Source organism: Loxodonta africana, chromosome 3 (genome assembly GCF_030014295.1).
Source record: "Loxodonta africana isolate mLoxAfr1 chromosome 3, mLoxAfr1.hap2, whole genome shotgun sequence".
Lineage (NCBI taxonomy): Eukaryota > Metazoa > Chordata > Mammalia > Proboscidea > Elephantidae > Loxodonta > Loxodonta africana.
The window spans coordinates 23,675,961-23,796,690 of record NC_087344.1 but is presented as its reverse complement, the minus strand read 5'-3'; the positions used below and the strand labels follow the sequence as shown (position 1 = coordinate 23,796,690).

The following is a 120,730-nucleotide window of genomic DNA, read 5'->3' as shown; positions in this document are numbered from 1 at the left end:
CCGCCAACCTAGAGCGCCGTGCGGATGCAGGGGCCATGGCAGCCCGGGCCAGCGCCTCCTGCAGGACCAAACCGAAGGCATCCACCATTAGCGCCCCGTGGCTCCCCCTGTTGGCGGGGCCTGGAACCCGCTACCGCCCTGGAGCTGATTGCCTCTCTCTGGGCGTGACGTCAGCATGCGGTTGACGCACTGCCTGGCGGTGACGTCCCCCGCCCGTTACCAGGGCTACGGCTGACGCACGGCTGGGCTCCGGACAGCGTCAATGCCCGGCTTCGCCGCTGGGGGGCCGGGAGCCTCCGAGCCCGGGTTGCCCCAGCCCCCACCCGTCTTCCCGCGGGGGTTTCCCCGGCTCGGGGATCCCGCAGAGAAGACCAGGAGCTCCCGGAGGCGGCCGCGTGTGGCGCATGGTCCGAGCTGGGGGCCGTAGGAAGCGTCTCCTCCGAGCTGTTGGGCTTTTATGCCTAAACCCGAAATAACTCCGATGTGCGGGGGCCGGGCGCAGAGAGACGGCGGCATGGGCACAGATGGGGGACGCGCAAGCAGAGGCGCGCGGAGACAGACAGGGACGCGTGGAAATAGAAACAGACAGACAGGGACACAGACGCAGCTCGAGATGATGGATGCGCGCTGCTGCAGCAGTTGCAAGTCTAAAAGCTTGGGGTAGGGGAGGCTGGCCCACTCACTTCTGCGCCCAGGCGCTGCAGATTATTGCTGTGTGGCAATGGGTCAGTGGCTTCAACTCTGTGAACCTGTTTCTCTTCTGTGAACTAAAATGATGATCTCTACGGGGTCCGTGTGAGAATGCAATGAGATCATATCTGAAATCTCACAGAATAGTGTCTAGCACTCAGTACCAGAAAAACCACGGCTGTGGAGATGATTCCGAGGCATAGAGAGACCCTATAGAACGGAGTAGAACTGCCCCATAGGGGTTCCAAAGCCGTAATCTTTGAATTATGGTGTTGGTGAAGAATATTGAATATGCCATGGACTGCCAAAAGAATGGACAAATCCGTCCTGGAAGAAGTACAGCCAGAATGCTCCTTAGAAGCAAGGATGGTGAGACTACCATGGGCTTAAACAAAAGGATTGTGAGGATGCCAGAGAAGTGGGCAGTGTTTAGTTCTGTTGTACACAGGGTTGCTATGAGTTGGAACCAGCTCGATGGCACCTAACAGCAACAATCATCACGAATGTAGACTGCCACATTTTTCTCCCTGGGAGTGGGTTCAAATCGCCAACCTTTCAGTTAGCAGACAAGTGCTCTAACCTTACCCTGTTCTATATTTCCACGGCACTTAACACCTCATAACGTGCTATGTAGTTTATTTATTGCATTTATTGCCTGCCTCTCCCCACACTGCAATATCAACAGCAGGAGGGTGGGGCAATTCTACTTTATTCATTACCGTATCCCCAGTGCCCAGAACAGTGCCTGGAACACAGTAGATGCTCAATAAGTATTTGTTCAATGTCTGGTTATTATTGTGAGGATTCAATAGCATGGTATCTATAAAGTTCCTAGCAGGCCTACCATGGACTAGGTGCTTTGCCCCCTACTTTTTTGTTTTTTCTTGCTCTATTGCACTGGTTAGCACTTCAGTTCAACATCAACTAGTAGAAGTGAATGTGTACATCATCTCCTGACTTAACGCTGTGCACTCAGTGGACCCTGGACAGCCACCTGTTGAACAAATGGATAAATATAAAAAGATAACTTAAAGGTCACCTCCAATTTCTTGCCCCCAAGTGAGCCAGTCCATGTTCTGGGCTCCCACTGCCACCTGTTCTGCCATTAAAGCACTTGTCACTCTGAGTTGTAATTGCCTGTGTTTCCCAGCAGACTGGGTACTCTCTGAGGTCAAGTCCCTCTCCACCCTGGTCAGGACCTAGCACACATAGTCTCAACAAATGCTGAATGAATAAATGAAGGAATGAATGAGGCAGACACAAAGAGGCACCGAGTGTCACCTTGGGCAAATCACCCAGCCTCTCTGGGCCTGTTTCCTCATCTGTAAAATAGGGATGATATTAGTATCTACCCAATGGGGCTGTTGTGACAATGAAGAAGCCATGCATGTAAAGTTCTGAGCACAGTGCCTGGCTCATAGTAGGTGCTCACAAAATGGTAACTACTATCCTAATAATAATTATTATTGTTTTTGATTCATGTGGAGCTATAGACAGACACAAGAGATAGCAACGTATTAACAGAAATCTTACTTCTTCCCACCCTCCGCCTCTCATTTTCCTCCAGCCCCACTAGCCTCCTAACAGTTAGTTCCTCAGACACTCTAAGCATATTCCCACCTCAGGGCCTTTGCCCTTGTTGTTCCCTTCAGATGGGAAACAAGCCTCAGAAATCCTGTGTTCTCCTACTCCTCTGGTCCCCTTCATACTGCATGTTTTGTTTTAGACGGATAACAGTCTAACAAGATATGCAACATATTATTGTTATTGTCTCTTCTTTGATTAGGACACAAAGCAGGGATGATGGTCTGTTTTGTTCCCTGATGGGTTCCAAGGCCTAGAACACTGCTGACATGCAATAGGTGGTACCCTCACCTCCTTCAGGTCTCTGTTCAAAGTCACTTCCTTCCAGAGGCCTTCTCTGAGGTAGACCCCTCCCACCCCTCAGCTCGATTTTTCTTCTCAGCTCTTGTTTCCATGATGTGCAACCTGTGCAGGCACCCAGGCCCCAGCCCCACATTTTCATCTTGCCCGGACCCTGCAAATTCTGTCGCCAGTTCTGGCTGTTTGCCCCAGTGCCTGGAACAGCACGTGGTAGACACTCAAGGATTTGTGGAATGAAGGAAGGCATGGAGGAGTGGATGTCCAGGGGAGGCTCACAGGCTGGAGACAGCAGCAGAGACGCACACCCCACCGCCACTGGACACATATGGACATCTGCAGACATCAGCTCAATATAAGCCCGTGAGTGGGAGGCAGGGTGAACTGGCCTGATGCCCCAGGCGGGGGGCGCCTCTAAGCCTGCCTCCCTCCCCGGGCAGCAGGCCAGCTGGGGCGGGGGTTCAGATGGCAGAGGAGACAGCGCTGGGCAGCTTGGGCCTGTCACCTGGCAGCCCCACAGCCCTCAGAAGGAGACAGGGATGGGTGGCCACACAAGAGAGAAAGTAGTGAGGATGAAGTCCCTAAGTATCCCCTGATCATTCAGGCCTGTAGAGGGACAGTAACTATCCAAGGTCCATGCCTGGAGCTGGAGCAGGGCTGGGAAGGACTATCAGGGGCCCCAGACACGTGTGCTCATGTGCGGCTTTGGACATGGCCACTTGTGTATACCCGGACAGACAGAACTTTCTAAGATTGCGTTGTGTAGCGTGCACACATGACAGGTTGACATCTGGGGGTGGCAGGGAAAGAAGCATGTGGACACAGCAGGAAGCAGCATTTCACAGGGGTCAGAAATGCAGGTTCTGGGCTCAAATCCCTGCTCAGGCCCTTACTTAGGCTGTTGGTTTGGACCTGTGTATGGTATTAGTGTCATTAGGTTTGTCTGGGTTTGAGTGCACAGGTTGCATGCGTGCATGAGGTTGTGTTTGAAGAGTAATTTAATCCCTCCAAGAGATCTTCCTGGATATCCCACTTGAAATGTCACAGGCCCCCTATTCCATCACGGTCCTAATAACAATTTGTTATGTATTTATTTGTTTATATTGTTTCTTTTCTGTTTCCTCTATTAAATGTCAGCTCCATGGGCAGGGAGTTTGGTTCCCCAGCACCTGGCATATAATGTTTTTGTTCTTAGGTGGTGTCAAGTCGGTCCCGACTCAGAGCGACCCTATAGGACAGAGTAGAACTCCCCCATATGGTTTTCAAGGAGTGGTTGGTGGATTTGAACTGCCCACCTTTTGGTTAGCAGCCGAGCTCTTACCCGCTACACTACCAGGGCTCCTGGCATATAATAGGTGCTCAATAAATACTTGTTGAATTAAAGAAGGCAGGGCTGTGTCTGTGTGGGTGTGGGGGGAGTGGTGGGCGCTGGCTGGGTATCACAGGAGCCAGGAGTGCCCTGTGCTCAATTCTGCTCTCTACCCCCTTTCTGTCCTAGCTGTTCACAACCATTCATTTATTGTTGCTAGCTGTCTTTGAGTCTGCCCTGACTCATTGGGACCCCATGCACAACAGGACAAAACACTGCCTGGTCCTGTGCCATCACCATGGTCACTTTCTGATTGGATCATTGTGATCCATAGGGTTTTCATTGGCTGATTTTCAGAAGTAGATTGCCTGGCCTTTCTTCCTAGTCCATCTTAGTCCGGAAGCACCTCCGCTGAAACCTGTTCAGCATCATAGCAACACACAAGCCTCCACTGACAGACGGGTGATGGCTGCACATGAGGTGCATTGGCTGGGAATCGAACCCGGTCTCTCACACGGAAGGTGAGAATTCTACCACTGAACCACCAATGCCCCATCTGCCCTGCTGTGTCACCTATGTCTTTCCCCTTCTCTGGGGCTCAGTGACTCAATCGTCTCATCTGTAAAATGGTGGCCGGGTGGAGGTTGGATTGTTTCATGATAAGCTCCCTTCCTGATCTAAAATGCTATGAACCTAATTTCCCCTTTAATTTGCTGAACATTTATTGAGCACCTACTGTGTGTCAGGCACTCTTCTGGCCCTGGCCCTACCCTCCTGTAGCTCAAAGAGAATGAGGAAGACATGAGCCAGAAATCTCATTTAATCTTGAGTGCGCCCTCCCCCAGTCCCTCTCCTCACCTGCTGGAATTCTAGTCTTCACAGTGTGGAATCACCTTGGGTATTTCTCTGTTTACACACTGATCTTGCTCCCTCATCAGCCTGGAAAGTCAGCAAAGCAGGGACCCCTAGGTGCTGTTTATTACTGCAGCCCCACGCCTTTGCCAAAGGGCCTGGCGTACAGTAGGCACTTGGGGGAATAGGTGTGGAATAGGCCAAGAAATAAATGATGGAGCAAAGGGAGGCTTGGCATGCATGACCTAATAACTTCCATGAGTCTGTCGTTACCACTTCGCAGATGAGGAAACTGAGGCTCAGGAAAGCAAAGCCACTTGCGCGGTTCCCGCCGCAGCTAAGTGGTGTGTGGCTGTTGGATGCAGCAGAGGAAGCAGGGGTAGCGGAGAGGAGTAGTCCCAGCCCCCACCCCACCCCGCAGAAACAAGAGACACAAGGGGGTGCACTGATGCGGCGGTAAGACCAAAAGACAGCGTAAAGCAATTCAAGGGTCTGTCTCTCTCAGCCCCCAAGGCTGGAAATGCTTTGCTGGAAGGAGACTACGAAATATTTGGCGCTGATGGGGAAGCTGCCTATTCCCTGTTGCCAGCTCTAGAGATCTGGGACGCCTGAGACTCTGTTTCTCGGCAGCTTCAGGTTCCAAAGCCGGGGAGGAACCCCCCGCCCCGTGCCTACCGGGGAATCCCCTGCATCCGGGGTCCTCCCCACACACCCGGAGCCGGGCGGCTGGGCCGAAACCCGCAGAGCGCAGACGCGGTGCCCGGGTTTTCAGAGAGGCTGGGGAAACACCCCCCCGTTCGGGCCCCCACCGTCCGCGGCACTGGGTCCCTTTCCCGCCGCAGTTCGCAGCACGAAGCTTACCTTGCAGGGGGGCTGGGGAGGGAATGTGTATGTGTGTGCGCGATTGTGAATCCCGCCGGTGTGTGGGTACGTGCGCGCGCGTCCCCGGGCGGTGACGGCCGCGGAGATGCTGGACTGCCAGGGCTGGAGGGGGAGGGGGGACTCCCCCGCCCCCGCCCGCCCACTCGCGGGCTTGAATGGACCGCTAGGAGGAAGGTCGGCAGCGGGAGGGCGCTTTTGTCTGTCTGTCTGGACCCTCCCTCTCCCCCGGACCGGGCACTCCCTGCCCCCCCAATCTGGAGACCTTTCCTCCGTTCTCTCCTGTCCCCCAATCACTGACTTCGAGGGAGTCTGGGAAGTGGTGCCCCTCGCTCGGGTGCCAGAGCTCCTCCCATCCGCTCCCAGCCGAGCGTCCTTTAATCTGATAATCCTGGCCCAGGGCTGTAACCAGGCCTTTTATCTTGGTATCAAAGCGTGGGTTGCGGCCGGGGTCCCCCAAGCTCAGAGTAATGGAGTCTTTGGAGCCTTGACGAGGAAGGGGCCCCCGACGAAAAGGAAGGAGCTAGGAGCGGCCCCAGACAGCGGCGCCCAGGAAAGCCCCCCATCCGCCTCTCCACGCTCCTCCGCCCGGCGCGGGGCCAGGAGCATTGGCCCCAGGCTAGACATTAGCGACACTCAGTGGCCGCGCGTGGAGACAGGCGCCAGGAAGGCGGGGGGGAGGGGAGGAGCCCGGGTGATTCCAGTGGGACGTGTGTCTGTGTTCGAGTCCCCGTTCAGGAGAGGCAGAAGACGGGGGCGGGAAAGAGACCTGGAAGGTGGAGGCCGATGTCTGAGCCGAGGAAATACTAGCCCCTACGTCGCCTTCAGATTGGAAAGGTCCCCTTAGATCACACACCCTTCCCAGCGCAGGGCTAAGTGTCCCCTCACAAGAGGCAGGGGGCGGGCCTTCTCGTCGAGGCCCCGCCCCCTGCAGTGGGCTCAGGTTGACGTCATGCGGCGTGGCCAAGGGGACAATCCCCGCCCTTACTCTTGCCAACTGCCCTTTGAGGCCGCTGCAAACGCTCACCGCGGGGCGGCGAAAAATGAAGGAGATCGTGGCTGGAGCGCCCTCCCGTGTGCCCTCAGGAGGTGCCCATTGGAGCCCCCGGGCCCGCTGAGGCGGGGTCTTAGTGGAGACTCCCCGCAGCCAGAACACGTGCGCAGTGCCCTTTAAGGCGTGCTCGGTCTCCAGTGGCGCCGCCGTGGTTACTAGGGATGTGACGTCACGAGTGGGGGCGGGCGTGTCCGGCGGAAGCGGAAGGGGCGGGGCCCCGCGGCCGTGTCTTCAGCACCGCTGCAGCCGCCACCGCCGCGGGAGCCGGAGCGGGCTGGGCCGCTGAGGCAAGATGGTGGACTACAGCGTGTGGGACCACATCGAAGTATCTGACGATGAAGACGAGACGCACCCCAACATCGACACAGCCAGCCTCTTCCGCTGGCGGCACCAGGTATAGTGCACGCGCCCGCCCGGTTCCCCGCTCGCCCGGACCCGGCTCCAGAATTCTGACCCCAAGTACGGGCCAGGGACCTCTCCTTTAACACCTGTGCTCCCACCTCACACTCCGGATTTTTATTATCTCCCGGGGTCCCTCGATTCAACTCCAGAACCCTGAGTACCGCCAGGACCCTGTCCGTCTTACTGCGATCCCGAGACCCCTTTGATGATCTGCGTGGGACTCCCTATTGACCCCTAGAACAATTTTCCCAGTCTAGGTTCCCAAGATAAGCGTTGGGTATATCCTCAGTCCTGTCCGCGATCTTCCATTTACACTCAGAACCCTGCCTCAGAGCCTGGATCCTCAATTCAGCTAGGTGATTTGTGGTCCTATTTGGATCCCCACTTCTGAGCTGGGATACTCCACTAGGCCCCCCAATCCTAGGGTCTGGAACCCCAATACTTTAATCCTGTCTGGAATCCACCTCCAGGGGTCTTGATGGGAATTCCTAGTCAGATTCCTGTTCCTAGGCTTGGGACCCCAACCTGCACCAGGGACCCCTTCCCTAGAGGTGAGATTTGCGATCCACCAGTGTCCTCATCTTGCCTGTTGTTGTTTCGAATTATGGCGACCCCATGCGTGCACAGTAGAACTGCTCGGTGGGGTTTTCAAGGCTGTAACCTTTCCGAAGCAGATGGCCAGGCCTTACTTCCAAGGCACCTCTGAGTGAGTTTGAACCGCCAACCTTTTGGTTACTAGGCCAGCACTTAACTTCTTGCACCACCCAGGGACTCCTCGGTTCAGCCTAGGACCAGGGTTTTGGAAACTCCAGACTCAGTCACCAGCTTCCATCCTGTGGAGTTTCCAGTTCTGACTGTCCTTCAGCCTCACATACTATAGATCTCATTTCCCATTACACTGGGAAACCTGTCTCCATGGCTTCCAGCCCAGCCAGAGCCCCTGCCTGTGTTTAATATTGCAGACCCCATTATCACCCACCTCCAAGACAGGCCTCCCGTGTGAACCTCTGCTAGCACTGGAAACCCACAGCTAAACCCAAACCCAGGACCCAACACCCACCCTGCCTTACCCTTGCCCGCAGCCTGGTCTGCCATTATCTGATGCCCAAATTGGTCCTGCACTCACCCAGGGACCCTACTGATTTGATTTCTAAATTCACTACCCCTTCTTTTATCTGTCTTCCCACAACACAAGTACCAGTTGCCATCGATCGAGTTGACTCCGACTCTTGGCAACCCCATGTGTGTCAGAGTAGAACTGTGCTCCACAGGGTTTTCAGTGGCTGATTTTTCAGAAGTAGATTGCCAGGCTTTTCTTCTGAGGTGCCGCTGGGTGGACTGGAACCTCCAACCTTTGGGTTAGCAGCCAAGCACGTTAACTGTTTGCACCACCCAGGGACTCCCACAAGAGAACTCCCAGATCCAGAGCTCAGAATCCCAAGTCTGTGTGACCTGTGACCTGCCACCCCGTCCTTGACTGGTAGTGCTCATGGGCCAATAGGATGACTCTCATAAAATCTAATGGTCTGATCCTCTGCTCCCCCAAATCAGAACTCCTGTACCCCCCACACCTATGCCCGTTATAGTCTCAAACTGAGGGCTTATGCTGGCTAGGAGTTCTCCACCTCCTCCTATATGGCACCTCCCAGTCATTTATCCAGAAAATCCTCAAAGGGCACTTCCCCATCCTTATGGGACCCTACACTGGCTCCTGTATCTGGTCCCCAGTTCAACTTTGAGCCTCCCATTCCTTAAAACAGCAGTCTCCTGGGTAATGTACCCGCTGGGCAAGCCACTCGTATATGGGAGGAAGGTTCTAGCACCTCTGTTTCTTGCTGTGTGTAACATTTTGTTATGAAATATTTAAGACCTTCACAAAGCTCTAAAGAATGTTCTTGGGAATACCTATTTCTGTCTATAAAGGAGTTAATCTTTACTACTGTGTAGAGGTGATTTGGTCCCCATCCCCATGCCCCGCTCCCCAGTGCCAAGTGCCAAGGGCAGGGTGTCTGGGCGATGCCCCCTTTCCTGCAGTGTCCTCTTCCAGCCACACCCTCCTCCCTGGCCCACAGCCTTTTCCTGTCTGGCCGCTGAGAGCCCCGCCCCTTTCCTTCTCTTAAAGGCCCTGTGGCTGTAGTGGAGGCGGTGGCCTGGGTGTTTGCAGCACCAGGTTCATGGACAGGCAAGCTTGGATTCTGATCCCAGCCCCACCGTTTCCCCCCTCTCTCCGTGTGAAGCGAGGTTCATAGGCCCCATCCATGAGTCCCTGTGAAATAGGGATAATATGGCCCTGTCTTTATGAAATTGTCGGAATGAAAGAGATTAGGTTTGAAAACAACCGGGCTCAGGGCCTGGGAGGCAGTGTTCCGGAAAAGGAGGTAGGCTTAGTTAAAAGGTAGCCTGGTGCCTTTTGACTAGCCCAGCTCCTTCTGCACCACTGACAAGCTGTCTCAGTTTCCCCAGCTGGGAATATTAATAATATCAATTTTGTAGTGTTGTGAGAAATATACTACTTAATGTCTGTAGTGTTTTGTGGATAGTATCTAGTACATAATCTTTCTATAAACGTTAGCTATTGTCATTGTTAATATTTAGGTAATTCATGATCGTGGTGAAAAATTCCAAAGCTTCTAGTAGGGATAAGAGGACAAATGAGTCTTGCTTCCTAGCCCAGCTCCCCAGTTCCCTTGCCCAGAGACAGCCACTGTTCCTGGTTTTTTGTGGCTCCATCTAGTAAGCTGTTCAGCAGTGAGGTTCGGTGGCCTAGATTTCCCCATCTGTAAGGCAAGAGGGCAGTGATTCCAGCTGCCGTGGCTCCTGGCCTGCCTAACCTGCTATGGGCCCTTCGTAACATGAGGTGTAAAGCTAGGGCCGGGCAGGCTGCCGGCCCCACAGCTCCAGGAGGCCTTTATTTAGCTTTCACGTCCCTGGTGGCCTCTCAGAGGATGCTGGGAAGAGCTTGGAGGCAGTCCAGCAGAGAAGACCAGGGTGGTCGGTTCCTGCCGAGGCCTGGGACCACCTGTAATGTCAGCTGCAGAGAGCCCCTTGCGGGTAGCAGGAAGGTTCCATGGTGACACAGGGCGTTGCGGAGTATGGGTGGTGGCAGAGGCCAGGGCTCCTGTCCATGAGGCCTGGGCCTTCACCCATTATCCATGCCGGAAAAGTAAGCCTTGGGGCTATCCCTGTTAGTTCAATTGGGCATTGGAGTAGGGCCCTGGTGTCACAGTTCTCACTCATCATTGGCCTGGCCCTGTGCTAGAAACCTGGGGATACAGCCTCATAGAAGGCACAGAAGTGAGTCAGCAGACTGTTCTGGTGGTGGTGACAATGACAGTGGTGATCTGTGGCTAACATCTACTGAATGCTTGCTGCGTTGGAAGCATTTTTTTTTTTTTTGACTCATTTAGTCCTCACATTTCGTCTCTCTGACTTTGGACACGTTATCGGGAGGGATCAGTCCCTGGAGAAGAACATCATGCTTGGTAAAGTAGAGGGTCAGCGAAAAAGAGGAAGACCCTCGATGAGATGGACTGACACAGCGGCTGCAACAGGGGACTCAAACATAGCAACAATTGTGAGGCTGGTGCAGGACTGGGCAGTGTTTCGTTCTGTTGTACATAGGGCCGCTATGAGTTGGAACCGACTCAGTGGCACCTAACAACAACTACAGCAGTCTTCACAGCAACCCTGTGAGGTCCCATTTCACAGAGAGAAAGACCAAGGCAGGGAGAGCTTTAAGCGACTTGGCCAAAGTCATGCTGCCAGTAAGTGGCGGTGCTGGGTGCAACAGCAGTGAAGTTGCAGCATCCACCCCAGTTCTTGAGCATTTGCTCTGGGCTGCAGGTTAAGCTGAGCACCTGAAGTACCTTTTCCTGTTTGAGCCCCAGAATAGTCCCCAGAGGGAGAGAGAGAGATTATCTCCTTGAATGGCTATTTCTGAGTGCCCAGCACGGCTCTGGGCTTTTTCATTCAATTGCCGCCTTTGTTTCTCCTACTACAACCCAGTGAAGTAGATGCTATTGTCTGCATTTGACAGGTGAGGAAACCAAGGTTCAGAGAGCGACACACTGCAGTACGTGGTGGTCATGGGATAGGACTCCAGGTCTGGGGCCCCAAGGCCATCCCCCAGCACAGGAGATAATCATCTAATGATGGTGGAGGGGCCTGGGGGTGCTCGAGGGCAGCTCTGTTGGAGCTGAGATGTGGGTGAACTAGAAGAGGGTTCCAGGTGGAACGAACATCGTGTGCAGAGGCCAAGAGGCCAGAGAACGCTGGTGCGTTTGGGGAACCCCAAGGACCAGCATCTGTCTGGGACCCGGCATTGGGAGTGGAGAGCAGGACGCAGCTCCCATGGTGCCTCAATGCCAGCCAGGAGCTTGGGGAGGGTCAGGAGTCTATCTGAACCCTAGCACATTAAGATGGGTACGGGAGAGAGCTGCAGTCAGGCGTACCTGTCTCAGACTGCTTTGGTGGCCTGTGAGCCTGGACTGAGGGACAACGATTGAAAGTGGTGGCACCTCTTGGGGTTCTGTCAGCAGCTCTGGATTGATCCGAAAGGAGCAGGATCTGGGAGCCAGGGGAGGTGGTGGTGGAGCTGAGCAGGAGTGGAGAGCAGAGAGTTTTGAGCAGCCTGATAGGGGCCAGGAGGGGTTGGAGCTAGAGAAGGAGTGAAGGTGGGGGCCAGGAGCCTGAGGAGACACAGCGCCATCATCATGAACAGGGTACAGAGGAGGGATGTGCCCTGACTCAGGTGCTCACAGGCACCTCAGAGTGACAGGCCACTGACTGTCCCGCCCACAGGCCCGGGTGGAGCGCATGGAGCAGTTCCAGAAGGAGAAGGAGGAGCTGGACAGGGGTTGCCGTGAGTGCAAGCGCAAGGTGGCCGAGTGCCAGCGGAAGCTGAAAGAGCTGGAGGTCGCTGAGGGCACAGGCAGCCAGGGAGAGCTGGAGCGGCTGCAGGCTGAGGCACGGCAGCTGCGCAAGGAGGAGAGGAGCTGGGAGCAGAAGCTGGAGGAGCTGCGCAAGAAGGAGAAGAGCATGCCCTGGAACGTGGACACACTCAGCAAGGACGGCTTCAGCAAGGTGGGCGGGCCCAGTACTGCGGGGTAGGGGGGCATGCCGCTGCCGTGGCGGGGGGAGGGGTTGGGGTGGGCGGGGGAAGCAGGTCTCGGGGGCAGAGGAGATAAAGCACCCCACCGGTACGGTACCCAGTCTGGTCTGCCTGAAGGCCCTAGTCCGAGGCCACACCTGCCATGCCCACACTCCCGCTTCCTTGACGCTCATGGCACCATCACCACCTCTGCTGCTGATGGGATGGGCGCTGCGGCCATGGCCCGCCTGGCCGCACTCAGGGTGCTCCACGGCGGCGATGCCCCAGCCCACTCCCCCTCTCGCCCTACCACAGAGCATGGTCAACATCAAGCCAGAGCAGGCAGAGGAGGACTCGGAGGAGGCAAGAGAGCAGAAACACAAAACCTTTGTAGAGAAGTATGAGAAACAGATCAAGCACTTTGGTGAGTTGGCCCAGGGGCCTCCTGTAGGGGGAAGGGAAAGGGGCTGACCCTTTGCCTCCAGGGCCCTTCCAGCACCTTGCTTAACACCTTCCTGCAGGCATGCTCCGCCGCTGGGACGACAGCCAGAAGTACCTGTCAGACAACGCCCACCTGGTGTGTGAAGAGACGGCCAACTACCTGGTCATCTGGTGCATTGACCTAGAGGTAGAAGAGGTGAGTGGAGCCTGCCCTGGGGCTGGGCTAAGGCTCTGCCCTGAGGCTGCCTCTTGGTGACACCAGCCTGTTCTCCCTTGGCAGAAATGTGCACTCATGGAGCAGGTGGCCCACCAGACCATCGTCATGCAGTTCATTCTGGAGCTGGCCAAGAGCCTGAAGGTGGATCCCCGTGCCTGCTTCCGGCAGTTCTTCACGAAGATTAAGGTAGGGACCCTGAGATGCCATTGGGTACTGGGTGTGGCCAGAGGCTCCCTCCTCAGGGAACCAGCCTGTACCCCATGGGGGAGGCAGACACATGTCCGTGGGACTCAGGCCCCTATGATCAGAGCCTCACACATCAGGAGAGAGTAGGGCTCTAGGGGGGCCAGAAGAGGTTCTGGATAGACTGAGGGCAGAACCAGTGGGCTCTGCTGAAGGTCCCAACGTGGGGGTGAAGGACAGAGTCAGGATGCCCCCAGGCCTTTACCTGAGTACCTGGAGAACAGCACTACCCTGACTGAGATGGCGGAGACTGAGCGCAGGTCAGATAAGGGGTAATCAGGAGCTCACATGTTGCTGTGTTGAGTTTGAGATGTCTAGGAGACCCCCAGGCGGGGATATGGAGGTGGGTGTGGGTCTGTGGCTTGGGGGGTACATCAGCAGACTCCCTGTATGGTGGTCAGGCTGAGAATAGATGGATAAAAGGAGCAGCCCAAGCCCCAGCGCTCCATCCTTTAGTTCAGGGTGACTCGGGGAGCCCCCGAGCGCCTCTGAGGAGCTGCCCCAAGAGGGTCAGCCTAGGCCCACTGACTGTTGCCCACCCCCCACAGACAGCCGACCGTCAGTACATGGAGGGCTTCAATGATGAGCTGGAGGCCTTCAAGGAGCGCGTGCGGGGCCGTGCCAAGCTGCGCATCGAGAAGGCCATGAAGGAGTACGAGGAGGAGGAGCGCAAGAAGAGGCTTGGCCCTGGCGGCCTGGACCCCGTCGAGGTCTACGAGTCCCTTCCTGAGGTGCGCTCCTCTGGCCCTAGGTGGGTGGTGGGCGGTCAGCAAGCGGGGCCCCAGGTAACTAGGATGCAGGCCCTAACCCCAGCCCCTCTGGGCCCCCAGGAGCTACAGAAATGCTTTGACGTGAAGGACGTGCAGATGCTACAAGATGCCATCAGCAAGATGGACCCCACCGTGAGTAACCATGCCGCCTGCCTTCCACCCCTCTCAAACAGGCTGGCAGAAGCACCCCTCCGGGCTTCTCAGAGTAAGGGGACTGGGTCACCACACTCACATTTATCTAGTGCCTACTGTGTGCCAGCTTTGCTCTTGGGGCCAGGTATGCCGAAGTGTGCAGCACATGTTCCCTGTAATTGTCCCTGCCGCCATGGGCCAATTACGAGCACAGCCTCAGGAGCCAGCACACTGGGGCTGAGCCCCCAGTGACTCAGGATGGCCTTGGGGGTGTTCTTCCCAGCCTCAGTTTCCTTAACCAAACCACAGTTACTCTCTTGAAATTAGCTCACGTAGTGTGTGGGGAGGGCTGAGCACACAGGAGGTGGTGGTAAACATCAGCTGTTTTGTGAGAATGTAGTAGATTTGGTGGAGTCCCTGGGTGATGCAAACGGTTAACGCGCTCAGCTGCCAACCAAAAGATTGGAAATTTGAGTCCACCCAGAGTCTCCTTAGAAGACCTGGCGATCTGTTTCTCCAAAGACTGCAGCCAAGAAAAGTCTGTGGAGTACTTCTACTCTGTCACATGGGGTTACTATGAGTCAGAGTCAACTTGATGACAACTGTTTTGTTTTTTTTTTTTAAGTAGAGCTAGTAAAACAAGGTTTTAGAGTCTTAATAGACCTTGGTTTGACTGCATTTTTGCTACTTGGTTTGTTGGGTAGCCACACCAGTTTCCTTATCTGTAAAATGGGTCTAGTTACAGGGTTCCTGGAAGCTTCCATGGGAATGACTATCTAGATCAGGGCTTGGCAAATTATGATTCACAGGCCTGCTGTCTCTTTCTTATAAATAAAGTTTTATTGGAACACAGTTCCACTTACTTGTTTCTGTACTGACTATGATTGTTTTTAGGAAACCCTGGTGGCATAGTGGTTAAGACCTGTGGTTGGTAACCAAAAGGTCGGCAGTTCGAGTCCACCAGGTGCTCCTTGGAAACTCTACGGGGTAGTTCTACTCTGTTATATAGGGTTGCTATGAGTCGGAACCGACTTGATGGCAATGGGTTTTTTTATGACTGTCTTTGCCCTTCTTGTTGTTAGGTGCTGTCGACTCAGTTCCGACTCACAGCGACCCTATGCACGACAGAACGAAACACTGCCTGGTCTTGAGCCATCCTTACAATCGTTGTTATGCTTGAGCTCATTGTTGCACCTACTGTCAGTCCACCTCGTTGAGGGTCTTCCTTTTTTCTGCTGACCCTGTACTCTGCCAAGCATGATGTCCTTCTCCAGGGATTGATATCTTCTGACAACCTGTCCAAAGTATGTAAGACACAGTCTCGCCATCCTTGCTTCTAAGGAGCATTCTGGTCGTACTTCTTCCAAGACAGATTTATTTGTTCTTCTGGCAGTCCATGGTATATTCAGTATTCTTCGCCAACACGACAATTGAAAGGCATCAATTCTCCTTTGGTCTTCCTTATTCATTGTCCAGCTTTCACATGCCTATGATGCGGTTGAAAATACCATGGCTTAGGTCAGGCACACGTTAGCCTTCAATGTGACATCGTTGCTTTTCAACACTTTAAAAAGGTCCTTTGCAGCAGATTTACCCAATGTAATGCGTCTTTTCATTTCTGGACTGCTGCTTCCGTGGCTGTTGATTGTGGATCCAAGTAAAATGAAATTCTTGACAACTTCAATCTTTTCTGCGTTTATCATAATGTTGCTCATTGGTCCAGTTGTGAGGATTTTTGTTTTCTTTATGTTGAGGTGCAATCCATACTGAAGGCTGTGATCTTTGGTTTTCATTAGTAAGTGCTTCACTTTCAGCAAGTCCTCTTCACTTTCAGCAAGCAAGGTTGTGTCGTCTGCGTAACGCAGGTTGGTAGTGAGTCTTCCTCCAATCCAGATGCCCCGTTCTTCTTCATATAGTCCAGCTTCTTGTATTATTTGCCCAGCATATAGACTGAATAGGTATGGTGAAAGAAAACAACCCTGACGCACACCTTTCCTGACTTTAAAGCAATCAGTATCCCCTTGTTCTGTCCGAACAACTGCCTCTTGATCTATGTAAAGGTTCCTCATGAGCACAGTTAAGTGTTCTGGAATTCCCATTTTTCCCAGTGTTATCCATAATTTGTTATGATCCACACAGTCTAATGCTTTCGCATAGTCAGTAAAACACAGGTAAACATCCTTCTGGTATTCTCTGCTGTCAGCCAGGATCCATCTGACATCAGCAATGGTATCCCCGGTTCCATGTCCTCTTCTGAAACTGGCCTGAATTTCTGGTACTTCCCTGTCGATATACAGCTGCAGCCGTTTTTGAATGATCTTCAGCAAAATTTTGCTTGTGTGTGATATTAATGATATCGTTCTATAATTTCCACATTCGGTTGAATCACCTTTCTTGGGGATAGGCATAAATATGGATCTCTTCCAGTCAGTTGGCCAGGAAGCTGTCTTCCATATTTCTTGGCATAGACGAGTGAGCACGTCCAGTGCTGCATCTGTTTATTAAAACATCTCAGTTGATATCCCATCAATTCCTGGAGGCTTGTTTTTCGCCAATGCCTTTAGACCAGCTTGAACTTCTTCCTTCAGTATCATTGGTTCTTGATCATATGCCACCTCTTGAAATGGTTGAACATCGACTAATTCTTTTTGGTTTAATGACTCTCTGTATTCCTTCCATCCCCCACATTGTCTGTCAGTTTGTCGTTCCGTGGGAGCTTGCATGTTGCTGTGATACTGGAAGCTATGCCACTGGTATTCAGGTACTAGCAGGGTCACCCATGGAGGACAGGTTTCAGCTGAGCCTCCAGACTAAGACAGACTAGGAAGAAGGACCCAGCAGTCTACTTCTGGAAAGTATTAGCCAGTGAAAACCTTATGAATAGCCCCAGACCATTGTTTGATACAGTGCTGGAAGATGACCCCCCAGGTTGGAAGGCACTCAAAAGATGACTGGGGAAGAGCTGCCTCCTCAAAGTAGAGTTGACCTTAATGACGTGGATGGAGTAAAGCTTTCGGGACCTTCATTTGCTGATGTGGCACGACTCAAAATGAGAAGAAATAGCTGCAACATCCATTAATAATCGGAACCTGGAATGTACGAAGTATGAATCTAGAAAAATTGGAAATCGTCAAAGATGAAATGGAATGCATAAACATCGATATCCTAGGCGTTAGTGAACTGAATTGGGCAATCATATAGTTTACTGTGCTGGGAATGACAACTCGAAGGGGGATGGTGTTGCATTCATCATCAAAAAGAACATTTCGAGGTCTATGCTGAAGTACAACGCTGTCAATGATAGGATAACATCCATACGCCTACAAGGAAAACCAGTTAATACAACTATTATTCAAATTTACGCACCAACCACTAGGGCCAAAGATGAAGAAATTGAAGATTTTTATCAGCTGCTGCAGTCTGAAATTGATTGAAATGCAATCAAGATGCATTGATAATTACTGGCGATTGGAATGTGAAAGTTGGAAACGAAGAAGGATCAGTAGTTGGAAAATACAGCCTTCGTAATAGAAACAATGCTGGAGATCGAAAGATAGAATTTTGCAAGACCAACAACTTCATTGCAAATACCTTTTTTCACCAACATAAGCAGCGACTATACACATGGACCTCACCAGATGGAACACACAGAAATCAAATTGCCTACATCTGTGGAAAGAGACAATGGAAAAGCTCAATATCATCAGTCAGAACAAGGCCAGAGGCTGACTGTGGAACAGACCATCAATTACTCATAATGCAAGTTCAAGCTGAAACTGAAGAAAATCAGAGCGAGTCCACGAGAGCCAAAATATGACCTTGAGTATATCCCACCTGAATTTAGAGACCATCTGAAGAATAAATTTAATGCATTGAACACTAGTGACCGAAGACCAGACGAGTTGTGGAACGACATGAAGGACACCATACATGAAAAAAGCGAGAGGTCATTGAAAAGACAGGAAAGAAAGAAAAGACCAAGATGGATGTCAGAGGAGACTCTGAAAGTTGCTCTCAAACGTCGAGAGGCTAAAGCAAAAGGAAGAATTGATGAAGTAAAAGAACTGAACGGAAGATTTCAAAGGGCGGCTCAAGAAGACAAAGTTAAGTATTGTAATGACGTGTACAAAGAGCTGGAAATAGAAAAGCAAAAGGGAAGAACAAGCTCGGTGTTTCTCAAGCTGAAAGAACTTAAGAAAAAATTCAAGTCTCAAGTTGCAGTAGTGAAGGATTCTTTGGGGAAAATATTAAATGATGCAGGAAGCATCAAAAGAAGGTGTAAGGAATACACAGAGTCATACCAAAAAGAATTAGTCAATGTTCAACCATTGCAAGAAGTAGCATATGATCAGGAACCGATGGTACTGAAGGAAGAAGTCCAAGCTGCTCTGAAGGCTCTGGCAAAAAACGAGGCTCCAGGAATTGATGGAATATCAGTCGAGATGTTTCAACAAACGGATGCGCAGCGCTGGAGGTGCTCACTCGTCTATGCCAAGAAATATGAAAGACAGCTTCCTGGCCAACTGACTGGAAGAAATCCATATTTATGCCTATTCCCAAGAAAGGTGATCCAACCGAATGTGGAAATTATAGAACGATATCATTAATATCACACACAAGCAAAATTTTGCTGAAGATCATTCAAAAATGGCCGCAGCAGTATATCAACAGAGAACTGCCAGAAATTCAGGCCAGTTTCAGAAGAGGACATGGAACCAGGGATACCATTGCTGATGTCAGATGGGTCCTGGCTGAAAGCAGAGAATACCAGAAGGATGTTTACCTGTGTTTTATTGACTATGCAAAGGCATTGGACTGTGTGGATCATAAATTATGGATAACATTGGGAAGAATGGGAATTCCAGAACACTTAACTGTGCTCATGAGGAACCTTTACATAGATCAAGAGCAGTTGTTTGGACAGAACAAGGGGATACTGATTGCTTTAAGGTCAGGAAAGGTGTGCAGCAGGGTTGTTTTCTTTCACCATATCTATTCAGTCTGTATACTGAGCAAATAATACGAGAAGCTGTACTGTGTGAATAAGAACGGGCCATCAGGATTGGAGGAAGACTCACTACCAACCTGCGTTATGCAGACGACACAACCTTAACAACCTTGCTTGCTAAAAGTGAAGAGGACTTGAAAGCACTTACTAATGAAGATCAAAGATCACAGCTTTCACTATGGATTGCACCTCAACATAAAGAAAACAAAAATCCTCACAACTGGACCAATGAGCAACATCAACTCTTCTTGGGTCTTCCTTATTCATTGTCCAGCTTTCACATGCCTGTGATGCGATTGAAAATACCATGGCTTGGGTCAGGCGCACCTTAGCCTTCAAGGTGACATCTTTGCTCTTCAACGCTTTAAAGAGGTCCTTTGCAGCAGATTTCCAAGTAAAATGAAATTCTTGACAACATCAGAAAAGAAGTTGTCAAGAATTTCATTTTACTTGGATCCACAATCAACAGCCATGGAAGCAGCAGTCAAGAAATCAAAAAATGTGTTGCATTGGGTAAATCTGCTGCAAAGGACCTCTTTAAAGCGTTGAAGAGCAAAGATGTCACCTTGAAGGCTAAGGTGCACCTGACCCAAGCCATGGTATTTTCAATCGCATCACAGGCATGTGAAAGCTGGACAATGAATAAGGAAGACCCAAGAAGAGTTGATGCCTTTGAATTGTGGTGTTGGCAAAGAATATTGAATATACCATGGACTGCCAGAAGAACAAATAAATGTCTTGGAAGTAATACAACCAGAATGCTTCTTAGAGGCAAGGATGGCGAGACTGCGTCTTACATACTTTGGACATGTTGTCAGGAGGGATCAGTCCCTGGAGAAGGACATCATGCTTGGCAAAGTACAGGGTCAGCAGAAAAGAGGAAGACCCTCAATGAGGTGGATTGACACAGTGACTTGAACAATGAGCTCAAGGATAACAACGATTGTAAGGATGGCTCAGGACCAGGCAATGTTTCGTTCTGTTGTGCATAGGGTTGCTATGAGTCGGAGCTGACTTCACGGCACCTAACAACAACAACATTCCTTCCATCTTCTTTTGATGCTTCCTGCGTCATTTAATATTTTCCCGATGGAATCCTTCAGTATTGCAACTCGAGGCTTGAATTTTTTCTTAAGTTCTTCCAGCTTGAGAAACACCAAGCGTGTTCTTTCCTTTTGGCTTTCCATCTCCACCTCTTTGCACATGTCATTGTAATATTTTGTCTTCTCAAGACACCCTTTGAAATCTTCTGTTCAGTTCTTTTACTTCTTCAATTCTTCCTTTTGCTTTAGTTTCTCGACATTCGAGAGCAACTTTCAGAGTCTCCTCTAACATCCATCTTGGTCTTTTCTTTCTTTCCTGTGTTTTCAATGACCTGTTGCATTCTTCATGTATGATGTCCTTGATGTCATTCCACAACTCGTCTGGTCTTCGGTGACTAGTGTTCAATGCGTGAAATCTATTCTTCAGGTGGTTTCTAAATTCAGATGGGATATACTCAAGGTCATATTTTGGCTCTCGTGGACTCGCTCTGATTTTCTTCAGTTTCAGCTTGAACTTACATATGAGCAATTGATGGTCTGTTCCACCGTCAGCCTCTGGCCTTGTTCTGACTGATGATACTGAGCTTTTCTGTCGTCTCTTTCCACAGATGTAGTCAATTTGATTTCTGTGCGTTCCATCTGGCGAGGTCAATGTGTATAGTCACCGTTTATGTTGGTGAAAGAAGGTATTTGCAATGAAGAAGTTGTTGGTCTTGCAAAACTCTATCATTCGATCTTTGGCATTTTTTCTATCACCAAGGCCATATCTTCCAACTACTGATCCTTCTTTGTTTCCAACTTTCGCATTCCAATCGCCAGTAATTATCAATGCATCTTGATCGCATTTCAATCAATTTCAGACTGCAGCAGCTGATAAAAATCTTCAATTTCTTCATCTTTGGCCCTAGTGGTTGGTGCATAAATTTGAATAATAGTCATATTAACTGGTTTTCCTTGTAGGCGTGTATATATTATCCTATCACTGACAACATTGTACTTCAGGATGGATCTTGAAACATTTTTTGACGATGAATGCAACAATATTCCTCTTTGAGTTGTCATTCCCAGCATAGTAGACTATATGATTGTCCAATTCAAAATGGCCAATACCGGTCGATTTCAGCTCACTAATGCCCAGGATATTGATGTTTATGTGTTCCATTTCATTTTTGACGATTTTCAATTTTCCTAGATTCATACTTCGTACATTCCAGGTTCCAATTATTAGTGGATGTTTGCAGCTGTTTCTTCTCATTTTGAGTCATGCCACATCAGCAAATGAAGGTCCCGCAAGCATTACTCCATCCATGTCATTAAGGTTGACGCTACTTTGAGGAGGCAGCTCTTCCCCAGTCATCCTTTGAGTGCCTTCCAACCTGGGGGGGCTCATCTTCCAGTACTATATCAGTGTTCCACTGCTATCTATGAGGTTTTCACTGGCTAATGCTTTTCAGAAGTAGACTGCCGGGTCCTTTTTCCTAGCCTGTCTTAGCCTGGAAGCTCAGCTGAAACCTGTCCCTCATGGGTGACCCTGCTGGTATCTGAATACTGGTGGCACAGCTTCCAGCATCGCAGCAACACACAAGCCCCCACGGCACGACAAACTGACAGACACATGGGGGTTTTTGGCCTGCTACGGTAGAATTGAGGAGTCCTGGGCTGAGCGGCTGTGATAGACACCCTACATGGCCTGCAAAGCCTAAAATATCTGACCTTTTACAGAAGAAGTTTACTGACCTCTGTTCTAGATGTACACAATTGAAATTTAGTGGAAGTTAAGTAAAATTTAAAATTGTGTTCCCCAGCCACATTAGCCACATTTCAAAGGCTCAGGTAGCCACTCGTGGCTCATGGCTACTGTGTTGGGCAGCGCAGATTATAGAAAATTTCCACCGTCACAGAAAGTTCTTTTGGACAGCCATGGTCTAGAAGGAGCAGTGAGCGAGCTTCAGGACGTGGTAGTGAGCTCACCGTTCCTCAGAGCACAGGGAGCCATGGGCCACCTAGGTGGCAGTACCCTGCCTCATCTGCCTACGCTTCTCTCCACAGGATGCGAAGTACCACATGCAGCGCTGCATCGACTCCGGCCTCTGGGTCCCCAACTCCAAGTCCAGCGAGGCCAAGGAGAGGGAGGAGGCGGGGCCTGGGGATCCCTTGCTGGAAGCCGCCCCGAAGTCAGGGGATGAGAAGGATGTCAGCGCGTGACCCGTGACCCACCCTGGCCGCCGCCCACCTGCCTGCAGGCCCCTGCATTCCCGTTTTCAGAAAACAAAAATAGACACCATCTCCCCAGCCCCTGGCTTTCTCCACTTTCGCTGCTCCCCGAGCCCTGGGGGGAGGAGGCTGTGCTCCCTCCCTCCCTCTCCACTGCCCCCAGCGCTCATCGAAGTCTCTGATTTGAGTCAAGGGGCTTCGCTGCCTGCAGCCCCCCATCAGCATTATGCCAAAGGCCCTGGGCGTCCAGGGAGGGGCAGAGGGCTCCAGGTCGCCCATAGGTGGAGGGGAGGGTCCCCAGCTGGGGGCCTCCTCCAGGCACCGTGGGCTGTGTTCACTGTTGGTCTGCTGTTGAGTCTTCTATTTGGTAAATAGCAATGATCGTCAAATAAAGAGTTTCGGATGCTGTTGCGGCTGTGGTGAGGGCTGTTGGTGCCGCTCTTCTTGTGGGGGTGGGCAGGAAACAGGACAGATGGCATGTGGAGGCTGGGCTGGTGACCCCCGGCTTTTGCCCTCCAGCCTCTGGTCAGGCAGAGTGAAGGATGCAGAGGCGCTCTCCTCTCTCCAGGCTTTTGCATGTCCTGTTCCTCTACCTGGAACATCCTTCCTCCTGATGCCTTCTCATCAGAGTCTTCCACCTTCAGTTCTCACCCACTCCTCCAGAAAGATTGCCCCCAGCCCATGCCTCGCTCCTCTCAGCCCTTTGCTTGTTCCCTCAAACCCACTTATTATGTATTAAATTGTGTCCCACCCAAAATGTGTATCAACTTGGCTAGGCTATGATTCCCAGTATTAGGTGGTGGTCCACCATTTTGTGATTTGATGTGCTTATCCTATATGGTATAAATCCTAATCTCTGTGGTGTTAATGGGAGCCCTGGTTGCACAGCGGTTAAGTGCGCGGCTGCTAACCAAAAGGTTGGCAGTTCTAATGTGCCAGCCGCTCCTTGGAAACCAAATGGGGCAATTCTACTCTGTCCTTGTAGGGTGGCTATGAGTCAGAATCGACTTGACAGCAATGAGTGCGATGTTAATGAGGCAGGACTCAATCTACAGGATTAGGTTGTATGTTGAGTCAATCTCTTGAAATGTAAAAGAGAAGTGAGCAGAGGAGTGGGACCTAGTACCACCAAGAAAGAAGCGCCGGGAGCAGACCATGTCCTTTGAACCTGGGGGGCCTGTGCTGAGAAGCACCTGGACCAGGGGAAGATTGATGGCAAGGACCTTCCCCCAGAGCCAACAGAGAGAAAGCCTCCCCCTGCAGCTGGCACCCTGAATTCAGACTAATAACCTCCTAGAGTGTGAGAGAACGAATTTCTGTTAAAGCCACGCAGTTGTACTTCTGTTATAGCAGCACTAGATAGTTAACTAGATAGCTTTCACCTCATCTGTGCCTTGGCAGTTGGCACCACCCCCTATTCAGGAGCAGTGTCCTTTACTGCAGCCCCACCAGGCAGCGGCCAGAGGGCACCTGGCATGATGGCAGGACCTGGCCATCCTCGTCCCAGGTCCGTCTCAGGGCTCTGCGTTCTGAGCAGAAGCCCAAGGCCTCCAAGCAGCTCACAAGACCCAGCACCATCTCCCCATCCCCTCCCCGGCCTCATCTCCTCCTTTACCCCTGTTGCTCACTCACTCCAGCCCCACGAGCCTCCTCACTGTTCCTTAAGCACTTGGAATTTTATCATTGTGACCCTCAGCCAGTTACTGCTCCTCAGTGTCATCTGTATACTGAGGGCAATGCCAGTGACTCCCTCCAAGGACTGCAGGGATGAGGACTAAGTGAGGTAATGCAGGCAAACCTGGTGCCCGGCCCTGCGATGCTCACAACGTGGGCCTTGGTGCTTGCCCGGCCTTCTGTCTGCAGCACCCTTCCTTGCAAGCCTTCAATGGGACTCCTTCTTAAGAACAAGTAATGAAGTATGTTAGCCACAGGAAAAGGCTGAAAGAATTAACACTCAGGTCGACATGGATCGATTGGAGCCCTTTCCCCACCCCTCCCGAGGGTGCCCACCCTCTGGTGGCTGCTTGTCACCTCAGAGCAGCTCTCGTGGCCCACCTCCTGAGTTGCCGTCATGCCCAGCCCCTCAGCCTATCTCACCAGAAGATGCTCCCAGATGCCCTGTTTGCTGAGCTGCTTATCGTCGCCCACCTTGTAGCTGAGCACCACCAGGGCACAAACCGAGTCTTTCCTATTCCTGCTATATCTGTAGCACCCGGAAGGGGTCCTGGCACACAGTATGCCCTCAGTAAATGTTTGCCAAAGGACTGAATAACCAAACCAATTGCTGCACAGTTGATTCAGACCCCATGTGTTAGAGTGGAACTGTGTTCCTCAGCGTTTTCAGTGGCTGATTTTTCAGGAGTAAATCACCAGCCCTTTCTTCTGAAGTGCCTCTGAGTGGGTTTGAACTGCCCGCCTTTTGGTTAGCAGGTGCCAGTGCTAACCGTTTGCGCCACCCAGGGACTCCAAAGGATTGATTGAATATGGCCCCCAGAATGCTTTTGTGCCCATGCCAATAACCACCAGGGGGCAGCAGTGAGCTGCAAAACCCAGTAGCTTCACCTAAAAAAACCAGTTGCCACGGAGCCAGTGCCAACTCATGGCAACCCCATGTGTTTCAGAGTATAACTGCTCCTATGGCTTTTTAAACTGGAGTGAGAATAGCAGGCTGGGGTTCTGGAGGGAGTGGGGGCATCCAGAAACCCTGGATAAACCTGACCTACCTTCCAGGATTGCCAACTTCTCCCTTCTTTATTGTGAAAACTTTCAAAGAATTGGTATGACGATATCTCCTTTTGCACCAAGCTCCGACGTAGCGCAGCGCTGTTACTGATCCTGCCTTCATTTACAATGGATTTTTTTTTTAATACTGCTTTATTTGTCTTGATTACTGAGTTTCTTGGCACCGTGTTTGCCTGACCTCATCCTAGCCTGGGAGAGGTTCAGGATTTAAGCACCAAAAGATACAAAAACGTGAGCAGTGAAACATCTACCTGCATCACTCCATTCCCTGTCCCAAACCACAGGAAACCTCTGTGAACAGCTTCTTGCCATTCTTCCCAGGTTTTTTTTTTTTTTTTGGTAAAAGCAAATATGTTCTTAGCTCTTACAGCCAAGCAAACACTATGGAACTAAGTTCTACTCTCTAACACATGGGGTCTCCACAGATGGCAAAGGGTTTGATTTTTGTTTCTTCCCCCGTTGTTTACACAGAACGTAGCTCACACTGCGCTTTGTAGTGCGTCTTGCTTTGTTCACTGAGCAGTAGGCTGAGCACAGCCTTCCTTATCAGCACATCGGCACTTCCGTTTCCTTCTATACTGCATAGTACCCCAGTGTGTTCAGGGACCCACGTTTATTTCAACCAGCCCCTTTTGATTGACATGCATTTTTCCCAATCTCTGCTTTGACAAACAATCCTGCAAGAGAACCTTGTACACCATTTCCCACGGGTACGGCAGCTTACTTGTAGGATAAATTCCCAGGAGTGGGATTGCTGGATTCTAGTGCTGGGTCTTAGTGGGAAATGGGGAAGGAGCCTGGGTGGCACAAACAGTCTGTGATCGGCTGTTAACCTAAAAGTTATCCCCAGTGGCTCCAGGGATAAAAAGGACTGGCAAACTGCATCCAGTGAAGGTTATAGCCAAGAAAACCCTATGAAGAGACCAAATGGTCAACAGTTACTCTAAAGCAGAGATGAAGCGGTAAGGCAAAAGGAAAACCAGGTTACTGGAAGGGAAACACCCAGAAGGAAATTATGGAGAATGCTGATACATTGTAAAAAAATGTAACCAATGCCTCTGAAGGATTTATGTAGTAATAGTTAAACAGAAACCTAATTTGCTGTGTAAACTTTCACAGAAAACACAATAAAATTTTATTTAAAAAGAAAGAAAACCCTGTGAAACAGTTCTACTCTGTAACACATGGGGTCGCCATGAGTCAGGGGCCAACTTGACAGCAACCAACAATAATAGTGGAAAACGGAATTCCACTTGAAGGGGTTTAACTGAACAAGCTGTAATGAATGAAGTTTTCAGTGGCATGAGCAGGATTAAATTATGTCGAGGATATTCACTCTTTGTGGCTGCGGTAACAAATTATCACAAATTTAGTAGCTTAAACAACACAGATTTATCATCTTACAGCTCTTGAGGTCAGAAGTCTGACACTGGTCTCAGCAGGCAAAAATCAGAACATCGACAGAGCTGCATTCCTTCTGAAGGCTCTGAGTAGGATCAGTTTCCTTGCCTTTTCCAGCTTCTAGAGACCGCCAGTGTTCCTTGGCTTGTGGTCCCCTTCCACCATCTTCAAAGCTAGCAAAGGCAAGTCAAATTCTTCTCATGTCAGTGTTTACTGCTTCTGTCCTACCTCCTGTTAATTTTGTAGTACCTGGAGTCTTCAAACGTGATATTCACATGGAGCAACAGAGGAAGGAAGAAAGTCAGGAATAAGAGGAAGAGATGGAATATGTGGCCAATTGCCTCCATGAACAACTGCCTCCTTTGCCATGAGACCAGAAGAACTGGATGGTGCCCAGCTACCGTTACTGAACATTTTGATCAAAGATTCTGTAGAAGAATCCTGATCAAAAACGGGGAAATATAGAACAGAATTTCAAATTCTCATGGAGTCCAGATCTTCTGGTACCATGGAGTTTAGACGAACCCCTGAAATTATTGCCCTGAAAAAATCTTTAAACCTTAAACCAAAAACCTGAATTTTTTTTTTAAACAAACAATAGTTGAGTTTAACTAGTAAAGAATGTCTGCCTTGAGCATTGTGCTTTTTTTAAAGATCTATCTACATGGGATCAAATTTACAACAGCAACACAAAAGATTAGAAAGAAAAATCAGGAGGGATTTAGTTTATGTAAATGGAGGAGGAACAAATCAGGAAAAGAGGGTGAGAACGGTTGCACAACTTGAAGAATGTAAGCAACGTCACTGAATTGTGGTGAAATGAGTTTCCGCAGTGCAGTGGGTCACTTTTATATGGCCTATCTGGCCATGGTCTTGTAACTCCCACCAAATGATTGGGTGGGACTATGCAAATAAGGTGCTTGTGGCACACCAAGGGAATTGAACAGTTTGCTAATAATGCAAATAAAATGTATTGTACCTTGTGGGGGGGGGGACCATGCAAATAAGGTATATGGAACCCTAACGAGGGGATTGGTCAGTTTTGCCATCCCAGGGCAGAAAGGAGGGACCTCTCTACCACCAAGAAAGAACAGCTGGGAGCAGAGCGTGTCCTCTGAACCAGGGTTCCTGTGCTGAGAACCTCCTAGACCCAGAGACAAAGAACTGTAACACTGGGGATGGTGTGAAATGGTGAGAAGTGGCAGCAAACACAACAGAGAACCGACAGCAGCAGAACCAGGAGACTGGCAGGAGACGGCATGGGGGGGCTCTCCGCCCACAGAGTGAGAAACCTGAGTGCCTTTGGGCAGAAGAATTGCTGATGCAGTGGGGTGCCTCTGAGCATTTGGCAGAGTTAAGCTGCTTGAGGACCCACAGGGCTCCAGAGCTGAGCACCCTTGGGAGTGGAGTGGTGTGCCTCTGGGCACTTATTGGTGGAGCTGAAGGACTTTGAAACACTTGCCTAAGCAGGAAAAAGGCTGAGCTGACCCAAGAGGCCTGAGGGGCCAAGTGGTCCAAGAGTCGAGAGGCTGAGGGCTAGGGAGAGTTCTGCCTTTGGATATGGCTGAGAAGCTGTCCTAAGTCGTTCCTGATCCTGAATTGTAACCTTTTTTTTTTTTTTTTTTTACTTCCCTAATAAACCCCATAACTGTGAGTATGGTCTGTGAGTTCTGTGTGGTCATTACAATGAATTATCAAACCTAGCAGGGAAGTAGAAAGTGCCATGGGAGGGACGGCTGGTATCAGAATTGGTAAAAAGGTTGGAGAGAGGAGGTATGTCTGACTTCCGCCTCACAGGAAACAGCCTTGGGCTGTTGACCTTGAGTTCCTTCCCCCTTGTGAAGTCAGATGCTCCCATCATATCATTTTTCAGTTCCTTTATCTGGCCTTTGGCCTTGGTTCTTTGGAAAAACAGCTTGAGAGATTTTCCCCCTAAGCCCTAAGGAGTTACTTTTGCCCTAAAATCGACTCCACAGCAACTGACTGGTGTTGAGATGTACCTCACATACCATACAATTCACCTGTTTGAAGTGTACAATTCAATGTTTTACGTATGTTCACAGGTATGTGCAACAATTACCACAGTTTTAGAACATTTTGATCACCTCAAGAAGAAACCCCATATCCTTTAGCTATCACTCCTCCTTTGCCCGGAAATCTCCCACCAGCACTAAACAGCCACTAATCACCTTTCCATCTCTATAGATTTCCCTGTTTCAAACATGGCATATAAATGAAATCATATAATACATGGTCTTGTGTGTCTAGCTTCTTTGACCTGGCATAATGTTTTCAAGGTTCAACCATGTTGTACTGTCTATCGGCACCTCCTTCCTTTTTATGGCTGAGTAATATTCCACTCTATGGATAGTGTACCACATTTTGCTTATCCATTCATCAGTGATGAATATTGGGGTTGTTTATGCCTTCTGGTTATTATGAATCATACTGTTATATTCCTAAACAGAGAAATATTAAAGTTTTCAAGGATTTCATTTTACTTGGATCTATAATAACACCCATGGAAGCAGCAGTCAAGGAATCAAAAAATATATTGCATTGGGCAAATCTGCTGCAAAAGATCTCTTTAAAGTGTTAAAAAGCAAAGATGTCACTTAGAGGACTAAGGTGCCCCTGACCCAAGCCATGGTATTTTCAATCGCATCATATGCATGTGAAAGCTGGACGATGAATGAGGAAGACCGAAGAATTGATGCCTTTGAATTGTGGTGTTGGTGAAGAATATTGAATATACCATGGACTGCCAGAAGAACGAACAAATCTGTCTCGGAAGAAGTTCACTCAGAATGTTCCTTACAAGCAAGGATGGCGAGACTTTGTCTCACATTCTTTGGACATGTTAACAGGAGGGACTAGTCCCTGGAAAAGGACATCGTGGTTGGTAAAGGAGAAGATCAGGGAAAAAGAGGAAGACCCTCAACGAGATGGATTGACGCAGTGGCTGCAACAATGGGCTCAAGCATAACGATGCTTGTGAAGATGGTACAGGACCAGGCAGTGTTTTGTTCTGCGGTACATAGGGTTGCTATGAGTCAGAACCGACTCGATGACACCCAACAAAAACATCAAGTTTTTGTTGTGGAAGTGTTTTCATTTCTTTTGGGTGGAATTCCTGGGTCAGATGATAACCCTAGGTTTAATTGTTTGAGGAACTGCCAGACTGTTTTCCAAAGTGGACACAGATTTGAGGAATGTTTTAGATGTATCTCTACACCTCTTTGGATGCCCAAAATATTTCATAATAAAACAGTTCAACAAAACAGATCTATGTGTAGGAGAAAGGAATAATTGCCAAGAGACACTGTGAATTGAAAGAGATGATAGCACTTACCCTGGGCCAGGCTCCTTACTAAGCTTTCTACGCATATTAATTAGCTCATTTAATGCTCCCAACACACCTCTCAGGTTGGGACTCAGACTAGCTCCATTTTGCAGAAGAGGAAACTGAGGCATAATGAGGTTAAAGAACTTCTCAGAACACACAGTGGCTGAGCGGGGATTTGAACCCAGGCCATCAGGTGTCAGCCTACTCCCCTCTGTTTGTTTTTTAGACCAGCACAGAGTGTCCCATCTGCAACTGTTCGTGTGAATTTTCTGGGTCATGACACGTGCCCAACAGGGATGTGGAACTTCCCTGGGAAAGTTGCTGGGGAACTAGCTTCAGGGCTGTTTTGGGGAGGGGACTGACTGTTCCTGAACTCACCCGTTCAAAAGAACACAAAAGGATTTTGTTTTTAATGTACCAACTGTTGGCTTTTTCACCAGCCCGGGGGGAGCTTAGGGGAGGCCCCCCCGCAGGCCGCCCTGAGTCAGGGGAATCCCCCAATTCAAGCTTCCTCCAGAAAACCCACAGGGGAAGAGTGGCGCCTGGTTTGCCCAGAACAGCCCGTTTTAGCACTGAAAGTCCCCTGTCCTGGGAAGTCCCTTAGCCCTGGGCAAACCAGGACAGCTGTTCACCCTTAGTTTGCACTGGAACCTCCCTGCAGCGCCTGGGTGGGTGATATAGGAGTTCAGGACGGAAGCCTTGGTGCTGAGGGCCGCACAGGAGCCTTCCCGTCAGCCTCCTTGGCTTCTGCTTCTTCAGCTGTCACGTGTGGGCGCAGGCCCACTTCAGAAGGATCTGGAAGGCCCTGAGAGTTCTTTGTACTCAACTCTTGGCCCAGCATTCAGGCTGGGAAAATGGGAGATATCGTTATAATTCATGATTATAATCGTAACTATTTTAAACATCATTGTTAATGTTAGTCACCTCATCTGAAACTTCCTGTGGGTCCCTCGAGTGGTGGACGCTAGGTCTCAGGGCCACCTAGCCTGTCTGGTTCAGCCTTTAGACTGGCTATTGAGGAATCTGGCACCTTCGGCTTCCTCTGCTGCTTTCCTGAGGCCAAGAGGAAGCTCAGGCCTGAAGGCCACGGCCAGCCCTTCTGAAGCAGGCGGGGTGGCAGCCTGGGTGCCTCAGCTCCTCACTGCCCTAGCCTGTTTGGCTCCCTGGGCCATTCATCCCACCAACACTGACTCATTGAACGCCTACTGGGTGCCAGGCACATTCTGGGTGCTTGTGACACAGCAGGGAACCAGACAGATAACATCTCCCCTCCCTCCTGGGCCTGACATTCTAGAACCGAAGTCAGGCATTAAGGTTGGTGCTCAAATAAACTTCAAGTGAAATGTCGGGTTGTGATAAGTGCTGTGAAGAAAAATGCAGTGGGGGTTGCTGACTCAGAATGGGGAGCTTCCGGAAAGTGGTGAAGTTGTATTTCTTGGCTTGGGTGGTTTGTTTGTTTTATTACTGTTGTTCTTTAAAACTACGGCCATAGGTTTTCACATGCAAGAATGTTCCTCATAGCAAAAAATGGAGGCCCCATAAAAGATCTTCAAGAGAAGAATGGACAATTATTCATGATCTATTGATTTGTACAGGGAAATACCATAAAACATACCCCAGATAAAAGGAATGTTCTAGACCTACTTGTGTCAACGTGGGTGAATTCAAGAATGTATCGTTGAGTAAACAGAGTCAAGTGGCAGAAGAAAATATTTTTATGAAGCCAAAAAGCACACAAAACAGCAATTTAGTATTTGAAAGTCTAAATAAAACGAGCGGAGGAGCCATACAGAAATCTGGTGATTTTATTCCAGGTAAGGGCAGTGGTGGTTCAGTGGCAGAATTCTCACCTTCCAGGCAGGAAACCTTGGTTCAATTTCTGGTTCATGTACTTCATATGCAGCCACCGCTCGCCTGTCAGTTGGGGCTTATGTGTGCTGTGATTATGAACAGGTTTCAGCAGAGTTTTCAGACTAAGACTAGGAAGAAAGGCCTGGTGATCTACTTTTGAGAATCAGCTAATGAAGAGTCTATGAATTACGACCATCAGAGCCCAGTTGTGCATGGGGAGTTGCACAACAATGGAGCTGGAGGCCGATTTCATGGCTCCTAACAACAGCAGCATATTTCAGGCAGAAGGAACAACCAGTATAACGGTCCTGAGGTAAGATGTGTTGGAGAAGCATTGAAAAGGTCAGTGTGGAAAGCAAGAGGGAGAGTGGGAAGAGGTGAGGGCAGGGGGCAATGGGGCAGATCATGTAGGGCTTGTGACAAGGATTTGGGCTTTTATTCCAAGTGAGGTGGGAGCCCTGGAGGGTTTGGAGCAGAGGGGGATGTAACCTGACTCAGGTGTTCACAGGCACCCTCTGGCTGATTCAAGGTGGATAGACCATGGGGGTCGAGGGCAGAGGCTGCTGCACTGGTCCTAGGGAGCAATGATGGGACTAGACCAGAAGAGGTGAGAAGCAGGCAGATTGCAAAGCCTGCAGAATTTACTGACGAACTGGAGGTGGGTATGAGAGAAAGAGGGGAGTCATGGAGGACCCTAAAATTTCCCTCCCTGAGATAATCAATATTTCCATTTTTCTCAATTTCTTCTAGAGATGGATTGAGCAAGCACAAGGAAACACATTCTTTCTACTCCTCTCCTTTATTATAAAACATATAGATGCCTTGGGGAGTTTTCCATATCAGCACAGACAGAGCCCTCATTTCATTCTCTTTTCCAACTGCATATTATTCCCTTTGCCCAGATGGATCACTCTCTGCTCATTCCCAGCCCCCAGATTCCCAGTTCTTACTACTGGCCAGGCGACAGATTAAGTCTCTATCACCTTCACAACGAAGTCGCCCTTCCAGGAAGGATCTGTCTTTCCCCAAATTATCACAGGGCTCAGAGAAGAGCAGCCTCCTGCCCTTGGCCACAGCAGTTATGGATCCAACTCCAGAAACAGATCTAGCTCTGTTCTTATGTGCTTGTGACCTGGGAAAGTTACTCAATCTCTCTGTGTGCCTCAGTTTCCTCCTCTGCAAAATGGGAATAATAACAGAAACAATGAGTGAAAACAGCGCAGTACGTAAAAAAAAAAAAAGTACGTAGCACTGAGTAAATCTCGCATCTGATGGGACAAGCTTGCTACTACCTTGATAGCAAGGGAGGGGCCACCGGTGATTAGGAAAGAAATGTGGGCATGTGGCCGAAACGGCGGGCGGTGGGGAGTCTCGGCCTACCAGGTGGTGTTGGCCAAGCTGAAATGAGGGTAGAGAGGCGGGATGGAGTGGGGAACCACATGGCAGGGAGTTGGAGGACTGAATGACGGCCGGCTACAGCCTTGAACGCCGAGGTGAGGACATGGGTTGTGTACCAGGGTGATGTCCGAACACGTGACTGAGGCCTGGAGCCCACATAGGCATTAAAAGAACCCGCCGCTCTGCACAGAGTATGCCCCCCGCCCAACTGCGCGGGCCGCCCCCTCCTGGTCTCCGCCCACCCCTGCTCCGTGAGACTGTGGGGCTTCCGGAAGCCGCCCCAACCAATCGCGGCTGAGTGACGAGTGAGGCCGGGGACCAGTGAGAGAGTCGCTCCTGCAGCATAGAGACCAATGGAGACACTCCAAAGGGCGTGTGCGTTTCAGGCGGCCAATGGGAGGCGGCATCTCGGAGGGGCCCGGGCGGTGGCAGCCGGCGGCGGCGCGGGGCGGGGACTGGGGTTCGAGCTGAAATACCCTGGGAAGGTGAGTTTGGAAGGGTCTTGGAAAGGGAGCGCCGGGAGGTCCTCAGGCGGGGCTACACGGGGCGGGAGGCCATGGGGACTGGCTGCGTTTGGCAGGCGGTGGATAGCGTGAGAGCACCCGATATCTCTGTCCGGTGTGGGGAGGTCGCAGTTCCCGCCTCCTGCCAGCCGGGTTTGGAGGCCCTGGCGTGGGGAGGGGGTCGGGACAGACCTCACCCCGACACCGTCTTCAGAGCTGGGTAAAGGTCCAATGGAGACGAGGAAGGATGGGACGCGGCACCCCAGAAGCCGCATCCCTAGGATCTCCTCTCAAACTTTAATAAAAAGTGCCTGGATATCAACAAAAACAAAACCCGTTGCCGTCGAGTCGTGAACATTTATTAAACGCGTACTGCATGCCAGGCCGTGTGCCAGGCACTGTACGTCTGCAAGTCATTGAAGCCTCCCAACAACTCTTTGGGGTAGAAGCTGTTACATCCCTATTTTCCAGATGGATAAACAGGCCCAGCCACGGGCAGATTCAGGAAAAGCTGATCTTTTGCTTTATTACTGCATTTTCATCTTCCCATTACTGTGTCTTAAATTAGTAACTTGGTGGAATTGCTGACAGCTCCCTCCCTGGCCATACTGGGAACCTCTCTGGAAAAGTCCCCGGGGCTGGGTTGGGGGGACTAAGCTGGATGCCACCCCTCCTCAGCTCCATGGAGTCAGGAGCAGCTGGGGTCACTCATGGAGGTAGATGTGGGAAGCAGGAACCTTGGCCTGAAGGAGAAAAGTGATCATGAGGATGAAATCAACCGTAGTGATTCTGTTCTTGTTTTTGTTACATTTGTCGTTTTTTCATGCATGTACCAAGGCCTGCACTGAACGAATAACATGCAGAATTGTGTTGAAATGTCACAACCACCGTTTGATGGCAACACTTTCAGCATCTCCATTTTCCCAATGGGGAAACTGAGGCCTAGAGTGACTAACTGATTTGCCTGAGTTGACACAGGGACCTCCAGGACTCGCCCCGGGTTTGTTGGACCACACCTGCTTGCTTGGTTACCTGGGGGAGGTGGGGCCAGAAGGGATTTTTATATTGGTGCAAATTGTCAAGAGGGGGGTGATTCTATGTTGTTAACATTCATGAGAGATCTAATAGGTAAGGATATATACCCTGACCCTTTTGAAAAGATATGGAAACCAAGGCTGGGGGAGGAAATAGGGTGCCTGAGGTGAGAATATGTACTCCAAGTCCTGGTGGTGCAGTGGTTAAGCACTCTGCTGTGCACTGAAAGGTCAGCAGTTTGAACCCACCAGCCACTCCGAGGGAAAAAGATGTGGCAGTCTGCTTCTGTCAAGATTATAGCCTTGGCAACCCTATGCCGCAATTCTACTCTGATTTACAGTGTCTTTATGAGTCAGAATCGACTCAGTAGCGTTGGGTAAGGTCATGGGAAGGGAGAACAGAATCTTCTCCTCAAGGCCTCAACCTGGACAGGTAGAGGTAGAAGACCGAGATGCTAAAGGGGACCCCCAGGCTGAAGCGTCGGTGTGGGGAGGGATTTGGGACAGACCTCACCCTGACCCCATCTTCAGAGCGAAGTCTGGGGGCTGACAGGCAGTTCTTCTCCAGCTGAGCCACTGTCCAGAGCATGCCACTGTGCCGGTGGGGAGCCACCGCCCGTGGCAGCAAGCCTGATGGGAACGGAGCTCAGCCTATGGTCAGCAGGGGAGTCCTGAGGGTACACCTGCACTGGGCTGGCCCCGGTGGTGGGGAGCCCTGGGTCACCTTCAGCGAAGCCTCACTGACAGCCGAGGAGGTCTGCATCTACATCGCACACAAAATCGGTGAGTCAGCAGCATGGTGGGGGAGGGGGCATTGACCCCACAGCAGGTGGGGCAGCAAGGCAACAGCTGGGCCTCATCCATACATTTGTCAGTCTTGCCATCAGTTCATTCAGCAAACATGGAGAGAACACCTATTGTATGCCCGTCCGAAATCCCTACTTTTGTAGAGCTGATTTTCTACTGGGGAAGGGAGTGAGAAACACTGTAAATTAGGCAACTGCAGGAGGCCAGAGGGCAATAAATACTATGGCCAAAACTCAGCAGCAGAGAGAGGTGGGGTCTGGGGGTAGTTGGGAAGGCCTCCCTCAGAAGGTGATATTTGGTATGTTGTTGAATTCTATTGGCTAGAATTTTGTTGAGGATTTTTGCATCTATGTTCATATATTGGTCTGTAATTTCCTTTGTTTGTGGTGTCTTTATGTGCTTTTAGTATCAGGGTTATGCTGGCTTCATAGAATGAGTTTGGGAGTATTCCATCCTTTTCTATGCCCCAAAATACCTTTAGTAGTAATGGTGTTAACTCTTCTCTGAAAGTTTGGTAAAAGTCTCCGGTGAAACTGTCAGGGCCAGGGCTCTTTTTTTGTTGGGAGTTTTTTAATTACCTTTTCAATTTCCTCTTTTGTTGTAGGTTTATTTAGTTCTACCTCTGTGTTGTTCAGGTAGGTAGTGTGTTTTCCAGAAATTTGTTCATTTCCTCTAGGTCTTCAAATTTGTTGGAGTACAATTTTTTACAGTATTCTGTTATGATTCTTTTAATTTCAGTTGGGTCTTTTGTGATATCACCCATCTCATTTCTTATCTGGGTCATTTGCTTCATCTCCTGTTTTTCTTTTGTCGGTTTGGCCAGTGGTTTATCGATTTTGTTGATCTTTTCAAAGAACCAGCTTTTGGTCTCATTAAGTCTTTCAATTGCTCTTCTATTCTCTATTTCATTTAATTTAGCTCTAATTTTTATTATTTCCTTTCTTCTGGTGCCTGAGAGCTTCTTTTGCTGTTCTCTTTCTATTTGTTCCAGTTAACCCATTATAGGGTTAATATTTTGATTTTGGCCAGAAGGTGATATTTGAACCAAAATTTAAGGAAGTGAGAGAGGGAGCTGTGGAAATATCTGGGGAAAGAGGGTGCCAGGCAGAGGGAACAGCCTGTGCCAAGGCCCTGAGGTAGACACCAGGATTAGTAAGGAGGCCACAGTGGCTGGAGTGGAGGAGCAAGGGGAGATGAGAGGAGGTGAGGACAGGGAGGGGAAGGGCAGGTTGTATAGGGCCTTGTGGGCCTCAGAGAGGACTTTGGGTTTCATTCTGAGTAAGATGGGAGCCGTGGAGGGCTGTGAGCAGAGGAGGGATGTGTCCTGGCTCAGGTGTGCACAGACTCCTATGCCTGCTGTGAGAACAGAGTGCTCACAGCAAGGCTAGGAGCCAAGGGACCAGGGCTGAGGCCACGTCCAGGTGGGAGATAGCAGGGGAGAGGTGAGCTGGGGCCAGTCTTACACTCCAGAGAGAGAAGTTTAGAGTTAATTTTTTATTTTATTTTATTTTTAAATGTTTTATTGTGTTCTACATAAAATAATACTCATGAAGAGTGTGCTTAGTTCAAGTAGACACACGAGACTAGATGGGCAGCTCCTGTCTGGAGGCAAGATGAGAAGGCAGAAAGGGATAGGAGCTGGCTGAATGGACACAGGAAATTCAGGGTGGAAAGGGGGAGTGTGCTGTCACCATATACGCATAGCAGCTAGGGTCAGATAACAATATGGGTATAAATTTTTGTGTGAGAAACTAACTTGAGCTGTAAACTTTAACCTAAAGCACAATAAAAAAAAAAATTAAAAAAATTTTAAAGTATTTTCTTGTGTTTTAGGTGAGCTCACAGAGCAAATTAGGTTCCTATTTAACAATTTTTTTTTTTTTTTTAAACAGCATACATTTATTATCTCACAGTTTTCATGGGTCAGGAGTCCATGCGTGACTTAGCTGGGTCCTCTGCTCAGGGTCTCACAGGCTGCAGTCAAAGTGTTGGCTGGGGCTGGGCTTTCTGCTGAGGCTTTGAGTCCTCTTCCAAACTCATGTGGTTGTTGGAAGAATTCACATCCTTGCAGCTGTAGAACTTGTGGCAGCTTGCTTCTTTAAGGCCAGCAGGGGAGATAGCCTTTGACTTCATCACCCTCTTTTTTTTTTTATTAACTTTTATTGCGCTTCAAGTGAACGTTTACAAATCAAGTCAAACTGTCACATATAAGTTTATATACACCTTACTCCGTACTCCCACTTGCTCTCTCCCCCAATGAGTCAGCCCTTCCAGTCTCTCCTTTCGTGACAATTTTGCCAGCTTCCAACTCTCTCTATCCTCCCATCCCCCCTCCAGACAGCAGATGCCAACACAGTCTCAAGTGTCCACCTGATACAAATAGCTCACTCTTGTATTTAACATTTTTATACAAATTGTTCCGTGACATTGGTTACACTTTTCACAATGCATCAGCTTTCTGATTATTTCCATTCTGTTTGTTCCGTTTTCCATTGATCTAGCTTCCCTTTCCCTCCTTCCCTTCTCGTCTTTGCTTTTGGGTAAATGTTGACCGTTTGGTCTCATCTAGTTGATTGTTTAAGGAGGCACATTCTTCACAGGTGATATTGTTTATTTTTTAAGGCAATCTCTCATTTGGCCGAAAGGTGGTCTCCAGGAGTAGCTTCAGTTCCAAGTTGAAAGGGTATCTTAGGGCGATAATCTCAGGGGTTCTTCTAGACTCTGTGGGTCCACTAAGTCTGGCCTCTTTTAGCAATTTGGATTTTCTTCTATGTTTTTCTCCCATTCTATCTGGAACCTTCTAGTTCTGGTCTCAGGCTAGAAGAGGCCGTGATTCATGTGGGTTATTAATCCTGTGGACTAGTTTCTTCTTTGAGTCTTTGATTTCCTTTATTCTCTTGCTCTAGATGAGTAGAGACTAATAGTTGAGGAGTTTAGAGTTTAAATGTTCTCCTGAGGGCCGTGGGGAACCAGCTGCGTGGAAGAGCTTAGAGAGCCTGCAGTAGATGTGCTCAGACGTACAACTTAATTACCAGAGGAGGGGAAGGTCTCTCGCAGGGGACTTTGCTTACATATCCTTCCTTCTGGAAAGCCTTCTCAGCTTACCTCCCCACAATGGCTGGCTCTTAAAAGACTTGACGGGTATGCCAGGTGTTATGATACATGCCAGACAGAGGTTCTGATGGGTACAAAGGGCCCAGAGGACATGTCCTGTTTGAGGAAGCAAAAGACCTTAGAGTGTTGATTTTGAGAGTTTGGAAGAGGAAGTAAGAACTGAAACCTTAGCATAACTGGGAGGGGCCAGATAATGATTACTGTCCGCTGAGGGGGTTGGGCTTTCTCAGGGTTCAGTGGGGAACAATGGAAAGTTTAAGGCCAAGAGTGAGATTGGCTCTTCAGGAAGTTCTGTCACAAGGGAGACATTCTCCTGCGGGGGGCCAGTACAGTTGAATGCCGCAACTTTGGAGAGCAGCTTGACATTATCTAATTGCATTGAAAGGATCCCTGATGGTGCAGTTGTTAAGCACCTGGCTGCTGACCAAAAGGTCAGTGGTTCGAACTCACCAGCCACTCCTCAGGAGAAAGATGCCGAAGTCTACTTCAGTAAAGATTACCACCTTGGAAACCCGATGGGGTAGTTCTATACTCTGTCCTGTAGGGTCACTGCGAGTCAGAATCAACTCCACAGCAATGAACTGGATTTTTTCAATTGAATTAAAATGTCCGTTCCTTGAGGCCAAGCAGTTCCACTCCTAGAAACACGCCGTAGAGACACACCACTCATGTGATCCAGGGGATGCATACAGGAATGTTTAGAGTTGCTGCATTTATCCCAGTACATCAGTGGGAAGATGCACATAAATTATAGTATGGTTCAAGACTGGAATACTATACAGCGAGGAAAAAGGAACAGGCCAAAGTTAGACATATCATGTATGAAGCTGTAAAACCTTTTATAGCATGAAAAAGAAAATTACAGAAGGAAACCTACCATATGGTACCACACATTTAAAGTTTATAACCCTCAAGACTAGATCTGTTGTCTCTTGTTAGTTGCCATCGGGTTGGTTCTGACTCATGGTGACCCCATGTACAACAGAACAAAGTGTTGCCCAGTCCCGTGCCATCTTTATAATCCTTGGTAAGCTCAAGTCCATTGTTGTGGCCATTGTGTATTTTGAGTGCCTTCCAGCCTAGGGGGCTTATCCACCAGCACTGTATCAGACAATATTCATTCGCTGATTTTCAGAAATAGATCTCCAGGCCTTTCTTCTTAGTCTGTCTTAGTTTGGAAACTCCACTGAAACCTGTCCAGCATGGTTGACCCTGCTGGTATCTGACATACCAGTGGCATTTATACTAGTGGCTTTCGGTATCGCAGAAACACACAAGCCACCACAGTTTGACAGACTGACTAGATTTGGAAGATATGAAAATGAGAAACACTAGCCCAGGCATGCAATTACCTCTTTGGGGGAGGAGGAAGGAGGAAAATGTAGGCAGGCACTTCAGTTGTATTTGCAAAGTTTTCTTTATCTGGTGACTGGTACACGGTGTTTATAAATGATTCTGAAGGGGCTATTTTAGGTAAATCTTTTAAATGACGTGTATCATAAAGAATGCAGCTTGGGTGGCTGGCGTGGAAATAATGGCAAGCCTGGAGGCTGGAAGATAAGTGAGGAGGCTGAACTGGGGCTGGGCTTTGGATTTAGGGAAGTGGATGGATCACAGAGAGTTGGAGGATGCAGAAAGAGCAGGACTTCATGACCGAGCTAATGTGGAGGGGCTAGGAGGAATTAAGGACAAGGATCAAGTTTCCGGCTTGAAGAATTGGGGAGAGGAGGGGCAGGTTTGGGGATTGCAGATGAGATCTGCTTGGAACAAGGTATGTCTAAGGGGCCTGTGATGTCCAAGGAGAGACAGCTGGGAAGTAGTTAGGTGTTTCTTCAGGGCTGGATGTCTGGGAGAGACCAGGCAAAGTGCCAGTGGTTTGTAGAGTTGTGTTAGCCTAGGGTAGGTTTTGCTGCAATAACAAGCAACACCTCCCCGCCCCAATCTTCCTGGCTTAAGATGGATTTACTGTCTTAGTTATGTAGTGCTGCTGTAATCAGAAATACCACAGGTAGGTGGTTTTAACAAACAGACATTTATTTTCTCACAGTTAATAGGCTAGAAGTCCGAATTCAGGGTGCCAGCTCAAGGGGAAGGCTCTCTCTCTGTCTCTGTCAGTTCTAAAGGAAGGTCCTTGTCTGTTTTGTACTTCTATTCTTCGATGATCTTCATGTGGCTTGGCATCTATTTTCACCAGTCACTGCTTGCTTAATCTGCTCTTTTATATCTGAAAAGAGATTGATTTAAGACATACCCTACACTAATACTTCCTCATCGACATAACAAAGAAAACCCATTCCCAAATGGGATTACAACTGGAGGTATAGGCGTTAGAATTTACAACACATATTTTTGGGGTACACAATTCAATCCATATCATTTACCTAATAAAATCTAATGTAGGACAGGTGGTTTACCTCTTGTAGCTTTGCCACCTGGCACAAGGGGCCTCCAACATTCCTGGGGCAGGGAAGATGGCAGGAGGGCTTATTGATCCACTGGAAATGTGCTCATCCTTTCTGCCCACATCCCATTGTCCTGAAACCAGTCCAATGGCTCCAACCTAGCTACAAGGGAGGCTGGGAAATGTCTTCCTGTGAGGCCACAGTATGGTCAACACACTGCCCTGTCTTCTGCCCCATGAGCAACGTAAACTGAATCTGTAGGCAGGGGAGGAGGTCCAGGTAGGGCATGTGAAGGGAGGCGGAGGGTCTGGGGGCTCGTGGGGCTGATGGCAGCAGGAGACTTGACTTGTAGCCTCATTTTTCCCCTGTCCCAGGCATCACTCCACTCTGCTTCAATCTGTTCGCCCTCTTTGATGCCCAGGGCCAAGTCTGGCTACCCCCAAACCACATCCTGGAGGTCCCCAGAGACTCCAGCCTGAATCTGCACTTCCGCATGAGGTAGGCAAAGAACCCTGGGGAGGCTTGTCCTCTTTTGTCCCTGTCGCTCCCCTTCCTTGAGCTGAGCTGAAGCTGTGCTGACCCCTGTTTCCATTGCCTGGGCAGTGGCTTTGGAAGCAGGGCAGTGAGATAGCACTCAGAGCCCCAGCCCTGCTCCTCCTTACCTACAGGTTTTATTTCCGGAACTGGCATGGCATGAACCCTCAGGAGCCAGCTGTGTACCGCTGTGGGCCCCCTGGGGCCGAGTCTTCCTCAGATCAAGCAGAGCATGGGCTGCAATTCTTAGATCCAGCCTCCTTTGAATATATCTTTGAGCAGGTGTGAGCAGGGCTGGGGGGCGGGACTATTTGGGGGGGCCTCATGAGCCATTGAGGAACCCCCACTTCACTCCCCAATTCAGTACTGACAGTAGATTTCAACTCATGCCATCCAGGAATCTTTGCCTATTCTGGGACTCTAAGAGTTGCATGGGAAAGAGTGCTGTGATTGATTAGTGATGTCTGCCATGGGCACAGGATTGGGCAGAGGACGTGTGCATGCTTTGTGTTTGCCCTTTCCACACAATCGTCCTTCCCCTCCCCAAGGTGTCCTGAAGGGGAGTGAACAGGACCTCATACCTCCCTTTCTGCTGATTCTCCCACCCCCAGGGCAAGCATGAGTTTGTCAATGACGTGGCCTCACTGTGGGAGCTGTCCAGCGAGGAGGAGATCCACCACTTTAAGAATGAGAGCCTGGGCATGGCTTTTCTGCACCTCTGCCACCTTGCTCTCCACCGCGGTGTCTCCCTGGAGGAGGTGGCTAAAAAGATCAGGTGTCTGGGAATGGGGCAAGGGCACCTCATGGAGGGTAAAAATATCCCAGACATCTGCGGGCAGGGGAGTCTTTGCATCCTGCGATGGCTTCATCCCACAAACATTTATTGAGTACCTGCTGTGTGCTGGCACAGGTTCTGGGTGTTGAGGACACAAGACTGAGCAAGTCAGACAAAAAGCCCTGCCCTCCTGGAACTTCCATTTCCTGGAAGAGACAGGCGAGAAAAGAATTAGAAAAGTCAGATGTACCGGGCTTCAGATGGTGAGAAATCCAAGGGGAGAAAGTTAAGCAGGAAGGAGGCGTGGGAGTGCTGGGGAGTGCAGGGGAGTCAGAGAAGTCTGCACTGAGAAGATGGCATTTGAGCAAAGATCTGACAGAAGTGAAAGAGGGTGTCTGGGTTGTATCTGGGGAAGAGCATGCTGTGCAGAGAGAGCAGCCAGTGCAAAGACCCTGAGGCTGGACCATGCCTGGCATGTTGGAGGAGTAGCGAGGAGGCCAGTGTGGCTGGAGCAGAGTGAGCTAGGGGAAGAGTGGAAGGAGGTACAGGCAGGGAGGTGGGGAATGGGCAGATCCTCAAAGCCCACTGGCTTTGAGAACTCATTAGAATTCAAGGGCAGGAAGGAGGCAGGAGTCAGGGAACTGCGAGCCAGTCACACCTCCAGTGACAGCCACTGTGTATCCCTGCATTGCAGTAAGGGCTGGGACAACCAGGGCACCCCTCCTGGAGGAGGCAGCACAGGAGCTGGGTCTTTAAGGACCTGCTTTCCAGTCCCTGTCGTGCTATCAAAAGGAGCCCTGGTGGTGCAGTAGTTAAGTGCTCGGCTGCTAACCAAGAGGTCGGTTGTTCAAACCCACCAGTTGCTCTGCGGAAGAGAGACGTGGCAGTCTGCCTCCATACAGATTACAGCCTTGGAAACCATATGGGGAAGTTCTACTCTGTCATACGGTGTCACTATGAGTTGGAATTGACTCGATGGCAAGGACAGGGTGTCTTTTATTGATAATCATATTGATGATAAAAACAATAGTGACTTCTCCCTTAATAATAATGCCTGACAATCAAAAAAACAGGCAGTTGCTGTCAAGTTGATTTTAACTCATGGTGACCTCATGTGTGTCAGAGTAGAATTTTGCTCCATAGGGCTTTTAATGGCTGACTTATTTATTTAAATTGGATTGTGCTTTAGGTGAAAGTTTATAGCACAAGTTAGTTTCTCACTCAAAAATTTATACGCAAATTATTTTGTGACATTGGTTGAAGTCCCCACATTGTGTCAGCACTCCCCCACTTTCCTTTTCTACCCCGGGTTCCTTGGGTCCATTCGTCCCATGTTCTTGTCCCCTCCTGCCTTCTTGTCTTTGCTTTTGGGCAGGTGTTGCCCATTTGATCTCATATACTTGATTGAATTGAGAAGCAGGTTCCTCACGTGTGTTATTGTTTGTGTCATAGGCCTGTGTAATCTTTGGCTGAAAGGTGGACTTTGGGAGCAGCTTCAGTTTTGAGACAGCTGGGTATCTGGGGGCCATAGTCTCAGGGGTTCCTCCAGTCTCTGTCAGACCAGTAAGTCTGGTCTTTTTTTGTGAATTTGAATTTTGTTCTACATTTTTACACCACTCTGTCCAGGACCCTTATTGTGATCCCTCAATGGCTGATTTTTTAGAAGCAGATCTCCAGGCCTTTCTTCTTAGGCACTTCCAGGTGGACTTGAACCACCAACCTTCCAGTTAGCAGCTGAGCGTGTTAACTTTTTGCACCACCCAGAGACTGATACTCACATACTTGATAAGTCTGATCCGTATCCTAAGCACTTTGCATAATTCATTTCATTCAGCAGCCCCAGTGGCAGGCACTATTTGATCCCCATTTTACAGATGAGGAAACAGAGCCCCTTAAAGCCAAGGAAGTTGCCCAAGAGCTGATTCCCTCCCAGCTGTCTGCTCCAGAAACCTGAGCCTGGGCCCCCCATCACCCCAGCCTCCCCGTGCTGGCCCCGCATCATCTTTTCTTTCCGCCTTCAAACACTGCGCCCATTTCTAGACTGAGGCTCAGAGAGGTTAAGCTGCTTGCCCCACATCCCCCAGCCAGGCCCCCAGCCCAGGCCCCTGACCAGCCCTTCCGCATTGTCCCCACAGCTTCAAAGACTGCATCCCACGTTCCTTCCGGAGCCAGATCCAGCAGCACAACGCGCTGACGCGACTGCGCCTGCGTAGCATCTTCCACAAGTTCCTGCGAGCCTTCCAGCCCAGCCATCTCTCCCAGCAGCTCGTCATGGTCAAGTACCTGGCCACGCTCGAGCGGCTGGCGCCCTGCTTTGCCACTGAGCACATACCGGTATGCCACCTGGAGCTGCCGGCCCAGGCTGAGGGGAAGCTGTGCTACATCCAGGACCACGGGCAGGCCACTCTGGACCCCGGAAAGGAGTCTGCCCTGGGACCCCCAACCCACGAGGTGCTGGTGACAGGCACCGGGGGCATTCAGTGGCGGCCGGTACAGGCAGAGGTGAGCAGGGCACTCATCCACTCTGGGGGTCCAGGTGGGTGGGTGGGGGTCTCCTGCCTTCCATGGCACACATGCGTATGTGTCTAAGTGTGCAAATGTGTTTGTGTAAAGTGTGGCTGTCTTCCCCACGTAGCTCCAGGAAACTGGTTTCTAGGGGTGTGTCTGCCTGTCCCCTGGTTTCTAGGGGTATGTCTGTCTGTCCCTTGGGGTCTGTTTCTTGGGGAATCACTGATTTCTGGGGTCTGTACCTCTGGAGAGTCCCTTTGTGGCTCTGGGGACCAGGCATCTGGGAGGGAGCTAGGATTCATCTCTCTGCTCTCCCTGAGGTTCTGGCTTCTCAAATGTATATCTTCTGGGGGTGGGTCCCCTGTCCTGCCTGTGCCATAGGGGCTGGGTCAGTAGGGCGATGCCTGAGGAGGTCCCCGGCCTTTGGCTCCCACCTGTCCTGTGGGGAACGTGCAGGGGAAGGAAGGCACAGCCTGCTCCTTCTATCGGCCCACATGCTGGGCTTCCAGGGCTCTGGTGGCAGCGGCAGTGGCAGCAGGAATCCTCAAGCCAACCTTTCTGGGAAGAAAGCCCAGGCTCAGGAGGTGGACCTCCAGCCAGCGAGCAGGCCAAAGGGGCTGCCCTGGGCCTCTTTCTGTGACTTCCAGGACATCAGCCACCTGGTAGTGAAGGAGCACCATGTCAGCGTCTACTGTCAGGACAACAAGTGCCTGGTAGGGCCCGGGGCTGGGGCCAGGCCGGGCCAGCTGGGGTCTGGGACACCCGCCTGATGTCCCCCTGCCTGCAGGAGCTGACTCTGCCCTCCCGGGCCACGGCCCTGTCCTTCGTGTCACTGGTGGATGGCTATTTCCGCCTGACGGTCGACTCAAGCCACTACCTGTGCCATGAGGTGGCTCCCCCACGGCTGGTGATGAGTATCCAGGATGGGATCCACGGACCTTTGCTGTGAGTGCCGGGCAGGTCAGGACAGGGCAGGTTGGACAGCGAACGAGACTGTGAGCTGTAGGGACTTGTGTGACTTGAATGTGGTATATGCATGCATGTGTGTGCATTACTTTTCACTGTATGTGTGCCTGCTTACATATCTCAGCTGTGTACATATGGGTCCACATGTTCACACCTGTGTGTGTCCCATCGTGTGAATGCTTGTGTGTATGCCTGTACGTGTGTGCATACATGTGCTTGAGTGTATGCATATGTTGTGTGCACATGTGCACATATGAGTGCATATTGCACGTGTGTGCATCTGTGTGTACACATGAGTATGTGTGTGCACGTGTGTGTGTGTGCTTGTATGTCTGTGCATGTGCACACAACAGGGGTATGGGCAGTTGAGCCATCATGAGTGTGTTTGGGACTGTCATTGTACGTACATGTCCGGATGTATAACAGCTGTTTTGTGTGCAGCTGAAACAGAAATCCCACAGGTGGGTGGCTTTAAGGAACAGAAAGTTATCCTCTCACTGCTCTGGAGGCTAAAAGTCCAAATCAGGGTGTCGGCCATGTCAATTCCTTCCTTGTTGGTAGCCTGTGGTCTTCCTTGGTTCTGTGGCTTGTAGGTGATCTTCATATGGTGTCTGTCTTCCCCTGTATGTGTGTTTGTGTCCCTTCTGCTCTTTTTATAACTGAGAAGTGATTACATTTAGGACCCACCCTACTGGGTATGATCAAATTAACGTACACAGAAATCCCTATTTCCAAACAGGATCAGAGTTATAGGTATAGCAGACAGGATTTCAGTACATTATTTGGAGAGGACACAATTTAATCCATAACACTGCTCTAGTGGCTGTAATTGACATCGTCATAGCATGTTTTTGTATGGGCCAGGGTGGGTGATTTTGGGAGGACTACGTGTAGAAGTGGAAACCCTGGTAGTGTAGTGGTTAAGTGCTACAGCTGCTAACCAAAAGGTCAGCCGTTCAAATCTACCAGGTGCTCCTTGGAAACTCTCTGGAGCAGTTCTACTCTGTCCTGTAGGGTCTCTGTGAGTTGGAATCGACTTGATGGCAGTGGGTTTGGTTTGGTTTTATGTGTAGGAGTAGCACAATTGCCAGTGGCCACTCAGATGTCTGTGTGGGTACTTAGGTCTGTGCTGGTTTGTCTCCTTTGACAATTTGTATGTTATCTCTGAGCAACTCTGACTCGTGTGACTGAGTGTTAAGTGCTTATGTGGTCGTCAGGTACGCGTGTGGCTGTCCTGCATGCCACTGGGTCAGGATTTGTAAAGATCAGCTTGTCTGGTGGTTGGCCCTGTGCTTAGGTGTCCCTTCTCCTAGCTAGGACACTGGGACCCTGCCCCTGGAGGTGTCTAAGGAGGTCTCGACCCTAGTCCTATACCAGGGGGCGAGCGAAATGCCATTTCACTTTGTAAGGCCTGTGGCTTTGTCTGTTGTCATGGCTGGGTGTGTGCTGCTGGTACAGGTGTCTGGGGCCACGTCACTGTGTGAGCTACTGCATGTATAGCTGTCTGGGCCCTTGTGGCTGTCTTAACCTTGTGCGTGCCTATTTGTGTGGTGATTGTCATCTGAGTCTGTGATGTCAGTGCCCCTGTGTGGCCATTCTACACTGTGTAAGCAGCTCTATCTGTGTGTCTTAGCTGTCTAGTGCTGTTATAACAGCAATACCACAAGTGGATGGCCTTAGCAAACAGAAATTTATTCTCTGACAGTCTGGGAGGCTCAAAGTCTGAATTTAGAGTGCCAACTCCAAGGGAAGGCATTTTCTTTATGTCACCTCTGGGGGAGGGTCTTCATCATCAGTTTTCCCCTGGACTAGGAGCTTCTCAGCGCAGGGACCTTTGGTCCAAAGGACACACTATTCTCCTGACTCTTGTTTCTTGGTGGTATGAGGTCCCCCTGTCTCTCTGCTTGCTTGTGTCTTTTATGTCTCACAAGAGATTGATTTAAAATACAGCCTAATCTTGTAGATTGAGTCCTGCCTCATTAACATAACTGCCACTAATTCCACCACATTAACATCATAGAACCATGATTTACAACACATAGGAAAATCACATCAGATGACAAATGGTGGACAGTCACACAATACTGGGAATCATGGCCTCGCCAAGCTGACACACATTTTGGGGGGGACACAATTCAATCTATAACACTGTGGTTGTTGTCCTTTGGATGTGTGACTGGCTACCGATTGTGTGTCATCCTGTGAGCGGCTGTGGCTGTGGCCATGTGTATACATCTGGCATCTGTGTCACTGAGTCTGATGGGTATTTTCCTGTCTTAGTGTGTCACTGTGTGAGCAGCTGTGTCTGACAGCTGTGATGATCGGGCATGTGCCTGTGTCTGTGTGAGGGACCATGTCTGTGACAATTGCTATGTTTGGATGTGTGTGTGTCCAGGGTCACTGTCACCATGTGAGCGGCTGTCTGACATTTGTCCCAGCTGGGTGTGTGCCCCTCTGTGTGTCCTTGTCGCCAGGTGTGGGTCTTGCAGTGGCCCTGGGGGCCTGATGGTGCCCCTTTGCCCACCCCTCAGGGATCCATTTGTGCTGGCCAAGCTCCAGCCCGAGGACGGTCACTACCTCATCCATTGGAGTAGCAGCCACCTCTACCGCCTTATCCTCACCGTGGCCCAGCGTGACCAGGTGGGCCTGGGCAGCCCCAGGTTGGGGCAGGTGCACTCACTGCCTGGATCCTTGCTCACCAAGACCCCTGTCACCCCCACTCCACTCCCAGGCACAAGGCTCACGGAGCTTGCGCTTACGGAAGTTCACCATCGAGCAGCAGGCTGGGACCTTTACACTGGAGGGCTGGGACCGGTCCTTTCCCAGTGTAGGGGCACTACGGGCCGCCCTGCAGGACTGCTCACTGCGTGTTGGGGATGACTGCTTCTCCCTGCGGCGCTGCTGCCTGCCACTGTCAAGAGGTGCCTGAGGGGGCCACAGGGTAGGGGTGGGATCTCCCACCGTGGGAGCCCCCAGTGACTCAGCCCTCACCCCCAGAGCTCTCCAACCTCATCATCATGCGGGGGCCTGCGGCCAGCACCAGGCCACTCAACCTCAGCCAGCTCAGCTTCCACCGGGTCTGCCGGGAGGAGATCACCCAGGTGTGTGCGTTGGGAGGGGGGGTGCACCTGTGCCTGGGAGCATGGGGTGCTGGCAGCTCAGCAGCTAGCTGTTGTCACGGTGACGTTTTCTGTGCTCCCCCAGCTGTCCCACTTGGGCCAGGGCACGAGGACCAATGTGTATGAGGGCCTCCTGCGTGTGAAGGGCAGGGACTCTGAGGAGGACAAGGAGGAAGGCGGGGACCCCCTCTCACCCAGTAGGGGCAGCGGGCAGGAGCTCCGAGTGGTGCTCAAGGTGCTGGACCCCAGTCACCATGACATCACCCTGGTGAGTAAGCGTGGCTGGGCCCTGGTGTCTGTGGAGTGGGGTCAGGGTTGGCGGCCACCTTACCTGTTCCGTCTCCACAGGCCTTCTACGAGATTGCCAGCCTCATGAGCCAGGTCTCCCACGTGCACCTGGCCTTTGTGCACGGCATCTGTGTACATGGTTCTGAGAGTGAGTGCCCCCTGCCCCTGCTTATAGGCCAGCTCCCACTTATACCCAGTCCCTGGCCTGTCCCCCGACCCCTAATGGCACCCTGACCCCTTACCACCCCAACCTTCAACCTGCACCCCCTCCCCTGGCTATACCTGAACCCTCGACCTGTACCCCTTCCCCTGGCTACACCCCAGCCCTCCACCTGCACCTTCCCCTGGCTACACCCCAACCCTCCACCTGTACCCCCTCCCCTGGCTACACCCCAACCCTCCACCTGTACCCCCTCCCCTGGCTACACCCCAACCCTCCACCTGCACCCTCTCCCGTAGCTATACCTGAACCCTTGACTTGCACCCCTTACCCTGGCTACACCCCAACCCTCAACTTGCGTCCCTTCCCCTGGCTACACTTGAACTCCCAAATTAGACCCCAGCTCCTGACTACACCTTGACCTTTGCCAGCACCCCAGGCCTCACTGTACCCTGACCCTACACCCTGGTTACACCATGAGTGCTAACTCCATTTCAGTCTCCATCTACCACCCAAAACCCTCTACAACCCAGCCCCTATCTTTCCTCTGACTTCATTAGCACTGACTCTGTGTGACCCAGCCCTGGTGTGCACCCTGATCCCCTAGACCTCAGCCCTGCAATTCAACCCTGCTCAGAGCCCACTCTACCTCTACCCCTACTGCGTGTCCCTTAAAATCCCTGTACTATCCACTCCCAGCCCTGCCAGTATAACTTCATATGTTATCTCTCTCCTGCTTTCCAGTCCAACACCAGGCCTACCCCTGACCTCCACCCTCACCCTCCACCGACCTACACCCAACCCCGGTTCCCAGCCTATTACCACTAACACTCACCTCCTCCAGGCCCCAGCCCCACCCTTCCCTAAGTGCCATCACACCCCTCTGCTCCCTGCACCCACCTCAGCCCATGCTCCACCCTGCATTTCTCTGCTTCTCCAGAACCTCCTCAAACACACTCCCAAACCAGACCAAACCCCGCCTGACCTCTGCTCCAACACCCTTGGTCCCAGCCTACAGCCTCTCCTGCCTTGGAGGGCGGGTGCCAGGGGGTGGTCTGGGTCTTTGTAGACATCCTGGTGACGGAATATGTGGAGCATGGGCCCTTGGATGTGTGGCTGCGGCGGGAGAGAGGCCATGTGCCTGTGGCCTGGAAGGTGGCAGTGGCCCAGCAGCTGGCCAGCGCCCTCAGCTACCTGGTTTGTGGCCTGTGGGTAGGCCTGGGTTGATGGGGGAGGGCCAGGGCGGCTTTGGTGTTGGGGTGGGGAGGCCTGAGTCCACACGTAGACCCTGGGAGATCTTGGCCGTGGCCACGACCTCCCCAGCTCCCATTGCCTTCAGGAGAACACCTAGCTCCTCAGCCTGGCGTCCTGGGCCCTGTGGCACTTTCTCTTGCCATTCGTCCCCCACCCCTCCTGCTCAGTCACCCCCATTTTTGAGCTGCTACTCCTGCACTCAGTGTTTACTGAGCACCCCTGGGCCCTGGGGACACCACAGGCAGCAAAACCAAAATCTTTGACCTGCCAGTAGCCATTTTAGTTGGGGAAGGACCAACAAGAAGCAATAAGTATGTTACATGATATGTTAGAAAGTAGTAAGAATAATGCCAAAAAGGGAGGATAAGGAGTTGCTTCAGTTTAGGGAAAAGCTGAAGTTCGAAGCAGGCAGGGCAGGAAAGGCCTCCCCAGGGCCACCTGAAGGTGGTGAGGAAGGAGCCCTGAGGGCATCTGGGGGAAGCACTTCTGGCAGAGGGAACAGCCAGGGCCGTGGCCCTGGGGAAAGAGCTGCCTGGCATGGGGGTGAGAACAGCAGTGGGGTCCTCCAGCCTTTTGTACCCAGCCAAGAGCCCTGGCCACCAGCTCTGTAACCAGTGCTACTTAGCTGCAATGACAATGTACTGGTATTCTGATAATGACAGTGAATGTCTTTGCCATCCAGCTGTCCCATAGGGGCCGCATGGGGTGGGGACTGGGGGTGGGGTCTGCTGCCCTCCCTCTGTCCCAGTGACCCTGCCCCTCTCCTGCCCACCCAGGAGGACAAGAACCTGGCTCATGGCAATGTGTGTGGCAGGAACATTCTGTTGGCCCGGCCGGGCCTGGCAGAGGGCACCAGCCCTTTCATCAAGCTGAGTGACCCTGGCGTGGGCCTGGGCACCCTCTCCAGGGAGGGTGAGGACCTGGGTGGGCCAGGGTACAGGGGTGGGCCTCCCCTATGCTCCACACCCTCAGTGACCTCTGACCCTGACCCTCAGAGCGGGTGGAGCGGATCCCCTGGATGGCCCCTGAGTGCCTACCCGGTGGGGCCAACAGCCTGAGCACTGCGGCCGACAAGTGGGGCTTCGGTGCCACCCTCCTGGAGATCTGCTTTGACGGTGAGGCCCCCCTGCAGGGCCGCAGCCCTTCTGAGGTATGTCCAGGGGACCCCCAGCCTCCCTACAAAGAAGGCTGGGCACCTGTGAAGAGTGAGGACAGCTCTGGGCCTCAGGTAATGCTCTGTCTATTGGGGGTAACTGTCATCCCAACCACACACGGTGGTTGTGGGGCTTAGGAGCAGTGCCTGACGCCCAGAAAGGCAGTCAGGGACAGGCTGCAGGGCAGGAGTGAATGGGGCTGTGATGGGGAAGACACAGCTGTGGGGGGCGCCCAGAGGATGCCCCTGACCCAGCCTGAGAGTTCTAGCAAGGCTGCCAGAGAAGATGTCGTGGAAGTTCAGGATTGTCCTGTGAGTGGAGCAGGAGGGGCAGCCTAGGCAGAGGGCACAGCCTGTGCTGAGGCTCTGGGGCATCCAGGGAGCTGCAGTTTGCAGGGGCTTCCTGGGGGTAGAGGGATGAGGGGTCAGGAGCAGAGGTAGGGGGAAGCTGCAGCATGGCGGAGTCAGCTGGACTTGGGTTCAACTCCTAGCTCTGTGGGCATGGGCAAGTCCTCTCCTCATTGCCGAGCCTCAGTAGCCTCATCTGTAGAATGGGAATGACAAGGGCACAGACCTGGCCAGTCCAGCCTTGCTGCTTTGGGGTTGACTCTGCCCCATGGGGAAGGGGACCCAGTCCAGGGACAAGGCACTGACTCCTGAGGTTCCCTCCCCCACAGAAGGAGCGTTTCTACCAGAAGCAGCATCAGCTGCCTGAGCCTTCGTACCCAGAGCTAGCCACCCTCACCAGCCAGTGCCTGACCTACGAGCCAGCCCAGCGGCCGTCCTTCCGCATCATCCTGCGCGACCTCACTCGGCTGCAGCCCCACAGTGAGCGCCACCCCAGATCTAGGGCCCTGGGAGGAGGGCCCCTGGGGCTGGGATCCCTGCTGAGGCCCTGCAGTGAACCAAGGTGTCCCAGCTCAAGGGGTGTGCCCTGTGCTAGTTCACTCAAGGACCAGCAGCTGCTGCGAGCCCTCCTGAATGTTTTGCTTGGAGGGAGAGAGAGAATTTCTTCAGGGGAATTAGATCCTCCCAGTTTTTGTTCTTTTTTTGTCTTGATGAAAAGCTGGTGTCCTCACCAAATTTCAGAACATCCCAGGTGTCGGTTTTGATGCAGCCAACCCTGTGCATTTGGGATAGGAAATGGAATTTTACCAAACCCGTTGCAGTTGATTCAGACTCATAGCGACCCCAGAGGACAGAGTAGAACTACCCCATAGAGTTTCCAAGGAGGGCCTGGTGGGTTCCAACTGCTGACCTTTTGGTTAGCAGCTGTAGCACTTAACTAGTACGCCACCAGGGTTTCCTGGAATTTTCCTGCTGTTGCCAAAAAAAGGGTTTCCTTAGCTCTGGGATAGGATGCTGGGGGAACAGTTGCTCACTTCTTGTACCCCCCAAAAAGTGGGCCTGCCAGAAAAGGGCCAGGCTTGGCCTTGTCCTCTGCGGTTTTTTTTTCTAGATCTTGTTGACGTTTCTGCTGTGAGCCCGGACTTGCCAGCGTCAGACCCCACGGTTTTCCACAAGCGCTATTTGAAAAAGATCCGGGAGCTGGGCGAGGTGAGGGCCGGGCCTGCAAGCCGGGGGCGGGGCCTGAGCTGCCGGAAGTCCACCTGGTGGGGCAGGAGTTGGGGATTCCCTAAGGAAAGTCGTCCTGCCTTGGAGGAGGTTCTCGGCAGATGTGGGCGAGGCTTGATCTAGAAACTTCTCAGCTTCCAGGGAGGCCCAGGGGAATTGCAGGGAAGGTCTAGATCTCAAGAAACCCATCAACCGGAGTAGGTTGGACCTGTTGTTAGATGCTGTCGAGTGGATTCCGACCCAACTGCTCCATAGGGTTTCCTAGGCTGTAATCTTTACGGAGCAGATTGCCAGGGCTTTTTCCACGAGTGGCCGGTGGGTTTGAACTGCCTACCTCTCAGCAGCTGAGCACTTATAACCTTTGTGTCACCAGGGCTGTTTAGGTGTGACCTAGGGCTTTGCAAAACATACCTGCTGAGGGACGGGGTCTGGGAGGCAGGGGCGTAGCTTTTCTGGATGGGTCTGATCCTTCTGCATGCTCTGGCCAGGGTCACTTTGGCAAGGTCAGCTTGTACTGCTATGACCCGACTAACGATGGCACTGGTGAGATGGTAGCCGTAAAGTCCCTGAAGGCAGGCTGCGGCCCCCAGCTTCGTTCGGGCTGGAAGCGTGAGATCGACATTCTGCGCAGGCTCTATCACGAACACATCGTCAAGTACAAGGGTTGCTGCGAGGACCCAGGTGGGCGGACCGGCGGGCCGCCCTGGCCAATTGGAGCCTCCCAACTCTAGGCTGAGTCATGGTGGGCGGGGCGGGCTGCCTCCTTGCCACCTGGAGGGCCCTGGGCCTTTGTGGCTCTTCCTTGTATGTGGTCGCGGTCTGGAATGGGCAGAGGTCCGTCCCAGCTGTGGGCAGAGCCAGGTGTACACGCACTTGGCCTGTCCTCCCCACCTTGGGCAGTGCTTGCGAGCCCAGAGATGGCCGAGCACAGCTTGGGTGGGCGGGCTGGCCCCTCCTCTACTTGTCCCCACGGGTGCTCCTCTCCGTGGCAGGCGAGAAGTCGGTGCAGCTGGTCATGGAGTACGTCCCCCTGGGTAGCCTCCGAGACTACCTGCCCCGGCACAGTGTGGGGCTGGCCCAGCTACTGCTCTTCGCCCAGCAGATCTGTGAGGTAGGCCCGCCCCTCCCCTGCCCCGAAGTGGTCCCTTTCTGTTCACTCATCAGCCTTGTCTCTGCTCTTTCGGCTTGGGCTCTGTTTCTTGAGCTGATACCTCCAGGACCCCATCCATTCTTCCTTTCCCTTGGCCACTCTCCCAACACGCCTAGTCTTGCCAGGACTGGCCTCACCAATTTGGCCACGCCCAGCAGGCCTGGTCCCTCCCAATTCACCCATCCAGTCCCAGCATCCCCACCTCGCCCCCGCCCCAGCTTCCCTGCTCTGCCTCCTTTTGCTCCGCCCCACCTGCCATCCAGCCTGCTTTCTGGACTGAGACCTGCAGTCCTGCACACCTGAGCTGCCTGTCCTCCAGCCATCCTGGTGACCATCTTCAGTTCCCACTGATCTAACTCGCCCCGCCCCCAGGGCATGGCCTACCTGCACGCGCAGCACTACATCCACCGAGACTTGGCTGCCCGCAACGTGCTGCTGGACAACGACAGGCTGGTCAAGATCGGGGACTTCGGCCTGGCCAAGGCTGTGCCTGAAGGCCATGAGTACTACCGCGTGCGCGAGGACGGGGACAGCCCCGTGTTCTGGTGACCAGGCGGGGCGAGGCGGGGGTGCCAGGGTCCCCTGGAGCAGGCCGGGTGGAAAAGACAGATGTTGGCCCCCATGAAACTGCCCTTTAAGGGGCGGGGCCCCAGTAGGGGCCAGAGGAGCCCTTCAGTCTTAGATGAGGGCTGGAGCCTGCTCTGACCTCTCCACCTGCGTCGGCCCCCAAACCTGAGTGCCCATTCCCCCCAGGTATGCCCCGGAGTGCCTGAAGGAGTGTAAGTTCTACTATGCATCTGACGTCTGGTCCTTTGGGGTCACCCTGTATGAGTTGCTGACCCGCTGTGACTTCAGCCAGAGCCCCCCCTTGGTGAGAGCCAGGCCCTGACCCCGGAGTTGACCAGAGAAGTTAGGAAGGCATGCATTCGAATCTCAGTGCCTAACCCCCACCCTAGCAAGTGGTTATAACCTGACACGGGCTCCTGATCTGTAAAATGGGCCATTCATAGTGCAGAGAGCTTTGTGTGTCAGTGACAGAAACCCCACTCAAATGGACTTAGGCAAAACAGGAATGGCCGATTCTGCTACATATCTGCAAACTCCAGGGGTGGCTGGGGGCAGGCTTGATCTAGTTTCTCAGCTCTCATCAGGACTCGTTCTCTCTCTCTATTCTTCTGTTCTCTATGGGAGCACCCCTTTTGGCCAACTCTTCCTCTGTTGTGGCAAAGGTAGCCCCCATCTCTTCACCTGAGGGAACTAGGAGCCCTTCTATTTCCAGCAAAATTCTCAGGGCTCTCGCTGATTGGCCCAGCTTGGCTCATGTGTCTACCGCAGAGCCAATCAGTGTATAGCCATGGACCACAGTGACTGGCCAGGTCTGGGGGAAGGAGCCTGGGAATATGTTAAGTGTTTATCCCCAAGCAATTCAGGAAATCTTTATAGAAAAGAAGATTCTGGGCAAGTAAAAACAACATGCTATGAGGTTTAATAGTCACAGCAAACACTTCATTCAAACTTATGTTAGTTTACCTAACTTTCGCAATAAGCCCAGGCAGTGGAGGTTGTTACCGCCCCATTTTACAAATGAGAAAACTGAACCCCAGTGAGGTGAAACCCTATGTTTGAGGTCATGCAGCTGAGAAGCGGTAGAAGTGAGCCTAGAACCCATGCAGTCCAGCTCTAACATGTGAGCTCTTGACCATTAGGTTGCCCTGCCTCTTGAAAAGAGCACCACGTCTTGTGTCTTCCTTAGAAATTCATCGAGCTCCTAGGCCTCACCCAGGGACAGATGACGGTGCTGAGGCTCACTGAGTTGCTGGAACGAGGGGAGAGGCTGCCGCGCCCTGAGGCATGTCCCTGTGAGGTGAGACGTCCTCTCTTCCCCTTGTCTCCGTCTCTGCCAGTGGGTTGCAGAGAGAGCAAGGCCCAGCCCCAGTTTTTCCTTTCCCAGATCTATTACCTCATGAAGAACTGCTGGGAGGCAGAGGCCTCATTCCGCCCGACCTTCCAGAACCTCATCCCCATCCTTAAGACAGTCCATGAGAAATACCAAGGCCAGGCCCCCTCAGTGTTCAGTATGTGCTGAGGCATCCTGGCAGCTCTGTGTGGGAGGAGGTTGGGCCAGGCAGTACCCAAGATGGACCCCGGGGGGAGTCCTCCACACCCACTCCTGTGCCTTACTCCTTTCTGGAGACCCTGCCTTTGTGAACTAACTTGCCTTCTTTGGACGTGAGCCTGACTCAGGTCCCTGAGGGAGCTGGGAAGGGTGGGGCAGGGTGCTATTGAAGCCCTTGAATCTGATCCTCTTGCCTTCTCCCAGCCCTGCCCTTTGGACTCACTCCCCACTCTGGGCCAGTAATGAACTTCTCTTTCCTCTGCTGGAGGCTGTGGCCCTTGGGGACCTTGTTCAGCCAGGCAGGCCGACTGAGGTCTGGTCTCTTGGGGACTGCAGTTAGCATGAGACACTTGGCAGAGGAGGCTGAATTCATCTGTTTAACGTTTACTCACATTTGACTCACCAGCTAGCACCTGGACTGTTGCCTGGTACACAGAAGGCACTTAGTAACTACTAGTTGAGTGCAGAGTCTTTGGGGGTCCACATGCCCTGTAGATAAGACTGCCAGTTTCACCCCTTCCTCCCTGTGTGTCCTCAGGTGAGTGGCTTCCCTTTTCTTGGACCCCATTCTCACCTGTAAAATTGAGACTGTCCTGTTTGCTGCCTCATGGGACTAAGGAAAAGAGCTAATGAGGTTGCGTATGTAAAACGCTTAGCAGAGAGACTACCAAGAGGAAGTACTTAAACCTTCTGTATGATTGTCATTCTGGTGTTTGCCAAAGTGTTTGTAGGTAACAGGATGTTACTTGAGACAATGATATAGTCAGATTCGTTTGTGAAAGGCAGTCCAACAATTCTCTTTCCCACAGGATTTCTAAAGACCTTCGTGTTTTGAAACTCTGCTGTTGGGACATGCTGTTTTAACAGCAATCGCTTTTTATAACATTTTCCTAAATAAATTTTTCACTCTAATTAAAAGATTTTTTTTTGGAGACATTGGTAGTTCAGTGGTAGAATTCTCGCCTCCCATGAGGGAGGCCCAGGTTCAGTTCCTGGCCAGTACACCTCAAGCTCAGCAGCCAGCCACCCATCTGTCAGTGGAGGCTTGTGTATTGCTAAGATATGGAACAGGTTTCAGCGGAGCTTCCAGACTAAAATGGACTAGGAAGAAAGGCCTGGCCATCTACTTCTGAAAATCAGCCAATGAAAGCATTATGGATGACAATGGTTTGATCTACAAGCAATCATGGAGACGGTGCAGGACCAGGCAGTGTTTTGTCACCGGGAATCGGAGGCTGACTGATGGTAGCTAACACCACCAGGATTGACACGGTTCAAAATTCAAAAAGCACTTAAGAATGGGCAGTAAAATGGCTCCTTCCTCTGTCCATCTGCCATCTCTTTCTTATCCCCAGAAGCAACCAATGTGTTCAGGTTTCCTATGTTTGCTTCCAGAGATCTTTTATGCAGATACGAGGAACTCTGCATATATGTTATATGCTTTCCCATCTTTTGCAAAAATCGCATGCTCTACCATACAGAGCTTCTACTCTGTATCTTGCTTTTTTTGTTTGTTTTATATAATAGATCCTGGAGATAGTTCCATGTACCAAGGCATCCAGAAGGTCTTCATTCTGTTTTATGATGATTGTGTAGTAGGTCTCTGGGTGGTGCAGTTTGTGCTTGACTACTAAACTAAAGGTTGTCAGTTCAGATCCACCCAGTGGCACTGTGGAAGAAAGGCCTGGCAATCTGCTTCTATAAAGATTACAACCAAGAAGAACCTATGGAGCAGTTCTCTGTAACACATGAGTTGCCGTGAGTCAGAACTGACTTGATGGCAATGGCTTTGTTTTTTGTTTTTTTGTGGCCCATTGCTTAAGTGTTAACAACGTTTGTCCCCAACTGGTATTCTTGTAGGACCCCTAGTGGTGCGGTGGTTAAGAACTCAGCCGCTAACCAAAAGGTTGGCAGTTCGAATCCACCAGCCACTCCTTGGAAACCCTATGGGGCAGTTCTACTCTGTGCTTTAGGGTCGTTATGAGTCAGGATCGACTCGACAGCAACGGGTTTGGTTTTTTGGTTTTGGTGTTCTTGTAGTTCGATTCCAACCCTTCCCGTTCCTATAATGCTGCTGCAGTGAGTGACTGTCTCACCCACGTGCAAGGGGACCCTAGGATGTATATTCAGCCATGGAGTGGCAGGTTGCAGGGTCTGGGCCTGGTAATTTTGAAAGAGGCTGCCACTATGTTTGAATAGTTTATAGAACCGTTCTCTCCTCATTCTTTTTTCAAAATTATCTTGACTTAATCTTGCGTAGTTATCTTTGTTTTTTTTGAACATTTTCTTATGGACATTTTAAAGCATATTCAAAACTAGAGACATTAAGATAACCTGTACTTAGCTGTCACCCAGCTTCACCAGTTTCCAAAGCCCATGGCCAGTCTAGTTTCAGTGTTGCCGCTACCCCAGCCCCTGACACCGGATAATTTTGAAGCAAATCGCAGACATCGTTTCACCTGTAAAAACCTCAATATGTATCTCAAAAAGATAATGACTGAAACAACCACAGTATCATATCATTATCAACCTAAAATTAATAATTCCTCAGCATCATTGTATGGCCTCTTAGTATTTAAACTTCCCCAATTGTCTCTTAAATATTTGTTATTCATTTGTTTACGGTTTGTTCGAATAAGGATCCAAGGTCTACATGCTGCATCATTAAATTCCAGGTTCCTGTCCTCTTTTTTCCTCTCTGGCAACATATTTGAAGAAAAAACCAGGTTGTTTGTCCGGTAGACTGCTATCTTCGCGGTGGCTTATCGAGTTCCTCTGAGGTTCCTGTGAAGTCTTGGTCAGATTCAGTTTCACTTTTGTGGGGAGACCTCTCCGCAGGAGGCATTGTGCTTTCTCAGCAGGGGGCACAGGGCGTCCGGCTGACACTCCTTTTGTGACATGAACAGCCTCGGGGCTCTATGCCCTGATCCATCAGGATGCAATTTTTATTTTCCAAATGTTCAAACATACAGGAAAGTTGAAAGAATTGCACAGTGACCACCACTGGATTCCACAATTAATATGCTGTTAAATTTGCTGCTAACTGAAAAGTTGGAGGTTTGAGTCCAGCCAGAGGCACCTCAGAAGAAAGGCCTGGTGATCTACTTTCAAAAACTCAGACATTGAGAACCCTACCGAGCACAGTTCTACTCTGATACATGTGGGGTCACCAGGAGTCGGGGTTGACTTGACAGCAAGTGGTTAAATTTGCTTTAGCATACTGCATCTCTCCATCTCTCCATTCCTCCACCCCCCTCATGTTTTGAGTGCAAATCAAAATAGGTGGATGTAATTGTTTTTAATATGGCTTTTCCCGTGAAATATCCTGCTAGAGTTTCAACAGGATTGCAAGCCCTGATGTCTTTGCAGTTTTGAGCAGTATTTCCCCACCTGAAGGAGTCCTCAGAAATTCACAAGATGAGAGGTGTCACTGTCAGGACTTGTCTGCTTAATCTTCCAACTCCCTGTGCCTCCTCGGGCAAGTCACGCCACTTTTCTGAACTTGTTGCCTCAGCTGTAAAATGGAGAAAACCAGGGGCCTCGTGGGCTTAGGGCGAGGGTTAGATATATGCTGGGCAGTGTGCTGAGCTCTGTACATGTATTAAAGTGCTCAGTGATCACACCACTCCAGAAGGGAGCACTGTGATTGCCATGTTACCATTGAGGAGATGGCAAACACGGCTCAGGCTTGAGCCCAGTCAGCCCTGTGAGCCCCGTGAGGCGGTCCCACCCCCACTGCTGTGGACAACAGGGTGCAGTTGTGAGGCCACAGACTCTGCATTAGGTCCTTGTGTGCTGGTTCAGCTCACTGGCTGCTCCTGGCATCTCTAGAAGGTCGTTGTTTTTAGTTATCCTAGAGCTGGCTCCAACCCATGGTGACCCCATGTATAACAGAACGAAGTGTTGCCCAGACCTTCGTCATCTTTGCGGTCGGTGTGCTCAAATCCATTATTGTGGCCGCTGTGTATTTTAAGTGCCTTCCAATCTAGGGGCTCATCTTCCAGCGCTATGTCATACAATGTTCTGTTGCAATCTATAGGGTTTTCATTGGCTAATTTTCAGAAGTAGATTGCCAGGGCTTTTTTTCTAGTCTGTCTTAGGCTGAAATGCTCCACTGAAACCGGTCCACCATAGGTGACCCTGCTGGTACTTGAGATACTGGTGGTGTAGTTTCCAGCATCACAGCAACACACACAAGCCACTACAGTATGACAACCTGACTGACAGGTGGCAGTCTAGAAGGTGGGGGCTCTGGACATGCCCACTTCACAGATGAGGAAGTTCAGGGTGGGACAGTTCCAACACGGTGTGATACAATAGCAGATACTTCATATCTTTCCTGGGCTGGGGAGCACCCTCTCCTCCCACCCGTCTCAAGCTCAGACATTGGCCTTTCACGTTCTAGGGTCCTGTTTTCCCACCCAGGTGGGGCAGTCATCACTCATGTCTTCCAGAGACTTGGTGGCCACTGCCACCACACTTCTTCCTGGGCTCCCCGCTTCTCTCTTCACTCCCTCTTGGCCCAAGGGACCAAGCCCCTGGCAAGATCTACCCCCGACAGGGCAGGGTTGGGAGCAGGGAGGGCACAGACATCACCTGTCTCCTTTGCCAAGGGACATCTGTTCTTTGTGAATCACCTATTAGGGCAACATCCCGGAGTTCACAGAAGCCTGCGAGGGTCCCACAAAAGGATTTCAGGGGTCACAAGACCCCCAACCCATGTACCAAATTTCTGTGTGTGTTCATCCAACAAATATTCATTGAGAACCTACTGTGTGCCAGACACGGTTCTAGTCACTGGGGTACAGCAGTGAGCTAGGCAAAGATTTCCGCCCTTATATTCTAGGTGGGAGAGGCATTCAAGGGGCAGTAAGAAAAAAAAAAAAGGGGTTAGTAAATTATAAGTATGTTAGAAAGTGATGAAAGAAAAAACAGTAAATTATAAATATGTTAGAAGGTGATGATTTATGGGGACAAAAGGTAAAGCCTAAGGCTGAGTGACAGTTGTAAAATGGGTGACCAGGTGTGGTGAAACGAATTCCTGTATATGGCCTTTTACCTTGGTTCTTTGAAAAAACAGCTTGAGATTTTTTTCCCCGTAAGGCCTGAGGGGTTATCTTTGTCCTAGTTTTCTACCCCAGAGGGTTTGTTACTTTTGTCCAGGTTGATTGATATTTCCTGGGTAAATTGTGAATAACTTGATTTGATACTTTTGGTCTGGTCCTGGGCTGCAGCCTGCCCTGTGATTGGTATGCACCTTGCAGGGATTTGTTGATAGACTATGCAAATGAGAGGAGGTGTAGCCTACTATGCAAATGAAGTGTCTGAGGCCTACTGAGAGGGGATTGGTCAGCTTGTGCCCACCCCCATTGGGAGGGGCCATGCCTTGAAATTGACAAGCAGTTGTGTATATAAGCAGCCAGCACCACAGAGGTTTTTGAGATAGAAGCAGGAAGAAAAGCAGCAGAGAGAAGAGGCAAGGAACCTCCTAAAAGGGCTGTAACCCAGGTCAAGAGCCATAACATTAAAGACAGCAAGGGACCCAGTGGCAGGGCCAGTAGCGACAGGCCCAGCTTGGGCCCATGGCAGAGTGGGCAGTAATGGATGGCAAGGCCAAGAGGAGCCTGTCCTACCGAGAGGAGCTGAGAGAGCTGTCCTGCACTGAAGAAGGGGACTCTGCCTACATGCTTCCTGATCCTGAGTTGTAGTCTGTTACTTCCTGAATAGACCACTTAACTATGCTCTTTGAGTTCTGTGTGGCCACTGCAACAGATTATCAAGCCCAGAAGAGAAGTAGAGTGCTGTGGGAGGAGTGGTTGGTGTCAGAATCGGTAAAAAGGCTGGAGAGTGGAGGTATGTTTGGTCTCCAGCTCATAGTGATCAGCCTTGGGCTGATCTTGAATTGCATTGTCCTCCCTGAAGTTAGACAGGTTCTGATGCTGCTACTGATACTGCTACTAGTACTACTGCCCCCATTTTACACCTGGGAAGGCCTCACCTGAGTAGATGGAGGTGAGGGAGGAGCCATGTCCCCCCGTGTAAATATAGAGTGGTCCAGGCAGAAGGAACATCATGTGCGAAGGCCCGGAGAGGGGACTGTTCTGGGTGAGTGGTGTGGTCTTGAGGCACAGCAGAGAGGCCAGTGTGGCTGGAGCAGAAAGAGGAGAGGAAGCTGGGAGGAGCTAAGGGCAGAGGGGTCCGGAGCAGCTAGGCCCAGGCAAGGAGTCTGGAGGATGTGAAACAGAGGGAATGACGGGATTTGATTTGCCTTTTGAGTTGGTCTCTCAAGAACTGTGGCAAGCGGATCTTTGGGGGGACAGAGCAGCAGCAGAGAGACTTAGTTGGTGGGATCTCCAAGCAAGAAGGGGCGGGTGCTATGGCCTTAGGGATGGGGAAAATAGATGAATACCAGGCACGGCACTATCAAGGCCCTCAACAAGGTCTCTCTTATAGAACTGGGATAGAGGCACAGGAAGTGAGGAGGCTGGTGGAGAGCTGAGAGAGGCAGAGAAGGAGAGAGGGCAGGGCCGGGGGGAGGGGAGGGGAGGAGAAAGGGCAGAGCACTTTTCTTGGAGTGAAGAAACAAGCTGGAGGGGCAAAGGCAGGGTGCAGGACAGGGGTAAAAGCCAGTTACAAGTGGCATCTTCAAGACAGTGGCCCAGGACTCGTTCCTAAGACACCTGCCTTGGCACTGCCTGCAGGGAGTGGGAGATCCTCAAGATCTTCAAAGGTAAAGGACCTTCAGGGGCCATGGCCTTGCTCAGGGTCAGCACAGGGCCTGGCATCTAGTAAGCGCTCAATAAATGTGGGTTCTGTTCATTTTTATGGCATCTCTCATCCTAGGGGTTCCTCACTGTCACCCCCAAATTCTTTATTTGCCCCCCAGAATGTTAAAATCTCACACTAACTTCTTGAGGCTATGCTTAAAAGTCTCCCATTGTCACCCCCTTTGAAAGTTTGCCTTGAAATCCCACCTAGCGCCTCGAGGACAGTGCCCAGAGGGCCCCCCCCCCCATTAACTTCCCTTTCTAAGGACCAATCACCATCTCACCCAGTTCTGAAGGAAGGTGTCTCATCACCCCCGCCTCCCCGCAGGGTCCCTGTTGGTGAAAACAAAGGAAACCAGTTGTGTTAGCACTTCCTGTGGGTTCACCTGGGAGCCAGCAGTGCAGCTAAGGTCTGCCCTGTCAGAGACTTGCCAGTGCCCAGCGACCCCACCCCCACCCCCGGGCTTCTTGGGCCCCGCACCTGCCGAGGTAGCCCACTCTGGGGCCACAGAGAATCCCCCTGCCCCTCCCTGGGCCTGGCCACAGTGCAGCCCCTGGCTTCTGGCATCCTAACCGCCATTTCCGTTCCCTGGGTGACCTACCCACCCCCTGCACTGCTGGCACCTCATCAGGGCACCTTTTCCCCAAAGACTGACCACCATGGTGCCCTTGGCACCACTGCTCCAGGCCTGCCTGTCTCTGCTCATCCTCCTGCTGCTGGTCTGCTGCCTGCTGCCCCCAGGTGAGTGCCTAGGGTTGGGGGGACTAGTAGGTTGGGGGCGGGGAACGGAGAAAGCACAGCTGCCCACATGCTGCTGGTCTGGTTGCTGTGCGCCTTTCTGGGAACTCGAATCTGATCGGGGCTCCTCCATGTCCTCTGGAGAAAGTCGGGCTCCTTAACTGGGCTTCAGGGATCCCCACAGCCCGGTCCTCTTGTGTGACTTGTGCTACACACACACACTCTCCATGAGCCATCAGGACCCCCAGCCCTTTGCGTATGCTATTCCCTCTGCCAGGAACACTTTTCCCTTCTACATGGCTAACTCCTATCCACCTTTCAGAGCTGGCTGTAGGTGTCTGTTCCTCCAGGAAGCCTCCTGTAACCCACTCTCTCCTTTAGGCTGGATCAGGGCCTCCCTCGGAATTCTCCCCGTTTTTTTTTCTGGTCATCTGTCTTCCCCACCAGACTGCTTCCCCTCATATCCCAGCATGAAGAGGGGGCCTGCAGAGGGGTGGGTTGGGGGATACTGGAACAGCCACCTGAGCTTCCTCATGCCCCCGCAGGTGCCCAGGGGCAGGTGTCCCCCCTGCGGGTGGAGCCCCAGAACCCAGTGGTGCCCACTGGAGGGTCGCTCCTGGTGAACTGCAGTGCTGACTGCCCGGATCCTGAAAATATCATCCTGGAGACGGCCCTGTCCAAGCAGCCAGTGGGCAGTGGACTGAGCTGGTCAGCCTTCCAGCTCAGCAATGTGACTGGTGACAGCGACATTATCTGTGCTGGGTTCTGCAATGGCTCCCAGATTAGTGGCTCTACCAGCATCACCGTGTACCGTGAGTGGACGGGGCTGGCGACTGGCAGTGGGCAGCAGTTGGGGGCTGAGTTTGCAGGAATGGACCAGGGCTCTGACCCAGGGCTGGACCTGGACGTGTGTGTGTGTGTGTGTGTATGTGTGTGTGTGTGTGTGTGTGTGAGAAAAACAGAAAGACAAACACATACAGACATACATCTCAACCTTTTGCCAGGGGCCCAGTTGTGAAATCAATTTATTTGGGTCCCAACGAGCAATTTTTAAAACGTTATCTCATGTCTTTTATTTATTACTTTTATTCTGATGGTAGGTAAAAATTAATGTGGTTCAAAACCCAAGAAATATAAAAAGATGTAAAGTAAAAATTGTCATTTGCCTAGCACTCACTGCATATGGGCATTATCTTAAGGGCTTGACACCTATTTGTTCATTCAATCCTCACAAAAGCCCTGGGAGGTAGGTGCAGTGATAAGCCCCATTTCACAGACAGGGAAACTGAGGCTCAGTGGGGTGAAGTCACTTGCCAGTGGCAGTCCAGCATCCAAGTTTCTGCTCTTAACAGGTAGTCTTTCTTCCCAGAACTTCTATCCCTGTTACCAGTGTTTTAGACATCCTTTCAGAGTTTCTCTGCATTTTAAAAAATAGAACAGACTAGAAAATAACAGACGATGTCACACATAGTGACTACTATTTTGTGAAGGCTTTGTAAGTGAATGTAGTGTACCTGTCTGAGATTATGAATATGCCCGTGAGTTTGTGTGTGTGTGTGTGTCGGGATCTGTGTGGCAGTTTTTCATGTACTTACGTGTTTGTCCCTGAGCCTATGTATCTGTGTATGTCAGTATTCGTGCGTGTCCGTGTGAACGGACATATATATCTGTGTTAGTGTCTGTACGGGTGTCTGTGTCTCTGTGTTTGTGTGTGCCTACAGCTGTGTGTGCCTGTGTGTACGTGTCTATCTCTGCATGTGCTGTCTGTGAATATATATGTCTGCAGATCAGTATCTGTGTGTATGTGTCTCTGTTGTTGTTGCTGTCAGGTGCCCATGAGTCAGTGACTCTACATACAACAGAACGAAACACTTCCTGGTCTCGCGCCATCCTCAAAAGCATTGCTGTGTTTGAGTCCACTGTGACAGCCATCGAGTCAATCCATCTCCCTGAGGGTTTTCCTCTTTTTTGCTGACCCTCTACTTTACCAAGCATGATGTCCTTCTCCAGGGACAGGTCCCTCCTGATAACATGTCCAAAGTACATGAGATGAAGTCTCACCATCCTTCTTTCCAAGGAGCATTCTGGCTGTACTTCTTCCAAGACAAATTTGTTCTTCTGGCAGTCCATGGTATATTCAATATTCTTTGCCAACACCATAATTGAAAGGCAGCAATTCTTCTTCGGTCTTCTTTATTCATTGTGTAGCTTCCACATGCACATGAGGTGATTGAAAATACCACGGCTTGGGTCAGCTGCACCTTAGTCCTCATCTAAGGCTGGGTTCTCTAGAGACACAAAACCAGTGAAGTGTATAAATATATATAGAGAGAGAGATTTATATCAAGGAAGTGGCTTATGTCGTTGTAGAGACTGGAATGTCCCAAGTCTGTGGGTCAGGAGGCTTCTCCTGATTCACATAGCCGCAGTGCCTGGAGAACCCAAGATTGGTAGGTCAGAGAGCAGGGCTGTTGCTCACAGGCTGTGAAGACTGACGAATCCTGAGATCGGCAGGCAAGACCACAGGTAAGATGCTAGCTTAAGTCCCAAGGACCAGAGGCCAGACGAGCAGGAGCCACCTGCAGGAGCCAGCTGCAGGATCCAGAGAGAGTAAAAGCCCACCAGAATGTCCCTTGTCAGAACGTCCACTTATATTCGATGCAGGCCACACGCCCAAGGAAACTCCCTTTCAACTGACTGCTCACAGCAGATCCCATCATGGGGGTGATCACATTATATCAAATCTCAACATGGAAGTGATCACAACATCATACGACTGCCAAACCACTGAGAATCATGGCCCAGCCAAGTTGACACACAATCTTAACCATCACAGTCCTTAAAGTAACATCTTTGCTTTTTAACACTTTAAAGAGGTCTCTTGCAGCAGATATTTCCAATGAAATACGTCCTTTGATTTCTTGACTGCTGCTTCCATGGGCATTGATTGTGGATCCCAGTAAACTGATATCCTTGACAATACTTTATCAAGATGTTGCTTATTGGTCCAGTTGTAAAGATTTTTGTTTTATGTTGAGGTATAATCTATACTGAAGGCTGTAGACTTTGATCTTCATCAGTGTTTCAAATCCTCATTGTGTCCTGGAACAGAAGAGTCTGAAACTTGCTCTTGAACACAGAGTAGCTAAAGCTAATGGAAGAAATGAAGTAAAAGAGATGAACAGAAGATTTCAAAGGGTGGCTTGAAAAGACAAAGTATTATAATGACATGTGCAAAGACCCAGAGTTAGAAAACCAGAAGGGAACAACACTCTCAGCATTTCTCAAGCTGAAAGAATTGATGAAAAAATTCAAGCCTTGAGTAGCAGTATTGAAGGATTCTACAGAGAAAACATTGAATTGCACAGGAAGTATCAAAAGAAGATGGAAAGAATACACAGTCACTGTACCAAAATAAATTGGTTGATGTTCAACCATTTCAGGAGATAGCATATGATCAAATACCAGTAGTACAGGAGGAAGAAGTCCAAGCTGTACTGAGGGCACTGATGAAAAACAAGGATCCAGGAATTGACGGAATACCAATTGAGATGTTTCAACAAACAGATGCAGTACTGGATGTGCTCACTTGTCTATACCAAGAAATTTGAAAGGCAGCTACCTGGCCAACAGACTGGAAGAGATCTATATTTGTACCCATTCCAAAGAAAGGTAAGTCAATAGAATGCAGAAATTATCTAACAATATCATTAATATCACACCCAAGCAAAATTTTGCTGAAGATCATTCAAAGGCGGCTACAGCAGTACATCTACAGGGAACTGTCAGAAATTCAAGCCAGATTTAGAAGAGGACATGGAACGAGGGATATCATTGCTGATGTCAGATGAACCTTGGCTGAAAGCAGAGGATACCAGAAAGATGTTTTACCTATGCAAAGGCATTTGACTGTGTGGATCTTAACAAATTATGGATAATATTTTGAAGAATGGGAATTTCAAAACACTTAATTGTGCTCCAGAGGAACCTGTATATAGACCAAGAGGCAGTAGTTCGAACAGAACAAGGGGATGCTGCATGGTTTAATGTAGGGAAAGGTGTGTGTTGGGGTTGTATCTTTTCACCACACTTATTTAATCTTTATGCTGAGCAAATAATCCGAGAAGCTGGACCGTATGAAAAAGAACGTGGCATCAGGATTCGAGGAAGACTCATTAACAATCTGCAATAAGCAGATGACACAAGGGGCGGTGAGGAGCGGACGGGTCATTGGCAGGGCTAGGGAGAGGGGCAGTCATGAGCAGAGGGGACGAAAGTCCTGCCACCCTTTCCTGGGGCATTTTCATTGCCCCGCCTGGAATATCCTCTTGGGACATTCTGCGGCATGGGTCACCCCCCCACCCCCCAGTGACTCTGTATTCTTTCCATCTTCTTTTGATGCTTCCTGCGTAATTCAGTGTTTTCCCTGTAGAGGCCTTCAGTACTGCTACTCAAGGCTTGAATTTTTTCGTCAGTCCTTTCGGCTTGAGAAATGCTGAGAGTGTTGTTCCCGTTTGGTTTTCTAGCTCTGGGTCTTTGCACGTGTCATTTCAAGCCACGCTTTGAAATCTTCTGTTCATCTCTTTCACTTCATTTCTTCCATTAGCTTTAGCTACTCTATGTTCAAGAGCAAGTTTCAGAGTCTCCTCTGACATTCATTTTGGTCTTTTCTTTCTTTCCTGTCTTTTCATTGACCTTTTGCTTTCCTCATGTATGATGTCCTTGATATCATTCCACAACTCAACTGGTCTTCTGTCATTAATGTTCAATGCATCAAATCTCTTCTCGAGATGGTCTATAAATTCAGGTGGGGTATACTCAAGGTTGTATTTTGGCTCTCGTGAGCTTGTTTTAATGTTCTTCAGCTTCAACTCGAACTTGGATATGAGCAATTGATGGTCTGTTCTACAGTTGGCTCCTGGCCTTGTTCTGACTGATGATATAGTCAATTTGATTCCTGTGTATTCCATCTGGCAAGGTCCATGTATATAGTTGTAGTTTATGTTGTTGAAAAGAGAGAGGTATTTGCAATGAAGAAGTCATTGGTCTTGTACCATTCTATCATGTCTCTGTATGTGAATGTATGTGTATGTCCATGTCAGTATATCTGTGAATATGTCTGTGCCAGTATCTGTGTCTGTATACATGTTTTTGTACCTGTGGGGCTACTGTGTATATCTGTGTGTTTGTCTGTGTGTGTGTCCCTGTCTCTGTTCATGTGTGTGTCTGTGAAATTTGCCAGGATCATGACCTGGGAGTGGACCTGCCTGTGCATCTCTCTGCTGACACTCCCTGGGATACCTCTGTCCAGTGCTGAGCTGGAACAGTCTGTCCTGGCTCATGAGAGTCAATTGTGCTCATCCCTTCTCAACTCCGCATCAGTGTGGTAGCTTGTAATCAGCCATAGTGAGAGTATTTACACCACAGAAAATGGCAAATGCTGTAAGTCGGGGATTTCCTTCCCCCAACCCTGACAGCCCAATTACCAGCATTTCCCAGCAAACTAGAGTCCCTGGCCAGTGGTACCCAAGGTTAAGATCATACCTTCCTTGTTAAATATTCTAAAATTATAAATATTTAGATACTAAATATTTTTCCTATCAGCCCGTCCGTGGCCTCTGTGCTTGAGTTGTCAAGTGTGAAAGTGAGATGTTCCCCAAAGGAGGCCATGGCATTTGTCTGCCATGGGCATGCAGCTGCAGCTGGGAGGAAACTGGCCTGGGGACCCTTAAGACCCCCCAGACTGTGCCAGAACACCCTGAGGAGGCCACACGTAGCAGGTGAGGTGAGAGTTTTGGGTGCCCGGAACTGATTGGGGAGGGCTGGACCAAGTTCTTCGAGTGGCGACGGCAGGGTTCTAGGCCAGGATGGAGTCCCTGGACATGACAGCAACGAGGCCAGTGGACACCTGGGTCTAGAGTTTGGGAGACCTGGGCTAGCCTGGGCTCTGCCACTTCCTGGCTGTGTTCTTGGTAAATCACCTCACCTCTCCTGGCCATCCATAAAAGGAAAAAATAGAGCAAATTTCACTAAGCTGCTATGTCGATGAAAGCGGGCGACACCTGGAATGCCTAAGGAAATCTCTAAATAGAAACTTTCTATGATTACTATGAATATCTCAAGTGATGATAAATGTTAGTCCCCTTCCTTCATGACTTTTTGTTCTTAATGGTGAGATCCTTGGGAAATAAAAATCTGACTTTTATTTTAGGGCCTGGCAAGGTGTCTAACAACACAGGAAACAATAATGACACTAACGGCAATAGCAAACACACAGGTGCAGTTCTAAGCCCTCTACCTGGACTGATTCAAAGTTCACAGTTCTGTGCAGGGCCTCCCTCTGCCTCCCCCCACTCCTGGAATGGGGGCTACAGGGCCAGCTGACAAATGCCATCTCTACCCCCACAGGGCTACCGGAGCGCATGGAGCTGGCGCCCCTGCCCCCCTGGCAGCCAGTGGGCGAGAACTTCACTCTGCACTGCCAGGTATGGGGCGGAGCTCCCCGGGCCAACCTCTCCATGGTGCTGTTTCGCGGGCAGGAGGAACTGGGCAGGCAGCCCGCAGTGGGGGAGCCTGCTGAGGTCACGGCCACAATGCCTGCGCGCAGGGAGGACTACGGCGCCAACTTCTCATGCAGCACGCAACTGGACCTGCGGCCCCAGGGGCTGGGACTGTTCGAGAACAACTCGACCTCCAGGCAGCTCCGAACCTTTGGTGAGGCGTTGGGATGCCCATAGAGAGGGCGGGTTTAGAGGGGGAGAGGGGTTCCTGTTTGGGGTGCAGAACTCTGGGGGAGGTAGGACCTCTGCCTGCGGGGTACTGGATTGCAGAGGCTTCTGGGAAGAGCTTCCCCGTAGCCACTGGAGTAGGGTGTCCCGGGATAGGGTGCCCACGGCAGCAGGGTCTTTTGAGAAAGCTGTGATCTCCGGCCAAGGGGTGGGTGTGTCCTGGGACGGGGGTGACCCATGCCGCAGAGTGTCCCGAGAAGAGGATATTCCAGGCGAGGGAATGAAAATACCCCAGGAAAGGGCTGCAGGACGTCCATGCCCTTTGCTCACACTCGCCCCTCTCCCTAGCCCTGCCAATGACCCGTCCGTTTCTCACCGCTCCTCGTATCTTGGAGGTGGGTAAAGAGACCGCTGTGAACTGCTCCTTGGATGGAGTGTTCCCGGTCTGGGAGGCCCAGGTCCACATGACGCTGGGGGACCAGATGCTGAATTCCACGGTCGTAAGCCACGGGGACGCGCTCAGGGCTACAGCCATGGCCACAGCGCGCGAGGAGCAGAAGGGCGCCCAGATTGTCTGCAAGGTGACCCTGGCAGGAGAGAGCCGGGAGACCTGGAAGAATGTGACCATCTACAGTAAGAAGGGGCGGGGCGGAGCCAGAACGGCTCAACGGGTGGAGCAGAGGTGCCCAGCCTCTGGCCTCTGTAGCCCGATGGGCGTGGCAGAAAGAGAGCAAATAGGGACTAGCTAGTTGGGGAGACCGGGCCACAGGAGCCCAAATGGAAGGAGTTGCACGTGGGCGGGGCCTGAGTAACCCGAGAAATAGAGTTTGAGCGCCCTAAATTGGGCGGGGGCTCACAGGAGTGAGAAAGTGCGAAGAGGGCGGGGCCTGAGGAGCCAAAAGGCGGGGTCTGGACAACCTGAGAAGGAAGGGGCGGTGGGGGCGGGGCTGGCCGACGGGAGGGGCATGGCCAGAGGACTGCTGTACAATGCCCGCCCTTAGGCTTCGTGGAGCCCATTCTGAACTTGAGCGAGGCCAGCGCCTCTGAGGGTACCATGGTGACTGTGACTTGCATGGCTGGGACCCGAGTCCAAGTTATGCTGGGCGGGGCTCCGATCATGGCCCCGGGGCAGCCCGCCCAGCTCCAGCTAAACGCCACCGAGAGCGACAACGGGCGAACTTTCTCCTGCAATGCTACGCTGGAAGTGGACGGGAAAGTCCTGCACAAAAATAGGAGCGTCCAGCTAAATGTCCTGTGTGAGTTGGTCACCCTGACCTTTAATTCCCTGCTCCCCTGAACTGAAAAGACTTGACTCTCCCTTGCCCCGTTGTGCTCACGGTGTATTAGGTGTGTCTGATCACATGGCTGTCCCACAGACGGTCCCAAGATTGACCGGACCAAATGCCCCCAGCGCTTGATGTGGAAAGATAAAACTTACCAGGTCCTGCAGTGTCAGGCAAGGGGCAACCCGGATCCCATGCTGCAGTGTTTGCAGGAAGGCTCCCATATCAAGGTGCCCGTCGGGATCCCATTCTTCGTCAGGTTATACCATAATGGCACCTACCACTGTCAGGCCATCAGCCCGCGGGGCATAACCACCGTGGAGGTGGTGATGGAAGTTCAGGGTGAGCCGAGGCGGGGCTGTGGGTCTGGACGAGTAACTCCAGGACTGGCCAGGGCGCGTCTTCACTCCGCGCTTCTCTGCACAGATCGGAACGCCCGCTCCGTCACCATCGCCATGGTGGTGTTACTGGTCTTGAGCCTGGTGATTGTCACAGCAGCCTTACTGTACGTCTTCGGGGTGCAGAGGAGGAGAGGCAGCTACTGCGTGAAGCACGAGAGCACTTCGCTGCCTCTCACGTCTACACAGCCCGACGGGCTGCAGGGGGAGGAGCCGTCCTGAGCTGCGGGCCTCCGAGATGCCAGGCCAAAGACCACGTGGTTGCTGGCTGTATCCTAGTCCACCTCAATAAAGCCTTCAAGCTCCGGAGTCTGTGGCTTGATTCCACCGGCGCCCCGGAACTCTCCCAATGCACTGCGTGTTCTCTGAGCTGCATTGGGCGGTGGAAGGGGGCGGAGTCTATGGCGGCCAGATGGGGCTAAAAGTCAGAGAGGCGTGCTGGGCCTTAGCCAATGGGCTGAAGGAATAGGGAGGGAGGCGGGGCTCCTCCCAGCCAATCGACGGGTGCGCCCTCGTTGCCGCTCTATGCTGCTCCGCCCCGGCTCGCTGGTCCCAGAAGGCGCCGGGTTTCCCAAGATGGCGGCCGACGTGTCCGTTACTCACCGGCCCCCTCTGAGCCCAGAGGCTGAGGATGAGGCCGGCGATGCTTCGGAGCGCCGGTTTCCCGAGGAGGAGCTGCCGCCGCTAGATCCAGAGGAGATCCGGAAACGCCTGGAGCATACCGAGCGCCAGTTCCGTAACCGCCGCAAGATACTGATCCGGGGCCTCCCGGGGGACGTGACCAACCAGGTATGGGGGGGGCGCGGTGTGGGAGCGTGGCGGGAAATACCATCCTGCGCTTGCGCGGGGGGAACTGGGCGCCACCAACCTGACGTGCGTGGGGGGCGCCGGCCGGAGAGTCTAAGCGCGGTATCCAGGCAGGTTCGGGAGAGACCAAGTTCTGGATGTGGGGGGCGGCGATGGAGAAATAATCAGCATTGGGCTGAAGGAGGACGTTGCTAGGGGCGACCACAGGCTTGGGCGAGACCAAGTGACTGAATGGGGCGGGGAATGGAAGGGGGCGGGCTGCCTTGGCCGTGTTGGGGGTTCGTGAATGGGCAGCCTAGATTAGAACTTGTGGATATCGGGACGCCAGTTGCTACCTGTGCAGATTTTGCTTTGCCTCCCCCCGCCCCCCACTACCACGGGATGGCAGGGCCTCATCCCCAGAAGTTTCAGGTTTCCCTGGAGTATGCCCTTCCTATCACACACTGATGCAGTCCTCTCCGAGATAGATCCGGAAGTTCTATAAGTCCCTGGGAGCTCCCTTTCCACAAACCCTCAAGATTAATTTGGAAGAAGGGAGTTCCTGCCACCAATCCACAGACCGGCAGGACAGGGGGCCCTGTGTTCTGTGGCGCCCCCATTGGCTGATCCTCCAGCCAGGAGTCCCCTTTCTCTCGAGGCCTAGCTGGGGCAGGCCTTCCCGATGCTCTTTGGACTCAGAGAGATGGCATTCAGTTTGCCCTACCCTGGTGGAATGAGTACTTCCTGCTCCTGTGCACTCAGGCCCACCAGCACACCTGCCACTGGCCCTCCCCTGCCCACAGGTGGGCTTGTGGCTGGTGGGGCCCTTGGAGTGTTGAGAGGGGTGTGATTTGGGGACAAACCTGGGCAGGCGCTGCTAGGCTTGGTCTGGCTTGTTTTGAAGCCATTCCTTCACCCACTGCCCACTGTCTCTCAGCTGGGAATGCACTGTCTCTCCCACGGGTGCACAGTGTGTCTGGCACAAACAGGCCCCAGTGTTTCACCCCCGCAGCTGGCTTTTGAGATGGCCACCAGTGCCAGCAGAAGGCATGTGTAACTACAGGGTGTGGGCTTGTTAAGTACATGGGCTTCCTGGGTAGCCCTGGGTAGCATTCCTGTGGCTTCCCTGACCAACTGCATGACCTTCAGCAGTCCCTTCACCTCTCTGTGCCTGTTTCCTCATCTATAAAATGGGTTTGTTAATACCTAGCTTGTAGGGTTGTTGGAAAAAGTCAAGAACATCTTGCAAATCGAGGTCTAGATGGGTTAAATGACTTTCCTAAATGGGTTAAGTGACTTTCCTAAGAGCTGGAATTTGCACTGAGACCCACCTAACTCTCTGAGAGTGTGGTGGTGTCCCTAAAAGTCTGCAACCAGGCTCTGAGTCCCAGCTCTGTCATGTATCACTTAATGGCCTTGGCAAGTAGCAGCTCTGAGCCTCAGTTTGCTCGTTTGTGAAACGGAGAAGGTAACATAGGCATTCTATGTTAAGTGCTAGAATAGTTGTTGACACCAGTAAGCATTGAGTAAGTGGCACTGGATTGCTCCTCCCTTCATCCCCTTCTGACTCCCTGTCCTTTGGCTTTTGTCTCTGCAGGAAGTTCATGACCTGCTCAGCGACTATGAGCTCAAGTACTGTTTTGTGGACAAATACAAAGGGACAGGTTTGTGAAGCTGGGGGTTTGGTGAGGGTGATGCTGGGAGGGTCCTGGCCTAGCTTTTCCCCTCCTGAGTTCCAGGCCCAACATCACCCCTCAGGCCGGTGCAGCAGGTTGCCCCAATGTGTCCCTCACCCTAGGTGCCCATCTTAGAGCATCCTTGATGTTGCTGTTCCAGGTTGCTCGGCCAGATACCCAGGCACTGGGCCACCCGTCCCTGCGCCTCTCCCCCTAGTCACCCAAGCCTGTCTAGTTCTCTACAGAATAATCCGATGCCGTTCTACTCTCATGGCTTCCACCTGATCCCTGTCACCTCCATTTCTGCCTGGAGGGCAGCCTCCCTCTAGCCTCTCTGGCTCAGCCATTTCCTTCTGCTTCTCCTCCTTCAGTCAGCCAGCTCCAGTCTGACTGCAGATCTGATCCAACCTGATCCTAACCCTGAGTGTTCTTTTCTCCTGAAAATCTGTCTGAGGCTCTTCCTGTGAGGATATGTCCCAGCCTCACCAACTCTTCAGGGTGCCCGCAAGGTTCCAGATTGTTGCCTGTGCCACTGCTCTTAGCTGTCCCCTCTTCCATCCATGCCCCACCCAGGCAGGGTCAGGTGGCTCCCCCAGTGCCCTGGGTTCCCCCCTCACAGCAGTGACCTCCTGGGCTGTCATTGCAGGCTCACCTGCCTGCCTCCTGCACTGAGGGCCAACTCTGAAGATTGGGGGCCGGTCTCATGGGAGGCCCTCAGTGGAGACTTGCCTGCCCGCATGTGCTGGGAATTAGACCTCCCAGGGCCTTCATATTCCAACTGGTAACATGAGTTGAAAGGAGCAGAGGAGAGGTGCCCTGTTGAGACCTACCTGGCTGGGAGGCAGGCTAGGGTAGTGGTTGAAAGGTCTTGGGCTCTGGGCTACCACCAGTGACCACCCTGACAGGGAACACAACAGAGAGTCCCTGACAGAGCAGGAAAAAAGTTGGGTACAGAATTCAAATTCTAGTAAAAAGACCAGACCTAATAGTCTGACTGAGGCTGGAGGAACTCCAGAAGACATGGCCCCCAGACTCTATTAAGCCAGAGCTAAAACCATTCCCGAAGCCAACTCTTCAGACAAACGTTAGACTGGACTATAAGATATAAAATGATATTTGTGAAGAATGTGCTTCTTAACTTAAGTAGATACATGAGACTGAATGGGCAGCTCCTGTCCAAAGGTGAGATGAGAAAGCAGAAAGGGACAGGAGCTGGTTGATTGGACATGGGAAGTCTGGGGTGGAAAGGAGTGTGCTGTCACATTATAGGGAAAGCAGCTAGGATCACATAACAAGGTGTGTATAAATTTTTGTGTGAGAAACTAGCTGTAAACTTCTACCTAAAGCACAATTTAAGAAAAAAAAAGTCTTGGGCTTTGGAGGCAACCAGACCTGGGTTTGTGTTGTGGTCTATCCTTGTGCTATGACCATAGCCAAGTGATTTACCCTCTCTGAGCCTCAGTTTTCCCGCCAGCAAATTGGCCATGACCATAACGCCTACCTGCTTGGGTTAGTCATGAGGCTGAACACACGAAAAATCCTAAAAGGCTATGGGTGCCTGGCATGTAGTAGGAGCTTGGTAAACATTGAAGGGTCAGAAGTATTTGCTGAGCATCTATTACGTACGTGCCAGGCATCAGAGAGTCAGGGGTGAGTGACACTTTAGTTCATATAGATTTTCAACAAATAACTTACTGTGTGATGAGCACTGGGGACACAGCTGTGAACTATACAGAGACCGTCTGGTTGGGGAGGAGGATGGTATTCAAACACGGCCATAAAAGGAGGTGAGATGGTTATGGGGACGAAAAGCAGCATGGCACTGTGGGAGCCCAGAGCCAGGATCTGAAATAGTCAGGAGCAGTCAGGGTAAGCTCATGTCAGCAGTGATATCTGTGGTCAGTCCTGAAGGGTGGGTAGGGGTTACCTAGCTGAAGAGGTGGGGATCGGTGTTCCGCACTTAGGAAACAGCAGGCATAAAGGCCCAAGGTAGGAGTGTGCCTGGTGTGGTCCAGGCCCCTCAGTGGCCAGCGTAGCCGGAGCAGCATGATGGGAGCAACAGCGAGAGATGGGAAAGCAGGTCAAAGAGGCCGTGGGGCCAGGCCGTGCAGGGTCCACTGGACCCTGCCATCAGAAGCCACTGGATGGCGTGGCATGGTCTGTCATTTTGAAAAGCTCCCTGTGGCTGCTAGGTGGAAAGCGAACCAGAGTGGCGAGGGCAGCAAAGAGGCTGAGGCAGGCTCCCAGGAAGAGAGGCAGTGAGGGAGGAAGTGCGGAGCCAGGCTCTGGAGCCAGACTGCCTGGCTTGGAGTCCAGACTCCTCCCCTTGGGCAGGGGATGTGCTGCACTGTGCCAAATAGTGGTCGTGAGGAGTGACAGTAACAGGCCCAACCGTTGGCACTGTTCTCTGAATTCATGCAGCTCAGGAAGATGGGTGGTGCTATTGTTATTCCCAGTTGGCAGATGAGTAAACTGAAGCCCCAAAGCCACCCAGGGGCTGGGATTTAAACCCAGGTTCCACCAAGCACTTGCTTGCTTGATCACTACTCTGCATAGCGCGTAGTTACGCATTCCAGTTATACGTGGAGTGCTTGGGACAGAGCCTGGCACATAGTTGGTTTTGAGTTTGGGTAAGGGTGAGAGCAGGGAGTGAGGCCTCAAACCAGGAAGCACTGCTTCATCGCCTGTTGTATGAGTTGTTGGTGACTGTTCCGATTGGCTGTTGCTGCAGCCTGGTTGTTAGGGAGATGGGGCAGGAGATGGTTTAGAAGATGGGGGTGGGCCCTCAGAGTTCCTGCTGACCCTGAGCCTCCCTCTGCCGCAGCCTTTGTGACGCTGCTGAATGGTGAGCAGGCCGAGGCAGCCATCAGCTCCTTCCACCAGAGCCGCCTGCGAGAGCGGGAGCTGTCAGTACAGCTGCAGCCCACGGATGCACTGCTCTGCGTGGCCAACCTGCCCCCCAGCCTCACGCAGCAGCAGTTTGAAGAGCTGGTGCGGCCCTTCGGCAGCCTGGAGCGCTGCTTCCTGGTCTACAGTGAATGCACTGGCCACTCCAAGGGCTATGGCTTTGCCGAGTACATGAAGAAGGACTCGGCCGCCCGTGCCAAGTCAGACCTGCTGGGCAAGCCCCTGGGCCCGCGCACCCTCTATGTGCACTGGACAGATGCCGGACAGCTGACACCCGCCCTGCTCCACTCCCGCTGCCTCTGTGTCGACCACCTGCCACCTGGCTTCAGTGATGTGGATGCCCTGCGCAGGGCACTCTCGGTGGTCCACACACCCACCTTCTGCCAGGTGAGCCCCGTGCCCAGTGCAAGGGGTTATGGGAGGCAGTGCCAGGCCCAGAGCACCTGAAGGGCTATTGGGAGTCACTCACCTGCTCTGTCCTCCTAATGCCTTCGTCCGTAAAGCCAGGGTAATGGGACTTTGAAACAAGGTTCTGTTAGAGACTGCATAGTGTGGGTGAGCACCCAGGGGCGAGCCAGGTGGCCAGGATTCGAATCCTTACACCACCTCAGGCAACTCACTTAACCTCGCTGGCGTCAAGCTCCCCTGTAGAACTCAGGTGAGGTGGCTTTACAACCACCAGTTGTGAGTCTCGCTCAGTCATTCGCTCATGACCTCATCAGACACTTGTTGGCACCTCCTGGGCCCCAGCCCTGGGCCAGGCAGAGCTGAGGAGGCCACTTCTATTCCTTGAGGTTAGGAAGTCAGGCTTGGGAGTCAGACAGGCTGGCCTTGGCCAGATCCCAGCCTTGCTCCGTGACCCTGGGTAAGTCCCTCTGCCTTCTGAACCTTGGTCCCCCTTCTCTGTGTGCTCTTCTTCAGTACCCTTCTTCAACGCTCACGTACTGGGTTGGCTAAACAGTCCCTCATTTGTTCAAGTCACATTTGTCAGGCACTTCTGTGCAAATGGTTAACTGCTAACCGAAAGGTTGGCAATTCAAGTCCACCGAGAGGCACCTCAGAAGAAAGGCTTAGTGTATACTTCCGAAAAATCTGCCATTGAAAACCCTATGGAGCATAGTTCTACCCTGACACGTTGTCATGAGTCGGGGTGGACTTGAGTTGGAGTCAACTTGACAGCAATGGACTTTTTCTATGTGTGTGTGACAGGCAGTGCGGGGTGAAATTAGGCCTAGTCCCCAGCTGGTCTCACTCTCAGGTCCCCATGGCGGATGCTCCGCAGCCCTCACCGTGTGCCATATCACCTGGACTCATTTTTTCCATTTTATTGATTTTTGTGAACAGGCGATTCACTCACGTTTCCAAATTCAGCCGTCCAGAAGGGTCAGTGGTTTAGGCTCCCTCCCAGCCTCCAGCGCTTTCTTCAGCAGCCACCCCGCACACAGCATGTGTCTCCATTCAGAGATGCCATCACACCTTTCGGATGAATGGGTGGATATGTCCCTTTCCCCTTTTCTCAACCCAAATAGTGCTGTACCTGGTTTGGTTTGATCTTCTCCACTTGGTTTGTCTTGGGGATCTTTCCATGTTTGGACGTAAGCACTTCCTTGTTCTTTTCTGGCTGCGCAGTTTCCATCCTGTGGATTCTGTGCTAGGCCCTTACCAGTTACCAGTTGCCATCAAGTCAGTTCCAACTCATGGTGACCGTGTGTGTGTCAGAGCAGAGCTGTGCTCCAAAGGCTGATTTTTCAGAAGTAGGTTGCCAGGATTTTCTTACGAGGTGCCTCTGGATGAACCCATAATGCCAACCTTTTGGTTAGCATCAGAGTGCTTAACTGCATCACCCAGTGACTCCGCTAGGCCCCTACTGATAGACATTTGCGTTGGTCCCAAAGCATGTTGAAGCCATCTGTGTTCTCTCTCAGGACCCACAAGGGTATGTCTCAGAAGGATCTTGGGCCTGGCAGCAGCCTGGCCACATCTGGTCCCAGTTCCTTCTCTGGCCTGGGCAAAGGACTGTCCCTCTCTGACCTTCAGTCTCCTTGTCTGCAAAGTGGGGGTGCTGACAGTACCTCCTCTGCACTGTAGAGAAACGAGGCCAGCCGCGCCGCGCAGCCCCTCGGTGCCAGGCAGGGCCACGGCTGAGTGCCCTCACAGCATCCGCTTTCCTGGGCGAAGTCCTACCACAGTTCCAGCATCCAAGTGCCCTGAAACTCAGATCTGTTCCCTGAGTTTGGCAGGCACACTTGGTGGCAAAACCTGACCTGAACTGACGTGGGACTACGAATGGGCTTTGTCTTTGTGTCTTGCTGCAGAACTATCCGTGGGTTTGATTACAGCGAGCTGCCCTAGACCTTACTGAGGGATACCTACTATATAGCGTGTGTAGCATTCTAGCCTTCTACCTCCACAGACTCCTTAATCGCGGAAGACATCTGGCTCCAGGGTTCCGGCTCCAGGGCCGCAGGCCTGAAGTACAGCTGTGGAGGGTGGAGGGGCCTCCCTGACCTGGCCATGTGACCTTCCCCTCCCCTATCCAGTCTCACCCAGGCTGTGCCTTTTCCAGCCCCATGACAGTGTCCTAGCCTGAACTTCCTCTTCCTCGCCAGCCCCTCCTCTTCCCTGCTATGCCGTGTGAGGAAGTGGCCCTCCCCTGTGCCTTGGTGGCTCCAGAACCCTAATCACAGTCCCTCCGTGGCATTGGTGTGAGGCCAGAGGAGTTGACCAGTGTGAGGCAGGCCCCAGCTCTGCCCTCAGTAGCAGTGTGACCTTAGGCACGTGAGCCTCTCTGCCTCAGTTGCCTCCTCTGGAACATGGGCAGGAGGCAGGTGGCTGAGAAGAGATGAGCTAATGTGGGCATAGGGCTTGGTGGCGGTGCTGAGTCCCCTCTCTGGAGTTGCTGTCATGGGCAGGATCCATGTCCTGGCCACTGTTGTCACTTCACACGAGGCTGTCACTTGGTGGTTGCTGCCGTCACTGAGTGCTCACCTCTGCTTCCCCCCCCACCAGCTGGCATATGGCCAGGATGGGCAGCTGAAGGGCTTCGCTGTGCTGGAGTACGAGACGGCGGAGATGGCGGAGGAGGCACAGCAGCGGGCTGATGGGCTGGCCCTGGGGGGCAGCCATCTGCGTGTCTCCTTCTGTGCCCCTGGGCCCCCTGGCCGCAGCATGCTGGCTGCGCTTATTGCTGCCCAGGCCACGGTGAGTGTGGGGTGGGGAGGATGCCCAGGGGGTGGGCACTGGGGAGCGGTGGGCCAGGCCCTTCTCCCTCAAGAAATCAAGGTCCCCAGTGGACACCAGCTGGGCTCTGGGTGTGGGAGGGACCAGCAAGGCCCCAGCCTGGGCCAGGCTCTGAGCTGCCCCCTACCTTCCCTCAGGCCCTCAATCGGGGCAAGGGCCTCCTGCCTGAGCCCAACATCCTGCAGCTGCTCAACAACCTGGGGCCATCTGCTTCCCTCCAGCTGCTGCTGAACCCCCTGCTCCACAGCAATGCCGGGGGCAAGCAGGGTAAGGGGCCCCCAACTTTCCCGCTGAGCTCTGAGTGACAAGGGAGCAGGGACGGAGCGGGAGAGACACAGGAGAGTGCCAGTCACAGGGGGGTGGGGACCAGGTGCCTAAGGCCCTCTTCCAGGGAAGCAGAGTACCTGCAGCCAGGCTGAAGGGTAGAAAGTGGGGCTGCCCCACCCCGATGGAGTCTGCCCTTGCCAGGCCTTTCCCTCATGCTCCGCAGTTGTCCTTTCAGCTTCAGTTTCCTGTTCTGTCGACAGGCTCAGGCTATGTTTAATGGGGAGGGTCCTTGCCCATTCCGGGACCACTGCCCACTTCTCTGTGTCTCCCCCCAGGCCTCCTAGGTGCCCCCCCAGCTATGCCACTGCTGAACGGGCCAGCCTTGTCCACGGCGCTGCTGCAGCTGGCCCTGCAGTCCCAGGGTCAGAAGGTAATGCCCCAAGCCAGGCCGCCCGCTCACCTGCGCCACCTGGGCTCCTCCACCAGAGCCCGTCCCTGCTGCACACACCTGTAGCCCCTGACTTTGCTTATAAAACATCACCTGCAACTGGCAATGGCTCGTGTCGGTGGCCTGTTTGATGTCTGAGTGTATCCTTGGTACCCAGTACGGAACCTGGCCTATCACTGGTACACAGGACTCAGGAAGTGACTTCTAAGTCACTTCCATCCACATAAGCCCAGGACTCTCCCCTCTGCCCCTCATGGCAGGGGTTCCCTTTCCTACTCCCAAGAGGGCTCCTGGCTTTAATTGCCAGGGCAGGATCAGGGGACCTAGACATACCCTCTTACAACCAGAAACCAGGTATGGGGCTGAGAGATGCACTACCAGACATCAGTTTGTACCCACCACCTCTGTTCTCCGCATTTCTTGTGGAAGAACAGTCTTAGGAAGAAAGTCCAGACCCCACAGCAGAGTAGAGTAGCTTTTTGCTCCCACCCCAGGTTCTCAACACATACACACACACACACACACACTCATTCACTCACTCACTCACTCTGCTCTGCCTGGTTTGGTCCACTGGAGCAAAATCAGTGATGTGGGTGTGTCTGATTGTAACTGACAAGGGCATGAGGTTGTGTGTGAGGGCCCTTGTATGGCTAAGAGTGACTGTCACCATGTGTGTGTATGTCTGACAGTGGTAGACAGTGTGGGGTGACAGACCCTGACACACTGTGTTTTTGGTGCATGGCTCCTGTGTCTGTCCAGTACTTAGGACTCTCCAGTACCTAGGACAGGGTAACTGCATAGTAGGCCCTCAGCAGCCATTGTCTGAGTGGATGGGTGGTGAGTGGGTGGGGCCACTACCTGTCTGTCTGAGTGGCTGTGGACTGGAGGCTAGGCATATGCTGGGTGATTGGCACCCCTGTTCCCAGCTGACTGTGCTCTGTCCCTAGAAGCCTGGCATCCTGGGAGACTCTCCCCTGGGCCCCCTCCAGCCTGGAGCCCAGCCGGCCAACCCCCTTCTTGGGGAGCTGTCTGCAGGTAATGCAGACTCTACTGTCTCTCTGCTGGCACCACCCCACATCCCCTTCCCAAGCCCATTTCCTCACTGGGAGTGTCTGTTCCCAGCAGGGTGGCCTTGGGCAAGTGGCCTCACCTCTCCAGGTCTGTGTGTCTTCATCTGTCAGCTGGTGCTCAGTGTTCAGCCCCTTGTCCACTGGGCCCTGGTCCATGTGTGGAGGCTCCAGGGGGAGGGATCCTGCTCGGCCGGGCCCCTGACCCCTCCTTCTCTTTGTAGGGGGGGGCCTGCCCCCAGAGCTGCCACCTCGGCGAGGGAAGCCGCCACCCCTGCTGCCGCCACTGCTTGGCCCCTCTGGAAGTGACCGGGAGGCCATGGGCCTGGGCCCCTCAGCAGCCCAGCTCACTCCACCCCCTGCCCCCACGGGGCTCCGAGGCACTGGCCTTAGAGGCCTCCAGAAAGACAGTGGGCCTCTGCCAACGCCCCCTGGGGTAAGGCCCTGCCCTGTGCCCAGAGCCACATCCACCTCCCACCCTGCACAGTTCCCTCTGCCGGGGACCCTTGCAAATACCACCGTCCCGCCACAGGTCTCACTGCTAGGGGAGCCCCCTAAGGACTTCCGGATCCCCCTGAATCCCTACCTGAACCTACACAGCCTGCTCCCAGCCAGCAACCTGGCGGGTAAGGAGGCCCGGGGCTGGGGGGGCCCTGGGAGGAGCCGCCGCCCAGCTGAGGGCCCCCTGCCTGCCCCCCCAGCCCCTGGAGGCGGCAGTGGTGGAGGTGGCAGCAGCAGCAAAGCCTTCCAGCTCAAGTCTCGTCTGCTCAGCCCCCTCACCAGCACCCGCCTGCCACCTGAGCCAGGGTTGCCTGACAGCTACAGCTTTGACTACCCCTCGGTAAGTACCCAGCACCCTGTGGCCAGCTATCCATGAGGGGCCAGCTGGTGTGGCCTTTTGTCCCAAGAGCAATTCATCTTCCAAACTGATATTTCTCCCCTACTGAGTCAGCTGGGTCCCAGGCCAGAGGCCAGGGAGACAATGGGAACATGCTGGACACAGTCCCTGCCCTTAAATCTGTCTGTCCATGGACCACCCCAGGTCCTGTTTTCTGTCTGCCTATCTGTCCCTGCAGCTCAGCCCCTGCATCTGTCTGTCTCTCAAGAGGCCTTCCTTAGGCCGTGTCTCTTTCTCCCTAGAGGCAGGGCTCAGCGACCTCTCTGTCCATCTGTCCTCACTTTAGTTTCTGTCTCTGTCCCTGGTTCCAATCTCCTCCAGGTCAGAAGTTGCAAGCTGGCCATCCACAGGCCACCTGTGTTAGGTTTTTTTTTTTTTTTAAAAAGACCTGAAATAAATGCCAACATATAAAAATTGTGGATTTACACAACCCAGGTTCCCCGCTTGCCTTGCAAACCCCCCTACACCTGGCCCAGTGAGGGCTAAGCTTCTTCATGGTAGCCATCACTGGGCCCAGGTGCAGCACCCTCTTGGACAGGCACACACCCCATTTCATTCTGCCTGTGCTGCCCTCTCATGGCCCCTGCAGGCCGAGTTTGGCCCCATGTGCTAGCGTTTGCCTCAGCTGGGCCTCGAGAGGAGGGGGCGGACATGCCTGAGGGCAGCTGGGCCGTGGAGTTCAGCTGAGGCGGAGGTGGGTGCAGACTCCAAACCATCGTGCTTCTCCCACTTTCATTCAGGACATGGGACCTCGGCGGCTCTTTTCTCACCCACGAGAGCCCACCTTAGGGACCCATGGACCCAGCCGACTTAAGGTAAGGGCTGTTGTGGCCACTCCTCCTCTGGGTGTACTGGTTAGCTACTGCTGCAGAACAAACCAGCCCTCCGATAGTGACTTAAAACAGTGAACATTTTGTTAGTTCTCACCTTTCTGTGGGGGTGGCAAGTGGTTCTTTGGAGTCATCCGGCCACTCGACTGCGAATGATGATCCCCGATGGTCTCACCTGCATGGCCGGCGGTTGGCAGGCTGATGACAGGGGCCTTAGCTGGGATGGTGTATCTCTGCTCCACACAGAGCCTGTGCCCATTCATGTGCTGGTGGTCCCAGGGTTCCCCAAGGAGGAGGGGAGGCCTGGTCTGCAGGCTTTATTCAGGCCCCTGCTTGCAGCATCTTGCTGCTGTCCCCTTGGCCAAATCTAGTCACAATCATTTGGGGGATCCACACAAGGGTATAGACAGTAGGAGTCATGATTTCTTGGGGGCCAGTATTCCAATGGTCTGCCTCACTTAGCTCACCCCTTCTCTGCAGATGTCCCCCCCGCCCAGTGGCTTCGGCGACCGGAGTGGTGGGGGCCCCCTCTCTCACTTCTATTCTGGCTCGCCCACTTCCTACTTTGCCAGTGGCTTGCAAGCTGGCCTCAAGCAGAGCCACCTCAACAAGGTGAGGAGCTTCCCTGGCCAGGACATCCCCAGGGACAGCCAGAACGCAGAGCCCCTGCCTCCAGGGCTCTGGGAACTCTGAAGCCTAGGCCATGGCTCAGGTGAACCAAGATGTCCTTGTCTCAGTGCCTACATGTCAAGCACTACCCCTGCCCAGCCTGCTGGGCTTCCCATCACTTCCTCCCGCAACAGCCCAGTGTGTGGGTGGTATTAAACCCAGTTGACAGATGAGGAAACAGAGGCTCTGCTCCAGGTCTCCTGGCTACTAAGTAGCAGGGGGAAGGTGTGAACCTGAAACCCCTTGCCTCTGCCCTAGGGACTCCTTCCTCTGGGCTACAGGAACTGACTCTCCTCTCTTTCTCCATTTTTCCCAGGCAGTCGGCTCCTCTCCGCTGGGCTCCGGAGAAGGGCTTCTGGGCCTCAGCCCAGGGCCCAATGGCCACAGCCACCTGCTGAAGGTACGGGCAGGGGACAGGGACCTGCAGGGCTGGGGAGCCGTGGCCCCTGGATGGCCCCTGACTCACCACCCCCCACCTTCTGTCTCCAGACCCCACTGGGTGGCCAGAAACGAAGCTTTGCCCACCTGCTGCCCTCGCCTGAGCCCAGCCCGGAGGGCAGCTACGTGGGCCAGCACTCCCAGGGCCTTGGTGGCCACTACGCGGACTCCTACCTGAAGAGGAAGCGGATTTTCTAAGAGGCCAGCACCAGAGATGCTCAAGGGCCTGCACTGAGTCGCTTTTGGGCCTTCTGGTGTTTTTTTTTTTTTTTTTTGGTAATAGAAAAATCTTGGAAAGACTTTTCTGACCAACTAGCCGGAGCCCAGGGAGTGTGGGGGAGTCTGGGGGCCACTCTGCACCTTTGGCCTGCTCTGGGCGCCGAAACCCTGCAGCCTTACGAGAGAGGGCCCCAGCCTGCGCTCTCTCCCCTCTGCTGTCTCCTGCCCTCCACTGTGTCCACCTCTGGGAGTCCTCTCTTGCCTCGTTGCTCCTGTGTCTCGGCCTTTCGAGTGCCTTGGAGGTCTCCGTGACCTCCCGTGAAGATCAGAGACTGCCCCCCTTTTTTAACTTTGACAATTGACTTTTGTTTCCTTTTCTAATTTTTAACGTTTTTTAAAAACAATCCAGGAGAACCCCAGCTCTGATTCCTTCAAGGCTCAGCGTGTCTGTTCCTCTGGTCCACACCTTTTGGTTTGAACGGCCATTTTCGCTTTTCCCCGTGTCTGTTGCAGGCAAGGTCGTCTCCTGCCCCTGCCTGCCCACTCTGGCCTGTGCCCAGTCCTGGGTCCCCAACTCCCTGCCACAGTCCCCTCACCTTCAGATGCCTTAAAGCCAGGCCCCAGGCCCCAGCCAGCCAGAGCCTCTCAGACGCCAAGCTCTGGAGCTTGGCTCAGGACCAAACCGCTCTGGCCTGGGGATTGGGCCCCTTTGCCCAGGGTGCCTGCCCCTGGGACAGAAGGAAGTCAAAACCTTGGTCTTGGCACACCCACCCTCACCTTTGTGCCCAGGCCTACATGCAGAGCTGGGCTTTCTCTGCCAGCTGAAGCCAGTCCCCTGCTGTCTGTGAGTGTTGAGCATTGTATCCAGCCCAGTGAGCCTCTGCTGTCCACCCCCTTCTGAAGACAAACTCCACCTCTCCATTCCCAGGCCAGATCACCCGGAGCTGGCCTCCCTTTGGCCCAGTGCCCCACACCACCAACTCCATGTAGATACGCTTGCTCCTGCCCGTGAGCAGGACCTGTCTGCCAGAGGTGACCCTGGGCCCTGCTCCTGGCCAGCTGGGCCACCAGCTTCCTTCCCCAGACACCGGCCCATCTCCACTCCAGGGGGTGTCCTTTCCCCAGTCCCACACAAACCTTTGCTGAATTAAAGTTTGTAAGTAAATGGTTTTAAAGAAAGCAAGACTGGCTGGTTCTTGGGCAAATAATGGGCCAGGGTGGGAGGTCTGGGATGGCCCACAGGTCTCCGCAGGCCCGGGTTACCTGGCCCCCTCCCGACTTTCCCCGCGTCCTCCCATAGTCCCACCCCTGGTATCCTGCACAGAAGCGCTCTCGCGCACACTTCAAGGAAACAGACGGCGCTTATGCTCGGATCGTTACGGATCTATTGTGCGTACTTCCGCCGCGCGCATGCCTAGTCCTCGGGTCACGTGATGCCTGTTATGGCCGCCTCCGTGGCCCGGAGCGGTGTGAATGCCGGGGTCTTGCTGCGGGCGGTCAAGGGGGTCTGGTGGGGCAGACTCGGGGGCTGTTCGGGGGCAGGGGAGGCAGCGACGCCGGCGACAACTAGGGAATTCCGGGCGACAGGTACCCAGGGTGCGCCGGGTGGGCAGCGTTAACCCGTCGGCCGCCGGTAGAGTGCGGCGCAGCCGCTCACTGAACTGTTTTCCAGGCTCGCGCCCAGCGGGGGAGGAGGAAGCCTGCGACCCTGAGCGGCCCCGGGACGTGTGAGTGCGGGGCAAGCCCCCCAGTCCGCATCCCACGAGGTTTCTCAGTACCCCACCGTGTCTCACAGCCTCATCTGCGGAGTACTCCTTCGGCCCCGCCCTATTTGCTTGTCCATCAAACCCCAGCCCCGACTCCCTAACCCTAGATTCCACCGGATTCGGGGTCCCTGCCCCAGTTCGGCATCTGTACTCCCCATCTGTCCCCAGGGTGAACGTGGTGTTCGTAGACCGCTCAGGCCGAAGGATCCCAGTGAGCGGCAGAGTCGGGGACAATGTTCTTCACTTGGCCCAGCGCCACGGGGTGGACCTGGAAGGTGGGAGCTCCGCTTAGAGAATTGGGGTGGCCCTTATTCATTCATTTGAAAAACCGCAAATCAGACTATGTCTTTCCACTGCTTAACCTTCCAATGGCCTCCCACCAAACATGGACCAAAATCCAAACTCACCGTGGCCACAACCCCAACCCAGCTCCTAACCATCCTGCGCTCAGCGCTTGGTTATTGAGCATTTACTAGAGACTAAAACTCTGGCCCTTCCGGAGCTTGTGTTTTTTTATTCTTTCTTCTCTCTATTCTAGCCACACTGGCCTCCATGCTGTTCCTCAAACAGCCAAGCTCATTCCTGCCTCAGGGCTTTTGCACTTGCTGTTCCCTCTGCCTGAAGTGCTTTCTGGCCAGATGTGGCTCCTCTGCACCCTGCATGTCTCAGCGTAAATATCATCTTGATGTCCCGGTCCCCTTAGCGTAGTTAAAGTTCCCATGCCCCAGTCACTCTTACCAGTTTACGGCTGTTTCGCTTGCTTCTTTTTCACCCATCCCATGACAAGAAGCAGAAACCCCATTTGCCACTTATCTATTGTCTATCATGGTACCTGAACATAAAAAAAAAAAACAAACCTGTTGCAATCGAGTTGATTCCAACTCGTAGTGGCCCTATAGGATAGAATAGAACTGCCCCGTCAGGTTTCCAAGGCTATAATCTTTACGGAAACAGACTGTCACATCTTTATCTCTCAGAGCAACTGGTGGGCTTGAACCGCTAACCAAAAGGTTAGCAACCGAGCACTTTAACCACTGTTAAACCAATGGTTAAGCACTTGCCGGCTAACGGCAAGGTTGTCAGTTTGAACCTACCAGGGGTTCTTCAGGAGAAAGACATGGTGATCTCTGCCTGTTAAGAGTAACCAACCCAAAACCAAACCCAGTGCCGTCGAGTCGATTCCAACTCATAGGGACCCTATAGGACAGAGTAGAACTGCCCCATAGAGTTTCCAAGGAGCGCCTGGCAGATTCGAACTGCTGACCTTTTGGCTAGCAGCCGTAGCACTTAACCACTACACCACCAAGGTTTCCCTGTTAAGAGTACAGCCAAAAAAAAAAATCCTGTGAGGCAGTTCTACTCTATTACATGGGATCAGCATCCACTCCATGGCACCCAAATAGAATGTAACAGGTGTTAAATCAGTATTGGCTGAAAAAATAATAGACACTACTTTAAGCGTGTTAACACATACTGATTGAATCTTTATGACAACTCTAGGTAATAGGGAGACTGTTATCCCCATTTTATAGATTAGGAAACTGAGCCCCAGGTTATGTAGACTTGGTCCAAGGTCAAGTAAGTGGCAACATTAGATTCAGACCCATCCCATTTTCACGACTAATCTGTGCTACCCTTCTCTGAATTTTGAGCACCTACTGTTTGCCAGGCTCTGTGCTGGGGGCTGGGGAGACAGCAGTGTACAAGACAGATAAGACCCCTGTCATCTGTCACCAATTTCAACCTAATAGGGACCATAATCCAATAGTTCTACGAGTAAACATGATATCATGAGCAACTGGGAAGAGTAGTCTGAAGGAAGATGTGCAGGGGTTGTCCCGTAGTGGTGGGAGCCTCATTTAATCATTAGAGATGTTGAGGGCATGAATGGAGGGGGGCATCAGGGCAGGCCTACCTCGAGTTCTGTTGTGGAATCCAGCCAGCCCCTAGACCAGCTCCTTATCTCTGGGAAGTTAAGAGCCTTGGCTGGCAGTCCAGGACATAGGTTGGAAGACGAGTCTTAGAGGCAAATGCCTGTGTTCAGATTTTGCCTCTTACCAGCTGTGTGGCCCTCGGCAAGGTACTTAGCTTCTCTCGGCCTCTGTTTCCTCATTTATAAAATGGGATAATTCAGTTCCTATCCCACTGGGTTACTGGGAGGATTAAACAGGTGTCATGCACATGGTTAGCACCCAGTGAATAGCTGGGATTATTGTATAACTAGATCATTTTAATGTCCTGTGATGAGAATGCTATCAAGGTAGGAAATGGCCTCGGAAGAGATGCCCGGGTATTACTTGGAGTTTCAAGGCCCAGACATTTTGTGCCCAGGAGACCAGGAGGATGGGCAGATTAGACACAGGGCCCAGTGGTGGCATTTGAAGGCATACAGGGAGGTGCTCCTGGGTCTGGAGGCTGCCCTTCCAGCTCCACCCACATTGCAGGACATGTCTGAGAGGGAGGAGAAGAGGAGGGACAGTTTAGCATGCTATTGTTTGCTCGTGACAAATGGTGCTTGAGCATCTACGGCATGTGCCAGGCTCAGTGCTAGGTACAGAGAGGCTAGGGCAGGCCTGCGGGGAACAGGTAAACCCAGAGGTCCAGATGTGATCAATGCTATACAAAAATTAAAAAGGGGTAATAAGGGCAAGAGGGACAAGAATTGGGGGACAGTTGAGTCCCCAAAGATGAAGGATCCACTGTGGGAAGAGTGGCGAGAAAAGCATTCCAGGCCAAAGGAACAGTTAAGTGCAAGACCCTGAGGTGGGCCCAGCTTGGTGAGTGGGAGCTGCAGCAAGGAGGCCAGTGTGGCTGGAGTGGAGTGGAGTGAGCAAAGGTAGGGAGTTGGAGGCATGTGGATTTTATTTTGGGTGCGAAAGCCTTCTGGAGGGTTTTAAGCCTGGAGGGACATTATCCCCAAGCACAGTTTTTGATATTCAGAGGGTTGGGAGTGTGCCCAAGGGCAAGTAGTCATCAGCACAGCACAGTTTCACGAAAATGCAGGAAACTTTGGGTTCTGTAGATTTCAATCCTTAGTCCCTGACCCCTCCCCCACCGCTGAGTGAGCTGGTCCCTCCTTCAGGAGCAGCAGGGAGACCTCACAGGGACAGGGTTGCAGCAAGAATTCAAGGGCTGAACAGAACCTGCCTTCCAGCTACTCTGAGGTCAAGTCCACGCTCACTAATGGTTCCCTGTACCCAGCCAGGTCCTCGGCCTACTAGGAAGTCCTTGGGAAATGGGACGCCCCAGACACCCCTTTGTAAAAGGGAAGGGCTGGCTGAGTAAATGACGGCGTGGAGCGTGCACACAGTGGGTATGCAGGCCCGGGAGGGAGATGGGAGGCGCAGAAACACATGGCTTCTCCTTTCCACCCTCCCCGATGGCACCTGCCTGCAGTGGTGGCCCCTTGATAACGCCCCCTCCCTCACTACCCCCAGGGGCCTGTGAAGCATCCCTGGCGTGCTCCACCTGCCATGTGTATGTGAGCGAGGACCACCTGCATCTTCTGCCTCAACCTGATGAGAGGTGAGCCTCTGGATCCCGGCTGTGCAGAGGCCCGTCTGGGCAGCAGGGGCAGGACAGCCCCAGCTCTCCCCCACCCCACCTCCTCCCTGCCTGCCCTCCTCCCCAGCCGGGCAGAGCACCTGCAGCTCACACTGCCCTCACCACCCCAGGGAGGACGACATGCTGGACATGGCTCCCCTCCTCCAGGAGAACTCCCGACTGGGCTGCCAGATCCTGCTGACGCCCGAGCTAGAGGGGGCTGAATTCACCCTGCCCAAGATCACCAGGAACTTCTACGTGGACGGCCACGTCCCCAAGCCCCACTGACATGGGCGGCTGCACCATGCCGGACACCATGGCCCCAAGGCCAGGACTGAGGAAGAGCCCCGCTGCCAGCCCAGCCCAGCCCAGAGCAAGGACAGGCCGTGTGATGATGGAAGGACCGCGGAGCCCAAAGCCCCTGCTTAAGAGAGACCCAGGGCAGGCTCTGGTGGGGACAGGCTGCCTACTGAGGTGGCTTCCCCAAGACCTCAGAAAATGGGCTGTGGATGGGAGTGAAATCTAATTGGAGCCACAATAAAACTGTCTCACAGACTTCCAGCTTTTGAGTTTACTTGGGGGGCAGTCTTTGGATCAAGGACGGCGTCTTCCGTGGCCCCAACTCCCCCTCAAGCAGCGATGGGGGCAGCTGGTGAGTTAAGTCTGAGGCCTGGAGCTGAGTTCCTAGGGAGAGAGCCCCCCAGCGGGAAGGGCCCACGTGGGTCTGCGTGGGTAGGCCCCGCCCCCGCAGCCGCGGAAGGATTTGGAGGGGTCACCGAACGTGGCCGCAGGGGTGTGCAAGCGATCCAGGAAAGCCAGAAGGGGCACTAGCGTATGGCGGCCCCCGGGCGAGGGCTTGGAAGCTGGTGCTCAGCGCCCCCTACCAAAAGCGCCCCACCCTGCAGGCTCCATCCACCCAGGTGGGACTCATTGCACCTCCTGCTAGCAGAACCCCCACCCTGCAGTCCCGCCCCTCCCAGGTGGGGCTCATCGGATGGGCACAGCGGGGGCCGGGTGAGGCGAATATTAGGCACCGCAGGGCTGTGGCCGGGCGCCATGGAGGCCCAGCCATCCCCAGACTTCATGCTGCTGCAAGAGCTGCTGGCGCCACCCCGTCTGGAGCCGGAACTGCCCCCACCAGCCCTCTCCAAGCAGGAGCCAATGATCCCCGGATGCGGATGCAGGTGCGTGAGGAACGACCCCTTCCGCCAACCCCTCCGCTCCTTCAACTGGTCCAGTGGTCAAGACGTCCTGGGGTTACCGAGGGGTCATGATGTTAGTTACTGGGACTTACAAAGGGGTCACTTGGGGTCATCTTGGGGTCAGAGTCCATGCAAGCCTCCCGCCCCCTTCCCCCATGTCTCAGGCTCATACAGGCACCACCCAGGGGTCACCCAGAGGTTGCGGAGGGTAACCTAATAATAATGATAACAATAAAAATCATAACAATAGCACACTGTTCCTAGACCCAGCAGCCCGAGGCTTGGGTTTGAACCCTGACCCATCACCTAGCAGCTGTGGGCCTGCCTGGGCCTGCCTGGGCCTGGGTTTCCTCCTCTGTGAGATGGGGCTGGTCCTTGCCTTATTGAGTTGCTGTTTGGATTAAGTAATCCACGTGGAGGCTGAAAAGAGTGCCTGGCGCACAGTAGGCACACTGGGTTTGCGATTATCTTGCAGTTTTTAAACCTTCAAACGATCCGGTGCTAGGGTTCTGAGCCCCAGGCAGGATGTAAACCTGCCCGAGGGCACACAACTAGCAAGGGGCAGAGCACAGCTTGGAAGGGCTTGCAGGACCCCTGGGGCTCGCCCAGGGAACAGGGTGATCACGCTGCCCTTGTCCTCAGGTCCACCTTGCCTGTGCACCAGGCCTCGGTCGCTGCGCTGCGCTTCCTCCAGGCAGGAGGGGCCTTCTGGGAGCCAATGACTCTGGGGGTCCTGGCCAGGAACACCAAGAACATGCTGACCCCAATCAGCCCGCAGTGCCGCACCCTGGGGTCGCCCAGGACTTCCCCAGCCCCCTCGGCCCTGTCCCAGAGGAGGCCCAGGAAGCAGCCGAACCCCCTCCGGGGCACTGAGAAGGTGGATCCTGGGTTTGAGGGGGTGACCCTGAAGTTTCAGATAAAGCCGGATTCCAGCCTACAGATTATACACACCTACAGGTAGGGGTTGCCCCGGGCAAAGTTGCTCTTATACAGGTAGTAATAACATCAGTTGGGGGGTGGTGAGCAGAGGTGCAGGGGCAGGTGCTTCCAGTTATCCACCCAGGACTCCCACATGCCCCCTCATTATAGATAGGCAAGCTGAGGCCCAGAGAGAGGGCACCACTGCCAGCCTCACTGGGTACAACCTCAGGCTGGTGTTCAAGTGCCAGCCCCACTGGTTCCTGAGCCAGCCTCATCCCCTGTCAAGCCCTGTCTCCGCCTTATGAAACTGGTCCTGACCATACCCAGAGCTGCTGCTACTGTTATCGTTCCTGATGATGATAACGTCTGTTACCGTCGATTCAGTTCTGACTCACAGCAACCCTATAGAATAGAGTACAACCGCCCCATAGGATTTCCAGTCTTTATGGAAGCAGACTGCCACATCTTTGTCCCGTGGAGCAGCTGGTGGGTTCAAACTGCCAACCTTCTGGTTGGCAGCCAAGTGCTTAACCAGTGTACTACCAGGGCTCTTTGATAATGATAATAGCTACTGTTTACCAATAACAACAGCAGTAATAATAAGAGGTAACAGGTAGTATTTTACGTGAATGGACTTTTTGAAGCTTTTTGAAGTGCGTTTTGCAGATGAGGAAACTGAGGCACAGGGGGTTGCAATGACTTGTCCAGGGCACCACAGGGAGGACATGGGAGAATTAGAATTTGAACCTGGCAGGCTGGCCCAGGCTTGCTATCTCTTAAAATAATTATTATTATTATTTATTACAGGTCCCTGAATGGTACAGTTTGTGTTTGACTACTAATTGAAAGGTTAATGGTTTCAACCACTCAGGGGCACTGCAAAAGAAAGCCCTGGTGATCTGCTTCTGTAAAGATTACAGCCAAGAAAACCTGTGAAGTAGTTCTACTCTCTAACACATCGGGTCACCATGAGTCAGAATCGACTCAAGGACAGTAGGTTTGGACTTAATGAAAAGGCAAAGTACAGCCTTTCAGACATCAGATGCCTTTTCCAGGGCCGCTCAATACCTTGATTTAAAAAAAAAAAAAACAAAAACCGTTGTTGTCGAGTCTAATTCTAATTCATTAGCGACCCTGTAAGACAGAGTAGAACTGCCCCATAGGGTTTCCAAGGCTGTAATGTTTATGAAAGCAGACTGCTACATCTTTCTCCCACGGAGTGGCTGGTGGATTCAAACTGCTGACTGTTTGGTTAGCGGCCAAGCACTCAATCATTGCACCACCAGGGCTCCTTGATACCTTGATAGTAAATCTTTATTTTGGAGGGCTGTCCTGTGGCAGAGCAAAGAGCCCCCAATGCTGATGCCTTGTCTACCCCCAGCCTGGCCTGCAGCAGCCGTGCTCAGGGACTCCCTGCAGGCCCTGCCAGGGGCCCTGAGACCAACCGGGGAGGCAGCGAGGCTCTGGGTGAGTCCTGGGATCCTGAGAGCTATAAATATTTGGGGGACCAATTTCTTACCTTCCCTGTCTTTGCTCCATCTCTTGCTTCCCCATCCTGCTTCCCCATTTAGACCCATCCAGAAGGAGTCACAGCCCCCCCAGGCTGAGTCACCCCCACCCCCAGCTTCCTCCTCTGACGAGGCTTTGCCATCTGTCTCCCTGCTTGGCTTTTCCTCTGCTTTAGATCCAGCAACCCCCAACGCCAAGTAGGGCCTCCATAGAGACCCCCCAAGGCTGACTCACCCTACCCTGGCTTCTTGAATCCAAACTCTTGGCCTCTGACTCCCTCCCTTTGACCTCTGCCCATTCAGGGCCCCGGCGCTGTGCTTCCTGTAGGACCCAGAGGACCCCACTCTGGAGAGATGCTGAGGATGGGACACCGCTCTGCAATGCCTGTGGTATCAGGTCCTCAGAATGGAGGAGGGAGGTCCCCAGATCAGGCCATGCTTAGCCAGCATAGGGTAGTGGGAAGGAAAAACACCCACTTCTTGGGGAAAAGTGGCTTCCTATGGTGGTTTCTGGGCCCCGCTGCATCCTGAATGGTGGTTTCTTGTACCCCCCACCCAGGTACAAGAAATATGGCACCCGGTGCTCTATCTGCTGGCTGGTGCCCAGGAAAAGTGTCCAACCTAAGAGGCTATGTGGCAGATGCGGGGTGTCTCTGAGCTCCCAACAAAGTCCAACTCAGGAAGGGTAAGCCCTTCCTCACCCTGCCAAGGTGGTCCTGCCTCAGTTTCTCCAGGTGGAGAATAGGCAGAAGTTTTCCTGGGAGGGGCAGGGTAAGAGCCTGGGTCCTAAGGGCCATTTCTGGGAAGAGGGGGCATACTTCTGACAGGCCTCCTCTCTGTTCCCTCCCCCATCGGGGGGGATCCTAGGTGGAAGACTCTGGTCTCAGGCTCCAGAGCCCCTCAGGGAGAAGAAAGAGCTGGGGCTCCTGTCCTAGGGGGCCATGGGCTCCCTCCTCAGCCCCTGCTCCAATCATCCTGGGCTGTGCCCCCCGTCAGGAAATGCTCTCAGCAGCGATAATCATGTTAACAATAGTACCAATAAAGAGCTACTCAGAGAGAGAGAGCAGTTTGATTTGGGGACCCCACCTGTGCACCCCTTACCGTCCTCTCCTCCAGCCCAGAAATATGGCAGCAGGTGTTTTCTCATCGGGATTCTGAGGGGCACACACAGTCACACACAGACACAGTCATCCATACAGGCAAGATTCACCACAAAGTCCCTTACAGGGAAACAGCCACCAAACACAGAGACAGAGTAGACATGTAGAAAGTCAGACACACACAAGACAGACACACAACATGAGAGACACACACACAGGACAGACACGTGCACTGACAGACCCACGTGAGACAGACTTGTGAAACTGATACAAGGCAACGCGTACACATGAGATAGACACGTGCTGACAGACACACACATTGGCAGACATGGTGAATGAAACAGACACACCTATAGATGACAAACATGACACACAGATACACCAGCCAACCATTCCCCTGTCACCCCTCCCCCAACACACACACACACCCAGCAGACCTTCCTGGACAGACCACCTTTATACACACCATCCCCTGCCTCAAGCCAGGGTTTAGAGAGACTTGAAAGGGAGGTAGAAACATCCATGGATTCCTGACTCACTCAGCCCCTCCCATCCTTAGTCCTGAACACCTTCGCCGCAGATCTCCCCATAGCTACCACCTTCTCATCACTTGTGGGGGCTCAGCCCCACTGTCACCTCCTCAGAGAAGCCTCCCTTGATCACTCAGTCTATACCCCCCACTCTCATCTTGTTTCGGTCTCTATTTCAGCCCCTTTCTGGGCTCCCTCTTAGGGAATTGAAATCCTGGTAGGCTCTATATGGTCCAGGGTTATTTCATTCACATTCGTCTCCCCACTGGACCGTGACTTCCATGAGGTCAAAGGCCACCTTATCTTTGTCCTTGATCACCATGCTCATTGCCGCTGAGTCAGTTCCAACTCATAGCAACCCTATGGGACAGAACTGCCTCATAGGGTTTCCAAGGCTGTAATCTTCATGGAAGCAGACTACCACATCTTCCTCCCTCAGTGCAGCTGGTGGGTTTGAACTGCTGACCTTTTGGTTAGCAGCCAAGTGCTTAACCACTACATCACCAAGGCTCCTGTTTAACCATCATAGGCCTCCCCAGTGGCCAGCATGGCGAAGCCCTTCGGGAATATATGTTGAACACATGAAAGTCTCAGATGTGTGTCTGCTAAGTCTTGGCCGTTTAGATCCATTTATTCAACATTTAGGAGCCCTGGTGGCACAGTAGTTAAGTGCTCAGCTGTCCTGTGCCAGTAAGTTCAGATTTTATGTAGTAAACAATGGGACAGCATTTATCTGCCTAATGATTTATTAGGTACCTGCTGTGTACCCCAGGGACACTGGTAAATCCCGCAGACACCCTTGAGATCCTCATGGCCCAGTGTGGGAGGCTGAGGGACCAGAATGAGGGAGGGAGGTCTACAGGGTCTGTGGGTTCAAATCTAGCAGCAGCTCCATGGGAGAAAGAGGTGGCAGTATGCTTCCATAAAGATTTACAGACTTGAAAACCCTGTGGGCACTTCACCGAAGAAGACATTCAGGCGGCTAGCAAGCACATGAGGAAATGCTCACACTCATTAGCCGTAAGAGAGATGCAAATCAAAACTACCATGAGATACCATCTCACCCCTGACAATAACAGCACTAATAAAAAAAACCCAGAAAACAAGTGTTGGTGAGGTTGGAACTCTCATATGCTGCTGGTGGTAATGTAAAAATGTACAACTACTATGGAAAACGATATGGTGCTTCCTTAAAAAGCTAGAAATAGAAATAGCATATGATCCAACAATCCTAGTCATAGGTATAAACCCTAAAGAAATAAGAGCTGTGACATGAATAGACATATACACAACCATGTTCGTATCAAAAAGATAGAAACAAACTAAGAAAAAAATCATTGCCATGGAGTCAGTTCCAACTCATAGTGACCCCAAATGCCCATCAACAAACAGATGAATGGATAAACAAACTGGTACAGACACATGATGGAATACTACACAACAATAAAGAATAATGAATCCGTGAAACATCTCACAACATGGATGAATTTGGAGGACTTTATGCTGAGTGAAATAAGTCCATCACGAAAGGACAGATATTGTATGAGGCTACTATTAGAAAAAAACACGAAAAGGATTAAAACAAACCAACCCGTTGCTGTCGAGTTGATTCAGACTCCTAGCAACCCGATAGGACAGAGTAGAACTGCCCCACAGGGTTTCCAAGAAGCAGCTGGTGGATTTGAACTGCCAACCTTTTGGTTAGCAGCCAAGTTCTTAACTACTGTGTCACCAGGGCTCCAAGAAAAGGATTACACACAGAAAAAAAATTATCTGATGGTTACCAAGGGTGGGAGGAGGAGGGAGGGAAAATCACTAGCAAGATACAAGATGTGTGTTAATATTGGTGAAGGAAAAGGCAATACAAATATGGAGGAAGTCAGCACAACATGACCAAAGCAAAGGAAAACAGAGGAATGCAAGCATAAAGGGCAACTACAGTAATTACTATAACATAGATAATCTTGCAACAGTAGTATTAACAAACAATTTACAAGTGGATAAATAGGGATGCTAAAGAGAGGTGTTAAAGAGAGGTGTGGGAGGGCATAAGGGGGCACACCCACCTGCCGATACAGGTTTGTTGTGGATGTTTCTACCTACATAATTGTAGGTGCTGCATGTAGATTAATATAGTCAATAGAGCACACAACGGGCACAGTCATGAAAACCTCTTAGACATAACACTTCGCAGAATGAAGGTAAAGGACCGTAGACTTAGGGGACATTTATGTCAATTGGCACAACATAGTTCATAAAGACAGTGTTCTACATCCTACTTTGGTGCGTAGTGTCTGGGGTCTGCCATCTAAAATACATCTATTGGTCTCTTCCTGTCCAGAGCAAAGGAGAGTGAAGAAAACCAAAGACTCAAGGGGGTAATTAGTCCAAAGGACTGTGATTGGGATCACAGCAGATAGCCCTGGACAGAGCAGGAGAAAAATGTAGAAAAAAAATCAAATTCACCAAAAAGACCAGACTTACTGGTCTGATAAAGACTGGAGAAAAGCCTGAGACTTATGGCGCTAAGACGCCCTTCTGACCTGGAACTGAAGCCACTCCCAGAGACCACCTTTCAGTCAAACAATAGATAGGCCCATAAAATAAACAGCAACAGCAAGAGGAATGTATTCCTCAGAACAATCAATTATAGGAGATCAAAAGGACAACATTTGCCCAAAAGCAAAGATGAAAAGGCAGGAAGGGGTGTAGAAAATCAGAAGGAAAGGAAACGGGGAGCCCAGGGTGGAAATAGAATATGGATGCATTGTGGGGAATGCAACCGTGTCATGGAGCACCTTATGTACAAACTATCGAATGGGAAACTAACATGCTCTGTAAACTTTCATCTAAAACATGATTTAAAAAATGGTAAAAACAAAAACAACCCTATGGAGCAGTTCTACTCTGTCTTGTAGAGTCGCTGTGAGTCCGAATTGACTCAACGGCGACAGGCTTGGTTTTGGTTTTTTACTGTATGCCAGACCCCAGTGGAGACACTCAACCATGAATAGGACAAAGATTCCTACTCTAGTGGGGCTGACGCTCTAGACCAACAATAAAGAAATAGTCAGTTATATGCGTAGTGGAACTTCAAGTAATGATCCGTGTTACAGAGAAAAATAAGGTCTGTAAGGAGATAGAGAGTTGGCAGGGCTACCTCAGTCCTGGTGATCAGGGAAGGCCCTCTGAGGAGGTAACCTTTGTGTAAAGACCTGAAGGATAGCTATGGGACTGTCTGAGGTGAGAGCGGTCCTGGCAGAGGGGTCAGCAAGTGCAAAGGTCCTGAGGCAGGGCTTTGTGGGGTGCAAGGAACAGCGAGGAGGCCAAGGGGACTGGAGAAGCATTAAGGGGGAGAGGCAGAAAAGATGAAGCAGAGGCAGCAGGGGCTGCAGCACGCTGGGCCTCGTTGCCCTCTGCACCCAGCCCCAGCACTGTTCTCACCTTTGCTCAGTCAGTGTTCTAGTGGAGGAATGGGACCCGGAGCAGCCATGGTTTGGGAGCTGTCCAGGCTGGCTTCCTTCCCCAGAGCTCTGTGTTCCTGCTTTTGAGGGAGGAGGAGGTTGGGGGGGTTGGGGGAGGAAACCCAGCTGCGGTCTCCATAGGCTGTTGGGGGTGATGGAAATGGGAATATGTAGTGAGGAGTACAGCTAGTCCCCTATGTCTGTTCTGAACCAAGATGGGCCAAGTGAGAAGACAGGTTGGGGTAAACTGAGGCACAGTGGATAGACACAGGATGGAGGAGGCCTTGAGCGTGGGGCAGGGGTGCACTCTTAATAGAAGGGACATCGCAAGGTCTGACGCCCGTAGCTACAGCCACAGCCTTGTCCATCATGGCAAGACATCAGCCCCGCGCCCCCCCCAAAGGTAGCTCCAGCTCTGCCCATCCTGGCCTCAGCTCTGTCAGTAACCAGGCGTGGGGGAAGCCCCTCACCACCACCACCTAAGAGCTGGATCAGAAGGTCACTGCTGGGCGGAAGAGATAAGCAGCAGGGAGGGGAGGAAGGAGCGTGGTCTCCACCCCTGACCAAAGGTCTGTGAGAGCAGGAAATGGGCACAGAGAGGGCAAGCAGCAGGCTGTATGTCACACCAGGAAAGATAGCTTGGACTGTGCTTGGCACTTGTTATTAGGTGCCGTCAAGTTGATTCCAACTCATAGCAACCATATGTACAACAGAACAAAACACTGCCCGGTCCCACGCCATCCTCACAATCATTGCTATGTTTGAGCCCATTGTTGCAGCCACTGTGTCATTCCATCTCATTGAGGGTTTTCCTCTCTTTTGCTGACCCTCTACCTTACCAAGCATGATGTCCTTCTCCAGAGACTGATCTTTCCTCATAACAAGTCCATAGTATGTGAGAAGAAGCCTGGCCATCCTCGCTTCTAAGGAGCATTCTGGCTGTTCTTCTTCAAGACAGATTTGTTCCTTCTGCTGGCAGTCCGTGGTATATTCAGTATTCTTCTCCAACACCATAATTCAAATGCCTCAATTCTTCCGTCTGCGTTATTCATTGACCAGCTTTTGCATGCATATGAAGCGATTGAAAATACCATGGCCTGGCCCTTAGTCCAAACCAAAAACTGCCATTGAGTCGAGTCCAACTCATAGCAACGCTATAGGACAGAGTAGAACTGTCCCATAGTTTCCAAGGAGCACCTGGAGGATTCGAACTGCCGACCTTTTTTAGCAATGGTAGCACTTAACCACTACGCCACCAGGGTTTCCTGGCCCTTAATAAAATATAGGCCCTTAAAAAAAAAAAACAAAAAACGCAGGATCGGGATTTGAACCCCGGGTTTGTTCCCCATCGAAGACACAGAAGCAGAGATGGGAGTCCTTTATAAAAACTTTACTGGGAGGGGGTAGAAAATAGGGCTGTCGCCCCTGGAGTTGAATAAATAAATAAATAAATAAATAAATAAATAAATAAATAAATAAATAAATAAATAAATAGAACAATAAATAAGCCCCCGTGTACGTCTGGGGGCGTCCCCGGGCCCGCGGGGAGAAGGGCACGGGCTCATGCCGAAGTCAGCTGGATGGCGAAGACCTCGTCCCCCGCCGGCGTCTCGGTGGAGCCAGCAGCCTCCAGTCCATCTTCCGCGCTGGGGCCTCCCCCAGCGCCGCCGCCTGCGCCATTGAGGCACACGGCCTCCCCCGAGCTCTCCGCCTCCTGCACATTGTATTCACCCTTCTTGCAGGCTGTGGACTGCACGTAGAAAGCCAGGCCGGCCCCCGCAGCCAGCAGCGCTGCGCCCCCCGCCGCGCCACCCACGGCGACCCACATCCACGGACCTGCGGGGAGAGATTTAGTTGGAGCTCCCCATCCTCTGCCCTTGGTCCCTCTCCAACCCCCCTTCCACACAGTATACAATGGAGAGCGAAGTGGGTCAAGCCTCCCCCACTCAGAACCCACCCCACGCTAATAATTCCCTCCTGATCGCAGCCAAGCCCTGAAGGATCCGCTCCCCCTGTCTCCAACCTCCACCCCAGCCAGCCACCGACAACCCCACCTTCAGGGCGCCCCTAACTGCGACCCTGGTCCATTCTGGTCTCACCTGTGGGTACTGAAAAGAAGGCAGGGTCGGGTCAGGCGTCCCAAGCCCCAGGTCACGCCCCCCTGCAGATCCCTCGCTCCCCCCACCCCCAGCTGCCACTCACCGGCCACGCGCACCATGATGCGCCTCGTGTGGCGCCCGTGCGCATTGGTGGCTGCGCACTCGTACTCGCCGCCGTGGCTACCCATGGCGCCAGACACGCTCAGGGTGCTATTGTTGCTCGACAGGCCAATGTTGGGGGCCCCCGGGGGCGCGCGCCAGCTGATCTGAGCTGGGGGCCATGCCTCGGCGCGGCACGTCAGCGTGAAGTTCCCTCCAGGCCGCACGCCTCCCGGGGGCGAGGCTGCCAGCTCGGCCACCACCGGCCGGTCTGCAGGGAACCGGAGGCTCAGCGCCAACTCAGCCACTGACCAAGGGCCCTCGTTCCGCCCACCACTATCGGTGTGGGACCAGCCCCCTTCCGTGGGGGCGGGGTGAGGATCCTGCTTCGCACCAGAACCTCCTCCCCCCAATAAACTGTGTTCCGACTGTAGCCAGGACTAGAATCCTGCCGCCTTTCCACAGAATGGGAGATGGAGACCCGCACCAGTGTCCTTCTGGCCCAGGATTTAAGGGGACCAGATGTCTGTTCCCTAGAGGTTTTATTACCCAAGGTTTAGGTTGGGAATCCTTGTCCCCGAAAACGGGCCTGGGGGAGATGCCCCCTGCACTCCCTTGGGGTCCCCCAGCACTGCGAGCCACATTTCTAGGGTGCCTAGTCCCCCATCCACTGCTGCCCCTACTCACATTCCACGCCCACAGTGACGGTCCGGGCGTCCGTGCCGTGAGCGTTCGTGGCCACACAGCGATAGGTGCCCGCGTCGTTGCGGGATACGCGCTGCCGTTCAGGCCGGGGTGTGCCCTCCCGGTAGCAGCGCACGCTTGGGGAGGGACGACCCCCCGCAGCGCAGGTAAGCGCGGCCACCTCGGCCCCTTCTAGCCACGTCTGGTTACTGGGGCAGGTTGACTCATCCATCTGTGGCGGGGCTGCAAAGCAGCCATGAGGGCGGTTGGGGAGGAGTCCAGATCCGGGGGCACCCGCTACCCTCCGCCCGCCTGGGCCCCGCTCACACTCCGCGCTCACGGCGACCGTCTTGACCACCGAGCCGTGCGGGTTGGTGGCGTTGCAGACGTAGATGCCGGGTGCCAGGGCACTGGAGATGCTGGAGGCTCTGGGAGTAGGGGCTGGGGATGCCAGCGGCAGCAGCAGCCCTTCACTGGCGCCCCCGGAGCCGACGCACTGCAGACTTGGCTCTGGCTTCCCTTCGACCTCACAGGAAAACAGCCGCCCAGACCCTTCCACCCATGTCCAATTGCTGGGGCAGCTCAGCTCCTCAAAACTGGGGCCATCTAGGGGTCGGCCATGACACAGGAGCAGGAGGAAGTCAGGCCCGGGTTGTCCTGACAGACCCCATCTCACCCCCTGGTGCATCCACTCACATTCCACCGTGACAGCCACCGTTTTGGCTGCAGAGCCGCGTGCATTGGTGGCTTCACAGCGGTAGGTGCCCGCATGCTCCCGGGCCACGCGCAGCAGCCCCTCGACAACCCCATCCTCCTCAGGGCGCACACAGCTCACGGTGGGCGGGGGGACCCCGTGCGCCACACAGCTCAGCGAGGCCTCTGTTCCTTCCAGCCAGGTAATGCGTTCTGGGCAGCCCACGCTGTCCAGTGCCGGTGCGTCTAGGGGGGCGGGGACGTCGTTGTTGGATTTGGGGTTTTGGGGCTGGTATGATGTCCCTGGAAACCCTGGTGGCATAGTGGTTAAGAGCTATGGCTGCTAACTGAAAGGTCCGCAGTTCAAATCCACCAGGTGCTCCTTGGAAACTCTATGGGGGCAGTTCTACTCTGTTTTATAGGGTCGCTATGAGTCGGAATCCACTGGACGGCACTGGGTTTTTTGGTTTTTATGATGTCCCTAGACTCTTCTTCCCCACCCCATGGCTTCAGCAAAAGTCGGGGGCAGGCTGTGTCCTGCACAAGGACACAGAGCCAAGGGAGGCTGCACCAATCAAGCCATGGGTTCTGTCTCAGGGTTTCTGAACTTTGAGGACTGTGTTTCCCTAATTCCCACAAAGCACCTACAGGACCCATCTGGAGCCGTTGCTGTCTCAAGGGGTCCAAAGTTTCACCTAAAAGCCATGCCCAGACCCCTATGGACACACTTAGGCCCCCTCTGTCCTTCTCGAAGATCTTCCCTCAGCCACTTAAAAGTAGCCTTTCCCCTTTCCCCAAATCCTGCCCAAAGGCACATCTCAGACCCCTACAGACACGTCTCAGACCTCTATAGACATGTCTCAGACCTTGTTCCTACTTTTCCCTTGCAGAATGGCTACCCCGGCCCTGAGAACAAGACAGAGATGCACCCCACGCACCCCTACTCACACTCCACCATCAGTGTCACGTCCTTGACCGCCTCGCCCAGGACGTTGGCTGCCCTGCAGCGGTAGGTGCCGGCGAGTGCGCGAGTAACCGGACCCAGCAGGCCCAGTGCCAGCACGGCGCCACTGTCGGGTCGTGCGCAATGCACCGAAGGCGCTGGGTTTCCCCGGGCCTCGCAGCGCAGCGTCTGCTCCGGGCCCTCCGGCCACGTCCAGCTTCTGGGACAGCCCGAATCATCCAGCCGGGGGGCATCTGAGGGCAGAAGGGGATACAGAGCTAGATGTGGACCGTGAAGAAAGTCCCTGCCTCCACAGTACCGCCAGGGACCCGGGGGTGGGGGATGGCAAGGCGATAAAAGCCAGCTCACTCACATAGGACTCGTAGCTCGGCGCTCCGGTTCTTACTCAAGATCTCCCCGTTCACCTCAAGGGTGGCGTCGCAGAAGAAGTCGCGCCTGTCATCATTCTCGGTAGCGTTTAGCTGGAGCTGGGCGGGCTGCCCCGAACCCACGGCTTGAACTCCATCCAGTGAGACCAGGGCTCGGGCCCCAGCTGTGCAGGTAATCGTCACCGTCGTCCCCTCGGGTGCTATGGGCTCGCTTAGGGTTAGGAGGGGCTCGGGGAAGCCTAGGGACCGGGCATAGGCTGGAGTCCGCTAACCACGCCCCTCTGGCCGGTCAAAGCCCACCCCCTATCGCCAGAATTCCCCAAGCGCAGCAACCAAACCCCGCCTCTCGGGACGCTCAGCCTCTGCCTCCATCATGCCGCTCCTATTGGTGTTGAGCCAAATCCCTAGGGACCCCTGCCCGCTTGCGGCCCTTCACACTGGAGCGGTTCAGACCCCGCCTCTCCAGCTACTTGGTCTTGATCTGCTTATCTACCCTGCCCCTTCGGGAGCACTCGTGCAACACCTGCCCCGCTCTCAATGGAGGCCCCGCCCGCTATCCTTCCCGCCCCGCCTTCGGGTTCCTCTGGCCCCGCCCCTGAGCAAATGCCCCGCGCCTCCCCCTCTTACTATAGACGGTCACGTTCTCCCGGGTCTCGCGGCTCTCGCCACCCAGGGTCACGTTGCAGACCAGCTGCCCGATGCCCTCCTCCTCTGCGCGCGCTGTGGCTGTGGCAGTGGCTGTGAGCGCGTCCCCCTCACGCATGACTTTGGAATTCAGCCTCTGGTCTCCCAGCGCCAGGTAGATATGGGCCTCAGAGGCCGGGAACAGTCCTTCGAGGGCGCAGCTCACAGGCCTTTCCAAGCCCACCTCCAAGAGCCGGGGAGCAGCCAGGCGCGGGGAATCCGGAGACAGGGCTGGGGATCGAACAACAGATCTTCAGCTTTTCAAGTTTTGGGGACTCAATATGTGCTAAACGTGTGCATGCATTCTTATTTAATCCTCATAGTCATATGGGAAAGTACTAATATCATCCTAGAGGCAGAGAGACGCAAATAACTTTCAGCTGGCGAGCGTTGAAGTCAGGATTAGAATTCAGGTCTTTCTGCCTCTAAATTGCTTAAACACCAGGCCGACCCCACTTGGTCCCCTTCTCCTCCCCACACCCACTCACTGAAAGTCCGGAGCTGTCTGGGGGCCGAGCTATTTTCAAACAGTCCCAGCCCGTGGGGCCGCAGGTCCAGCTCCGCGCGGCATGAGAAATTGGCCTCATGGTCCTCCCGCCGCGCCAGTACCGTGGCGGTAAGCACCGCGCCCCGCGCTCGGGGTGGCTCCCCGACGAAGCTGCGCCGGATCAGCTCCTGCGCGCCCCGCAGCAGGGTCAGCGTGAGGCTCCCACGGGGCCCCGCGCCGGGAACCCTACAGCTCAGGGTGAAGTTCTCGCCCACGGGCTGCCAGGGGGGCAGTGGCATCAGCTCTACGCGATCCGGCCGTTCTGCAGGGGAACCGCGGCTCTTGGGTTCAGCGGCCCAAGACGTGGACCCGAGGGGAGCAGGGGCCAAGAGTGGAGGGCCTTGGGAACCAGAGGGTGGGGCCTGAAGGCGCAGACCCGGGGAGCCAGGAGGAGGAGTCTGGAAGGGAGGGAACATAGAGTACGAGCGTGGAGGTGGAGAACTCACGGAAGGTGCGGATGAGCCCACGCGCCTGCAGTGTGCGCCGCGCGCAGCGGAAGAAGCAGACAGGCTGTGTCTCTGGTTCGCGGATGTCCACTAGCTGCCGTGCCAGCCAGCGCAGACCCCTCTGGGTCCCGTTCCGGCGCAGCGAGGTCTCCAGGCCACCGCGCTCCGGCCGTGGGCAGTTGGTGCTGCAATTCAGCCACAGCGACCCCCCGCGCTCCACGAGCGCCACGCGGGGCTGCAGGTCCGCCCAGAAGGGCTCCTGCGCGACCGCTGCGCGAGGAAATGCGGGCTCAGCCTGGAGGAGCCCCCTTTCCGGAATCTGAGCGCCCCTAGCCAAGTCAGGGGTCCCAGGAGGACGCGCACAGGCCAAAGTCAGGACAGAGCCTAGGAGTCCCGGGTCCAGCCCAGACCTCAGATTTGGAGGAGCGCTCCAGGGTCTAAACCTTGAAGATGTCTTTGGGACATGACAGCGGAAAGCCCTGGTCTCCAAGGCGTAGATGTAGCGGTGGCAAGGGATGGCGGAAGGGGAAGAGGGTCTTTGCACACTGCAACGCTGGGAGGAAGGGACCGCAAATGGGGGAAGGGGAACAAACCAGTTCTCAGACTCCTGGCACATCGCGGGGAGAGGGGAGACTGAGGTTGGGGCGAGGGCAAAGGAGAATTGAGGCTAGGTTAAGGATAAGGGAGGCCCCCAAATCCTGATGAAGAACATGGAAAGAGGGCTCAGGGTTGGGCACGTGCAAAGGGCAGTGGGAACAGGCAAGGGACCCGGTTGCTAGGGCTCCGGGTGGCGCGAAGACAGCGCCTCTGAGTCACGGTAGTAGACTAGATCGGGTCTTCGAGGACTGCGAGTAGGGAAAATGACAGCCTGTGGACCTTGGTACCCAGCAGAGCCCGAGGTAGTACCCCGGAAAGGGACGAGAGAGACACGGGGCCTCCAGGGTGCGAGGTTGGGTGAGGAAGAGCATTCAGGATCTCGAGGGGGTAGGGTGGAGACCTGCGCACACGAAGAGTCAGGGAGCGGGGTCTCGGGTGTGTGCTGGGAGAAGGGATAGGGAGAAGACTTGGGGCAGGAGCGTGGGAGCGAGGTGCGGGGCGGAGCCGGGAGGGTCACGCGGCCGCTTCTCGGGTCTAGGAACTCCGCCCTCACTCTGCCTACCCTCGGCTGGGGCCGGCTCTTACCTGAGAGACCGAGGAGCCCCAGGCTCAGGGCAGCCCAGAGGCCGAGTAGCGCCCGGCGCAGCCCTGGCCAGGGCCCTGGCATCGCCGCCGCAGGGGAAACGCAGGAGGCGAGGGGAGCTCGAGCGACGAGCTGGGCTAGAAGACGGCGCGGCACGGCGGGTGGGGTGTGGGGGAGGCAGAGTTGCGCTCGGGGATTGGCTTAACGTTGGTAACTTGGTTTCCAAGGAGGGGGCGGCAGCAGAGCCGGCGGTGGGGGGGGGGGCGAGCGTGCGCCAGGCTCGAGGCCTTGGTGACGGCGAGCTGGCAGGAGCGAGGGACCCCCAGGGTCTACAGGGAGTCTGGCTAGAGCGCCTGGAGCTTTTCTGGGGGCGGCTGCGCGCTCCCGCGTTATCCCCAGTGGAGACTCGGAGGTCGGAGATGCTGAATTGCTTTTCTCCAAACCCCTATCCCACCCCTTGCAGGCTATGATAATAAGCTGGTCTCCGAGCCCCGCCCCCATATTTAGTTCCCTCCCACCAGCTCCCCTTAGGCGAATATTAATTTGGGTGCTATGGGAGGTTTCGGAGGCGCAGGATTGAGAGTGGAGAGGGCGTGGGGGTGCCCCCCTCACTGATCCTTCCCCTTTTGAGCCAGGGGGAGCTGAGAGTTACAGCCATGGCCTTTCATTCCCCTCACGCTCGCCCCGGCGCGCGACCGAGGGGGCGGGGACAAGAGTACCAGCGAGCCAGGGACACATGTGCACGCGCGCAGCTTTTGCGGGCATCTAAATCAGGGTCGGCTCTGCTCCGGGTCTGTATATACCCAGCGTGCAGCGGGCACGTGTCTACTCGGCGTGTGCGAGCTCTAGCCGCCGAGTAGCTCCCCTGAATCCTCCTGCGGCGCCGCGGGCGGGCCCTGAACCACGTGGGCTCTGCCAAGCACCTAGTGCGGCCCGGGTTCTGCGTCCACCCGAGCGCGAGAGACCAACTGTAACGCTTTTGACACCACATCCGGACTTCAACCTTTGACACCCGCCCCCACCATGCGCCCACGTAGCCACGTGACTACCAGGACATTGTGACAGGAGTCTGTAACACCCCATGTGGACCAGCTGATTACCCCTTCGTTTGTCGCCACATGGGTGCTTCTTCTGCGGATCCGTGTCTCTCAATATGTCCAGGTGACCCTGCCCACTTATTGCTCTCACCACCAGCACTAATCCTGAGCTATAGGGGCTGATTCTCGATCAACCTTCGTCCTCAAGGAAAGCCTAGGGTCTAAAGTGGAGGTGGGAGTGAGGAAGAAAACTTAATGCATCAAAGCTGCTGTGTGGCAGACATGAGAGACCATCAAGAAAAGCCATAACCATGAACCAGACCCTTCAGGGCCCTCCAGGGCCTGGGCTTTGCCCATCTGCACCGCACTGATAAAGCCCTCAGAAGGAGAGTGCTTTACTACACCGGATGGGAATGCAGAGGAATTGGGGCTTGGAGAACCCCAGGTAGGCCTGAGTGAGAAGACCTCAGGTGCCCTCAGGAAGACAAAGAAGTTGGAGACAGTGATTCCGACAGAGTCGGAAAAGGAGACCTCTTCCTCTGAGAGATGCACTAATGGGGAATGGTTAAGTCAGGTGGGGGGACAGAGCAGTTATTGATCTGGGTTGAACTGAGGAAGACTTTATTGAGCTGGGGAAACCCTCGTGGCACAGTGGTTAAGTGCTACGGCTGCTAACCAAAAGGTCAGCAGTTTGAATCTACCAGGTGCTCCTTAGAAACTCTGTGGGGCAGTTCTACTCTGCCCTGTAGGGTCGCTATGAGTTGGAATCGACTGGACAGCAGCGGGTTTGGTTTTTTTTTTTTTTATTGACCTGGGTAGGATTCCCCAAATTGCTTCTGTTGTTTTTTTTTTTTTTTTTTCCCTTCTGCAGGGGCGGACCACTCCCCCCTACTCCCCTACACCTGGGCCTGCATCTACAGGCACTTGCACAGGTAGGCGGCTCCCACAGCAAGAAGGATCACCACAAGTGCTGCAATGGAGGTGAAGGCCAAGGCTTTGGACTCAGTGCTCCAAGCTGAGGGCTGGAGGCAGGACTCGGTGCTCCAAGCTGAGGGCAGGAGGCAGGAATCAGGGAACCAGCACATGAAGGTACCGTGTAGAGCTCACCAGGAGCCGTGTGCCCTTTTCGGGTCCTTCCCCACCCTCTCTCCAAGTCCCCAAGATTAGAGGTGCCTCACCAAGGGCAGTTAACATCAAGGGCGCTGAGCTGCTGCGGACCACCATGCCGTTGAGATTGAAGCGCGCATGGCACGTCACAGGCTGCAAGAGGTCGCGGCCCTGGGAGGGTACCCTGTAGCTCAGCGTCACATTGGCCAGATTCACATTTGTGAAGCGCTTCAGGCTCTCGGAGTAGATGACTTGGCCACCACGCTGCAGGGTCACTACCAGGAAGCCCACGGGGAACACGTGCGTCACTTGGCAGCGCAGCATGTACTCATTGCCTACCAAGACTGGAGGCTCCAGGATCACGCTGTGTGGCCGCTCTAAAAGAAGAAGAGGCTGCTGAGCAAGGCCCATAGGCACCCCTATTCCCCCCCCTTCGCCTCCCACCCCTTAACCCACCCCAGTCTCAGCCCTTGACCCTCACTGTAGGTGGTGACTCTGGCCGTGGCCTGGAGCCGTTCCCCGGCGCAGGTGACCACGCAATGCACATCTGAGCTCCAGGCCCTCACATCCCGCAGCTGGTAGGACACCCAGCCCGGCCCCCTGAGGGTTTCTCGATGCTGCAGCTGGGTTCTAAGTGTGTAGCTCTCCGGCTGAGGGCAGCTGCTGGAGCAGTTGAGCAATACTGAGTTCCCGGGCGGCACAGCCACAAACTCTGGGCTTAAGCGTACCCAGAATGACACTGAGTTTCCTAAGGATGAGGGAGGGATGACCCTGGGGCCTTGCACCCACGCAGCCCGGCGCCCCCTCACGCTCCTGCCTCCTGAGTAGGCCCCTTCCAGCAAAAGCAACAGGGAAAGGAGGAGCAGAGACCCCATGGCAAAGAGCCCCAGCTGAGTGTTCCAGCGCCAGGAAGCCACAGCTGGCTCTGGAGATAAGGAGGTCGGCATTCCCCGCCTTCTCAGCCCCACCCCGAGGAACAGAGGCCCCCAGAGGGCCCAGGAATCCTACATCAGATATTCCCTTTCCTCAACTCGAGTGGGATTCCAGACCCCATTATAAACCAATTATCAACGCGCTTTTCTCGAGAGAAGTCTTTAGATTTCACTAGAGTCCGGAAAGGTCATAAAAAGCACCAGAATTGGATCAGAGCCCCAGGGTTGGGCCTTGAACCAACAGCCTGCTCTTGGGGGAGGAAGTGGGAGGACAGGGCTTTGGTTGAGCGGCTAGAAAGGGTTCCAGCTGGGCATGACACCTCCCCTGGACTCACACAAGGCATGGGCCGGATGAAAAAGCTTTATTAAAGGGTGAGGCTTCCAGAGCTGGGAGGGTGCCCTCTGAAACCCTGGTCTCCCTCCCCACTGCCTGCAGGGCCTGCAGGAATTTAGAGTTGTGAGTGTTCTGTTTTTGCAAGGTCCCACTGAGATGGAAGCAGATAGGACAGGGCAGGGGCATGCAGGGGCTGGGCATAGTTACACAGGACTCCATGGTTTAGCTGTCAAGGAGTGGCACCCATGTCTAGGCATGGCCACCAAATGTCATTGTGAGCACTGGCACAGAGGCGTTTGGGTGGGGAGGGGGCTAACAGAGGTCAGTGCTAGTGCTGGGGTGTAAGGGCTTAGTGGGTCATCCCTGGGCATGTCAGCATTGCAAGTCCATACAGTGCCTCTGTGCAAGATAGAAATGGCCACCCCTTCGGGGGGAAATCAGCCTGAACGATGGAGTGAGGGATTCCAGCCCCACTTGGTCTTCCTGCCAGGCACCCTCATGCAGTGCACAGCCAGGATAACGGTACCTGGCGGCTCTGTAGGAGGTTAGACTGAGAGTTCCCTGAGGGCAGGAACCTAAATTCACCTTGTTCACCATTCTTGCCCACGTAAAAGGCACTCAATAAATAGCTAGTAAATGAACAAATGAATAAATATGTCATTATCAAGAGTTGGGGACAGTCAGTGGACAGTAGTGCCAGAGCTGGCATCTCTTGGAGGAACGGTAGGGATTTGTGTTTCGATGCTGCGTGTGTCCTGTGGACAATGGGGCCTCAGCACACGCAGCGGGAGATGAGTTTCACTGTTTCCTGGCTGTGTGTCCCCGTAGGTATGTGTCTCCCAACACACCCCCTCCGGCCATGTCTGTAGTCATTCCCTGCAGTGCTTCCTCCTCTTGGTTCAGTTCTGTGGCTACAGATCAGGTGGGAGGCCTGGGGGTCCTCAGGGTGCAGGTACCATGACCCCAAGTACTGTGTATGCCAGCTGAGGCAATGCTCCTGTCCTCTGGCAGCTGGAGGAGGTGGGCGTAGCCCAGCGGTGTATATCCACCACGTTGTCCAATATGGAGGGCTGCCACCGTGTGGGAAAGCCAAGGAGGAGGCCAGTCCTGGATTGGGATCAGGGTGGTGTGTTCATCTTCAGGGAGGCCGCCTCCTGAGCCTTCTGTAACTTGTATTTCCTGATCTTCCGCTGGCGGTTATAGAGGTAGCCGGCTGTGCCTCCGATGCTTAGTTTGACCATGGCTGCCACCGTAATGATGACAGCCAAGTAGTTCTGGTGGTCTGTGGGGAGGACACAGGGGGCGGTGAGGGCTGAGCCAAGCCCCCTGCCCCCCCCATCCCACACACCTGCACACTCACAGAGCACGTTCACAACCACTTGGCGGGTGACCATGCCACGCTTGCTCACGGCCCGGCAGAAGTAGGTGCCTGCAAACTCCCGTTTGACAGGCCTCAGGTCCCCAATGGGCAGTGAGAACTCATCCCCTTTTCGGAGGCATTTCAGCTCGGGGGATGGGTTTCCCCAGGCCTGGCACTTCAGGGTCTCCTCAGAGCCTTCCTGCCATGTCCAGTTTCCTGGGCAGTCCTCCTCATTTAGTCGGGGGCCATCTGGAGAACCACAGCAAGATGAGGGCTGGGGGTCAGGGAGTAGGACACCACCCCGCCCCGACCCAGGCCTGGAGGGCTTAGGTAGGAATCTGAAAAGGGGGTGGGGGTGGGAGCAGGCCTTGGAGGGCAGGGGCTCATGAGGTCTTAGAGGCTGGGCTTCGAGGTCAGGGGTTGTTGTCTTACTCACACAGGACATTGACCTTCTGGGTCTGGTTCTTATACAGCACCTGCCCAGCTACCTCCAGGGCAGCAGAGCAGAAGAACTTGCGGCCGTTGTCCTCGGCGCTGGCATTAAAATCGAAATGGACCCTCGAGGCCAGGGGCGGGGTGGGGACTGGAGCTGGAACCCCGGTCAGTGTCACCTTGGCTGCAGCGTGAGCCTCACACACCACAGTCACCACTGTCCATTCCGAGACCTCCACTTCACTCAAGGTCAGTTTGGGTGCCGGGAAGCCTGGGGGTGGGGCATATGGTGAGCCCCTTCCCAGATACAGCTCCCCCCTTTGAAGCCCCCAGCCCACTGCTTCTTACTGTATATGGTCACTGTCTGTCTTGTCTCCAGGCTCGTCTGGTTCCCCAGGATTACCGCACACATCAGCTGTTGGGTGCCCTCCTCTGCTGAGTCTGCCGTGACCGTGGCTGTGGCCAAGAGTGCTCTGGCATTGGACTTGATCATGGGGCTCAGTCGCCGGTCCCCCAGTGCCATGTGGACCTGGGCCTCCCAGACCGGGAACACTTCATTCAAGGAGCAGTCCGTGGTGGACTCTTCACCCACCTCCAAGATATGAGGGGCCACGAGGAGCGGATGGGTCATTGGCAGGGCTAGGGACAGGGGCGAGCGTGAGCAGAGGGCATGGATGTCCTGCCCCCGTCCTGGGGGATTTTCATTCCCTGGCCTGAAATATCTTCTTCTCCGGATGCTCTGCGGCATGGGTCACCCCCGTCCCAGGACACACCCCTTGGCCGGATCACAGCTTTCTCAAAAGACCCTGCTGCCGTGGGCACCCTGTCCCAGGATACCCCAGCCCGGTGGCCACAGACATGCTCTTCCCAGAAGCCTCTGCAATCCAGCACCCCACAGCCAGAGGTTCTTCCTCCCCTGGAGTTTCGCACCACAAACAGGAACCCCTCTTCCCCCTTAAGCCTGCCCTCTCCATGGGCACCCCAACACCTCACCAAAGGTTCGGAGCTGCCTGGAGGTCGAGCTGTTCTTGAACAGTTCCAGCCCTCGGAGCTGCAGTTCTGCGCGGCACGAGAAGTTGGCGCCGTAGTCCTCCCTGCGTGCAGGCATCGTGGCCGTGACCTCAGCAGGCTCCCCAACTGCAAGCTGCCTGCTCAGTTCATCCTGCCCGCGGAGCAGCACCACGGAGAGGTTGGCCCGGGGAGCTCCGCCCCATACCTGGCAGCGCAGAGTGAAGTTCTCGCCCACAGGCTGCCAGGGGGGCAGGGGCGCCAGCTCCACGCGCTCTGGGAACGCTGTGGGGAGTGGGTGTGTCTGGTGAGCTGGACGGTGCTCTCAGCTGGCAGGAGAGGCTGGCGCGTGGGCCACATCTGCCCTGGCAGCCTCTCCACCCTCTACTCTCCCTCCTAAATGCACCCCACCACCTAAGCCAGACAGGAATGTGAGGAGCTTCAGGGAAACCAGTGAGAAGGCCCCAAGTGTCTGTGAAGGGGACAAAAGTCTTTATTCACTGCAGTATCTCAGAGTGAATAAGGGGGAAGAACCTCAAAGTCTACCACCATGGGTCTGTCTGGTCAGATTAATATGGGACATTTCATCGGCCAGGTCCACTAGGCATTGTTTAAAAAGATCCCTGCTTCTCCTTCTTCTCCATAGCACCCATTACCTTCTAACATGTAAGATAATCAATCCACTCATCCAACGGGCTTCTCTATTTCCACCATGAGTGGAGTTCTTGTCTGCTTTGTTCCCTGTTATGCCTGGCACACAGTAGATGCTCTGTATTTGTACAAAGAATGAGGCTGAGCCACCTGCACTGACCTGACGCCTTCTCAGCGCCCACCTTTAAAGGGAAAAAAAATTTTGGCAAATGTGCATGTGACCCGTTTGAATATTAACAACAACCCACAGATGCTGAAAGTGAAACTCTTCATGTCCCCTTCCACAACAAGTGGGCTCCATTTTTCCAGGCCAGTCTCTGTGCCACACAGGGTCCCAGGATTCCACACCTGAATTACCAGTGGAAATTCACAACAGAACCCTGCAGAGCCACAGCTAAGACCTCCAGGTTCCCTAGGGAGGGGTCTCAAGGAGTCCTACTCCCTATTTCCTTTCTGAGAGGCCCTGAAATGCTAACACATTGGTGCTAAAATGTCAGGAGCCAGACGGGCCTGGGTTTGGTCCCAGCCTTGCTGATTCTTTAATGTAGGCTGCAGGCAATTGACAGTGCCTGAGCCTTTGTTTCCTGAGCTGCAAAATGGGCCTATTAGAGGTAGGACTGTTCTGAACCCACTTAGGAGGTTGAGAGAATGACTATAAATGGGCAGGAGGTTTCTTCTTGGGGTGATGGGAAACGTTCCAAAATCAGACTGTGGTGCTGCTTGTCAGCTTGGGGTACCCCACTAAAATTCATTTAAGTGTACACTTGAAATAGGTGAACGTTATGGTATGTAAATTATATATAAATAGAGCTGTTTAAAAAAAAGGGCTGAGAAAACTCCCAGACGTCTGGTTCTTATCTCTAACAGCCCGCTCAAACCTCAGCCCCCAAATGGAATCCAACAGCTTCCTGAGCCCAGCTCCTTGCCTTGAAGACCTGGGCTGGGAACCAGGGAAGGGAGAAGGGCCGATTCTGATTTTCCCTTTTCTCCTGTCTCCATCTTTGGTCCTTCACCAAGTCATTTGACTCCATTCTTGAAATATTTGTCTGCCCCTCCCTTCCTGCACATGGCCTGGACAAGGCTCACGGCCAACTTCTCCCTGGCCTCCCAGAAGTCCATACTTCTGTTTTCTATATCCTTGGCCTGTTCACACACTCTCCATGGCTCTCCAGTGCCCAGGGAAGGAGAAGGTCCCAGCTCCTTGCCCTGGCATTCAAGGCCCTGCCAACCTCCGGCCACCCTGCTTAGGTTCAACAAATTCTCTCCCTCCCCACCAATCAGGATGTTTCCTTACTCTAGATCTTTTTTTTCCCCCTCACGCTAGCCCATCCCCTCTATCCAGAATGCCTGTCTTTACCAACTCGTACACATCCTTCAAGGGCTCAGATAGGGGTCGCCTCCTCCAGGAATGACACCTCTAACATTTATGGAGATGCCTCAGCCCTCCAGGAATGCTCCCTCATCGTTAGTTGTTGATTTTTTAAATCATTTCTAATTATTGTTATAAGTAGGTTGACCTTAAACAGCTTTGTTGTTGTTGTTGTTATTAGGTGCAGGACCCCATGTGACAGACTAGAGCTGCCTCACAGGGTTTCCTCGACTGGAATCTTTATGCGAGCATATCACCAGGTCTTTCTCCCGAAGAGCCGCTGGGTGGGTCAGAACTGCAAACTTTTTGGTTAGCCAGCCAAGTGCTTAACCGTTGTGCCCTCATCTTTACACCCAGGTGGCCCCATTCACCTCTGACTCCCTTGCTACTGCATGCCAGCCATCTGCTCCACTTCACAGAGGAGGAAACTAAGGCAAGGTCATGGACACAGTCACTGAGGAAGAAAGGTGGGACAGCCAGGACTCAAACCCAGAGTGTGGGATCTCAATCACCACACTCTTTGTTTGAGGCCTTCTAGAAGGTTTCGTAGCTCACCAAGGGGGTTTTCAGAGGCCACCAGGAATGTCTGGGGACTTCCCTTGCTGGGAGGGTGACCAGCATCTGCTCAAACACCCCTAAGTCAGAAGCAAATCCAATATTGGCCCAAAGGCTTCCTCTGCCCAGACGCCAGGACTGTGGAGCACCTTTGCGCCTCACTACATTGTTATACCCCTTCGAAGAGGTCTCATGTGGCGGAGAAGGAAACCGAGAAACCGTTTGCCCATCGTCACCCAGCTAGTGACGACCCAAGGCTGTCTAATTTCAAGGTCTGTTCCCTCCCTCCCTTTCTCTTCTTTTTTATTTTTTTAAATTTGAATAATATCTATTTATTTTGCCTTTGGTAACTCATTCTCACAGTTCAAAATCCCCAATGTAGAAAAGGGCACCCCCTCCCCTCTTCCCAGCCCCCTGTCTTCTTTTCTCACAGCCAACTAATATTGTTCCATTTCTTACATTTCTGTTCAGGACTCTTTCATGGATGAACACAGCCTACCCCCTCGCTCCTTAACAGAGGGCAGCATTCCACTCATACTGGGCATACCTTCAACCAAAAACCAAACCCATTGCCGTCAAGTCAATTCCAACTCATGACGACCGTTCTTTTATACGGCTGCATACTATTCCACAGCATGGCCAAACCACAGATGATTTCCACGGCCCCTAGATTTGCGTGGTTTGCAAACTGTTCCCCTTCCAAACAAAGCGGCAGTGAACAACCTCTTCCTCCCACCAGCCCCCTCGTGGGCTAGGACACCTGTAGGACAAATTCTCAAGAGCAGGGTTTCTGAGTCGAAGGGCACGTGCATGTGTTATTTTGAGAACTGACACCAAATCCCCCTTCACGGAGATGTGCTTCTTCCTACTCCCACTAGCAATGTCCCAGGGGTGCCTGCTCTCCCACAGTCTGGCCAGCACAGCTGCGATCACCTCTTCTGATGTTTCCCAATATGTGAAAAATGCCATCTCAAGGGGAGTTTTCATTTGCATCTTCTTTTTAAGAAGCAGACCCAGGGCCTTGCCATGTATGTGCTTCAAGAGTGAGCTACTGAGAGCCAGTTCTCTTAAGTGTGCTGAATCCCTGATGTCCTACGTACACTCGAGGTTCAGAGGGGCTTCTGAATGACACTGGGACTTTCCAAGGATGTCTGCATTCACTCTTCAGTGATACCCTACCCAGCACCACCACCAAGCAACCAAGCAGCCTCTCTCCACCCCCTCCCCAGTCTGCCCAGTCCAGCCCCTGGGGCCAGCCACTTACAGTACATGGTGATGGAAGTTGTAGCTGTTCCCTGCTCAGGTTTATCGCCACAGGTTGCATAGCATAGCCCGCTACTGTCTTGTTGCACATCACTCAGTTCAAAGACCTTCCAGCTGGCCCCCTTAGAAACTAGCTTCTTGTTGAACACTGTCTCCAGGCCCAGTTCTATGTTGGATTGGTTACAGGTGGCACTGCAATTCACTACCACGGAGCCTCCTTTGTGCACGATGGCTTCTAGGGGGTGCACTGATACTTGGGCACCTCCAGACCCTGGAACGAAAGGGTGGCTTGACTGAGGAGGGGGCTGGCATTAGGCATGAAGGGGCCTACTGTGTGCCCACCATGTGCTGGGTGCTGGGGACACAGCCATGAACAAAACTCCTTGCCTTCAGTGTGAGAGAGAAAGATCCGTGAGCAAACAAGATAATTAATTTCTGATGTTATAAGAGCTTTGACACAAACACAACAGGGCAATAGAACAGACAGTGCCTTTGTGACATAGTGAGCAGAGATCTGCATAATAAGGAGCTGACCATCCAAGGGAAAAAAAAAATCCACTGCCGCTGAGTCATAGCGACTATACAGGACAGAGTAGAACTGCCCCATAGGGTTTCCAAGGGGCTCCTGGTAGATTCGAACCACCCACCTTTATGGTTAGCAGCTGTAGCTCTTAACCACTGACCCATCAGGGCTCCATCCAAGGAAATGCGGTGTGAATTCCAGGCAAAGGCAACTTCAAGTGTAAAGGCCCTGAGGCAGGGTGGCCGCACCATAGCAAGCAAAGGGGAAGAGTGAGCAGAAATGAGGTCCGGAATATCACGTGGGCAGTGCAGGCTGCCCTCAGGATGTATTCTTTATTCTGAGAGAGATTTTGTGAGAATTTTAGCAGAGAAGGGACAAGCAGTCAGTGCCCTCCTCCCTCTCAAGAGGTCAGGAGGAGGGGGCCATACCTCCAGGAAAGAGATGGGCTAGGCCAAGATGGAACGAGGTAAACAACAGAAACAAAGTCCAACAAAGGGCAGTTCGAATTGGGCTGGCTCCTCACTCCTTTGGCCAGTGATCTCCCCTCTCTGGGCCTCAATTTCCCTATCTGTAAGATAGGTGAGTATTGTCACCCCACCCCGTGCTAATGCAAGTAACTCCTACACAGGGCAGGAAGCAAGGGGCTGTGGGTAAGAAGGAGGGGTGTTGTTGTCCACAGACCCTGTCCACTTCATATCTGAAAAAATATCTAAGGCTACCCCCACATCCCTGCCCTTGCCCCAGTGGTTCCCTCAAAGCCTTGGGCCTGTCTTATCAGGGCTGGAGGCCTGTGAGAGCAGTGGCTCCAGAAATCCTCTGAGGGAGATTCTGAGTTCATTCCCATTTCAGGGAGAGAAACAGTGAGGCTTAGAGAGAGGAAGTTACTCAGCTAGAAAGCCTTAGAGTCCCGATTCAACCCTTTACCTGACAGGCTCCAGAATCAAGCTGGTAACCAAGGCGTCAACCTGCCACTCTCCTGCTGCCCAGCACCATCACCATTTGAGGCCCTCTGACTGCATTTCCGCCCACCCTCCCTATGGGGCTGAAATGGGGGGGGGGCGGGGACGGGCCGCAGGAGCTCCTTGGTGTCTCAGCTCTGGCCCCTGGGCAAGTCAGCCCTGGAATTCCCCTGTGCAGAAACAACCCTGGACTTCCCCGGGGCAGGGGATGAGGAACAGAATGTGTGTGGGGGATAAGGGGGGGTCCCCGACCCTACTCAGCTTGGGTCTGGCCACGTCCCCATTTCGATCTGGTGGCCTCCTGGACCCAGGCGCTCTGCTCGGTCAGGCACAAAGCCTGCGACGTGGCCGCTAGAATCTTCCCCATTTGATGGTGAGAAAACTGAGCCTTCAGAGAGGCGCAGCTACAGCCTAAGGTCACACACACGGAGGTGAAGGAGGTCCGCATTTGAACTCACTGTTGACTTTCTCTCGGTGACTCTAGCCCTCCAGAAATGGTTTTCAGGCACCCCATCCTTCCATAAACCCGCTATCTGAGTAGGAACGGCCGGGAGCCGATCCTCCCACCGCGCCCAGGGCGCAGCCCAGATCCCCGGAGCTGGTCCGACGGTTACTCTATACCCCGACTCACCTGGGAGCAGAGCCGCAAACAGGGACAGGAGCACCGCCAGCGAGGGCCAGGCGCCACAGGGAGCCATAGCGGGCGAGAGAGGCAGAGAGGACAACACCTAGGCGCTGGGTGCGCTGCGCGGACTGGGGAACGAAGCAACGCGCCCGGCCCTTTATAGTGCCCGGCTGCTGGGGCTCAGGGGGCGGTGCTGCCTTCCCGGAAACCTCGCGCTTTCTCCTCCCGACCTAGGGCTCAGGAATTTCCGGATTGAGAGGGTACCCAGCCCGAGCTGGGTCGTCCTCCCTGCTGGCCATCAAGCGCCCGAATTTCCAAGCTAAAGAGATTAGGGCGGTGGCGGAGGGATGGCGGGATGGTGGACTGGGAGCTGCCCCGGCCTCCAGGGGTCCTGTTCCCCCAGTCGGGCTAACCTGAATGCGGCGTTTACACCGCGCTAAGCTCTTTATCAAATACTTCCAACCATGCTGGAATGTAGGGACTGTTACTGTCTCCGTCTTACAAATGGGTAAACTGAGGCGCTGAGCTTAGAAGGGATTCGAACCAGGTCTAACTCGCCAGCTCGCGCTTTAACCGAGCGGATGAGCACAGGAAGGGACGTGGATAGGTGTCCAGGAATCTTCCTTAGGCGCTGTCCATTCAAGGGTGCCCCTCCCAAGGGCATGTCTGGGCCTCCCGTCCCAGCTGACACCGAGATTTCGCGACAAGTGGCCGCAGCAGGCCCAGGCACCTCGAGGCTCTGAGAATCCCAGGGGTGGTGGGTTCGTGAAGCCATCGCGCCCGGAGGGGGGGGGTCGGCGTTCCCCCATTGGTACTCCCACACCAACGGCCTCGCTTCCCCTTTCGGCTCGTTCGCGGCGGCATCTTTACAGTTCCCAGAAGAAGGAAGGAAGCCGTGTGGGCTTTATGCACTGAGCCCTCCATCCCCGCCCCAGGCTCCGCAGGGAAACTGAGGCAGCAGCTCAGGCCTCGACAGAGGAGGAGAGAGGGGGCGCTC

The 120,730-nt window shown here is 53.0% G+C and overlaps 9 protein-coding genes and 1 long non-coding RNA gene across 23 annotated transcripts; 6 read left to right on the top strand and 4 right to left on the bottom strand.

Annotated features, from left to right (window-relative positions):
- The first annotated feature begins 6,873 nt into the window (after positions 1–6,873).
- On the top strand, positions 6,874–22,634 carry CDC37 (cell division cycle 37, HSP90 cochaperone). Its single transcript, XM_064280651.1, has 8 exons — positions 6,874–7,059; positions 11,868–12,149; positions 12,472–12,580; positions 12,678–12,793; positions 12,878–13,000; positions 13,606–13,788; positions 13,888–13,959; positions 22,060–22,634. Exons 1-8 carry the CDS (start codon positions 6,958–6,960, stop codon positions 22,213–22,215), a joined length of 1,143 nt encoding a protein of 380 aa, XP_064136721.1. The 5' UTR covers positions 6,874–6,957; the 3' UTR covers positions 22,216–22,634.
- A 12,452-nt stretch (positions 22,635–35,086) lies between these two features.
- TYK2 (tyrosine kinase 2) lies at positions 35,087–56,928 on the top strand. Of its 6 annotated transcripts, none has more exons than XM_064280630.1 (23): positions 35,087–35,282; positions 41,197–41,320; positions 41,491–41,638; positions 41,968–42,131; positions 44,267–44,633; positions 45,287–45,352; positions 45,427–45,584; positions 48,137–48,245; positions 48,337–48,526; positions 48,603–48,706; positions 48,810–48,992; positions 49,073–49,160; positions 50,242–50,384; positions 51,203–51,338; positions 51,422–51,576; positions 52,257–52,407; positions 53,039–53,136; positions 53,643–53,835; positions 54,147–54,265; positions 54,677–54,849; positions 55,058–55,175; positions 56,058–56,168; positions 56,241–56,928. In XM_064280630.1, the coding sequence occupies exons 1-23, from the start codon at positions 35,087–35,089 to the stop codon at positions 56,388–56,390; spliced, it is 3,444 nt and encodes a 1,147-aa protein (XP_064136700.1). In that variant the 3' UTR covers positions 56,391–56,928. The 6 variants fall into 6 exon arrangements, with proteins under 6 accessions (XP_064136700.1, XP_064136699.1, XP_064136698.1 ...); XM_064280629.1 differs by having other exon boundaries at positions 45,149–45,352; positions 50,242–50,369; positions 56,256–56,928; XM_064280628.1 differs by having other exon boundaries at positions 45,149–45,352; positions 50,242–50,369.
- Positions 38,148–71,149, bottom strand: LOC135230660 (uncharacterized). Its single transcript, XR_010321229.1, has 3 exons — positions 71,031–71,149; positions 40,835–42,337; positions 38,148–40,644 (listed from the first exon to the last, which is right to left on the bottom strand). It is a non-coding gene; the product is annotated as an uncharacterized LOC135230660 (long non-coding RNA).
- On the top strand, positions 57,051–72,557 carry ICAM3 (intercellular adhesion molecule 3). Of its 2 annotated transcripts, XM_064280646.1 has the most exons (7): positions 57,051–63,929; positions 64,472–64,738; positions 70,335–70,640; positions 71,003–71,287; positions 71,656–71,910; positions 72,031–72,279; positions 72,364–72,557. In XM_064280646.1, the coding sequence occupies exons 1-7, from the start codon at positions 63,848–63,850 to the stop codon at positions 72,555–72,557; spliced, it is 1,638 nt and encodes a 545-aa protein (XP_064136716.1). In that variant the 5' UTR covers positions 57,051–63,847. The 2 variants fall into 2 exon arrangements, with proteins under 2 accessions (XP_064136716.1, XP_064136715.1); XM_064280645.1 differs by having other exon boundaries at positions 72,031–72,557.
- Positions 72,558–72,679: 122 nt separating this feature from the next.
- RAVER1 (ribonucleoprotein, PTB binding 1) lies at positions 72,680–85,792 on the top strand. Of its 4 annotated transcripts, XM_010593358.3 has the most exons (14): positions 72,861–73,124; positions 74,719–74,785; positions 77,622–78,091; positions 80,714–80,905; positions 81,082–81,211; positions 81,547–81,641; positions 82,607–82,694; positions 82,951–83,162; positions 83,259–83,352; positions 83,428–83,567; positions 84,365–84,439; positions 84,935–85,066; positions 85,440–85,523; positions 85,613–85,792. In XM_010593358.3, exons 1-14 carry the CDS (start codon positions 72,861–72,863, stop codon positions 85,757–85,759), a joined length of 2,190 nt encoding a protein of 729 aa, XP_010591660.2. In that variant the 3' UTR covers positions 85,760–85,792. The 4 variants fall into 4 exon arrangements, with proteins under 4 accessions (XP_023408206.1, XP_064136713.1, XP_003413142.1 ...); XM_023552438.2 differs by having other exon boundaries at positions 72,680–73,124; positions 82,610–82,694; positions 83,259–83,567; XM_003413094.4 differs by having other exon boundaries at positions 72,681–73,124; positions 83,259–83,567.
- A 109-nt stretch (positions 85,793–85,901) lies between these two features.
- On the top strand, positions 85,902–91,656 carry FDX2 (ferredoxin 2). 2 transcript variants are annotated; one of them, XM_003413095.4, is made up of 5 exons: positions 85,902–87,367; positions 87,453–87,507; positions 87,715–87,821; positions 90,984–91,071; positions 91,221–91,656. In XM_003413095.4, the coding sequence occupies exons 1-5, from the start codon at positions 87,214–87,216 to the stop codon at positions 91,375–91,377; spliced, it is 561 nt and encodes a 186-aa protein (XP_003413143.2). In that variant the 5' UTR covers positions 85,902–87,213; the 3' UTR covers positions 91,378–91,656. The 2 variants fall into 2 exon arrangements, with proteins under 2 accessions (XP_003413143.2, XP_023408209.1); XM_023552441.2 differs by having other exon boundaries at positions 91,258–91,368.
- Positions 91,657–91,923: 267 nt separating this feature from the next.
- ZGLP1 (zinc finger GATA like protein 1) lies at positions 91,924–96,767 on the top strand. The gene is made up of 6 exons (XM_023552440.2): positions 91,924–92,273; positions 92,934–93,248; positions 94,594–94,679; positions 95,024–95,117; positions 95,280–95,405; positions 95,588–96,767. The coding sequence occupies exons 1-6, from the start codon at positions 91,924–91,926 to the stop codon at positions 95,736–95,738; spliced, it is 1,122 nt and encodes a 373-aa protein (XP_023408208.1). The 3' UTR covers positions 95,739–96,767.
- ICAM5 (intercellular adhesion molecule 5) lies at positions 95,758–109,531 on the bottom strand. 2 transcript variants are annotated; one of them, XM_064280641.1, is made up of 11 exons: positions 107,581–109,531; positions 106,399–106,668; positions 105,894–106,214; positions 105,349–105,636; positions 104,706–104,960; positions 104,338–104,586; positions 103,393–103,635; positions 103,024–103,302; positions 102,700–102,939; positions 102,017–102,283; positions 95,758–101,650 (listed from the first exon to the last, which is right to left on the bottom strand). In XM_064280641.1, exons 1-11 carry the CDS (start codon positions 107,660–107,662, stop codon positions 101,376–101,378), a joined length of 2,769 nt encoding a protein of 922 aa, XP_064136711.1. In that variant the 5' UTR covers positions 107,663–109,531; the 3' UTR covers positions 95,758–101,375. The 2 variants fall into 2 exon arrangements, with proteins under 2 accessions (XP_064136711.1, XP_064136710.1); XM_064280640.1 differs by lacking the exons at positions 95,758–101,650; positions 102,017–102,283; positions 107,581–109,531 and having other exon boundaries at positions 102,290–103,701; positions 105,894–106,483.
- ICAM4 (intercellular adhesion molecule 4 (Landsteiner-Wiener blood group)) lies at positions 109,450–110,822 on the bottom strand. The gene is made up of 2 exons (XM_023552443.2): positions 110,204–110,822; positions 109,450–110,099 (listed from the first exon to the last, which is right to left on the bottom strand). Exons 1-2 carry the CDS (start codon positions 110,667–110,669, stop codon positions 109,684–109,686), a joined length of 882 nt encoding a protein of 293 aa, XP_023408211.1. The 5' UTR covers positions 110,670–110,822; the 3' UTR covers positions 109,450–109,683.
- Positions 110,823–111,827: 1,005 nt separating this feature from the next.
- ICAM1 (intercellular adhesion molecule 1) lies at positions 111,828–119,955 on the bottom strand. Of its 3 annotated transcripts, none has more exons than XM_064280649.1 (8): positions 119,740–119,955; positions 118,274–118,377; positions 117,628–117,897; positions 113,774–114,073; positions 113,129–113,419; positions 112,785–113,051; positions 112,349–112,597; positions 111,828–112,270 (listed from the first exon to the last, which is right to left on the bottom strand). In XM_064280649.1, exons 2-8 carry the CDS (start codon positions 118,311–118,313, stop codon positions 112,107–112,109), a joined length of 1,581 nt encoding a protein of 526 aa, XP_064136719.1. In that variant the 5' UTR covers positions 118,314–118,377; positions 119,740–119,955; the 3' UTR covers positions 111,828–112,106. The 3 variants fall into 3 exon arrangements, with proteins under 3 accessions (XP_064136719.1, XP_064136717.1, XP_064136718.1); XM_064280647.1 differs by having other exon boundaries at positions 118,274–118,486; positions 119,740–119,834; XM_064280648.1 differs by lacking the exon at positions 118,274–118,377 and having other exon boundaries at positions 119,740–119,874.
- Between the last annotated feature and the right edge of the window lie 775 nt (positions 119,956–120,730).

Coding starts and splice junctions, on each gene's coding strand:
- ZGLP1 (XM_023552440.2), top strand. CDS start 91,924: ATGGCGGCCCCCGGGCGAGGGCTTGGAAGCTGGTGCTCAGCGCCCCCT. Junction 92,274..92,933: donor ATCCCCGGATGCGGATGCAG/GTGCGTGAGGAA, acceptor CCTTGTCCTCAG/GTCCACCTTGCCTGTGCACC. Junction 95,118..95,279: donor TGCAATGCCTGTGGTATCAG/GTCCTCAGAATG, acceptor CCCCCCACCCAG/GTACAAGAAATATGGCACCC.
- ICAM3 (XM_064280645.1), top strand. CDS start 63,848: ATGGTGCCCTTGGCACCACTGCTCCAGGCCTGCCTGTCTCTGCTCATC. Junction 71,288..71,655: donor GAAGAATGTGACCATCTACA/GTAAGAAGGGGC, acceptor GCCCGCCCTTAG/GCTTCGTGGAGCCCATTCTG. Junction 71,911..72,030: donor CGTCCAGCTAAATGTCCTGT/GTGAGTTGGTCA, acceptor GCTGTCCCACAG/ACGGTCCCAAGATTGACCGG.
- ICAM5 (XM_064280641.1), bottom strand. CDS start 107,662: ATGCCAGGGCCCTGGCCAGGGCTGCGCCGGGCGCTACTCGGCCTCTGG. Junction 102,284..102,699: donor CGTCACTGTGGGCGTGGAAT/GTGAGTAGGGGC, acceptor GGTTCCCTGCAG/ACCGGCCGGTGGTGGCCGAG. Junction 101,651..102,016: donor CATCATGGTGCGCGTGGCCG/GTGAGTGGCAGC, acceptor CTCTCCCCGCAG/GTCCGTGGATGTGGGTCGCC.
- TYK2 (XM_064280626.1), top strand. CDS start 35,087: ATGCCACTGTGCCGGTGGGGAGCCACCGCCCGTGGCAGCAAGCCTGAT. Junction 48,246..48,336: donor CCGTGGCCCAGCGTGACCAG/GTGGGCCTGGGC, acceptor CTCCACTCCCAG/GCACAAGGCTCACGGAGCTT. Junction 48,527..48,602: donor CTGCCTGCCACTGTCAAGAG/GTGCCTGAGGGG, acceptor CCTCACCCCCAG/AGCTCTCCAACCTCATCATC.
- RAVER1 (XM_003413094.4), top strand. CDS start 72,861: ATGCTGCTCCGCCCCGGCTCGCTGGTCCCAGAAGGCGCCGGGTTTCCC. Junction 80,906..81,081: donor TTATTGCTGCCCAGGCCACG/GTGAGTGTGGGG, acceptor ACCTTCCCTCAG/GCCCTCAATCGGGGCAAGGG. Junction 85,524..85,612: donor GCCACAGCCACCTGCTGAAG/GTACGGGCAGGG, acceptor TTCTGTCTCCAG/ACCCCACTGGGTGGCCAGAA.
- ICAM4 (XM_023552443.2), bottom strand. CDS start 110,669: ATGCCGACCTCCTTATCTCCAGAGCCAGCTGTGGCTTCCTGGCGCTGG. Junction 110,100..110,203: donor GGCCAGAGTCACCACCTACA/GTGAGGGTCAAG, acceptor TTCTTCTTTTAG/AGCGGCCACACAGCGTGATC.
- FDX2 (XM_003413095.4), top strand. CDS start 87,214: ATGCCTGTTATGGCCGCCTCCGTGGCCCGGAGCGGTGTGAATGCCGGG. Junction 87,368..87,452: donor TAGGGAATTCCGGGCGACAG/GTACCCAGGGTG, acceptor ACTGTTTTCCAG/GCTCGCGCCCAGCGGGGGAG. Junction 87,508..87,714: donor CCTGAGCGGCCCCGGGACGT/GTGAGTGCGGGG, acceptor ATCTGTCCCCAG/GGTGAACGTGGTGTTCGTAG.
- CDC37 (XM_064280651.1), top strand. CDS start 6,958: ATGGTGGACTACAGCGTGTGGGACCACATCGAAGTATCTGACGATGAA. Junction 12,794..12,877: donor TTGACCTAGAGGTAGAAGAG/GTGAGTGGAGCC, acceptor CTCCCTTGGCAG/AAATGTGCACTCATGGAGCA. Junction 13,789..13,887: donor TCTACGAGTCCCTTCCTGAG/GTGCGCTCCTCT, acceptor CTGGGCCCCCAG/GAGCTACAGAAATGCTTTGA.
- ICAM1 (XM_064280647.1), bottom strand. CDS start 118,400: ATGGTGCGGCCACCCTGCCTCAGGGCCTTTACACTTGAAGTTGCCTTT. Junction 117,898..118,273: donor TACAGCTGCTAACCATAAAG/GTGGGTGGTTCG, acceptor CTTTCGTTCCAG/GGTCTGGAGGTGCCCAAGTA. Junction 112,598..112,784: donor CCAGAAGGTCAATGTCCTGT/GTGAGTAAGACA, acceptor GTGGTTCTCCAG/ATGGCCCCCGACTAAATGAG.